We start from the raw sequence: 132,609 nt of genomic DNA, 5'->3' as shown, positions 1-132,609 counted from the left end.
TTTTGATGGTTCATCTTTCACTAAAAATCTTCTAATATTAGATCTGATATCAGTTCTGAAATGAGGTTATCTTGCAGATTACTGGAAGATAAATGCAGTGAAGATAAGTGCAATATTTCTGGATGAAAATCTGTGACCGTGTTCATACAAAGAGTAATGAGGTTCATCTAATACATAGTTACTCCGTCTTGTTAATTTTCAAAGTTCTCTTTTTCCCATTTATTATCCTAACAAAACCATTTAAGAATCTGCATTTTAAGACTGGAGCCAATAGAATTAGAAATATCAATTTCAGTCTTAACTAAACTCACCCAATTAGTCCATTAGATTAATAAGAACTTCAAAATCAGTTCCCATTCCAATATGGTGGGACCTGACTCTCCCAGGATCAATAACTATTTTTTGGCTTTCAGTAACCAGCACCCCAACATCAAATGTCATTTGCACTGTGCAAAACAGTTTGGTGCAGATGGAGAGCTTGCCTTAAGCTGTGAGGGCTTGGCCTGGGGTCAAGGCTACTTGTTTAATCATGTGGATGCCACCTCACCATTCAGTCTAGATGGCGGTGAGATATAGGTCTGAGGGCTTCAGCTTTATTCACAACCTGAGGACGCGTTTGATGTACGATTTTGTTAGCATTTGGGAAAAAAAAACCTTCAGGAGTAGAATCTACAAGTCACAAAGTGTGATAAAAGTGCCACGTTAAGCTTTGCATTCTCAGTTTTGGAAGTCTGCAGTGGTTTTATTTTCAAACTTACTCCTCGTTCAGATGTTCTGTAGAGCAGAGAGAAATATTTGGGTTATGTTTGGACTGGCTCTAAGCCCAGGAGTGCTCCATAATCTAAATAAAACATTTATAGTAGCATCCTCTATTTTCACTCATTTAATGTATCATTTATGAATAAAGCTAGGTAGCAATCACCTCTCATCTTGCTTCCAGTGAAGTTTCAAGGATCATATTCTGTGCCAAAGGAAGGCGCCATTCATCCTACTGAAGCAACTGGGTCTGCACTAATGGGCACCATCTGCTGCTTTCATCCATTTGTAGAAGTACAGCAATTTGCTAGATGTATCTGTGGCTGATGGTACAGGTCTTTTATGAACTAGCCCAGCTGGTACTATTTCTTCCTTGTGATCTCTTATTTTTAGATCAACACAGTGAGTACCATTAAGTAGTCTCTCATTTTAGGCTTTTATGCACCATTATACTACTTTTAAGTTGTCATCATGATGATATTACAGGTACCATGACGGACACATCAGGCACCAATTAAGATTTAAAAGCTAATCATTATCTAATGATGTAGATGATTAGAATTGCCTGAGAATAATACTCTCAGGGCATCTCTTGACATGTGTAGGCTTTTTAGTCTAGTGGTAGAGGGCCTTATCCTTGGGTTCTCCAGTTCTCCATGAGTGCAGCTGCAGGTCGGAAGGACATTCCAGTTTGGAAAGTGTCAGTGACCACTGGAAGTACCGGATCGCTGTTATCTCACCTAAAGCAGGATGGGGATTCCTTCTGAGCTGTGTTTATCATGCAGTGATTGGATACATCACTCCTGCCTGGAAGAAAAGTCTTGGAGAGATATCTGGAACAAAAATCACAGCAGGTTGGGAGAAGACCAAGAGGTACACGCCGAGACTTACGGCTTTTACACCAGCAGGTCAACAAAGCCTGGGGCCTAACAGCAGCTCAGGCAATAAGGATAGAACAGACACCCATGAATGATCCCAAGTCCAACTGCACTACGAAAAGTTTGTGACAGCGTAAATGACTTCAGCCCCTTCAGATCAATTGACAGAAGTGAAAGATAATGCTTACATCGGATATTTGGTTTCTGAACAAGTATTTGTTGAATTCATCTGCTTTATTCATTATTTTTTTTCTCCCTCTCACTCTCTTTTCCAATATTTTTAACCCATTGAAATCACAGAACCATAGAATTACCAGGGCTGGAAAAGACCTCCGAGATCATCCGGTCCAACTCTGGACTGGGCGAAAGGGAAAAACAAGATTTTCCTTTTTCTGACTAAAAGACCCAATGGAATAAAGCTGCACAGGATTTTTTTTTTCATGATCTTTTTCTGCTTTTTCTCTTTTTTTTTTTTTCCTCTATGTAATTTTACCCTCTCTATATTTGGAGGAGTTCTATTTGCCTCTCGCCAAGCTGTTTTTTCTCTTTTCTTTGAAGTTAAAAAGTGCAAAAAAGCAAACCAAAAACTTCCGTGGTTTCACTGCATTGCAGCTTATGCCAGAAGAGGCGTAGAGAAAGAAAATAGCATCCAAACTTTTAAAACTTCTAATGCTGCCTGTTTGTCAGAAGTTGAAAGAATGCCTCTGGCTTTCTGTGGGGTGTTTTTTTGTTCATTTAAAAGATGTAGAAGCGGTACTGAGGAGAGATAAAGCATCCTGAGTCAAGGGAATCCAGCTGAGAATTTCTGTATGAAATGGTCTGACAAAGGGATTTTTTTGCAGTATTTTTTTCTCTGGTTTGAATAATACCCGTAAATACTTTTGCTCCTAAATCACAGAATCACAGAAACGTAGGGGTTGGAAGGAACCTCCAGAGATCATCGAGTCCAACCCCCCTGACAAAGCAGGTAATAAATAAAGATATAAGTAAACAGGTAACCAGGTAGTAAAACCAGGTAATAAATAAAGATACATTGCTCTGCAAAAGTACTTGCATGAGTAGAAAATAGCCAATATTGTGTTTACTTGCAGCTTCAGTATTTAATCTATGAAGAAATTCTTAGATCCGAGGTTTGGGCATGAATCCCTATTGAAGTCAAATAAAATAAATTTCAATTCTAAAATTCCCGAGCTGTAACAGGGGTGTTTCTTATATTCACTCATTGTTAAGTCACCTCAAAACCTTTTCAGCCCTATGAGCTGGAACTGGCAGATGACTGACATGTCTAGAATAGCAGTAAGTCATACAGTAAGTATCTGGGCTGCTTCGGCTATTCCTGAAAATAGATGAGTAATTCTTTCCAGAAAATGATTCTATGGCATGAAATTTCTAAGTTTGTGTGTGTGAAGAATTGTAGAAGCATAGGGTTACCCAGGTTGGAAAAGACCTCAAAGATCATCAAGATCTGCTAAATCATATCCCTGAGTACCACATCTAAACAGCTCTTAAACACATCCAGGGACGGTGACTCAACCACCTCCCTGGGGAGCCTATTCCAGTACTTAACTACCCTTTCTGTAAAGAAGTTCTTCCTAATATCCAACCTAAGCTTACCTTGGTGCAACTTGAGGCCATTTCCCCTCATCCTGCCACCTGTCAGCAGTGAGAAGAGACTTGCCCCGCTCTCACTGTAAGCACATTTCAGATACTGGAAGAGAGCAATAAGGTCTCCTCTCGGCCTCCTTTTCCCCAGGACTGCTTCTTTCCAACAAAATCAGATTCTTCCAAGAGCACTTCGTAGAATCAGAGAATCACAGAATGGTCTGGGTTAGAGGAGACATTAAGGATCATTGAGCTCCAACCCCTGCCATGGGCTGGTTGCCCCCACCAGCTCAGTCTGCACAGGGCCCATCCGACCTGGCCTTGAGCACCTCCAGGGATGGGGCACCACAGCTCTATGGGCAGCCTGTGCCGATGTCCCAGCCAATTGAAAAAGCCTAACAAAATAATGCAGGTAGATAAGGATTTTTATGGTGTTTTATACAGATGTTAGGCAGTACACAGAGCAGAAAGCATCAGGGCACATCTTGTCTTGAGGAGAGGTCACCAGGAGTAGCAAAATTGCTTCAGTTATTCACCAAAGAACACCTCAAGAACCCATATTTCCAAATGGCTCATGAGGAGGCAGGAGAGGAGGAAGAGAAGTCACCAAAAATCTGCTGAATTTAAAAGATCTGTCTGATACTGATGCTACAATATAAATAGTATCATATATCAAATAGGTGAATGAACAAAGATACAGAAAGGTGTAATTAAATCAAGAACTGCAATAATATACAGGGAGAAATAATTACGTTTCAAGCAGACTGCAATAAATGACAAAGGAGGGCATTAATATGTCATCATTTTGACTTAAATAACAGTCAAATGATGCCTAGGAAAAACTCTAAGTGCATTAACACATAACTAAGCTTACACGAATTGAATTATATTCACCAATCATCAAGGAATATTCATGTAAGAGGAACACTTTGATACAGCGGGCGCAGTGGTGATGGGTTGATGACTGGAATAGATGACCTCAGAGGTCTTTTCCAACCTTGATTCTGTGATTCTGTCCTTCCGTAATCTGGAATTCCTTCAAAAACACACAAGCCTTAGGAAATAAAGCCAAAAGAATAAGAACTTAGGTACAAAAATCCAAGAGGTAAACAGATGGACACAGCATTCAGCTACACGGCTGTTTGTAACAGGTCTCCGGGCTGGAGATCTGGTGTGTCACCTGCTGTAGTGGCCATAGGAGAAAAGAACAAGATGGGATGCAGAGTGGGTGAGTTCCTGAGGGAGCTGCCAGGGGCACCAGTTTGCAGAGAAACTTTGTCCCTTCCCTGAAGCTTTTTTAAAGTAAATGCTTCCAAAAATGCATACATTTAATGTAATGGAGAACAGATTTATCTGTGGTTGGCCACTTTTGCACTATAAGGGACCTGTTGCACTACTCACTGTGAACTCTGAATGGCTTAATCACTGACTGCTTTGAGACAGCATTGTGGATAATGCTTGTACGTGTGAGAAAAACCATTTTGATCTTCATTGACACACAGTTTTTTTTGGCCTAAAACTGTTCTGTGACTGAGTGCATGACACATATTTGAAACTGCATGAGTCACAGTTTATTTTTAATCTTTGGGGAATGTGGGAAATAACTCACAAGCCTTTGGCACAACTATCGCAGCCAAGAATGTCAGAGTTTTAAACTTGCTTATGGCTTTAGATTGTCTTGATGGAGGATTTATTAAAGGGTTAATACACTGTTAACTTTTACAAATATATTACAGGTGTAAATCAAGCACAGGCACATCAAAAGCATTTATATCATGTAGTCATGGACAAGCTGTTTACCTATTAGATTTACAGGATTTTCTTTTGGCTGGGATAGCCATTTATGGACATTTAGGACAGATGCATTAAGTTTCACAGTCCCGCTTTTCAGGCAACTTTGATTCAAGTTTACTTCTTAAAGCCTGAACTTTCTTGGTGGCAACTGGTGGGAAAATGTGCGTGAGGAAGTATTAATACAAGAAGCATTAACAAAATTAGTGTAAAACCAGAGAATCAAGGCATTGTTAATGTTGGAAAAGACCTCTAAGATCACCTACTTCAACCAGCAACCCACTCCCACCATACACACACGCCACATCCCTCAGTGCCACATCTCCATGGTTCCCTGGGAACTGCTGATTGTACAAGCAGCAGCTCCATCCGAAAGCATGAAATAGGCATCCAGAGCAGCTGGTGCTCTTCCTGTTTACAGAATAATTGTCTTTTCAATGAAGAATAAGTCTGTCTTTTTCTAAAACTGTTCTTTATCCCGTCAAGAAAATGAGGGCCATCTGATTAGCAATGGCAAACATCTCCAAGAAGATGAGACTAATATCTGAGTCCCGTTTTCAGACAAGAGTCTGAGGAAGCTTGAAAATGCCTACACTGTACGTGTTAGCATAATGTTAGAACAAAGCCAACAAGGAGAAGAGCAGCTTCCATTGCAGCTCTTGCAGTGAGCCATAAGAATTCCATGGCCACCACGGCTACAGGTGCTGTGCAGAAGATGGAGATGGGGAAAGTCACAGCCACCGCTGGGCCTGCTCTAGTTTACAGCTAAGAATGAAAACAGCTCTAATGCCAGCAAATGAAAACTGGCTCCATCTCAGAAATGTTAACTTTATGGCTGTTTTGTATTTACCTCAGCACCCAGGATTCAAAACAAACCATTTGTACTGAAAACGGGCAAAACTAAACTGAAAACCAAAATGTTACTCAGAGCCATGAAATTCTTGAGAACATGGGTTTGAGTTAGACTCAGTCTGGTCTCATATTTAGTGTCAGTGGTGGAAATTTCACCGCTTGTGAAATACATTATATACCTTCCAATTTTGGAGTGTTTATAATGCAGGATCCTGGTGCTTGTCTGATCCAATCTCCAACCCATCGCATTCACAATTTATTGAGTATTTTTCTTAAGAGCCATCTATTTGCTGTGAAGACCATTTCACTTCCATTCCCTCATCAATAATAAACAGAAAACTGTAATATCACTAAAATTAGAAGTACCTGGTGTGTGTGATAGAGCAGACCTGTCTGGATTCTCAGTGAACATGCTTGCCTGGTGCTGCCTGCACACCCTTGTGGCAGGCTCTGCTGCCATCAAGTGGAAATCTACACAGATGGTAAGGACCAGACTCCATAAATCTTGCTCATCCCATGCTGGTGGTTCTGAGAACAGAAAATCTGCACTAGAATGCAGTCAGTAACCTTTGTTGCAGATGGCAAATACAGCTGAGAACAATATCCACAGAGGAAGACATTCAAGTCAGCAGGATCGTTCCTCTGTAAGTGTAAATGTAAGTGCAAGTGTATGTGAATGTGTAACATCCTATGGATTAAGATGTCCCAGTGTTGGCCCAGGAGCAGCTGTGGGGTGAATATGACAGTGAGGGCAGGACACTGCCCATTGCAGGGATATCCCACAGCAATCAGCCAGACCAGAGCAAGGATGGGGACAGCAACAGGGACACTTACAGCCCAGGGACAGCTGGACAAGTCCACGGTGACAGACAGGTCCCAGTCTGGCAATAATTAATGTCACATTTCTCACTAACCCAAGCAAACAACAGAAGTACAGGCTAGTTCCAGTGATGCCTTCTAACCATTGTTGGTGAAGTCAAACTGCTTTACAGCAGTGTGTGTTTCCATGGGCACTTGAACTGGCAGTGTGCTGTGTTCCCCTTTGCTTTCCATCCCTCTGGTCTTGGAGAAGTTGTGATGCCCCATCCCCGGAGGTGCCCATAGGACTTGCTATCCACTTTGTATGAGCTCTTGCTCAGAATGGCTATGCCTTTTTGGACAGCTTTTAAAAATGTCAGGCTTTCTAGGCATGAGACAGACAGTTTCAAAGTAGAGTATTTAACAATACGCAGCAGTTCATTCTGAAAATGTTCAAGTGACTCTTTATCATCATTTCCACGTTTTAGCCTCCTTTTTTTTCCAGTCTCAGCCATTAATCAGATCTGGTGCCACCTCGCCATTTTCTTAACTGAAATCTTCACTTTTGGTAAAGTTAGTGGTTCTCAGAGAAGGAAATGTAAACTACTGAAGGCCAGAAGGATGTTTTGGCAAATTATCACCGTGCGCTTCCTCCATTCCCTGTGGATGCACGGCTGTAAGTTTTACGAGGAAGGATCCTGAGCTCTGCCTACCTTTGCTCCGACCAATTCATCAGCCCTGCAAATAGTGCAAAGAGACAAAATTAATGAAAGAACCAAACCTGGCTGCTCTCTGTTGAGCTCTGCTGTGTTTCAATGGTACAAACGCTGTTACACATGTCCCACTTGATGTCTGCAATACTCCTTTGAGTTCCTTCTGAAAAGAAAGTAGCTGCCCTTCTGGGAGGCTCTAACAACCCAGGTACTGTCTGCTTTATTTCCCTCCAGATACCCTGATGACAGCTTGCCCTATCAAGTTGTTTACCATAGTAGTCTATTTTATTTCCTTTTGTCTTATGTAGAGATTCAGATTGATTGAAAATGTGACGTCAATAAATAAGCAAAAGGCAACCTGCTGAGATCTTCAAGCAAAAGAGCAGATGTGGAGGGAAGAAAAGCCAACATAACCCCTTTTTGACATTAACTCAATTGCTTTAAGTCCATCAAACACCAACAGTCTATCTTTCCCATTACTCTGTACAAACATTTAGCACAGCAAAGCAGTGAAGCTGCTCCTCAGCTACAGCTTTCCAAACTCAGCCCAGATTTCAGTGCATCCATTATATGCAGGATGGGCTGAAGGCATTATTCTGCTTTCACTTCTAAGATTAGAGGAACAATTAACTTGACTGAACTTTTCTGAAGCCTCAGTCTTTTAGATGGGCTCTCAAACATCACGGTGACAGCTGTTGGTATCATATGAATATGTAGCCTTTGAAAAGTTGTTGAAAATCTGCTTTGTGATACATAAATGTCATGTGGGTATCACCGTGTTGGTGGATTTGAGGAGCCAGCTCGTGGAACAGTGCAGTAAGAGTCAGGCTGAGCAGGGGAAACCCCTGTTTATGTTAAATGTATCACAGATACTTCATTATTACTCAAAAGAATATATGTATATTTTTTTTCCCACCTTCAGGAGCATATTTCCTTTCCGAATAAAAAGCTGATGATGGTATAATAAAGCGCTGGAGTGAGTCCAGAGAAGGATAGCAAAGCTGATGAGGAATCTGGAGAACAAGTCTTGTGGGAAATGGCTGAGAGGACTGGGATTGTTCAGCCTGGAGGAGGTGAGGTGGGGTGTTGGCCTGTTCTCACAGGTAACAGTGATAGGAAAAGAGTGAATGGCCTCAGGCTGTTTTATTCATACCAACATCAAAATTCTTGTGTAACAGAATCGTACATGGGAATTTGTGCTCTCCTAGGAGATAAAGTATATTGCATTCTAAAAAATGGCCATACCTTAACTGTAAGTAGTCTTACTAATGAGATGATTGTAAGAACACTGTGAGACGGAGAAAAGGAGTAAAAATTCAAGTTCACACACACAAAAAAAAGCTGAGCACAAGATGATGACAGTCATTAGCAGAGACACTGAATGGGGGGAAAAAAAAAAAAAGTCTTAGAAAAAAAAAGGCAGTAAATGCTAATTCTCTGCTGCCCGTCATTATTTCAGGGAAGCTGGACTCTTTCCAAAAGCAGGCAATGAAAAAGCTATTTGGGGTCAGCAGTAGCTGTACAATAAATGGACAGCCAAGGAGTCCCTCATTACTCATTTCGGCTGGAGACGGGAGAATGTTTGATGATCACTTTTACATTCTGTCCCTGAAGGTAAGCACAATTAAGCCCAGCCAAGATGGTGATGGCTATTGGGATGCTGCCGAGATTCAAACAGCGTAGAGTCCCATGGCACATAGAGTCAAAGCCAGTAACATTGTTCTGTGGTCTAATTAAAAACAATAACAAATTTAATGAACGCAGTGTTAGTGCAATGGGAGAAATCTGTATTTGAATTAATAATAAAAGAAAAGCCCTGACAAGAGAAGACCGAACATTTGTGAGACCTGACAAAAAGCCCAGCTGGCCAAAGGATCAGAAGGTCAAACATGTGCTACTATTGCTTTTAGTTTCCTGTAAGAATTACAAACAGAAGGGTCTCTGAGGAATCTGGTGTGAGAAAAACGGCCTTAGCAGCACCTGAACTAAAGGGAGCGAAGGTGTTTCAGCCGCATTCACTGCAGCCTGAAAGAAGAAATTGCTCATTTCTCTGGGTGAAACATATTAACCTCGAACAGGCAGTGAGTCAATAAAAGTGACTTAAGACTCCTTTCTGGTCCCAGAGTCTGTGAATCTATGAATACCAAAACAACACCTGTGCAAAGCCAACTGCTTGTCATTCATACCAGGAGCTTCTTTATGTCTCCTGCCGTATTAAAAGGACAATGCTTTTCTTCACTATTTTCCCACTTGTACATCTTAAAAGAGTTTGCAATTGTATGCCAGAGAGTTTGTGAGATGTTTCCATGCTCTGGGTGACCCACTTGGATGCTTTGAACTTGGGATATGTGTGCAGAGCCATAGCTACACTGCTACCAGCACCTGATAAATGTGAGGGTACAAACAGGCTTTGTTTTTTGCTGTTGTTCTGTGATGTTTTAACTAAGGATTTCAGATGAATCCTGAATGCAGGCCTGCAGCTCTGTCAGGAGGTGTTCAAGAAACACGTAGGTGTGGCGCTTGGGGATGTGATTTAGTGGGTGTGTTGGTGACGGGCTGACAGTTGGACCAGAGGATCTTAGAGGTCTTTTTCAACCTTAATGATTCTGTGATTCTATGACGCAAATAGTAGCAGTGGCTGCAGGTCACCTCACAAGACAACAGAGCAAAGGCATCTTCTAATGAAGCAGTTCCTTGAGCACAGTGTTTTGAGCATATACTACCCGAAAAAGTTCTTCTGGGAAGTAGGGAGCAACTTGTCAGTGACCCATAGGGATAATATAGGAGAAGGAATGGATGAAGGGTGCCCCCGGTGGTGCAGTGGTATAAAGTGCTGCTTGCGGCACCGAAGGGCCCGGGTTCGAATCCCCCTTGTGGCGCAGGGGGTAGAAGGTCCGCTCCGCTACATGGAGGGCTCGAAACCCGGGAGTTGGACTCAGTGATCTCTAAGGTCCCTTCCAACTCGCACGATACTATGATACTATGATGATACTATGAAGGGTAGAGAGGAGGCAGCTGGGGCAGAGCTCTGTACCCCTGCATCCAAAGTTCTGCCATTCTTCTGGTTTGGCCCTCCTTGTTCCAGTCACACCACTGTGTGAAACGCCTCTTCTGGCCAGATTCCTCCTTCACTCTTAGCCTTATGGCTTTCAGGGTATAATAGTATGTTAGGGAACATGCAGTGCCTTGCAGCTGCCCATAGGAGATAGCAGAGGTTTAGGCAGCCAGCAAGCACAACCCAGTAATATACGCATGAAGCTGAAGCCAGTTAGCATTGCGGCATGTATGTGGTGAAAATGTGCTCTGAGCAGTGTGATCAGCATAAGGATTAAGAGCTTGGAGAATTCTCTTTTCCTTTTTCCCCTTCTCTTTGGGGTCAGCCTCTTCTCCCAGGTGACAGCAACAGGATGAGAGGGAATGGCCCCAAGTTGCACCAGGAGAAGTTCTGCTTGGGTATTAGGAAGAATTTCATCTCTGAAAGAGTGATGAGGCATTGGCACAGGCTGCCCACAGAGGTGGTAGGGTCACCATTCCTGAAGGTGTTGAAGAGCAGATGTAGTAGGTAGGGACATGTTTTAGTGGGCCATATTGGTTGTAGGTGGGCAGTTGGATGAGATCTTTTCCAACCTTTCTCCTTTCCTTTCCCTGCTTCCTCTTCTCTTCTTCTGTCCTTCTTTGACTTTCTCTTTTCCACTTTCTTAAGTTTGTATTTTGTAATCTTTCCTGAAACGACCCTTCTCACTGAGCTGATGTCCCTCAGTTCTTTATATCATCAGTCATACCCAGAGGTACTCTCCATAAAACAGTGATGTGGATGGCTTGGATAAGACAGCTGGGTAATCATTCACTTCAGCTATTTATTACTGGTGCCTCGGGCTTCCATATTTTATGTTTGTAATGATTTCCTCTCAATTAACGGCTACCAGGCCTAAAAACCTCGACTCTTGTTGTCTGTTCTTCTTTTTGCACTTAAAAACTTTCAGGAAATGCTGTATTGTTATCTCTAAGACAAACATTTTTACTTTCGGAAAGCCTGGTTTCTCTGCCTCTCTCACTTTCATCGAGCAGCCCAGAAGGGTACCCGGGGGATCATTGCTGTCTCAGAAGTGCTGCCATTCTTCTCTGCAAACTGTTTTATTACCTATAATCCTTTAAGGATAAGGTCTCGGAATAATTCCTTCCAGCATCTTTAGATGATGAAAAATGCAGTGAGAGTCTTTTCTTAGCAAGTATGCCTGTAAGACTGCAATCTCAACATTTTTAACATTATCTGAAGACTCTACCAAGGCTTTACAGGCAGACAAGGCACCACACCATGACACAGAACTGCTGGGGTCTATTCCTGTCTGTGCAACTGTTCTGTGGGCTGGGCAAGAAATTCCATCTTTGTGCCTCAGTTTCTTTATCTGTGGCAAAGAGCCTCGATGCCAACTTCCCACTGTTGTGTCCAAAGTATCCTGACTCTGCAGACAAGAAGGGTTTATGTGAGTATAGGAATTCTTTTGTCAGATCCAGCCTTCTGACAACAAAGTTTATATGAATAAATTGCTCTTATATTTAGGTCATTGTGACACTGACTTATTTCATTTTACAAAATGTAGGAACTTGGTGAAAGCAGAGGAGAGAGTCTGCCAGAATGGTGCCTGGTCAGGTCTTTTACAAGTTCCACTCCTGATTTTCCTCCAGACAGTTTGTTCCCTTTCAAAAATACCTACTGCTGCCTCTCCTCTAATTAATTCCTTATTCACCTGAAATTTCTTCGAGTAATTTCCATCTTCTCCCATATTACCATATGGTACAGGGGACCAGACAGATGACATTCATGGCATTTCTTTTTATCTAGAAAATGAGCTAGCAAAGAATAGTCAGCCTATTCAAATGCAATTTATATCCAGTAAACCTGAGATTCAGTTTATCTTGTTCTCCATTTCATAATCACCTTGGGTTTCTTTCTCCATTAGAATATGTCAGGCCCCAAGGGCACTAATAGGCTTGCATAGTCCCAGTCAGCCCTGCCCAAGGTCTTCGCCCACCCCTTCCAGCTCCTTCAGAGTTGCTGCCCCTCTCTGTTCCCTGACAGAATAGGCTTAAATTCCTCGCACTTCTGAGATCAGAATAATGAGCCTGTATTTACATATATAGCCCTTTTAAACATCCTTAAATAAAATCACTGCTTTTTTTGCTTTCCTCAACTTGAAGTCTCATGGGTCTACTTGCGGTTAGACCAATAACTCCACCTGTTCTCAAGTCTTTGAATCTATAATGGAACTGGACACGCTCTTCCTGATCTGAGCTCATCAATCTTGTTGAAGTTTTTATGTGCACCTCAGTTTTAATATTTTTTATTTCTATATTCTTAATCACAGAGCTGCTCTGCCTTTGCCTATATGCTCAGTACTAACCCATATGCCCATATGCATCATTGCTAACATCTAAGAAGTACAACAACCATTAATGTTTCATCAGGAAGCATCTTTCTATAGATCATTATTCAGTTTGCTCTATATATGTCTTAGTAACTTGGAGGTCAGTGGGAAACTTTACATGTTTAAATGCTTCATTATATTGGACACTTGCACACAGTCGCCAAGCTCGTTGTCAAAAGATTAGTGATATTCTGCAATGTTACTCACATCACGTAGTCTTCAAGCATTTCAAGGAGCTGACACAGGTGTCAAGAGACATTTGCTGAGGCTAAATATTGGACCTTGCATTGTAATACAGTACATTATTACAGGCAAATATTCCCATCTAGCAGCCATGCACCATATGGTTATCTAGTTTCATGCGGATTGCTAACCCCAGGCTGCCTTAATGCAAATAAATCATGTCATTCTCACAATATATCAGCTACAGCATCTGCTATCCCACACCTGCCAGTACTGCAGCAACAGAATGATTTATGGGTCTTCACTTCAGCTCATTACAGCACATGGACTGACACACGTGGCACCAGCAGTTCTGAGGACAGGTGGAAGTGGCAGAGTCACAGACTTCACACGTTGTTTCCTGATCATATCAGCACTCTGATGGACACTTCATCCGTGAGTCTCACCTAGAAACTGGTTACTCACCAACATCTGTATGCTTCCTTGGTAACCAGAGCAAAGCTTAACGTCATCCAAAATATTTGTCCTCACTGGAGAAATGAAGAAGAGTACATAGATTTAGAAGTTATTTTCTTGTTTGTGCTCTCTTTTTTTGTTATTTACTTTTAAGGCAATTGTAAAACATTTGATCTGACATAAGGCAGTGCTGAGCTCTGCTCACGGGGGCCATCCCCGCATCCTCCCACTACCAAAACCCTGCTACATAAACTCAATACAACAGCTCAGTAAAAACAGACCTACACTTGTTTAAGAACCAGTAATGTAATATATTCAGAACTTGATGAATAAAAAAATGACTGCAATCTTGTTTTTACACTGCTCTTTCTTAAAGTTAGGCTGAATTTTTACCCAGTCCTATCAGTGTCATAAATACGAATGTCTCTTGTGGCCTCATGAACAGTGAAGGGCAATTCAAAGAGTCAGAGCATCACAGAACTGTCGGGGTTGGAAGGGACCTCTAGAGATCATCTTGTTCAACTCCAATTCTTTTCATTTTAAAATGAGGTTTCAAGTGCATAAGATCTCTTAATACCATTCGCCATCAGAAGACCTTTTAATACTAGATGCCCACGTTTAATTATGTAAAAGGAGATCAATCCCAAAACCTTTCTCAGTGATAAGGAATTATCATGATTTGCTCAGATGAAACAATTTGTCTGTTTTCCGTAATTCGCCCCAGCTGCCATCTACCAGTGAACTGTATTATCATTTATTAATTGGAAATTCTCATTGATGTCTGGTCATTTCACAGTGACTACACAGAACAGTAAACAGTTTCAATTACATACTATTTGAACACCACGCAAATAATTCAAGCAGCTTGAAATATTAACAAGCACCATCACAAAATTTTCTTGAGAGAGTATCCTGTCCTGTTGCTTCATTTCAGCTTTCAGAATTACCACAGATTATACTTGAAGGCCCATGGAATGTGGTTTTCTTCATTATCATATAACTAAAACACCTTGAACAGCAAAATGATTGGGACCAGGAGTGCATTTTTGCATGGTCTTTCTTCTCTTTCATGACTAAATTGGAGCAACTGAATTTCCAGTGCCTAATAATTTTGCACATCTGTACAAGCATCTGAAAGGCAGACTGTCTCTGAATATTCTACTCCTACATACCAAAAATGGTATAAAAGACAAGCTTTTGTACTGGAGTCTTTCGTTCACATCACTTTCATGGTGGATAATTGCCTGGTTTCATGCCAGCTTGCCTGCTTAACTGCGGCTCTCCAACAGAACTGAACTTCAGAGGCTTCAGAATTCTCAGTTAAATTCACTGTTTCTTCAGAAAATTGCTGTCTAATTAAAGATTATACACATACATACATATATACATATATACATCTATTGCTACAATCAGGTCCTTAGTAATATCAGCCTGTTCACAGTAAGATGGCTTGTTGGATCTCCATCTCCAAAGCGCTCAGACTCTTTCATAGGCCACCAAGCTCTACACTGAGAAAGAGGAATCTTTAAGATCCCTAGAATGTACCTGCAACTGAATATTGAAGAACATTGGCACCATCAACATTTTTAGGGTATTAGCTTTATGTCTCCACTAAAACCATTTTTCACACAAGTAGAATTAGCTTTTTCAGCAAGCTCTGGGAAATAGACACCCTGCTCCAACAGATGTTATTATACACCTCACCAGATGGCTTGCAGTTCACAGAATCACAGAACCATAGGTACTTAAAGGGACCATTGGAGATCATTGAGTCCTACACCTGCTAAGGCAGGCTCTCTACAGCAGGTCGCACAGGAAAGCATCCAGTTGGGTCTTGAATATTTCTGGAGAAGTCGACTCCACCACCTCTCTGAGCAACTTGTTCCAGTGCTCCATCACCCTCACAGTAAAAATGTTTTTCCTCATGTTTGTATGGAACATCCTGTGTTCCAGTTTGTGCACAGTGCTCCTCATTCTATCACAACACACCACTGAAAGGAGTCAGGACCCATCCACTTGATTCCCACACATTACACATGTACAAACAGCAATGAGATCCCCTCTCGGTCTCCTCTCCAGGATGAGCAGTCCCAGGCCTCTCAGCCCTTCCTCATACAGCAGATGCTCCAGGCCCACCACCATTTTGTGGCCCTCCACTGGACTGTCTCTAAGAGAACACTGTTTTCCTGCAGTGGGGATCTCAGAACTAGACACAAAACTCCAGATGTGGCCTCACCAGGGCAGAACAAAGGAGAAGAATCACCTGCCCTGGCCTGCTGACCAAGCTTCTTTTAATGCATCCCAGGATGCCATTGACCTTCTTGGCCACGAAGGCATGCTGCTGGCTTATGGCCATCCTGTGGTCCACCAGGACACCCTGATCCTTCTCTGCAGAACTGGAAGGTCATCCTCTAACCTGTACTGATGCATGAGGTTATTCCTCCCCAGCTGCAAGACTCTACACTTGCTCTTGCTAAATCACACCAGGTCTTGTTGAATAGAAGCACAGCCCAACTTTGTACCATCAGCAAACTTGCTGAGGGTGAACTCACTCCCTTCATCCAGGTCACAGATAAAGATGTTGAAGAAAATCAGACCGGTACCAGCCCCTGGAGAACACTGCTAGCTACAGGCTTCCAACCAATCTCTGCATTGCAAAACTGATGGAAATAAAATGAGAAGCTGGTGCATCAGGTGGGGTATTTTTATTTTTGTTGTCTTTTTCTGAATTATAGGAAAAATAGGGGAAAAAAAATTGATGTGTTATAATTGTCTAAATGGACTGAGCTTCCAGGGCATCCAGCTCACTGGAGCTGAAAGCGGAATGCCTCACTAGGGAGAGACAGACTCAAGGGAAACAGGAAAAGGTCACCCACCAGGTATTTTACTTCCTAATCTGCATGTGGAAATGGTTTTGTTTGTGCAGTATCATAATAGGATGGATCTCCACTTGAAGAGATAACAATACGGAAACTTCACCATGCTAATTTTGGCTTTCAATACTGTAATTACTTCATTAACTGACGTACCTGATTCTTTAGTTAAAATAAGGAATAGATGGGATCTCAAAATGAAGTAATTGCTGTGTACCTGCACATACCTGGAAAAAAAGCAGTGGATTATTTACAGGTTAGATTAATCAGGTAAAGCTCATTGTGGCAAAGTGTCCTTTCAGAGACAACGATTTGCAAGCTTAGCTTCTTCAGCTCTCATTTGAGTTCACACTGAAGATAAAACGCAGCACTGAATGCCTTTATTAATGTGCTCAGTTGCTGCCTGGGATGTTAAACCATCAGACTAGACATACAAAGCGTTATGAATGACAGAGTAGAAAATAGATTTCTTTAAACAGTTTTCAGGTTTGCTCTCAAATATGCTTGCAGAAATGAAACCATATCATTGAAAGTTTCATTTAGATGAATCCTAGTGAATCAATCTGTGCTAAGTTTGCATTTAACTTACTTCAGTATCTTTGTCTCTTGAACAGTTAGAAAACTATATTAGGTTCCTGAATTGCTGTTGTTAGACATTATTTGCGACCACTGCAGCGTAAAAATTAGGGCCTAATGTTTCTATTTGTCATTATGATGGTTTCATATTTCTTTGTCACTCAGGAGTGATACTCAGGGACTATTTCTGAATGCTTTGACAACTGCAGTTCCAAATTACCCTAATAATGAGAGTATATCAATTCTTGGACAACATTTCCCTATAGGAGACATCATTGTTACCATCTTTGCTGATTTATATAGATTGTAAGTTATGTCTGAGTTTCTTTAGATTCAGACAGTCGTGTCCTGTTGCCTTCCTTGTCTGAGCCTGGACCATTATGCTCCATCCCATATATTATTATCATATAATTGCAGATGGAGAAAGATCTACAGGGGTGGGAACGGTCCATTCTTCCTCAAAGGCAACTGAGTGCCATTTGCCCACCCAGCAAATGCAGTGAGCTTTGTCCACCTCTGCTTTGCCTTTGTTGACACTTATTAATGTTGCAATGTAGTTGAATAAAGTTACGTTATTAGATCAGAGGCTTTCAATGTGTACTCACCTGCACATCCCTGGACTGCTCCTGAGAGACCCATAGAAGATGGTTAAGATAAGACAGAATATATCTGAAGTGCTTTGCTGAAAACCTCCAACAATCAAACTAGGTCCATGTATTCCTTTGCTAAGGAAAATGTGACAAACCAAGAGCAGTGAGTTAATCCTGTGATATATATTTTTGGAAGCACATCTTTAAGTACATAATGATGTTTGTTACATTATTTCTGAGCTCTTTGCAACTTGTTTTACTTTTTTGGTATTGAGGTGCCCAGAACAGTTCATTGCTGTGACAGTCTCTAATATCGAATAGCCATTTAACATCTCTGTGCACTCTGGTCTCCGGCACCTTCTCACAGTTGTATCAATATATTCTACCCATCCAAAGGGTACCAACTACTCTGTTGCTCTTTTTCTTATGTTTCTCTCACTTTTTCTAGCAAAGCAATGTGATTAATGTCTCTTCAGAAAACGTCATGCAGCATTCACTCCCCTGTAAATGAGCCGTACCAGCTCTCTTCTGAATTTATGAAACAAACCAGTCCCTCTATTGCTGCCGTTGCCATTAGTCCTCATCAGCTGTACCGCAGGAGCACTGCTGCCTCAGCTTCGTCTTGGTAGGTGCCCCACAAATACATAACAAATAATAGGAAAAAGAGAAAAAAAAAAAGAAAGAAAAATAAAAAAGAAAAATAAAGGGAGAAAGAATCTGTGAGACAAGTAAATGAGAAGAAGTGAAAACTAATCACGTCCAGCATCTTACAGAGTGGAAAGCAAAAATTAACAACTGTAAATTTTGATGGCAGGTAGATGAGCTGCTCCGCAATTACAGACAAGATATGAACAGACAGCCCGTTCTGGAGCAAAAGGAGATTGTGAATGTTCATTCTCTTCTGCAGGCAGGAGGGCTTGTATCAAAGCAGACACAGCCTTCAGTGTAGTTGTACAGACTCCTTTTCCCCTGTACTGTGACTTTAATTACCAAATCCTTGTGGATTCCCAGTTCTTCATACAACTTGGGTGTTTTGATACTCTGTTCTTGTCAAGAACAGACACCGTGAATCCTTAAATGTCTCTGCCAAAGTGGAATTTTATTCTCCTTTTTTCATGAATTCATTTTCACTTCCTTACCCATTATCATCTTCTCTCTGGTGCATTCAAAATTCATCTCTGAATTGCAAGTAATGTCACAATGATTGCAGGGCAGCAGCATTCTGAAAATGTTCTGTAATGTTCTGTAAAGAAATCTCAAATGGCACCGTGTGGATTCATCTTTAATGGTCTCATTGGTCTCTCTAATACAAGCTGTTTATTAGAAAGACCGCAGAATATTGTTTATCCTAAAACTTGCTGTCGATTGATTTGATAATCACATCAAGTCCTCTCTGTTTCTGATGTCTTTGGCACTAACAATTCAACTCATTTGTCAGTGGCAACAAAAGTGCTGCACAACACTCATAGTAGTAAGGCTGAAAGAACTTTATCAGTGTTGCATTTCCAGAAAGTGCTATGAAACACTCCTGGATGTACCTCTCAGTTCACAAGTATTAGCAGTTCCGTTCTACCTACTTTTCTAACCTCCACTGTATTTACTTGTGTAGGGTTGTTAAGCACTGGAATAGGCTCCCCAGGGAAGTGGCTGATTCACCATCCCTGAATGTGTTTAAAAAGCATTTGGATGTGGTGCTCAGGGGCGTGATTTAGCAGAGGGTTGTTAGGGTAGTATGATCAGGTTGTGGTTGGACTCGATGCTCTTTAAGGTCTTTTCCAACCTGAGCGATTCTATGATTCCATGATTCAAAGTAGACCTTGAAAGAGATACATTCTGCCCACTGAGGACACAGTGCTCTAGTGCTCATGCTGAATAAGAGAATCACAGAGACATCTGTTGGAGGTTGGAGGGGACCTTTAAAGGCTATCAAGCCCAACTCCTCTGCAATGAACAGGGACACCTACAGCTCCATCAGGTGCTCAGAGCCCCATCCAGCCTGACCTTGGAGTGTCTCCAAGGATGGGGCATCCACCACCTCTCTGGGCAACCTGTGCCAGTGACTCACCACCTTTACAGTAAAAAACCTGTCCCTTTTGCTTGAAATGACTTCCTCTTTTCCTGTCACAACAAGCTCTGATAGAGTCTGTCCTTTTCATTCCTGTAGCTCCCCTTCAGATACTGAAAGGCTGCCCCCAAGTCTCCCTGCAGCATTCTCTTCTCCAGGCTGAACAGCCTCAGCTCTTTCAGCATATCCTCCCAGGGGAGGTGTTCCTTCCCTTGAAGCATTTTTGTGACCCTCCTCTGGACATGCTCCAATGGGCTGATATGTGGATGCAGTGCTCCGGACAAGATCTCACCAGTGCAGAGTAGAGGGATCCCCAGAATCGGGATGATTAGTTTCAATTTGAAGCATAGATTCTGTTTTTAAGAAGTTAAATTTGAGGAAGAGTGAAAATTGTGTAGAATAAAAATCTAACTGCACAAATCTTCCACGACATTTAAGTGATTTTTCAGGTGGAATTCAGTCAGTGCTTCTCTGGAGAAACTCAGAACGTGGTTACCATTTGCATCCATTTTCAAACTTCACAGCTCCTTGATGAATTGCTTGTTAAATTGCATTCGACACGTTCTGAAACAGTGTGACTCATTTTCATGTGCTGGAGATCCTGGCGTGGCAAACACAGGAGTTACTGATCTCAGAGTCAGTACATGGTTAAACTGAAGAAGAAAGTCAGTTTGCCATACAGCAAGTTTAACATGTGGATAAACTGTAAAGAGAGACTGAAAGAGCAAACAGAAAAAGCACTTGACTGAAAGGAGCAGCTGATCTGCAAGGAGCTGAACAGGACTGAGATGCAAACACTGTAGTTTGTGTTCTTGGAATTTGATGCTACGAGGACATCATTATTTTCCAAGTTAATTATAATAGAAAGTATTTTAATACATGACAAAACATCACAGCTAACAAGGTAGAGAATGCAATTCTTTAATGTGGCTACATTTCTTTATGTACTATATAATGTACTCTCTTGTTGAGAAACAATTTCCACTTTCCACTCTGCAGCTGTGATAAAACCTACAGCAAATTCTTATTTATTCTATTTTAAAAGCTCTAACAATTTAAAAATCAAGCAGCAGCAACAAACAAGATTAAGTAAAACATGGGTACATTTATTTATTTACTTCCTTCCTTACTTACTGAAGGGATACTTTAGGAATACCAGTTCCTTACTTTATCTTCCTATTGAAAATGAATAATGTTTTTTTTTTCTCACTGTCCACGAAACCTGTGTGTTCAAAAACCTGGAAACTGGATGCAAATTTTATAGTATTCTTATATGTTTAGCAATTAATATACACTTCTTCATAGGTAGGAAGGTAGGTAGGTAGGTAGGTAGGTGGATAGATAGATAGATAGATAGATAGATAGATAGATAGATAGATAGATAGATAGATAGATAGATAGATAGATAGATCTTTTCCACCCAGTCCCATTTCAGTGCTGGACAGAGTACTGATACAAAGTTTGGTCCACTATAAACTGCAGTGAAGAAAGCACTTGAATATAATGGTGTTGCTAGAACTTAGTGAAAGCAACATAAAAATGCATACTAAAGTTACGGACTCGAGCTTGTATGTTTCTAAGGCAGCAAAAGACAACTGTCATGTTAAAATGTCATGGAAGTGAAGGATTCTCTGAGCCTTTGAGGGAATTCTCTCTCTTTACAAGTTTGCACTGTAAGCAATAATGCTACCAATGCCTTTGTATTGTATTCTGCTCACACTCTCTCCTAATGCACACAAAGAACATCCTATAACGTTTCTTGAACAGAAACAAAAGCAAAATATTCAAGCCCTGTATTTTCTGAGTTTCTCTGATCACAGCTGGGTGGCAATATAGACTAGGCAGACTAATGACTTACAATAAAGAAATATTTCCCCCACATTCAAACACATTTACCTATAATTTTGCCACGTTCCCCAAGTAAAATGAAAATATCCAGAGAGGTTTTGTAGAAGTTTCTTCAAAGGTGGATGAAACGAGCTAAAATCAGTATCAGCCTACATCAGCAGGCTTCATGTAAACATCAGACTAATCAGTTTCTTTCAAGCCTTTTTCTGTCTCTCCTGTTTAGCTTGCAGTCATTGGATTGTCTCTTCTTTATATGTGTGTGTTTATATTCCAGGCTCTGTAATGCAGCCATTGAATGTGACTGACTAACCAAAGAGTAGTTTGATAATGAAGAACTTGGTGGACAGCAATGCTGACTGTGTCCCAGGAATGTGCCACCACAGCAAGAAAGATCAGCAGCCTCCTGGACTGTAATAGACAGATTGCTACCAGAATGGAAGGGGTCTACTCAGCACTGGGAATGCCACGCCTGGAGCACTGAGTCCACTGCTGGACTTTCCAGTGCAAGAAATATACAGGCTTACTGAAGCAAATCCAGAGCAGGGCCACAAAAGGACCTGGAGTATCTCTTATACCATGAGAGGCTGAGAGAGACGGGACTGTTCAGATTGAGGATGAGAAGGTTCAGGGGAATCTCATTGATGTGGAGAAATACCCAGCTGGACGGAATGAAGAGGCAGACAGAATTTTCACAGTATTGCCCACTGATAGGAAAAGAGGTAATGAGCACAGATAAAAAGCATGAAAAAAAAAAAAAAAACAGAACTATGGGGAAAAGAAAAAACACATTGCATTTCTTCTGAACACATGAAGGCACTTTTTTTTCTGTGAGGGCAGTTAAACACTGGAACAGGCTGCCCAGAGAAATGATAGAACTTGTCATTTGTGGAGACATTCCAAACCCAGATGGAAACAGTCACAGGTAAGATGCTCTCGCTGGCCCAGCTTGAGCAAGAGGCTTGAACTGCGATGGTCTTAAGAGGTCCTTCGCATCCTAAATCGTTCCGTGATTCTATGACAAAACAGCAAAGAAAAATCAACTAATTTCTCCAATAGTGAGCGCGTTTGTGAATTAAGACATAGTAAAACATATCTGATGCCTTGTTTTCATGAAATAAAATAACTACTTGATCTTAGAGAAAACTTAGAATCATAAAGGACTGAAACAAAAGAACACTGTTTCTTCAGAAGCACTCCATAGTGCTCAAAACCAAAATCTATAGGATTCTGAGCACTGGTCATCTTGAGTCGCATTCAGAGCACAGTGCAGTGAGAAAAGATGACAGACCATTAAATCAAAGTCCATGCAAATTTTGCTCTCTCTCAGAAGCCCTGCTTTCTCGGTTAAGAAAGCCTTAGGAACATTCAAAGCTTAAAAAAATGTTAATATTGAAGTGAAAGATATCCAAGGTGAAATGCCAAATGACGATTGTCAGGTTGAGAAATCTACTAAAAAGGCACACATTTTTGATAGATCAGCCTCCTATGATGTTTGTCTTAGATAAGAAAAGTGAAAAAAATCTGAATTTTGAAATCAGAAGAATTTCTGTGCCTTCTGGTTCTGTTTTCTCTGTTTCCTGACTTAGAGTACATGGTCTGAAGAATGAGAGCTTAGATCCTGTGTGAATCCTCTGCAAATAAATAATTACAGCATGGAGGAAACAAGAAGAGAGGGATAAAAACACCGAAATAATGGAAATAAAGCTTGTGGAAGTTAATGGCAGCCTGTCCAGGTGAAAAGAAAAAAAACCCTATAAAATATTACACATCTGAGACAATTCATAACTTACTGTACAGAGGATAAACAGCTTTCTTTTAGAAGGTGCCTAAAGGAAGGAGTGTAATAAAATGAATTCAGTCCCTCTGGATGGTAAAGGAAGTGGAAAAGTAATGGCAGGCTGTTGAATGAGGTTCAAGGGCGTCAGAGCACTCTCAGCCCCGAACTGGAACATCAGGGTAAACCATAGAGCTGTAGAGACCATAAATTAGAAGGCGGATGTGATCTTTCTGTCCAACTTCAAACACCAAAAATGAGTTGGTTCTGTTTGCTGAGGACAAACAGAAAGCAAAAAAGACCTTGGGTGTCTAAACACAGATTTCCAGTACTATAATAGACACAATAAGATATCTGCTGGCACACAGGAGACTTGCAAGAAAATAATCAGTGGAAGAGGATCACACTCAGATGACAGAAGAAATCAGTTAATGGCACATATCCTTACATTGCTGGTTGTTACAGAGCTTCAAAAGTAACACAGAGCTCTTTATATTTTAATAAGCAAGAGAATCAAAGAGGAATAATAAATATATACTTCCTCGCATTAACATTGTGCAGAAAGTAAAATCTAATCCATAATATAGGAGAGGATAATGATTGTTCAAGATGGTAGAAAAATAATCACATGCGAGTTCCTGAAAAAAAATAAACCCTAAGATAATTAGATAATTATCTAAGTCACCGATTAATGCCATGACTGCAACCTCGGCAGAAGATCTGTCAATAATACAACAGAGAGAGAGTGACATAGTAACCCCACCAGCACCATCATTATTGAAAATTCACAAGTGAAGGCATACACAGAGCAATGAACTGTACAACTCTAATGGATTTTCTTTTCCATTTTTTTCCTTTTAATTAAAAGTATTCCAAAACTTCACAGCAAGAATAAAACCTTCAGCTTCCAGAGTGAAGCACAAGGGATAAAAAAAAAGCTGAAGGTTCTTTTTACATAAAGAGAACGTGTGCCTTAATATGAATATGAAATTTCAGCAGATATAACTCATTGTCCCACTCCTAAGTCACTGTTCTCTGAGGAAAAATCTTACTCTGGAAACAATGACGTCTAATATCATCCATACAAAGCAACCAATATGGAGTTTGTGAAGCATTCTATGCAGAAGTACCAACGATTACAGTAAGTATCAGGAAAACATGAAAATATGATTTTTTTCTGAAAAAACAACCCAATAAAAATAATTAAAAAAACGTGTGAAAATGATCAAATGTAAAACTTCTCTTGAGAAAGTCAAGCAACCCTAATTGCAATGCTACTCTCTTAATCGGAGCTATAGTTACGTACGATGCCTGAAAAAATTCCAAGCAGGGGAACTTTCTCCTTCATTGTCTGCTCTTTTTTAAGCAGCCTGGTATAAAGTTTTAGATTTCAAAAGGGCTTGTGTAAAAATAAATTGTCAGTAGTTATCTGTCTTAAGTCTTAAGCTATAGCTCTCTGCTGTAGAACCGAGTGAATACTTGACTATGTTACTCTTAGAAGTATAGCAAGGTTTCTTTTTGAGCTGGGGTAAATAGTTATGGCTGCCTGTTTTCTTATGTCCAAAACTGCATCAAAAAGAAGTATAAAAAATATCCAGAAGCTCAAGAAAAGAGAAGTCTATAAAATCACATTTCTTACTTCCTGAGATATTGTTCTGACAAGCTCCCCTGTATCCTTTAATTTGCAGCAGCGTTTTAAAAGAGAAAAATGTCAAATGAAGTTACAAATGAAACCAGTTTCAAACTCCTTGTGTAGTATTCATTGCTATCGCATTGATGCAAATGGCGTTTCCCAAGTTTAGGATTCATTTCACTTAACTTTAGCCACATGCAATATACATAGCTTTACATGTGGACTAGGCATCCTGTACAGTTAATGACAGAAACAGGGACTTTAAGGACGAAATTAATCAACCTCATTTTGGTTATACACTTTAGGAAGATAAATAGTTCTAGAAACGATCATCTCATCTAATGGATTTTTAAAGGACAAAAACTATAAAATCTTACAATAAACAACTCTAATGTAGGCCTGTATTGTCTTGAAACTTTCACCAACTTCATTTGACCTAAAATAATAAAAGCAGTATAATTTTAATCGAAAGGAACAGGATTACTGTTGGGTACTGAAATGACATGTAGGTACTCATGTTGTCCTGCGGTTTTCAAAGTATAGGAAGGTACCTTAAGCACACACTCACATATTGCACACATTTATCTTCATGTGCTACATGCAATACATACTTCATGAAGTTGACATAAATCACGAATGGAACATGATTTGATTGTATTCTTCTTCTTTAACTCCAGATTCAAAAAGATAATAGAAAAAAAAATCAAGGAATTAACAACATTTATTATAATTTTTACCTCTTCTTTTTCCTCTGCCTTTTGTTCTAAATGTTTGATGACTTTTTATTTGAGATGAGAATTCTCTTATCAAATCTTCTTTTAATTGTGGGTTAAATCAGCTTACATGGCTTCATATTGTTACATATCAAGAATACAAAACTTTGAAGTTACTACAAACCAGCTGGTATACAATGAACCGGCTGATGGATGGTAACTTGTTGAAATGTCTAGAATTCAACTTGGCACACAGAATCTACTGCTATAGAAAAGATAATTAATTAAGTAAAAATGATGCCATTGACCCCGACTTGGCTGAAATTAGAAATGATTATGTTTGGCTCCAAAGAACCATAAAACAGTTGAAAAGCCTGTGCTCGGCCTTGTGCAAGCTAAACAGCTCCTTACGGGATTGGTTTTTCCTGTGTTCCTATGCAACGGATTATTGGAGTACATTAGGTGATAAGGCCTGGTAAGAATCCTTAGAGCAACAGGTGATCTTTATTGAAGGTCATAGTTCAGGGCTATATGGGGAAAATGAAAGATAACAAATATGTAGTTGTAGCAGCTGTTTACAAGGGTGGATAGTGATAGGACAAGGGGGAATGGTTTTAAACTGAGACAGGGAAGGTTTTGATTCCATATTAGGAGGAAGTTTTTCACACAGAGGGTGGTGACGCACTGGAACAGGTTGCCCATGGAGGCTGTGGATGCTCCATCCCTGCAGGCATTCAAGGCCAGGCTGGATGTGGCTCTGGGCAGCCTGGTCTGGTGGCTGGTGATCCTGAACATAGCAGGGGGGCTGAAACTGGGTGATCATTGTGCTCCTTTTCAATCCAGGCCATTCTATGATTCTATGATTTTATGAACAGGGACCTCCTTAATAATGAAAGAATTATAAGTTGATCAGTGACTCTTCCACACTTCTTTTTTCATTACAGTTGAATGAACTCCTGCATTACACTAACTACGCACGCTATACCTAGCAGAAACCATGCCCATACCAAATATGCCAGCTGTAACAGGCTTTTCACACAGTGAGACAGATGCAGAATTTAAAGCCTGAGTACATTCTAAAAGTGATAGAATCTCCATTTGCACAAGGAACACATGACAAGATGTGTGACAAATGTGAAAAGCAACCTAGGAGACCTTGAGAAGAGGCAGGAGGCAAAAACAGAGATGCTCTCGGATTTGGCTCCATGTGGCAGTAACAGATGAATAGCCATGTGGCTTGGGAGTGCTCTTAAAAAGCAGTAATAAAATAAAAATGAAAAGTAACATTCGCTTCGCAAAGCTTAAGGAAAGGAGAGCAAAGTTGTGAATCTTTTTGGATAATCTCCTGTACCTCTGCAAATATAGTTATTCTCTGTGGACTGACAAAGAATTCAGCACCTCAAAGGAACACAGACATTTTTTCCAAGGTTTGCAAAAACACAAAGGAAACACACAAAAAAATCTTTACCTGCATGTAAATAAACAGCAGAAATCTCCGTGGGAAAAACCCTTTACACTATAACAAGGAGCAACAAAGCAACTTAATCCTAAATAGTCAAAACTGGCTCCTAAACAGCACTTAAGACCTAGCTTAAAAGAGCTGCCACTTACATAAAGAAATGGAAAAGCACGTTCAAACCCTAAAGTCCAAATGTGATGATGCTCAAAGGTCATATAAAAATTTACAGTATCCCATTGATTCTGACAATGTGAATGCAATCTATCAGATTCCAACATACCTCTATCAGTCATTCTGTAAAATGATCAATGAAACATGTTGCAGTTCCTTGGAAAATAGGATAATAACGTGAAGTGCCTTTTTATTGCAGAATATTAGCAGAAATGTTAGTTTAGCTTAAAAGATTTATCTTTCTCTACCAGGCAAGATGAAATTTCATTAAATTACTTCTGCTGAAGTAAGTAAGAAGAACAACTTGTGAATGAAGAATGCATATAAATAATTAATGCCACAGCCACTGTGTTATTAACTTCTGGACAAAAGAATTCTTGGATATAATAGCAGGGCTTTCTAACTGAGCCAGGATTATGTTTCCTAAATAGTTCATGGACAATAAATAGGAAATGGTCATTGCTGCAGTAGGTGATGATAAAGGTCATATTAAGGAACAGGAATAAAATTAATATTATAACCAATTTTCCGTATCTGAAAATTAATCCAAAAGATCTGCTTAAAGGCTTATGAAGCCATGACAAAGTTCAGAATCAAATTCAGAACTCACGAGTTCACAGAACCACCTTTCTTTTCTATATATTAATGGTTACGGCTGGGTAGAGTTGGCCTTTGTAGCTTCTTTCTTCTTTTGCAGTAACCACATGTAAGGAGACCCAGCGTCTGAAAGAATGACTGCTTTCAAGCTCTCTCTGATACTTCTGATGTTGTTACTGCTGAATTGTTCTGTTCATATAAGGGAATGGTCCCTGTAAAAATGCTTCAGAAAAAATAACTGCTGCAGTGTAGGTGTGGCTGTCCTTACCAGCTTATACACTGTCTAGGAAGAGGAATTTATGCTAGGGAACCTGATTCAGCAGGTTGATGATCTCCAGAGTTCTCTTCCAACCCCTACAATTCTATGATTTTGTGGTACTTTGAATTTGTTGAGTGGGAAAAATGACACCAAGACAATCCTGGAAAAAGAAGCGAAAAATAAGTGCAGCAGTGAGTTCTGCCTGTTGAAGAAAATCTCCAGTGCCATTGTTTCAGTCAATAAAATCTAGTCTGGATATAAAAATCTTTAGTAATTGCCTCTAAGGATCATCATGGTCTTGAGAGATGTTAAAGGACACAATAGGTTCTTTATAATACCAGGAACTGTGGTAGGAGAGCTATTTTTAGACAGCAATTTTATATTTGGTTTTCAATTTAAACTACTGGGAATGTGGAAAGCTGAAAATATTGGTTTAATATCTCCCCAGCTGTGGACTTTCTCTGATAAGATGGAAAATACTAATATCACCTTAATATATATGCAGCTGCTTCTGTCTCAGAGGATCCCTAGGACATCTACAAGCTATTTATAAAGAAAAGTATATTCACTCAATCATGGATTACAATAATCAAATGTTAGTTAGGAATATAAAAACAGTACAGGAGAGTAAACAAGGACATTTTGGGCACTGCAATCCCTATGCAAACCCCTGTGCTTATGAGGTATGATTATACAACATTTAAAGGAAATACCTTGATTTTTCTGTGGTTGGATTTTTAAAATGGCATCCATGGAACTTTTCTGAGATAGAAGAGAAATGATTGAGGTGGGAAGACACTTCTGGGTCCGTGTGGCCCAACCCCTGCTCCAGCAGGGACACTCAGAGCAGGGTGCCCAGGGCCGTATCCAGGTGGCTTTAGAAGATCTCCAAGGAGCCTCTGGGCAACCAGCACTGGTGCCCCATCATCAGCACAGCACAGGGGTTCTGCCTGGTGTTCAGAAAGAACCTCCTGTGTTCCAGCCTGTGTCCACTGCTTCTTGTCCTGATCCTGAGCACCACTGTCAAGAGCCTGGCTCCATTCTCTCTTCCCTTCAGGCATTTATGGACATTAATGAAATCCCCTTGAGCTTGTTCTTCTGCAGACTGAGCAGTCCCAACTCTATTGGCCTTTCTCATGGAACAGGTGCTCCAGTCCCTTAATCATCTTGTTGGACAGCCTCCAATATGTCCATGATTAATGTTCCTAAACAACATGTAAAATATCTGTGAAGTATTGATTATCTAGCTACTTAGAAAACAAATGAGCTCTAAATGAAGCAAAATCTTCCCTCCAGACCTATGTCCACAGCGCTGTCTAGTCTTAGTGGAATGCTGTGAGAGTAGCTAAGGAAATTCAGAAAACAAAAAGAGCATTCAACATTTAGATCTCCTCCCTACCTGTTGCAAGGGTTTGAAAGGAAGATTGACTCACCTTTTTTGTTTGTTTAGTTCTATTTGAGCTGATTTGTAATCCTCCCTTGCCCAGCAGCCAGGGGCAATGAATGGCAGTGTACCAGTATGCACTGAGCACTCAACTGTTAGCTAACAATCACATCACAAAATTGGACCAAAATCATAAATATCATGGAAATATTTTGTATTTTGAATGTTCCTTTTCTTTGTTTGTATAGGTAGCAATTAGCAACCCAAAGAGCCCCAAATATATGAAGATAATTTTGGTCAATATTGGCAGCCTCAACCCTATTTACTGCAGAGCAAGCTGCTGCTCTCCCAGCTTGCCAGCTCCTTTCCCATAGACACTGGTATCTACCCTGTCTACACCAGGTCTTCTTCATGCTATTGAAAAACTAGTTCAAATTCTGGCCAGTTCCTCATGAGGAAAACATAAAATATGCCAATGTCAAGGTAAAGTCAGCCTTTGATATCAGTGACATCAGAAATCTTTTCCCTGCATTCATTACCTGTGCTGCTTGTGTCTTTGTTTCTTTGTCCTGAGACCTAGCCAAGGTTGAGATGGAATGCACAAAGGGTAGATTAAATTAGGTTTGAATGTACCCATCAGGAAAAACACAGCCTCCGGCCCAAGAAGGCTCATCCAAGTTCTGGCAGGGAGGTCAGTGAGGGCAATTGCCTTGAGGAGAGCTCCTACTGACGTCCCAGCAGTAAAGTGGCTGAGCAGTCCTAAGGCTCTCCAAGTGCAGAGGCCAGCATGAGTGACAGGATTTGTTTTGCTGCACTTGCTTAGTTGGGAGATTGGATCCTTCAGGTCTCATGCCTCTCCAATGATCTCATGTCACCCAGGTGTAAGATTCAGAGAATGTGTCTATATGTATCTCTGCACACACGCGTATGTTTATCTCCATGGATCATATATGTGATTCCCCTCTACTTTGATCATCTACTCTAAGTATAAGCATAAACTGAGTACGGCAAAGACAAAGAAGACAAAGAAGGGAAGGAAAAGTTTTTTCTTTGTGCTCTAAATATAATAATGACTCTCAAGATCAGAAGGCTGAGTTTATAGTTTTAGTCTTATGCTAAAAAGCTGCTTTCTGTTTCTAGAGACAAGCAAGAGTGCAACACAGATATCATCATATCTGTCTTCCTCTGACTTCCTCATCTGGCTGATCAAAAGGCAGTTGGCAGGCAAGACAGCTGAGGCCCTAACTTTGACGGACAATTTAAATCACTCAGACCTCATAATGAAATTCTATAGAAGGCAACATAATGGCCTTTTTAATTGCTATAAGGCTGTACCTCAGTACTGATTCTAAAAATAGATAAATTGATGTCATTAGAAAACTATATGCTGAAGCCAAAGGTAAAAGAAATAAAACATTAGAGTACATGATCATCCAAGCATAACATGAAAATACCTTTTCAATGTAACTGATACAGTATTGCGCTTTCTGAGTTTATTGCACTTTATGAGCACATTCTTACGCAAGTGAGTAGTGTGAGCTCCTGTGTCATCTCCTCAGTTCCTAACTCTTAAACCCTGGGATAACATCTTAAATGTCAGCATCGTTAATTATTTCTCTGCAAGTTATTTCAACTGAATGTTTGCTTCATGTGCAGGAGACAAAACTCTACACTTGCTCCAAGATCAGTGCAAGATTATAAAAGTTCCAATTATCCACCCTTCAGCTGTCAAATGCAAACGCTACCAGAAGTTACTTCTACAATCTTTATCACATTCTGTGCCATTGAAAACTAAAATCGTAGGGATTTAAAATAATTTGAATTTAAGATGAAAAAAAAAAAAAAAAGTGCAATTTGTTTCCTGTAATCCTTTACAAAGCAAAATTTGTGCCTAAGAGAAGTGATACTTTTCTGTAACTTGCCCGTTTTAACTAAAACGTTCACAATAAATTCTCACTTCAGCATAGCACTGAAGCAAGAGTGGCACAATGTTCAGCAACATAAGAAATGTTCCATATGAAGTTGAGGAGACTTTGCTCTCTTTTTAATTGTCGGTGATCACAGACAAGGCTTCACTTCATTTGTACAAGTGAAAAAAAAGTTAACCGATAAACATTCCTGCCTATGGAGTACCGGAAACATTCTCATGCTGCTAACACATCAAGATTACTTCGATGCTTCAGTAGCAGCAACTATAAGATGATGGCATGTTTAAACTCATGACAGTAATTTTAAGCATTAACCTGAGTTTCTAAGAAAGCACACAAGCAGAAAGCCTTAAAAAGATTCTTCTTTTATGCATACATTTATCTAGCATTATTTTTTGTCATTAAAGAATGAGACACAAAAAATTAAACTATACCTGTCACAAGAGGCCAAATACCACCATTAAACCCCTTTTCCATTTTCTCAGAGCACTGCCCTTAACTTCCACATTTCTTGCTGTTACCTGCTATTGGATAAATGCTGGCAGTTCGCCACTTTTAGAAGTCCCAGCTTGCAGCCTGAGTTACCAACCAGTTTACCTGGCAAATCCAACTAAATCCAAATCCTTTCCCTTCTTCCTTTCTATGATCTTATAAGCTGCTTAAGAACAGCACTTTTCAGCTTAAACTTGAAGCAAATCATTTAGAAACAGGACTCTGCTCCTATCAATGCGGTTTGCCTGGATTTATTGCCTCCTGCCAGTAAATTAGGTAGGTGTCTTCAGAATCCTCAGGTTGATTTTATGCTTGTCTGATTCTTACAAAAAAATAAAAAATAAAAATAAAAACCCAACACACACAAAAGAAAATCCTCTCTCTTCCAAAAGTCGTTTCTAAAATATTGTTCTTCTCTCAGTGCTCACATCACAGAATCACAGAATTGCAGGGGTTGGAAGGGATCAAGAGATCATCAAGTCCAACCCCCTGCCAAAGCAGGTTCCCTACAATCGGTCACATAGGTAGGCATTCAGACAGGTAGTGAATATCTCCATAGAAAGAGACTCCATGACCTCTCTGGGCAGCCTGTTTCAGTGCTCCATCACCCTCACTGCAAAGCAGTTCTTCCACATGTTAGTATGGAACTACCTATGTTCAAGTTTTAGGCCAACCCTCCTTGTCCTGTCACTACACATCACCAAGAAGAACCTGGCCTCATACATTTGCCTCCCGTCTCCTTTCAGATATTTACAAACATTCATCAGATCCCTCCTCAGTCTACTTTTTTCTAGGCTGAACAGTCCCAAATTACTCAACCTTTCCTCATATGGAAGATGCTTTAGGCCGTCCATCCCTGGATGTGTTCAAGAGCCATTTGGATGTGGTGCTCAGGGATATGATTTAGCAGAGGGTTGTTAGAGTTAGGGTACTATGGTTAGGCTGCGGTAGGACTTGATGATCTTCAAGGTCTTTTCCAACCTGGGTAATTCTATGATTCTATGATTTTCCATGTTTATATCTTAGGAATTTTGCCATAGGTTTTGTTGTCTGCTATATTTTTTTGTTGACAAATGGCTTATGCTAAGCTACTCCTTTTCCTTTCCATCAATACTTTCTAAAAGAGCTCCTCTAATTTAGTTGATATGTTAATAAACATCCAAACTAACATATAGAATATAAATATTAAACTATTTTAGAGCAGCTGTGAATTCATCACGTGTTAATAAAACAATGTGATTTCTACACCAAAGAAAGCAATATAACATGTATGTTTCTTACAAGAGCTAGACTCTGTCTCTTACAACAAAAGGGTTTTTCTCTAACACGTTTGTCATCTAAGATTGCAAGAAACAGAATCAATATATAAAATACATACAAATAAATAAAATAAAATAAAAACTGTATCTGGAGTTAAATACACAAAGCATTTGCCTTTTACCTATTGGGAGATTGGTCTCACTGCTGACAGGTGAAAGGACGAGGGGAAATGGCCTCAAGTTGTGCCAGGATAAGTTTAGGTTGGATATCAGGAAAAATATCTGTACAGAAAAGGTTGTTAAGCACTGAAATAGGCTGCCCAGGGAGGTGGCTGAGTCACCATCCCTGGATGTGTTTTAAAAGTGTTTAGATGCAGTGCTAAGGGACATGACTTAGCAGAGGGTTGTTAGTTAGGGTAGTATGGTTTGGTTGTGGTTGGACTTGATGATCTTGAAGGTCTTTTCGAACCTGAGTGATTCTATGATTCTATGATTGTTATATATTATACTACAAAAATGTCACGTCTTAAAGAATTTAAGGGACAGATATCTAGGAAAGGTTACCATCTGTAATTTTACCACTTAAATTCCATCTCAGTTACACTGCTTCTTCCTTTATTCTGCCCTGGAAATATGCTACACTGAATTGTTATTGATTTAATTTATTATTAAAAATGTCCCACTCAGCTCTTGTTGGGCCACACCCAGAGTACTACATCCAATTCTGGTCCCCATATTTCAGAAACATCAGGGACAAACTAGAAAAGGTCCATGAAGATGATCAGAAATCTGGAGAACCTGCCCAGTGAGGAAAGACTAAAGGAGTCAAGTCTTTCTGCCCTGCTGGAGGGTCGGGGAGGACCACATTCCAGTACATACAAGGTGGCTACAAAAGGATGGAGGCTCTTTTCACAAGGAGCGGCATGGATAGAACAAGGGGCAACAAGTCTTAATTAAAGAAAGAAAATTCTTATAGTGAGAACAATCAACTGCTGAAAAAAAAAACTCCCCAGGGATGTGACAGAAGCCCTCAAGACGTGACTAGGCTAATGCTGTATAATCTTATCCAGGTGCCCTTTTCCAGCAATGGTTGGACCAGATGATCTCTTGAGGCCCCTTCCAGCCTCCATTGTTCTGTGATTCTATGATTCTGAGTTCTAAATTCTCTGCATAATTATTGGACTAGAAGCATTTCACTTTACTTAGGACTTCTTCAAAAGCTCTTAATACAATTAGTTGGTGGAGTGGAATTGCAATTGAATTTAGGTTGCCTGCCTTTCAGCATCGTATCTTAATAACTACACGCTTCCCAAACATCATTGAAAAAAGCTCTACAGTTCCATGTAAAGTCCACACCAGTGGCAAAATACATCCTGTATGAAGGAGTCACTTCCAATGCTTCCCTTCAAAACAGGAACAGCTGTGGCATATGCTCTGTTAGCTGGACAGACAGGATACCTACCCATCAATAATGTGGTGCAATGCTACAAAAGAAAGAGAAGAATCTGGCAATTCAGAGTTGCAGATATTGGAAAATGAACAACTCTCTTCATACAGCTTCTTCCAGTTCTTCTCCTAGAGCTGTTAATCTCATTTTGCTTCACGAAACCCAGGACCAGGCTGAGCAAGGGGCATCCTATTGAAGCTATACATCATTGTGCCCCCTGGATCACTATTTGGATTTTTCTGTATTCTGTTGTTGCCAGGTAATTCTCAGTGTCTATCTTGATAATTTTCCATGTTTATTTGTTTTAATATCAGTGCTGTGCCTCGTCTTGTTTGACATTTGGTCATATACTGTTTTATCCCAGACCTGAAATAACTCCTCTTTATTTTCCTACAAAATTGTGCTTATATCTTTCCATTAATTTGCAGGTTTTAAAGTAGTTTCTTTTTCTTTATTACTTTACTAGCTACCATAATTTAATGTATGTATAAATATCCTTTACAAAATCATTAATTCTTTTGCATTTATTATGCTTCCTCTCCATCTGCTTTGAATGCTACTAATTACCTTTTTGAAGTCAACAAGTGGAAATTTTCCTTCTCATTAACAAGCTCTAGTCAAAAGATAACGCCGGTGAGCAAAAGCAAATTGAAAATGTCATGAATTTTGTAGGAGATTTTATTTTAATATAGCAAATGAGATACTCAGAGGAGCATCCAGGAGTTAGAAACACAGCTCTGATTAAATGCAGTGGGAACCTGTCCTTCAGAAAAGCTTTTAAGGCATTGATATGTCATTTTGAAATTATTTTTCCATGTGCGTGTTGAGATTTTTTCACATTTTATTTGGGCATGATAGATGGAAGTTCAATTTCTGAATAACTGATTACCAACCGAGAAGGTATGAGACGGGTAGGAAATTAAAACGAGCCCAGTGGGAATAGGGCTGAAAAGTTAACTTCGGTTGCTCAAATGAACAACAGGGAATTTGCTGGCAGTTACACTGCAAATTATTTCCACAACGTATTTAAAGTCCTACGGTTATGTATTTTAGATAAATAATTATAAAACTGGGGGGGGAGGGGGGGCTCCCGCTCGGCCTTCCCGCTCGGCCTTCCCGCCGCTCCCCTCACAGGTACCGCTCCCTCTTCCCGCCTCACCCCGCGTTGCCGCGGCGACGGCCGAAGCGTCCCGGCTCCCCGGCTCGGTCAGCAACGGCCACGGGGCAAAGCGGGCTGGGATGGCGGCGGGCGGGAGCCGGGGAAGGATGGGGGCACGGGAGTGAGCGGGCCGAAGGGCTGTGCTGCGGCCATGGACTCGGAGGGCGCCGAGGGAGCGGCAGGAGGAGCGCTGCAGGTAATGGGAAGGGATTGGGCCGCTGAGGATCCGGGGAGCTCCGCCGGTGATATCCATCCTCTCAAGAGTCTGTGGCAGGTTCATGGCCTTGCATGCACCCAGGCTTTCTCCAGGTCCCTGTTCCTTCAGACCCAGCTTGTTCCCAGGGTCAGACTCTGACCTGGCCTTCCCACCCTCCTATCTCACTGCTGCTGACAAGCTGAACTTACTACTGAAGCTTTCATGTTGCTGCAATCATTTCCCTTCCCCTGTTGTCTGAGGTGGAAGAATCACAGAAATTGAAAGGAAAGCACTAAACTATCCACCATGCGCTGCTTTGCTATGTACTTGTGCTTGGCAGAATCTGAATTATGTGATTTCTGCTGTTCCAACAGGTTAACAAGACTTTTGGCAATATGGAGCAGGGCTTAGAAATATTTCAGGAACAGACTCTCTCTAAGTAAGTAAAGACTATCTGGGGGTTTGAATGCATAATGGAATTGAATTATGTCAGTTTATTAAGGATGTAAAACAAAATACTAACAATTTCAGAAGCAAATATTCTTCTACAATTGATTGGAATCCTCTTTGTGCAAGGTGTGAAGAGGTTACTGACAACTAAGATAACACAGTTTAGAGCTTTGATTTTCTACTTTTATATATTTAAGTCCTTAAAATCTGCATACCTAAACAAAAGAAAACAATGAAAACTGGGTTTTATTATAATACTTAGAAATTTCACTTTATATGGTCTTTAAAATTTATTGAAGTTGCTAGGCTACAGCTATATAAACTTACATAGCACAGCACTTAAAACATGCAAAGGTATTAGAAACAAGGTTATTGTTCAAGCTGTAGTTTTATTTTTCACAGACAGTAACCAAAAATGTTCAGCCAGCTATTAAGCACACTTCTCTTCCCAACACACTCATCTTTTCTCCACATCATCCAAATGGAGTTGAAAAAATGCAGTGCAGCACAAACCATGGCTGAGATTCGATGTAGGATCTCACGTCATCCAGCCTGAAACAGAGTAAGATAAAGAGCACCTCTCCATATGTCATATCAAATGGTTCCTTATATCGCTATTATCAAGAAGCAATCTAGCTAATACAGCATAAATTAAGTGTAAAAGTACTTCTTAAAGTAACAGAAACACAAATATTCACCCACACCTTATTCTGGCTGAAGAAAGCTTTAATATGATTTGAAAGCATGCTCGGTTGTACTGAAGAATGATTCATGCAGTTTTCATAATGCAACAAAATAGCATGCTGCATCCAAATGTATTCTGAACAACATAGCTCCATTTTGGCCTTGAGGGCCATTCATTTTGTTAGTTGCTGATTGGTAAATTTGGTCTCATAAAAACTTGAATTTTAAATAGATAGATAGATAGATAGATAGATAGATAGATAGATAGATAGATAGATAGATAGATAGATAGATAGATATTCTTCGGCTACTTCTTTAATAATTTTCTGAGTTCAGATCATAGAATGGAATCATGGAATCATAGAATGACCTGGGTTGAAAAGGACCATAATGATCATCGTGTTTCAACCCCCCTGCTATGTGCAGATCCATAGTTGTAATTGGCGTACATGGAATTCCAAGCTACTGTAGATGGATCTAGAAAGTGATTTATCCCATCATACAACAGATGTACTAGATAGCTATTTATTTCCATTAACAGTACCAAGAATCTGGAAGTTTAGTCTAGGGTACACATCCAGTGAGCCAACGTTTCAGTCATAGAATCATAGAATCACAAGGTTGGAAAGGACCTACAAGATCATCTAGTCCGACCGTCCTCCCTTTCTGTGCTGATGGCATTGCAGAAATAATGCAGGTAGCTTTGAAATTTGGAAAAAAGGATTAAATTATGGGATAGAAATCATGACAATTATATTGCATCTGCAAAAACTCGTAAATCACAAATTATCCATCCACACATATATGACAATATAGGGCTAAAAATTGTTAAATATATCAGTTGTATTTCATGCACAGGGTAAAAGGTACTTATGGAGAGATATCACAGACAGCTTATATCATTTGTATTTCTAAAGCAGCTCTTTAGAAGAGAAAAGGAGTTAATGCTGCCTCTAGAAGCTGGGTTAAGGATCATGATCTAATGAATGTACTGCTCAAGATGGAAATCTTTGTTTATACATGGACAGAATGAACTAAACATTCCTTGAAATTTCAGTTTCTAGGTTACAGCCCTGTTCTCAAGTGGATGGACAATAATAATCTTTCTTTGCCTGTTAAGAAACCATCAGAAAAACACAAGTCTGTGCAGAACTCCAAAGCAAAATCTTGAAAGAGTTTAGAAAGTTCTAACAAGTGCAAAAATCCTTTGTTATAAAGGCCTGAAGTTGGTAAAATTTACTGTACAGGATTTGTTTTCTCTAAATTTGGAAATATACATGTTTGCCATGCAAATAAATAATCATTAATGACAGCAGAATATGAATCATCTCATTTTCACTATTAAGGAAATAGAGTAGCTTGCCTACACCTCTTTAAAAATGAATTACTTTACAGTGTTTTGAGACATTTCATAGTAAATGCAACAGAGTAGCTCCCACTTGCTTAAATACAAGTCATTGGTTCCATGTGGGAGGAATGCATTTGGTGATATGCAGTCAGCAGTGTAGGAGTGCTGAATGCTTATGAGTAAAATTCCCATTCTTCTTCCCTTTATAGGTAAACTTTTCCCTGTTTTTTTATCTGATACTGTATTAAACAAAATATGCCAGAGTTCTCCACGTTCCACCTCCAATGATGGAATTAAATTTGAATAATTCTCATACCATATGATTGGTCATATTTTGAGGGAGTATAGTAACCATTGTTTTCAAAACACCAAAGGGATTAAAATAACAGGCACAGCAGCTCTTAGTCCTCCTGTGCTAGTAGGTGGGGATAGTCGCCAAGTGCGTCTTTATGTAGCGATGTGCATAATGCTACAGCAATGTTAGGGAGCAGTTCTAGTAGTAGAACAGAAGCAGTAATCTACGGCTTCACCTTTTCTTTTCTAACTGTGGATGTACCTAAAGGATCTAGGTAAGGAAGCAGACAAAGATGAGAAGGAGAAAATTGTGAGACTGAGAAGCTGCTTCAGATAGGATTTTTCCCTTCAACATGTCCATTTTCAATACTGGCAGTTCTAGGTTCATGAAAAGTGCAGTCATTTCTGCAAGGAAATTATAATATGCACCTTTAAGCACCAAAAACCCACAGAAAACATATTTCCATGTTGAGGAACTCCACAGTGCACTGCACTCAGAAGTTGAGCATGAAAGATACGGAGCACAGAATGTGTGAGGCCAGTGCTTGACTCTGAGCAGAACCAACAGAAGGAGGATTCAGTGTGTCTGCATGGGCATCAGGAGGGCTGGCAGTCAGGGAGCCGGCTGAACAGTGAAGATGTAAAAGATTACCAGAAACTTGTACAGCAGGGACATTTTTATCCACTGCATTTATTTTGAACCGGGTTATTAACTTGAAAGAAATGCTAATGTTTCCTCGAGATATTGGCATCAACTACAAGGAGTAAAATGTGTGCTTATATTAAGGCTTGCTTTCCATAGTCATTAAGAGCAGAGGAACATGTGAGTACCCATAGTGCTCTTCAGTGGTGCACTGGGTGCACACACAGCAGCTGAAGGCTCACAGGCATTAGGGATATGTTGGTTTAATCTGGCAGTAGCCTAAACACCACACAGTCATTCACTTACTTCCCCACTTCCAAGAAGGGTGGGAGAGAGAACTGGGGGGAAAAAAACACAAATTAACTTGTTGAGATAAAGCTATTTACTAATACAGAGAAAAGGAAAAGGATAATAGTTAGGACAAATATACAGATATATTTATGTGTGTATATAGCAGGCGATGTACAATCAATTGCTCACCAGCCACCAACCAGTCCCAGCTAGCCCCCTAAGCAATGGAAGAGAACGTGATGAACTCCCGCTCCTTTCAAAACTTCCACATGACGTCATATGGTATGGAATGTCCCTTTGGCCAGTTTAAGTCAACTATCATGGTTCTGTCCCTTCCCAGTTTCTTGTACACACCCCAAGCCATTCATAGGAGAGGAGAAACTGGAAAGGTCTCTACAACACTGCTTAGCAACAATGAGAAATGTTATGTTATCAACATTATTTTTCTCCTACAACCAAAACATAGCAGCATACCAGACACTGTGAAATCAACTAACTCTGTCCCAGCTGAAACTAAGACAATATTACCTCTGAGTACATGGTTCAGTTTGTGTTTGATTAGTCGGGTTCTGCTAAAATAGAGTTCCTAATTACTTGGCACATTCTTAGTTGTTCTTACTTGGCACTCAATAAAATCTGCCAGGTTGCAAAGTACATGACACGAAATGGTATCCCGTGCTAATTTTGGATACTGAAATCCTCACCAACACCCCTTAGGACAGAGTGGTTACATGTCTGCTGCTGTGTGCTTTGTCATTAACCTGCATTTTGTTGCTACATTATGCAGATGCTGCACTGGCTTTTGTCTCCATATAACCATGTCTATGGCAGTTATTTAAGAAATTACTGACTGATGGGAACACTTGAAAGGAAGGAAGGAGAGCTAGAAAATGGTAAAGAGTTCATAAAGGAAGTAGCTATGTTCACTTTTTCAGACTATCATGCCACAGACATACTAGAATGACTACAAAACTGACAGGCAATCACAAAAGCATTTGCCACACAGCTACGTGTACCATGTGCACTCAAGAGTGTTGGTAACTTTTAAACTTGTATGAATTAAATATTCACCAGTTATTGTTCTTTTACTTATTTTGAGAAAGATTAGTTGAGATGATGTTTATAAGAGGAAAACAGAAGGCAGGAAAATTCAAAACAATGACACCACTCTTAGATTTTTTTAAGAGAAGAGATGCTTACCAGAGTGTTAATATAGTGAAAAGTAATAGATTACAACACATTTTTCATCATTTTAGATTATCACATTTATGAAATACATTAATACAATTGCTTGTTTTATGAACCAAAATAATAAAAATAATAAGAGGCTTGAAAATTATGCAGCAGTACAAGGAAATCGAACTTAAGTTTAGATTAAACTACAATTGCACAATAAATGGGCACTGTGACAGAAAAAAAGTGAAGAACAAACAGGTGTTTATTAACAGTACAATCTACTGAGTTAAGAGGGAGACAGATGACACTGCAGAAAAAAACACGATGTGATTTATTTGTCCATTCTTGTAGATATGGCAGTAAGAGAATAAATCATTGCAGAGGGAAAATGTAGAAATTTTCATGATGATTTTCATAATGCAGAGATAATAGCTCTAAAAGGAGTAATTTGAGGACTTTAAATGAGGGTTTTTTTCATGGCCAACGTAAAATAACAGTGGCTACTGATGGCACATTTCAACACTTCCCAATATGTGCCAAAGATAAGATAAAGATAGATCTAAAGAAAGTCATAAGCTGCATAAGGGGTTATTTATTAATGTTATCTCTTTTCAAAGCAAACAAGCATACAAAAAAACTTTAATTAAAACCATGAAAGAAAAAAATATATATATACAAAACGAAGAAGAAAAAAAAAGGTTCACTAATATGAGAAAGGGATGTGTAGATAACAGATGCCACTAATAGAATGTGTGGAAAGCAGAGATTTACCAAAAAGGAAATGAATGAGATGCTGTGCCTTGAGAGGTTAACAACGCAGTACATTGCTCACTGCTTAAAAACAATCAGTGAAAGATTTTCCTTTACTTCAGTGAGGTAAATGCCACTTTAGCTCAGTCTTTGTAGCAGTCCAAAAATAGCTTTAAGTGTTAATGGAATAAAATTCCCCTTCTTTATTTTATGGAGAGGAATTAGGCAGGAGTGTATATTGTCTCCTCTATCTTTTCACAAAGCACACAAATCTAACCTTAAATGGATATGAAGCAGTAAGTCAGAAAAATAAAATTGTTAGAAGTGTTTCAATGAAGAGTTTTAATTAATTATATTGTCATTTTCTTTTTCCTAACTGGACTATTTCGTTGAAATTTGAATAGATCCAAAAGCTTTAGAAATATCCCAACTTTTAAAGAAGTTGCTGTTCTGAAATGTCAGCTGTGAATTCACAGATGGAGAGAAACCCACAGTTCATAAAACGATTGAGTTTATTGGGCAATAAAGTCTCCAAAACACTTATGGGAAAAATCTCAGATACCCAGAAGAACCATATAATGTAGATATAAAATAGGCATTTCTACAAATGGGAATTTTTAGAGTGCTGAAAAAATTGTGCAGTTTCTTGCTAACAAAGTATCCATAACCAAATTTGTTTCTTCTTTCATTTTTTACTAATACTCATTATCAAATTCAACGTTTGAACTTACATGGAATAAAGAATCTTCATATTAAAGTTCAGATGCTTTTTATGTGTCCCTAAATGATATATACCATCTGATTTATTGCTCCCATATAAGTACAAGAGGGTAACTAAGAGCAGCTTTGACTGCTTTAAGTTGCTGATATATCATATATTAACAACACACCATCATTTTGTTCCTTATGGTACATCATATTCCTAAAGCAGCAATGGATAAAATATTCCTTCACTGACAATGAAGTTGTACTGTACAGGATGTAATTGAAATTTAACCTCTTAAATTTGGAAAAATTCTAATGTTTATGGCCTCCCCAAGACAAGGTCATTTTCAAACTGACGTCATTTCTGTTCTTCCTGGTAGCATTAAAAATGAGTAGTATTATTGAAGTCTTTTTATTTAAGTTCATTTTCCACAACGAGATTGGGAAAACAATGTAAGAGTTGAACCAGCAGTCAAGGATAGTGACTAGTTTTCAGGCTAGATGTTTAATAACTACCTCCAGTAAACTCTGCTTCCATCAATGCTCAACACTTCATAGGAAGTCCTGTGCAAATTCACTTTCTCCTACTCTTGTCCTTTGAGGTTTCAGCCTGGATACCTTCTTCTTACACTCATACAACAGCTTGTCCCTGAAAGAGTGAGAGGATATTAGACAGTGTTTATGCTAGGTAAAAAGCTGAATATTCTGGTTTGGACTTCAGGCAAATTTATGATTTAATTTTTGAAGGTATCACTTAACTGTTCCATTTCTTTCCTTTCTGATGTTGAAAAATGACTATTTCCATCAGAAGTAAAATGTAGTCTTACAATATAACTACAAATTTGTTTTCTCCCTTATTCTATATTTTTTTAAAAAGTGTTTGTTTGTTTGTTTGTTTTTTCTCATTATTATTGTTACTAGAGCCTCTTCATGTGAAGCTGAACTTCAGGATTTAGTGCATCAAGTTGACATCTTAGTAAACAGCAAGAAAATAGAATGGGAAAGGAAGATGAAAGCTTTTGAAGAACAGATGGATATCCAGCATCAAGAATTAGCAAGTGCCCAAAGCAAATTGGAGCAAAAAGGTCAAGAGGTATTTGAAACTATCAGATCTGTAAAAAAGTTTATATCCTTTATATTATGAGGAAGTTAATAGTGTGATCTCAATGCTCTGTTTGTAGGCTTGTTTGTTCTATCGTGTAAAAATACCAAACTCTTTAGAGGTCACAAATTATCTTTAATGTTTTGATTTGAAGTGGGCTTCTGTTCTGAAAGGTGGTTGTAAAAATGCCAAAGTCCCATATTTCTTTGATTTCCTGAAAGTCTAAAACAAATATTCTCAGTTTAGCTTTGAAAAGATAATTTGATTTTTTTTCCTAGATGACAATATTTCTACCTTAATCAGAAATTTTAAATGGAAAAATGCAGTTCCAAAAGTTGGACAAATTTATGTCATTGTAATTCATGTTTATACTCCATTTTTATCATTTCACATGCTGTACTGGCTCTGAATGTTAGTTTTATTACTAATAGTTAAGGTTTGAATTGTATTACCACTTAGAATTGCTTATCAAACTGAAGGCAGCAGTGGATCTGACATCACCTGCACTTCAATGTGTGTGCTGAATATTGTTTCAGAAGTATCAGTGAATTCTGGCACGACATTCATCTCTATTGCAAGACATCTGAAGTTAGGTGTTAAGTGTTTGCATGCGGGTGTCCTCGTGTGAGCCAGGGGCCAGTGGGAGACTTGAAATGGATCTCTTTCCCTAACAAACAACTGTAGGAAGCTGCCCTTTGTCACTGCAGTCAGAGGAGCCAAGAGAATAATTCAGCTAGCCAGTCCTTAAAGCATCAATCCAATCACCTCTCCAGAAAAGCGTAGGTGTTATGTATCCTCTTGGTCGTATTTCTCATGTCTCTGTAAAAATCTCAGATAATTCAAGACATAAACAATTCAAGCAAAATTCTTTTGTTGGGACACAGCAGTTCATTTATATAGTTGGGTCAGAAATGCTCCATTAAAGAGTCTTTCATGACAGACTCATATGGTTTTATCATTAATTCATAATATAGTATGCAGTTCAATTGGTGCAATCTGGCTTTATGGTGTGTTTCTAACTGTAGGTGGAACTACTTTGTCAGCAAATGGAAAACTTAAAGAAAACTAACTGTGACATGGCTCAGAATTACAAAACTCAGCTTTGTGCACTTAAATCTCAAGTAAGAAAAATATCAGTTTCATTATTTTCTGATTGCATTATAAAAAACTGATTCATGCCTTATTATACAGATACACCTTTATGGATTTGGGAATAGACTGAATTGTGTAATCCAAATGATGCTGACTGTAGCTTCTAGCCTGGCTCCGTTGTCTTTTTGTACTGACATGTACAAACTCTTTGGATGGATGACTATAGACTCATAACCTGTAACCTTGGAGAACAAATAAAACACATAATTAGATTCATGCTAATATGATTTGGATGCTCATTGAGAACTTTGAGATTCAAACTGCTCTTGCCACTACTTTGCTGTAGATTTTTTTCTGTTTTTTGTTTGACTGGTTTACAGGGGTTATTAAAGAAGTGTGATAAGTTTCCATAAGGGAACACAGCATTAAAATCAGAGTAGCCCAGCTTTGTGGAGTTGTATTAGCTTTATTTATGTGTTGCTCTGTGTCTGTGCTTTCGCTCTCCATTATTTTTTCATTTCAGTTATGAATTCAGATTCTTGATAAATTTCAAGCTATTCTGATTCTGTTTTTAACAAGTTCAAGTCCTCATCTCCACACTGTTTTTCCTGCTGTTCTACTGTTTCCTTCTTTGAATTCTCCTACCAGGGAGTAAGCATTATAATTAACATTTTCCAGTCATCACACTTAACCACAGAATTCTTAAATTGTCTAAACTGGGAATGATTATTTTCACTTAGAGGTGATACTTATCACCCACAGCCCATCAAGCCAATAAATATAGAATTTATTTTTAAGATTATGTCTCCTTTGTCTCCTTTCTTTAGCTTCTTATCTTCACATGAACATTATACCTCCTTCAACAATGTACTTTCTTAAGAGCTGCAATTTAATTTTGCACAAATAGCGTGTTAATATTTACATCATTATATCTTTCTTTGCAGATGTTTTCTTAAAATCCCTTGCAGTTTTTATTCCTTCCTAATCTTGATATAGAAAAAGAAAGGGCTGTTTTTTCTAGCTCTCCCTAACAGTGTTCAGGCTATTCAGAGCAAATTTCTCTGTGATAACACTTCTGCTGTGGTCCTTGGTGCTTTTTACCCTTGATACTAATGTAAACAACTGTTTTAAAGAGCAACCTTCCCACAGAACTGATTATATTCCAGTTGACTACAGTATTTTTTTGTATTAGAGAAATAGCTCCTGATAGGTAACCTGAAACTCTTAAACCACGCTTTTTGCACTCATTCAAATGTACAGCATTTTGTTATAATTAAAGAGCAAAAACTTGAGGGATTCATCTTAATTACTTTCTTTTTGGTTGGTTCTTTTTTGTGTTTTTTTGGGTTTTTTTGTTTGTTTGTTTGTTTTCCTATACGATACTTAGTTACTCTCATTCTGAAAGTGACGGAAAACCTAAGGTGCAAGAACGAGAATCCATTTTGTTCTCAGCACTTTTCCAACTAAGTGCATTTAGAGTTTAATGTCCAAACCTGAGCTACATCATGCTCCCTTTAGAATCAATGGAAGGAACTGAACTCTCCTGGGATATGAGTCCTCTCAGTGTATGATGAGAATCTGAGAGAGGTGAAATGTATAAGCATTTGAGGGCATCTCTTTCTAACTCTCAGTAGCGGAGTCCTCCTCAGGCTCATGTAGAGTAGCAAACTGTTTAGCGACCACACTTCTGAAGAATCTGGTATTTCTGCTGATACCTTCCTGACTTTGTGTCTGACACCTAAGCTATGCTTTCATAGTAAGATCAATAGGCAGAACAGTATTTGGGATCTAATTCTCAAAGATGCTCTTTGGGACTCCACGGTTCCACAAGAAAGCAATCACCCCATCCATAACATTTCAGCAGTTTCCATTATAGAAAAGAAACGTGCAAGCCCAAAATATTCTAATGATAATCCTTCATTCTGGTTGATGAAAAACCTTAAAATTGTTAACACAAGATGGCAGTAAACAAGTGTAAAAATTTCACGTGAACACCAGAGGAAATGACAATATGGGTAACGGTGCCATAAAAACCTTCAGCATAATTAAGTAGTTGTCAAATGAACCTATTTGAAATGTTGGTTTACGTTTAAGTGAGAGCTTAGTTCATCTCCAAGAAATTCATTTTATTAAATGCTTCTTTATTGTATTGATCAAAATGTAGAACTTGCAGTAGGCAATTGTAGTTGAATGAGAACTTTGGTCACACAGTCACCCTTGACAGATTCTGTATGCTCCCCTCTGCTTTCACTTTTAGTTTTCGAAGTTGACGAATAGTTATGAGAAGCTTTTAAAACAAAAAAATCGTCAAAGTAGAGAAAAAAGTGAAGGAAGCCCGGAGACATCATTTGAACTGCGCAATTTAAACAAGAAACTGGAGGTAAGAATATTTTGTTACCACGTTCAGTTTTTAGTATGCCTCTAGAATTAATTTCTTGTTTACAGCTGTAAACTCTAAGTATCTGAATCTTCTACAAAAGACAGATAAGAAAAGGTGTATAGTTTGATATTCTGGTTTTGTTCTTTCACTGAAGTTTTATTAGTGTTGTTGATAGTTTTATGAGTTAAAAGACATCATTTGCTTCACAAACATAATGATAAATAAATTTTACTTCCTGTGTGTGTACTGGATAGTATCATCAGGCATGAGAATTTTGTCACATGATATCTACCATTAATATAAGTCTTATAGACTTTGGAACAACTTTTATTGTGTAGGGCTAGATAGAATAAGGATTTAGGACTGAAAAACTGTTGTACACCTATGCTGTCAGCACTTACAGTTCTGAGGCTATCCACAACTTTGACTTCGGTACTTAGTTTCCCTAGGTCACATTAGCAAGGATAACTCACTTAAAAATACAGTCCTCAGAATCCAACATATTGAATGGGGAACTAGATCATCTGTGATGCTGAGAACAGGATTCAGTCATATTCTCTATTCAGCCAGACACAGAAGGTATTTTAGCTGACTTATTCTTGAATTAGGTAAGATGCTGATCTCTAAACAGAATTCCCAGCCTTGACTTCTCGAGACTTTGAAGTTGCATTATTACCTGTGGAACGGTTGAGTATTTACTGAGCCAATGGGAGAGTTACTGAGTACAGAAAATTGGCATCTATAGTGTGGGATTCTACATGGCAGCTTCTTCTCAGATACTCTTCTGGGTTCATTCACTGCCACAGAAACATAGGACTGAGCAGTGTAATCTCTTATTCTATTATTTGTTTCCTTCTGCTTTCTTACTTAGCCAGTACGTTTTCTTTGCAAAATGAAACAACTTCATGAAGAGAAATTCCAGAAACTGTTGAAAAACAGCCTGTAGTTTATTATGTAGAAAATTAACACGAGGAGATTCTGTTTCAGATTCTGTTTGTAGAGAAGATTATTAAACTGAGTGCTCCCTGTGCTGGGAGAACAGTCTGTCCTATAGTCTGATGTAGTAGATCAGTAAAACAATCAAGATTTTCTTTGGCCATCCTTTGCAGAGATCATAAAAAAAATTAATGTGTGCTTCAAGCATTTACTGACCTGGCTTCTGCAGGGAAAGTAAGCAAAGGAAGACCAGTGGAAACTAAGTGTGAGCTGGTTACATGGCTTTTAAGCATTGTGAGGACATAGATGCTCATGATTTAGATTTATACAGATTTCTGATGGTAGACAATGTAAACACTTGCAGATCCCCACAGATGAAAACTTAAGAGCTGACAGATTTTAAGTGCTTTCCTACTTAAATTACAATTAAAAAGCATTTTAGGATCTGTATTTTGATTCTGCAGAAGAAGGAACCTTCAGGTGACTTTATATAACATATAAATGATTTCTCTTCCATGTGGAAGAGAATCTATCATCTATCATCAGAAAATTTGCTAAGCTTTGGATTTCAGCATAGCTACCAGCACTGCCACTACAAGAAAAATATGTGGGTTATACATTGATAATTGACTAAATATATCACTACTTTGAAACTGTCTTATCCAGCTAATTTGAGAATGACCTCATTCAAGATTATAACAAGAAAATAATGTAACACAATTCTGTCGTTTAATTAATTAAGCAGTGTGAAAAATGATTGCTTGGAATATATACAGGACAATTCTAGTATTTAGGAAATAATCAGTGTTGAAAATCTACTAATCTCAGCAGTCCTTTAGTAATGCCTTAAACCTGCAGTCTTCATTTAGCAGACTGAAACACCACTTGTATGACATTTTGTGAAACTGGAAGATTTTTGTTCATTTAAAATACCAAAGCACATACTATGTAAGCTAAGTGTGTGTGTGTGTGCGTGTGTGTGTGTGTGTGTGTGTGTGTAGTAGAGGAATATGTCAGTTTAAGGTAATTAATTAAAAACTCATCTTCCTTTTTAGGACCAATGTGAAAAAGGCAATTCTTATTAAGGCTTATAAGAGTGTTTTGCTTTTCACGATATAAAACTTGATTCTGTAATTTTGCTAATTGTTCATCCAAGCAAGACGAGCTAGAACTTTATTAGCTGCGGAGCAATCCCATTTATTTGTATAATACTGCCTTTAAGGTCATTTGTGACAAGAATACAAGATCTGATACGATATAAATTCAAACAGTGTAAATAGGAGAATAAATACAAATATATGTCAGTACAAATGTGTGTACATACAAGATATATTTATACATAAATATAAATATAAACCCAAATGCAAAAGTATTATTAGCAAAACCTGATTGTAATAACATTTGTTAAAAAAAGATTTTGTTCAAACTACAAGAACTTACTTAGGAAAAGATTCCAGAAGCAGCAATAGAACAGTTTTAGAAGAAACAATATTTATTCACTGTAGCTGCTGTTCATTTGTTCAAGAAAAGGAACAATCAAAAAAGCACTCAAAATATTTGTCTGATTATTAAGGGTTTGATCATATGCTGATTACTCTTACTTTTCTTTAAAGTGACAGGAGCTGCCTACTTTCTAATATAATTGGTGTTTTATAGTCATAACTCTAAGATTTACAGCAAGTGAAGTGACCTTAAATACTGTCATTTCTATTCAGTGATTGAAACCTTGGTGTACTGATGGACAGTTGGCTGAATGTGAGCCAGCAGTGTGCCCAGGTGGCCAAGAAGGCCAGTGGCATCCTGGCTTGTATCAGGAATGGTGTGGTGAGCAGGACTAGGGAAGTCATCCTGCCCCTGTGCTCCGCATTGGTGAGGCCTCACCTTGAGTACTGCTTTCAGTTTTGGGCACCTCAGTACAGAAGGGACATTGAGATGCTGCAGTAGGTCCAAAGAAGGGCAACAAGGTTTGTGAAGGGCTTGGAAAATATGCCCTGTGAGGAGAGACTGAGGGAACTGGGGCTGTTTCGTCTGGGGAAAAGGAGGCTGAGGGGAGACCTTATTGCTCTCTTCCAATATCTGAAATGTGTTTGCAGCGAGAATGAGGCAAGTCTCTTCTCACTGGTAACAGGTGACAGGATGAGGGGAAATGGCCTCAAGTTGTGCCAAGGTAAGTTTTAAGTTGGATGATAGGAAACACATCTTTACAGAAAGGGTTGTTAAGCACTGGAATAGGCTCCCCAGGGAGGTGGTTGAGTCACCATCCCTGGATGTGTTTAAAAACCATTTGGATGTGGTACTCAGGGACATGACTTAGCAGAGTGTTGTTAGTTACAGTAGTATTGTTAGGTTGCAGTTGGACTCGATGATCTTGAAGGTCTTCTCCAACCTGAGTAATTCCATGATACTATGATTATGTTCACTTCCCAAGTTTTTCACATTAACAGCCTTTAAGATGATTTTTTTTTTCCAGAGAGGGTGGCTTGTGGCTGGATGGCTGTTTTATATCCTTGGGGTTTTTTCTTCTTTCCAAAATTATGGGAAGATTACATATGAGCTACAGAACTATGCTTTTCTTAGAACGATAAAAGTTATTTCGATTAAGGAAAAACAGTACTTTTCCCCCTGCTCAGTAATTTTCTTTTGCTGTCTTTCAGGAATTTAAAGCAAAATCAAGAGAATGGGATAAGAAAGCCACAGTCTGCCAAAATCATCTCATTTATTTAGACACGCAGCAAAAATTATTGTCTGAGAAATGTAATTTGTTTCAGGTAAAATTTCTACCTTCCTTCTCTAGAAGGAAGTTTAGAATTCAATGAGCTGTTTGCTCAGTTGGAGTTATTTTAACTTATGTATTCAAATCTAAACACTCCTAAGCTTATAGCAAATGTAAAAATGGATACATTATTTTAAGTAAGAAAGATCCATACTGAAAGATACTGATACATGGAGTTACTTAATTTCATTTTAATATAAATAAATCTCACAATGAAAAGTACAATTTTGCTGCTAAAGATAACTCCAAAAAGCAATGCAAGTTCCTTTTTAATTTCTCAGGTATACTGTGGACTTAGATTTATTTTCTATGCTACTTACTAACACACATAGATTGCTCTGAAAGTAATGTTGTCTTATTCATTTCCATGGAAGTTACAACAGATATGAAGAGAACAATAACACTGTTATGATAGAGCAAATTCTCAGCTGCAGAACACTATTTTTCAACATATTCACCACCATTAGCTATGCATTTTTGCCAGCTACAAACATGAGCCTGCATGCCACACTTGTGAATGTCTGCAGCAGCAGAGGTGAGCTGCTGTCACTATCACCACTGCTGAGACGTACCACCCGCTGCTTCACTGTGCTCACATCCACTGTTTGGTCTCCATGAACATTCAGTAAGCATTAATGAATGTCAGTGTGGAATTTTTTCCACACTGAGAAATTAAATTTCACACCTTTCCTTCCTCCACACTGCCATGTCAGAGTCCAGTTTGTCAGACTGTCCCTCTGCTGCCCACCTGTCACATGGCAGCAAAATGTAACAGCATATTGGCAGGAAATTTCAACCTCTATTGCCATCCCACCAACATTCAACTCTGATGCTGTGGGCCAAATGAATAAAATGTGAGGTGTTGATTGCAGAGCAGTCCTTGTACAATACTTGTGATGATGAGTGATTGAAATTTAACTTCCACTGTGGACAGTACATCTCACTCCTACTTGGTCAAAATATAAAGCTCCATCAAATCTAAAGTGTCCCCTCCCTACTTGATGATCAGAAATGAACATTAATTTATACAGAAAACTGAATCCCTCTACTGCTCCAAAAACCCACTTAAAGGTGTTTGTTGGATTACTTATACATTTTCAATCATGGTTTTCATCTTTCAGTTACCATTCAGTTCATTGTTGGTTTTGTGATCCTTTTTTTTACCTGCCAGTTCACTTAGTTCTTTATTATATAGCCTACTTGTATAGCATATTCTTTATATTTATTTTTTTTTAATATTTCCATTCTAGATCAAAGCATACATTTAATGATTTCTTGATGGCCTATTATGCTCAAAAAAAATTAAAGAAATAATTATTATTTGGGCTACAAAACAGCTCAAAATGAAGCATGAGGAAGCCAGTTATGTTCCTAACTGGTAATCCTCTTTTCCAGTGGGACTAAGCTCATTGAATCTTAATCTAGTGAAACATGTTCTGAATGGTTCCTATGAGACTCTTTACCCATACCCAATGTTTCCAAGGATGACAGTTACATTACATTTACAGACGTGAAAAGCGTTCTTTTGCTGTAATTGAACTTTCATACAAATGGCTGAAAAAAACAGGGCTTTGACTTGACAGATCTACTGTCTGGTGCATGTTGAGTTGATTGTATAATTAGACAAGTCAAAGTTGAATACTTAAGATGATCATCTACATTTTTTCTGTCAAAGTTCATGTGATTGTCATCAGCGAACTCTCTTTGAAGACAGCTTTCATCACAATTGTAACATCACACTAGTTACATCAGGCTAGTTCATTAACAATAAGTTTGAAGGATTGTTTCTAAAGCATTAATATATTCTACATCTTTGGCCCAAATTCTCTTCTGTAAGGTCTTTGATTTCCAAATGGAGACTAGCATTTTTATTTCACAGGATGCTTTGACATCCTTGCATGTCAAACTCCGTAACTTAGATCTTGGGGACCTTAATTTGTTATCCACATACATTAAATTTACCTGCCAACTTTTTATTTACTGTGCAGCCTGTGGTCCATTTCAGCCAGCACAAGTTAAGAGAACATTGCCAATGAAATCAAAAGGAGTCCAAAGGAAAAATCCCTTTTTGTAGTCCTTATCAAGGAAATGTAATACACACAGCACTACTTATTTTTTATTTAAATGTTCTTGCTCAGCTTTATATCTTCACATGATACACGGTTTGCAGGTAATGTTTTGGTGCCATTTTTCAGCTAATTCTGAATTTCAGTCTTCTGCAAGATTAGTGCTGCGGTGTCCAAGTGGAAGGATCTGTATGGATAATTTTTTGAACAGTTGCCATAGTGATTGTGGTTCTTCACACTGCCTGTGAATTCACAAATACCACCAGTACCTATTTTCTGAAGTTTTCTTTTTAGAGTTATTTAATGAGTACGAGAAACTGAAGAAACTGAATGGAGTGCAAGACTGTTTCCAGAGATGCTGAATGTGCAAATGATTTTCCCACAAGATTAACAATAATGCTACAAAAAATAAAAAATAAAGAATACAGTTACTGCAGTAACTGAGCTACAAACTGTGTACTACTCACCTTCTAGTCAAAGGTTAATGCCAGTCCCGAGGTGAACACACACATCTCCTACTGAGTTCATTATTTCAAAGAGAAACATTTCTCTCAAATCATTTTTTATAGGTAACTGCTTTGAGTAGGTCATCATAATCACCTTTTCACTTGTGAGGCTAATTAATCTCAAAGTGCCAAAGAAATACATAACAGAGAAAAATTCTGTACCCTTGTAAGTTTTAGAAATGTTATTCTCACTGTACATGATGAACTTGAAGCTAAGGAAAGGAAATATCCTTTAGAATAGTGATACAAACCTTTCCAAAGATGACATCTTTTCTAAGCAAGTTCTGATGGATAAAATGGGAATTAGCTTAGTCATTTCAGTAGTAACTGTTTGGCCCTAAAAATTTAGATGTAATTATTGAATTTCATTAAAAATATTTTATTGTTTTATAGAAGCAAACCTGGAGTAATCAATTCCAGATAAGCAATAAGCAACAAAACCAGGAAGAGATTGTTAAATATGGCCAGAATGAAAGAGAAAAGGATGGGTTAATTGTTGAAAAGCTAAGGGCAGCAGTGAATGAAATGACAATAAGCAGGAATAGACTAGAAGAGGAAAATCTGAAACTCCGTGAGGATGTAAAAATGTTCCAAAACCAGTTCCAGGTAATAATATATTTCGTTTTCCATGAATGTTGTGGAATAAAGTTTGGAGCATTAATTTAATACAACTATACTTTAAAAAGTAGTTCTAAGATGCCTATATACAATATCTGTACAGTTGCTGTGTGGATATTCTTTGCAGAAGCGTGGAATGAGCTGTGAACAGTCAAATTTTTGAGTAAGACTTGAAAAACATTTTATATTCAGTAGTATATCTTATTCTTTCTATTTACCTAGATTTTTATAACTTTCCTCTCCCTGTAGCACCACAGAGTGAGTTATCTTAATTCACTTGGCTTCTTGTATAAAAACTATTTGTACTGAATGTCTTTATCTGGTTTACATCTTGTTGCATGAAGTGCCCTTTACATACTAAATAAGTAGATATAAAAGTGTATGGTGTAATTTATTGTTCTAGGAATATTCTTCAGTGAATGTCTAGGCTGTCAGCATTGACGCTTAAGATTTTATCCTATCTCTAGCTTACCATTTTTCAACTGCTTTATGAAAACAGCTGTTTGGGCCTCTTCCTTTGCTCATAATCTATGGATTCTCACAAGACTGAGATATCATAGAATCATAGAATGTCTTGAGTTGGAAGGGACTCCAGAGATCATCAAGTTCCAACCCCCTGCCACAGGCAGGGTTGCCAACCACTAGATCAAGTACTGGATCAGATTGCCCAGGGACATCCTGTCCTTAAACACCTCCAAGGATGGAGCATTCATAACCTTCCTGGGAAACCTGTTCCAACTCCTCGCCATTCTCTCAGTAAAAATCTTCCTCCTGATATCTAAGCTAAATCTCCCCTCCTTTAGTTTAAAACCATTCCACCTCATCCTGTCACAATATGTTCTTGTAAAAAGCTGATTTCCCTGATGTTTATAAACTCCCTTCAAATCAGCAAGGCCACAATGAGTCACCCCACAGTGTTCTCTTTTCCTGGCTGAACAAGGCCAGTTTGGTCAGCCTATCTTTGTAGTGGAGGTGCTCCAGTCCTTGGAAGATCTTTGTGGCCCTCCTCTGGACCCTCTCCAAAAGCTCCATATCTTTCCTGTTTGGGGGGCCCCAGACTCTGACTCAGTACTCCAACTGGGGCCTCACAAGGGCAAGACCAGAGGGGGGCAGTCATTTCCCTTGCCCTGCTAGCCATTCATCTTCCAATGGAACCCATGATATCATTGATTTTCCAGGATACAGGAGCACACTGCTGTTTCAAGTTGTTTTTCCTCAGCCAGGACCCCTAAGTCCTTCTCAGCAGGCCTATTCTCAAGGAGCTTTTCTCACAGTTTGTGTACATATCTGGGATTACCTCAACCCAAGTGCAAAACCTTTGCTTTGTTGAACCTCACTAGGTTCACAAAGGCCCAACTTCTCAAGTTTATCAAAGTCCCTCTCAATGGCATCCCTTCTTTCTGCTATATGAACTGCACCACTCAGCTTGGTGTGACCAGCAAACTTGCTGAGGGTGCACTGAATCCCATCATCTGCATCATCAATAGATATGTCAAAGAGTACCAGACCCAAGACAGTCCCTTGGGGAACACTTCTCATTACTACCCTCCATCTGGACGGAGAGCCATTGAACACCACCCTTTGGCTGCGACCTTCCAAACAGTTCCCTACCCACCAAATAGTCTGCCCTTCAAACCTGTATCTCTCCAATTTAGAGAGAAGGCTGTGGTGGGAGACCATGTCAAAGGCCTTGCAGAAGTCTGGGTAGATGACATTGGTCACCTTCCCTTTGTCCATCATTGCCGTCACTCCACCATAGAAGGCCTGCAGATTGATCTGGAATGACCTTCCCTTGGTGCAGCCATGTTGGCTATCTCAGGTCACCTGCTTGTCTCTCATGTGCCTTAACGTGTCTTCCAGGAGAATTTGTTCATGATCTTCCCAGGCTTCCCAGAGGTGAGGTTCACCAGCCTGTAGTTCCCCGGGTCCTCCTTCCTGCCTTTCTTTAAGTGGGAGTGATATTTCTCTTTTTCCAGTTCCCAGGGACTTTATCTGACAGCTATGGTTTTTCAGATATAATGGAGAGCATCACAGCAACCATATCAGCCAGCTCTCTCAGGACCCTGGGATGCTTGCTGTCTGGCCCTATGAACTTATACACGTTCAGTCTCATGAGTTTGTCTTGGACTTGCTCCACCAGTGCAGTGCGGGGGAGTTTGCTCCCTCAGTGGGGAGTTTTCTACCTCATATCTTCAGCCTTTTTATTAGCAAAGACTGAAACAGATCAAGAATAACATTTTCATTTCCATTTTTCTCCAATAAGATGATTTTCTTATTAATTTAAGCACTTCAATATTCAGGAATATATTGACTGGCCTGTAGTGACTTAATCTGGAGAAAGATGATCTATTTTTCTTAACTTAATTTAACTTTAGTTACAATGTACTTCACAGTAATTAAGGTGGAGATTTATTTCAGGTATTGCCAGGACAACCAAATCTTGTGTATGTGATGTTTATACATTTGATTTGAACATTAGTTCCCCAGGTCACTAGACTGCATGCAAGTTATCAGTCTGCAAGCAAAAAGACCTGCTTTGGGAGATGTGAAAAGGTTGCCACAAACAGTAGTTGGATTAGAATATATTTGGAGCAGGAGAGTAAGTGTTGTAGAAGACAGGGAGAGTAGATGGCAGCATGCTGTAGCCTTGTCTAAGAAAATCTTCAAGCTAGAGGAAGTATTTTTTAGGGATATCCATATGAGAAAGCAGGAAGTGCAGGGTCTGTCATCAGCCAGAAGGAGTAGGCAGGTGAGCATATGAGTGCTGGATGGAGCACGAGGATAGTTGGACGTGGGTTGGGTGAAGGAAGGAGGAGATGAGAGTCTTGGTGGGGACAAGACTGATTTCTATGGCAGCTAGCTTGGTATTATGTCTCACATGCCTTCTATGCCTGTGACTACTTTATGTATGCTTCCACCTTTCTCTGTCATACTACTGGTTAGAAAGCATAGCGAACTGTATGGAAGGTAGATTTGTTGGCTGAGAAGCAAATACGAATTTAAGAAGATCCAAACTGAGACCTAAGAGTATTTCTCAATCTCATGAACTGTTTGACAAACTTAGTTGCAAACATACATGAGAGGCAGTTGAGAACATCACACAAGAGATTTAGTTTTCAGAAAGCCTGCATTAAATCAGCTAGTAAACACTGATTTATATGGAAATACAGCATATGACTGTGTTTAAAAGGTTGACCAGTTAAGAGCAGAGTTAGAAAACAAAAGCTGATCACAGAAGTTTTGGATCTTCCTTTTGATATCAAACATGGCAGTCTATTTCAAGCATTTTTTTCCCAAAATAAAAGAGAACATTTAGTGAATTTTTCAACTTGAAACAGTCTCTGAAAAAAAAAAAAAAGAAAAAAAAAAAAAAGTGATGTTTAATTGGATATTTTCAAAACAAAACTTTATGCTTTCATTTTCGTTTTGGTATTTTTACTAAGTTTAGTAAGTGGTACATATCTAAGTTTATTTTTTTAAATGATGCATGAAACTCTCGACCTGAAGTTCTGTTTCAAGTATAATTGCTGCTACTGCTGTGGCTGCTGTTACTCCTGGCATTACTACATTCCACAGAAGGAAATACAACTTCTGTAAACATGCATGGTGACTGCAGTGTACCAAAGGTGATCTGACTTCCACTGCAGAACTGTGAAGCGTTCCTTATCCACTGCATAATCAAATCAGAGGTGTACACACACACACATCAAATTAACGTATTATGTACTAGTTGTGGCTATCTCTTGAATGTTGAGGTCATTAAGATGATCATAAGTAAGTTCCTGCTGACAATTTTAAAAATTCATTAAGCTTTAGTTCACTAGAATATGCCCAGACTTGCATTTCCAAGTTCAAAAAGCTCTCTCAGGCTAAATTTAACACAGGATTTGATGAATGAATCTTTACATACAGCCTCCATAAAAAAAAAAACAAAAGTGCTTCATGTCTATCTTTGGCAGTTCTTTCAGCCAGAGGAAAACCCCAGGCTGCTTGGAAGGAAGGTCATTCTAATGTGAGGCTCTAAGGGAAGTAAACCTTTGAAGTTCCTTCCTTGCAGTGTCATTTTTTTATTCCATTTTTAAAGTAATCTTTTGAAAGTTTAGAAGTCTCATTTTTGCTTTTAAATATGGAACCTATGTTATATTAAAAGGAAGAAATTATGAAAAATCTTCGTTTTTGATGTAACAGTTTTAAAGGCAAAGGACCAGCATCCACGGAAAATCCTTTTATCTAGATCTTGAATGAGAGGAAATTAGAAAGCTATTGTAAGAATCTGATTATTGTTGCTCCTTTTGTTATTTGATATCTTTGGTGTGATTTTAGCATATCTTATAGTAATTGCTATAGGAATTCAGATTTTATTATGTCAAATATTACACATAGCATGAAGCCACGCTATCAGTCAAAAATGACAGGTAAAATAGAGACAAGATTTGTGGACTCCATAAGAAATGTATTTTCATGATTACATGAAACTTTGGCAGTGCTGATCTAGAGGCAATTACTTCTACAGAGATAGAACTAGTTCTGGTGTTGACTGAACACGTGCCTTATCTAAGCACCTAAGTCTACAGGCACCTGCTCCAAGCCTTCAAGCAACATTTAGTGAAGATATGCACTTAATCCAGCTGTTCTATAGCCTTGTAGTTTTCATGCTTATAAACTGGAAATGCTGTCAGGAAAAAAAAAAATGCAAGCTACTCTCAGTACAACTTCTTACACATGAAGCATTTTTCACATGTGAAGAAGCTATTGAATCAAGCAAACTACATATTTTAGCTACATTTAGTGTGACAAAGAACTTTGCACTGATATTTCCTAAGGTAGTTTCAGAGATACGCACTGAAAGACTGCAAAAGCTGAAGAACGTTCAGCATCTGATCTTTAGACATTTCTGGAGAAGGGAGATGACATGGAAGCAATGCCTTCTTCAGAGATGTAACTCAGCATAAAAGCATTTATATATTTGCAAACACATTATTACAGGTGTCAGTAGTGATCATAAAATCATAGAATCATGGAATTATTTGGCCTTTTTCTTTCATCCCCCCTGCTATGGGCAAAGACACCCGACTAGACTGGCTTGCTCAAAGCCTGGCCTTTAACACCTCCTGGGAAGGGACATCCACAACCTTGCTGGACAGCCTTGCTGGACAACCTGTTCCAGTGTCTCACCACCCTCACAGCAAAGGTTTTCTTCCTATTATCTAGTCTACATATATTGTCTTCCTGTTTCAAGCTGTTTCCTCTTGTCCTGTTGCTACATACCATTATAAAAAGGCCTCTCCAGCTTTTCTGTACGCCCCCTTCAGGTCCTGGAAGGATTCCATAAGGTCCCTCTGTACCCTTCTCTTCTCCAGTCTTAAGAGCCCCAGCTCTCTCAGCCTGTCTCTATAGGAAAGGTGCTCCAGCCCTCTAATCACCTTTATGGCCCACCTATGGACCTGCTCCAGCAGCTCTATGTTCTTCTTTGTTGGAGGCCCCAGAACTGGACACAGTACTCCAGGTGGGGTCTCACAAGAGCAGAGAAGAGGGGCAGAATCACCTCCCTTGACCTGCTGATCTCACTTCTCTTGATGCAAGCCAGGATACAATTGACCTTCTGGTCTGCGTGCACACACTGCCAGCTCATGTTGAGTCTTTCATCAACTGATACACCCAAATCCTTCTTCTCAGAGCTGTTCTCGAGCCATTTTCTGTCCAACCTGTATTTGTCCTTGAGATTTCCCAGACTCAAGTGCAGGACCTTGTGCATGGCTTTGTTGATCTTCATGATGTTGGCATGGGCCCACCTCTCAAGCCTGCCCAGATTCCTCTGGATAGCATCTCTTCCCTTTAGCATCTTAACTGCCCCTCTCAGCTTGGTGTTACCTGCATATTTGCTGAGAGTGCACTTGATCCCACTGTCCATGTCACCTACAAAGATGTTAAATAACACCAGTCCCAGCATCAGTCTCTGATGAACACTGCCTATCACTGGTCTCCACTTGGACAGTGAGCCATTGACCACCACTCCCTGAGTGTGACCATCCAGTCAATTCCTTATGCAGTGAGTGATCCATCCATCAGATTCATTTTTCTCCTATTTGGTGACCTGGATGTAAAGTGGGACAGTGTCAAACACTTTGCACAAGTCCACATAGGTGATGTCAGTTGCTCTTCCTTTATCTGCTGACACTGTAACTCCATCGTAGAAAGCCACCAAGCTTGTCAGGCATGATTTGCCCTTGGTGAAGCCATGTTGGTTACCACTAATCACCTCATCTTTATTTTCCATTGCCTTTGTAGAGCCTTTAAGAGTATCTGCTCCATCATCTTGCCAGGCTCAGAAGTGAGACTCAATGGCCTATATTCCTTGGATCTTATTTTTTTCCCTCCTTGAAAAAGGGGGGTTATTTGTCCCCATTTTTCCAGTCAGTGCAAACTTTACCAGACTGCCGTGACCTTTCAAGTATGATAGATAGCAGGCTTGGCATCTTCATCTGCCAGTTCCCTCAGAATCCCTGGATAGATCTCACTGAGAGTTGTGCACCTTCCAGTTCTTAAGATGTGACCTCATCTTCACTTACAGTGGGAAGATCTTCCTTCTCCCAGTTCTTACCTTTGCTTTCTGTTGCTTGGGTGGTGCACCTAGAGCCCTTGACAGTGAAGACTGGATCAAAGATGTAGCCGAGTACCTCAGGTTTCACTATATTCCTTGTGATCAAATGATGTACTAAAATAAAGCATTTTGAGCTGTTACTTTCTCATTTTATTTACCTTTTTGTGTATTTGTGTTTTTTTTAGAACATAGAGACAAGCTTTTCAGAGATGAGAAATGAGCTGCAATCACGGGATGCTCTCTGGAGGAAGATACAGCTGGAATGCCAACAGATGCGTGCAGAATTACTGAAAATCAGAGAGCATAAGGATAAGCAGGAAATGTATGTATGCTAAGGACCATACTTGAATTCATGACTACTGAGTTAATAACTTTTTTCTTACATTTAATTTAAATGTAAGAAAATTTGGGGACAGACTCTTTAACAGGGTCTGTGGCAATAGAACAAAGAGAAATGGCTTCAAACTCAGGGAGGATAGATTTAGGTTAGATATAAGGAAAAAATCTTCTACAGTGAGGGTGGTGAGGCACTGGAACAGGTTACCTACTGTTGTGGTTGATGCCCCATCCCTGGAGACTTTAAAGATTAGGCTGGATAAGACTCTGGGCAACCTGATCTAGCTGTGGTGCCCCTGTTCATTGCAGGGCAGTTGGACTAGATGGCCTCCAGTGCTCCCTTCCAACTCGAAGGACTCTGTGATTCAGTGATGATTCCAAATTAAGTCTGTTTAAAAAGATACTTGTAATTCAGAGGTCAGACTAAACGATTTTTGGATAAATATTTTCATAAAGGATGAGATTGCATGCAATAGGTGTCAGCTGTGTTAAAAGGCTTTTATGTTGCCTAGATCTTTACCAATCGATCTATTTTATTTCTTTGCTTAAAGTGCCTTTATATTCCTTGGCATTAGAACACACTGGGAGTAGTGCAACTGCAATTCTTCCTAGCATTCATTGAGTAAAAGGTTCATGTTTTTCTGGTTTGTTTAATCTACCATAACTATCTTGAGAATATATGAAATACTAATCAACAAGAGATTTCAGAATCCTTTCTGCACAGTCTTCCATTGAACTTAATCTCTAGAAGTTTTCCAAGATCCAATTTGTTTTAGGTTAATTCTTCTGGTGCTGAGTTGTTTTTTTTTCCTTGGTTGATGTTTACTATTTCATCAGCAAGCAGGTTCCCAGTTTTACTTGGAGGAGAAGATGCTGTAGGGTAAATACTCTTGCACATTCTGCTTATTTCATATTTTGTTTGTTTTTTATTTTAAGGCATCCATCATCCTTTGTACAACTGAATGAGCAATTAGAAAATAAAAATGCTGGTTTCTTACTACCGTCACAGAGTCAAGAAAGCCAACAAGAAGTGCTAAGCAAGGTACATCATACTGTTAAGTGTTTCTAGATCTTATGCTGCAATCTTGGATTTTGAAAAGAGAATGTGAAGTATTGGCTTGGTCATGTGCAGAGAGGAGATGGAAGATAAGCTATAGTTTTTGGAGAATATGGACTTTTCATATATGGAAAAAGTTTTCATATATGGTAATTGTATAGTTGTGCAATTGGTATTTTGATGTTCTGTGCTCATAGCAAATGCAGCTACTTCATTAAATTAATAGAAGACATCAGTGTGAAACATCACTGTGATTCAGATAATACCTTACGAGTAGTAAGCCCTCAAAGGTAATATGGGTAATTAATAAGTTGTAGAGGGAAAGTAGCTGTTTGTAGATGGTCTCAGATGTTAGATATACTAACAAATCAACTTTTAGTCCCTGTGGCTGGTAGCTACACAAGGCTGAGCTGAATCAGTCATCTGCTGCACAACCCAGGGCAGTGCTCTTTTCTTTTGAGTTTGCTTCATGTTGCATTCCACATTTCAGTGCTGTGTGCAAGCAATGTTGGCATGGCACTGTGGAATCACATATGGCTTGGCAAGTGAAAACACTCTGAGAAAGAGGATGCCCCAAACTCCCTTTGTGGGCTTGGTCTGTTTTTTGCTGAGTAGCAGTGTAAGCAGGAACATCTGGAACTGGATGCAGCTGACTTGGATGCTGCAGCAGTTTTGTCATGGTGGTCATGATCTAGCTCTTGGATTTTTTGCATCTACACCTATTTGTTTATAATTCTAGTGTTTCTCTGTTGCTTGCATAAGTAAATAGGAAATGCCATCTGCTACTGATTGTGTGCAGTTTGAAGAGTTATTAAAATGCATTCAAAGCTATTTATTCTGGTCTTGTAGTTGTATTTCTTAGATAATATAATGCTTATTGGTAGAAAGATTATGAAAACAATCTTTGTGTTGATTCTTTGGAGAGCTCTGAATAAGAAAGAAGTGCAGAAAACCTGACCTTACGTTTTATACATAATGGCAGAAAAATTCTTATGAATTCATTTATCATACAAAATATTATATGATAGTTTCTCACTAAAGAGTCTCTAGATTTATTTATAATCCTCCAAAGTTGTTTTAGGTTAGAGATATGTTTAATGCAGCCTAAGTTGACTTTGGAGCAGTATGAGTAAATCATGCTTAAGTTTACTGAAAGAATATTTCCTTGAATTTTTTTTTTATTATTATTATTTTTTTTGCATAAATTCCAATTCATACAATTGACATCATTGCATTCTTTTAAATACTGAATTTAAACAGTTTGTGTTTGTTCATTTCTAATACTAAGAAGGTGAAAGAAAACAGGAGAAGGGCTGAAAAGAGGTGTAAGAATTAATACAACTATGGGCACTGTCTCATGAAGAAATACACTTTGTTGTAAAGTCTCAAGATGTCTGACTTGGTTGGAAGAGTTGGGGTCTTGGAAACAGGCAGCAAAAAAGTCACTAGTGAGTGGGTGGTTAGTGATGCAGTTGTAGTTACTGCACAACATTTTTATTTTTATTTTATTTAACACATTTGCAACAGATAAGAAACCATCTTTATCGAGAGGAGCCGTCCCACTGCTCTGAGCAGGAAAGAATAAGGACAGAAATCTCTGACCTGACAGAAGAGCTTCATCAGAAAGAGATCACTATAGCAACTATCATGGAGAAAGCAGGTCTTCTGGAAAGACAGCTAAAAAAAGAGTTACAGATAAAAGACAAATTGTTAGCAAAACAACAGGTATGCAAGCAGGCAAAAACATCCTAGGTCATTTTACTCCACAACATAGATAACGACATACATTATCTGTTAAAAAAAGGCATAGCATTCCTTTTTATGTAGTTTTCGTCAGCAGTGATAATTGCTAAATGTTACAAAAGCAGCCAAATTGATGCCATAACTGTAAAACACCACTAAATGTCATCTGTACATCTAAATTGCTAATCATTTTGACCATCAATCGTAGTCACCATTTTAATATGCAAATGATATGGAAGTTTTCAAGTTTGTTGTTATTGTAAGTGCCTAATCATTAGAATTATTAGATAATCTAGAACATTTCCTATCTTTTCAGATTTTTAAAAGCTTTTAAAGAATGTTACAAATATACTCACAAAAGTCTATCAATTTGAAAGCTGAAAACTGTAAAGCACTAATGTTTTAAATGGTAAATTTCAGTTTTAAAAGCAAATATACTATTCCCATCACCTAGTTATGTAAACCAAAATAACCAGGATGCCTATGAAGGGTATATGGGTATCTGGGTTTTCTGGGAGGCTTGTTGCATATTAGAAAAATAGTGATTAATGTAATAGTTACTTCTGACAATGGGAAAGTTAATATTTGGGAAAATGTGAGGCTGCTGATGCTGTGTGACACTCTTTACCAGGCCACACGTGCTGCATGTATAATCTCTTGTTTTCCTAAGTGATTCCTTCTTTCAAAAACAAAACTCGCGATACTTCATTTCTATGTCTCTTACTGAGTACTTTAGTATTTCTTTGTGATTCAGAATCATAGAATCACTAAGATTAGAAAAGACCTCCAGTATCATCCAGTCCAACCATCAACCCGCCTCCAGTATTTCCCCACTAAAACAAGTCCCTCAGTACAACAACTAAACATTCATTGGACACCTCCAGGGATGATTGCTCAACCACCTCCCCGAGCAGCCTGTTCCAGCACTTGATCACTCTTTCTGAGAAGTTTTTCCTAATGTCCAACCTGAACCTTCCCTGGTGCAACTTGAGGCAATGCCCTCTAATTCTATCACATTTAATACTGCAGTATTTTAAAAAAAAAAAAAAAGTTTATTATAGTTCATAATTACTTATGTATATTTTGTAAAACAAATTGAATAGATGCATACCTATGTTCTAATGAGGTTTGACACGGCCAAGTGCATGGTGTTGCACTTAGGTCGAGGCAATCCCAGTTATGAATACAGACTGGGAGAAGAACTCATTGAGAACAGCTCAGAAGAGAAGGACTTGGGCAACCTGATGGGTGAGAATTTGTACATGAGCCAGTAGGTGCGCTTGTATCCCAGAAGGCCAACAGTACCCAGGGCTGCATCAACACAGCAGTGGCAGCAGTGAGAGGGAGGGGATTGTCCCCCTCTGCTCTGCCTTCATGAGGCCCACTTTGTGTGTCCAGTACTGTGCCCAGACCTGGGGCTCCCAAGACAGGAAAGATGCAGAGTTGTTGGAGTGGGTCCAGAGGAGAGCCTCAAAGACAGTCAAAAGGCTGGAGCACTTCTCCTATGATGAAAGGTTGAGGGAGTTGGGCTTGTTTAGTTTGAATCATAGAATCATAGAATTACTCAGGTTGGAAAAGACCTTGAAGATCATCAAGACCCCCATTTCCCCTTGTCCTGTCACATCACTAGTGAGAAGAGACCTGCCCCACTATGAAGAATAGAAGGCTCCAGAGAGGCATCATTGTGGCCTTCCAGTACTTAAGAAGAGCGTATAAGCAGGAGAGGTCCAACTTTTTACAACAGTCAGTTAGTGGTAGGACAAGGGGGAATGGTTTTAAACTAAAAGAGGGCAGATTTAGGTTAGGTGTTAGGAAGAAATTTTTTATTCAGAGGGTGGTGAGGTGCTGGCACAGGCTGCCCAACCTCTGAAGGCATTCAAGGCCAGGTTGGCTGAGATCCTGAGCAGCCTAATCTGATGGGTGGCAACTCTGCCCATGCCAAGGGGCTGGAACTGGATGATCTGTAAGATCCCCTCCAACCTAAGCCATTCTATGATTTCTATGGTATACTCTGTATTTTTCCAAGTTAACAGCAATGTCCTTATATACAACTAATAATTTAATTTTTTCCTAGGTGCTGAATTTCAGGTACAAAGTTATCAAATCTGAAAACACACGTCTAAAAGAGATGGCGGAAAATCAGAAGTATAAAAGTTGCATGGTAATTTATTTTATTTTATTTTAATCTGTGCAATATGAAGAGCAGTTCCTAATAGTACCCGTAAATGTTGGTTGAAATGGCAGACTTAAAAGACTCTGGCTTGTGTGAAATAAATGAATAAAAATAAACAAGTCAAAGACAAATTGTATTCACATGAAGCCTGGAGATGAATATAGCTAGCAATAATTTTTACATTAAATATAATAAGATAGAATTACGAAAGACTTCGGTTACTTTGACACTGAAAAATTTATTGAGGTCTATTTGTTGTTTCTGACTTATTCAGAAAATATGTTCTTAAACAGTTATCATTCTCACAGAGACATAAATGTGCACCTTTTAAACTAGTTTACTGCTTTGTTGATATGACATTTAAACGGCAGTGTAAAAAAAAAGTGAAGCAATGTTTTGACCCTACCCAGCTTATTTTCAGTTTAGTATCCATTTCCCTTCAAAAAGGGGATATTTAAGGTTTAATTTATAAAAGCATACAATGTAACATAGTGTGGAATTGTAAATTATACAGATGTGATAAAAATTACGTTCTTTACCTTCCACAAACCATTTCAAAGCCACCCCTCCTTACAGAACATCTGCAGTTACTGTGTCTGTCACTACAAAACACTGTAAATAACGCTGTAGGTATGTCTTCGGGGGATTCATAGCCTGGTAGTTGTTTCACTGTAAATTGGCAAATGTCACCCAAGAATGTCACCTTTTTTCCACTTATTAGACATGCAAAGGTCACTACACATACCAGAGCATTTATGGACTTGTTAATTCCTTCCTACTTTTCTATTTTATTGTGAGGATGTAAACACTGAGTACTATCTGGTATTTGGATGTTAAGGTTGCACGAACTGGAATCATGTTTATGGATGTGCTTTTGTAATAGAGCACAACACAAAATCCTCAGAGTAATGCTAGTCTGAATCAGTAGAGTGTCACGCATCACCAGGAAGAGGTACTTGTTTAGATTTCGAAAGCAGTGTAGCTGTGTCAACTCAGCCATGGGGCTCTTGCCATTATAACTGTACTGCTGATTCTAGAGCTATTATGTTAAGGTGACTTAGCAGCCTAATTGTGTGTTCTGCCTGACTTCTCCACACAGGAGACATAGCTAGGCCTCTACCCTCCATCTATCCTTGGACAATATATTGAATTTTCTTGTACTTTCTGGCATTTCCATGCCATCCTAGCTCGTAATTTTGCAATAGAACTAAGGCATGGTTTGTAGGAAGAGATAACATTAAATCAAATGCAAAAAACAAACAGGTGGAGGAACCCTACTTGTGCCAGTAAAGTACACAAACCAAATCCTTAGTGGTTATAAACTACTAAGTTCCAAAAGAATAGAGTAAGACCACAAGGAAATAACAGCACTTTTTACTAAAACGTATGTGTTTTCAGTCTTTTGTCCATAACTTGACAAGTCCTTGAGGATTATTTTCTGCTGGCAACTGCATAGTGTTACACTGTACTCTGAAAGTGTAATTCCAGTGCTAATCTTACATTTCTGCTTTCCTAGTGGATGGGCCTCCTCAGTCCCTAGCTGCAGTGCATGCATTGTTTGCCCTTTCATTATTTTGACTTTTATTTCATGTGGGTTAATCTGACTAAGAGGCAGGATTTATAACACAGGTGGAAAGCACTGTGCGAATGTGGCTATACCGCTTCTGAAACTCAAGGTGATGTATCCTGACACAGATATTAAACTATGCCTGAAGACATGCACTTTAGCTAGTAATTAACTTGCATAACTTTTCTTGTTATTTTTGGTAGAGTTGTTACTGAAGGGAGTAATCAAGTCTATAGCTATAGTCGTGGTTATTTTTATGTCATACATTCTACCATGCCATTGATGATGGATTTACAACAATAAGATTTGGAATGACCTGTTCCTTGAGAAATTTTATTTTATTGTGTTGTAGTGGCTGAAATCCCTTTTTTCACATTTATCTACAGTATTTTTTTTTTCTGGAGGCAGCTCTTTTGGCTTGCTATAAGTGTTGCATGATTATATGCGGTACTAGGTCTTTCTTTAGCATAGAACATTGTTTTGTGTTTGCTTGTTTAAAATACAAACACCCATTTATTGTGGAAAAAAATGCTCATTGAGTGAGGGCTTTATCTCCTTTCACAGAGTATCGATTTATCTCACAAAAAACATGGAGATTTCACAGCTTCTATTCACAAACTGGAACATGAGAATGCAAGATTACAAAACGGTCTTGTTAAACTGCAGAATCGCACAGAAACATCGATGCTGGGTGCCATGGATAAACATGGAGAAGCAGAGCACAGCCACCAAACCCATTCAAAGATGCAAGAAAAGGAAGAGAGGTAACATTTAGTTTGTACCCTTATATGAAGTTTTCTGTAGGCTTTTTGCAAGCCAAACTCTTATGCCTTTTTCCTTTTCTGTTCACTCAGAGCTCCCAAAAACCTAAATATCAGACCTAAATATAAGACCTACTTAGTATATTTGTGAGGATTTCCTCCTTTTTATGTGTGTGTGGCCAACTGAACTTGTCGATAACTGAAGTCCCAGAAACATTTCATTGTTATTTTGCTGTTTTTCACATGAAACTATTCAAGACCCTTTTAGTGCGCTGCTTCAGATATTCTCAGCTCCAGGTATTGCAAAACAGGACAAAATGAAGTTTTATTGCTAAAAAAAAAATACGAAACGAGGAAAGGAAAGGATATACAAATCAACATGAGAAGTAAACTGCTCCACAGGAGGTTATCTTAATAAGCAGTCTGAACTACAACTCCTGCTGAAAAGCTTTGTGTCCCACTAGTCTCATTTGTTGGAAGTTTCACTGTGTGTATTTTAATGCCTCACAAAGTTTTGGTGCTCTTGAGTGACCTGATTTTGAGAAGAAACATTATTTCAGTTGCCCTGAATAAATTGTTATTACAGTAAGCCCCTTATTAGGGAAAAAATAATGGGTTTTAAGAATATTCAGGCTCATAGAGAACATACTGTAGCAATCTGTTTCCTTCTTAGTTCTCTATGTTCAGTGGTGCACTGAGGGACCTTTGAATGTGTTATAATGATGGCACTGCAATAATTTAAATAAAAATAAAAAAAAGTTATCCTCTGCTGTTTCATAGTGGCATTTCATAATTCAGGAGATTAAAAATTAGTAGAAAGCTAAATATTTTGATCATTTGTAACACAGAACTTACACTGTAGCACTAATGTAAAACAGTTCTGTGAAGTAAAGTTTAAATAACGAGGAGCTGGAGTTGTATGGACTACGTCTTCCAAGTTGTATGTTCAGTCACTGACAAAACGTGGTACAGTTTTCTTCTGTAAAACAGAAAAGCATTGCATTCTCTGTTGATACACATTCATCTAAATTTCCTTTTAAATATGATGTTTCACTAACAGTAAGTAGTATTCATTATAATTATATATACATATAAGTATCTATATGCATGTGTACATACATATATATGCACATACAGAGATATATATGGCAGATATATATCTGTTTTATATCTATCTATCTATCTTTCTCTCTCTCTCTCTCTATATATATATATATATATCTGTACCTATTTTCCTAGTAAACTTGAAATGATGTTGAAGGCTTTGCTAAATGAAAGATTCACAAACCACAATACAAATTACTCTGCACCTGTAGGTCTCAGTTTCACCAAAACTGGACAGCACAATTTTTGTCTGTGCCTCCACACTTCTGAAGTGAGTAAAAGTCAGTTTTTCCTATTCCTATTCTAACTACACTTAATGTACAAGAGGAACTATGAGACATGCAATTTTGTGAAATCATGAAAATCATAGATTTTAGTGTAACAAACAATGGAGCTGTGCAGGTAATTTGCAGGGTCTGGATTTCACAGCCATTGAAGACTGATGTTAAACCTGAACAATGAAGGAGAAACCTTCCAAGAGCAGAGATCTCAACCACCCCTGCTGAACCCAGTTTAAATTACAGCTCAGTTAATCTGGTGAAACAGGCAGATTGAGCCTGCTTTTTGGGTTCTAAAACATGCACAAATCCTTATGTCTATTTAGTTAAGTACATGCATATAAACATTTTTAAAAATATATACATTCCACATGTAGTACCTATAAGCATCAGTCAGTCCACCTTTTTAAGACTTGGCCCTCCATGTAGTGTTAGTTCTCCATTCCCCAGATGGGGAAATACCTCAAGATTTTCTCAGTAAACAAAAAATGAATGCTCAGCCATCTATTGTATTCACATAAAGCAAGCAATTGTTGTTTCAGTTTAACTCTGGGGTATGTTTTATTGCATTGTGAGCATAAACCATGTTAATTCTGTTTTAATTTGCAGTTCTGTTTCCATGGTAATTATGGCACTGGGAAGGGCAAAATAGTTGTTTTTTTTTACATAGTAAAAAAAGTAGAAAACAGAGTTTTTGTGCAGGGTGGGGAGGCTGTGTTTTAAATGCTGGTTTTCAGAAGCTGTACTTTTAGTTTGCCCTGAATGCAGTCTGAAACCTCAGAATATTTGCACTGTGGGCAAAAATGTTTTTCTCTCATAATCAGTACAAGAATCTCAGTAGCTGGATAGGAGGGCTCTAGAGAAAATACAGGAAATTTCAAGAAGTTAACAGTGACTGTTTAGCAAGAGGCATTTATTTCCTTGAGTGTGCATTGAAATTCTAAGTATCAAGATGTAATACATGGAGAAGTGTCATCTTTTTGTTACAAAAGACTGGGGCCACATCCTACCTATAACCACCTTAATTTATTATTATTCTCATAGTGACTGTTGGCTTTAATTGCAATAAGCTTTCCCTATTCCCAGGGTTTAAATCTCTTTTTTATACCTTCTCCACATACAGTTAATTTAAATGTTTGCATGATTGAAGATGATTTTCACTGAGGAAGCCAATGTGCTTAGCCTGCTTCTTCAGAAATTAAAGCATGCATGTGAGTTCCCATAAGAAGTTACCATAAATACATACACAAATTATGTGGTTGCTCAAGCCAAAGTGCGCTTTCATCATGTGGCAAAAGTGAAGGGACTAATCTCTATTAGGACTGAAAACCTACTGACACAGCTGGATCTTAAAGGATCTTAGAAGAACTTCACTATCTATTGTAAGGAAGTTTTCACTACCCTGTGGAGATCTCACATCTTTCATCATACTCACCAGTATTACCAGTTATTGCAATGGATAAACCAGACACAGAAAAGAACAGTATTTTCAGAAAGAAAATATTTTCTATCAATTTTAAAAAATCAAGTTAATTAAGTTTTAGTTGCAAAGCCAAAGTAATATGACTGATTCTGCAAACATTTGGTCATGGAAGGTCCATTGGGGAGAGATATGTCAGCCTGCACAAGCTACGTAAGGAATTTGTTTAGCGTCACGGAAGCCATTGATCTCATAGGGACCAGGCTGATTTTATACATCTGTGTGTCTGAAAGAACCTATTCTGTCTAAAATTCTCTTTGTGAGGACTTTCTTCTGTCACTTCTCGTCCCATATGTCTCCATGCCAACAGTAATATTGTTTTTGTCGAGTACGTGTATGTGTTAACTACTCTACAAACCCACTAAAAGCACTTATTCAGCTGCAGTTGGAGTGATTTTGCATTGCCAGCTTTAACAAATGGCCTGTTGTGTTTTTTCCCACAAACATGCAAAGATTTTCCTACCTTTACATTTGTATTCAAACTAGAACTCTGGTTTCAGAGTTATTTTGCACTGAACTGACAGAAATTTAAACCTCAACTGTGAAATTTGTCTCAAGTGAAGGCATGGGATCCATATCAAAGCACCTAAATGTAGGTGGCATGTGTCTCCAAGATAGCAAGCAGCCCCAGCAATCATATGGATTACAGCAGAATGTGGAGTTCCATTAGATAATCAGTGGGTTTGGGGGGTGAGTGGGGAGGAGATGTCTTTTCACTGTGAAAGATACCATAACTGTAGGCACCCAAGTCTGACAGTTCTGCTCTTACTGAAATAAGCTGTAACATAACTGTAATAACTGTAATTGAACACGTAGAAAACCAGTTCTGATAGAAAGGAAAAAAAGAACACAGATCACATAGACTTTACTGTGGGTTTGCAGAGGAAATTAGTTCCAAAAAGGTCAGAATGCAAAATGGAAAACAAAAATAAAACAAACCCTGTGGTTTTATTACTCATAGTGTCTGTCTTCAGCTGTGGTGGTGTTTCTTCACTGTGCCCTTCATAAGGATAATAAACAGAATGGATTTTAAAATAGGCAAAATAATAGATATAAATTCTTCTCCCATGCTCTGAAAAAGCATGAAAGAAAGGAGAACATTCTGCCACCAGAATGATTTTAGGTGATCTGGAAAACTGGAGGACTTGGTAAATATTCTCAGGGAGTTTTATCTTCAAATCTATATTAAAACTATATGGTAGCATACTTAAGATTAGAACTTACATATTTAAAACTTACAACACTTAAAACATACTTAGAATAAAAACTCCTATAGCATTCAGAGTATCTTAGTCACTACTACTTTATAATCAAATGAAAGTACTTTCTTCCTTAGCTCTCTTTACTGTTTGTCTATGGGGTACTCAGTCTCACGTTTAAGGCCCAGTATGCTTAAGGATAAGCAGGGTTCATTAAGTCTGCACAGCCAGCCTCATCCAGAACTGAATGTTTAAACTGATGTTAGAAAATGATGGCGTGAACTTTCTACAGACAGCACTGCCCTTTCACTGTGCTTGGCAAATTCTTCCTTTTCTATTAGAAATAAAAGCAGGATCTAGCAGCAGTACATATCCTTAGGTATTCATAACAATTGTATTTTAGTGGTAGAGAACTTGATCTTTAAAAACTTCTGTAGATGCATTTCAAGTTTGTGAAGTGTTTTAGGATCTTTTCAAGGATAGGATCATTTCAAACAGCCGTCGTGTTTAATATAGTGGTTGCCTCCCAGGAGTGAAATTTCTCTTATTTTCACGAGGACAGAGTTCAGTGCAGTGGCATTTTCTACTATTGCCAGGAATACTGTCACAGAAATGTAACAAAATCTGAAATAATTGATTGTTGTTTTTTTTTCATGTTCTGGTATATCGTAGAAGTAAAGATGCAATTGAAAATTAGTCTAATTCAGCAGACATCTGGGCAAGACAGTCTCAAAATGTTCTGCTCTTTCATCACTGTGGTTTCAGAATTATTCAGTTATCTGCCAGGCAAAGATATTTCAAATGGAAAGCAAAGAGCTTGCTTTTTTGTGAGTTGCAATTAACCATAAAAGTGTTTGCTTGACAGTACTGCAAATGAATACAAATACATGCTTTTACGTCCTTTTTACATCCTCTGTAAGCAGGATAAAAGAGTTACAGAATAATAAAGGGCTCAAAATTCTTCTGTAAGATTGAAAGTTTCCCTTGTTCTTACAAAACCATGTTCTTGTGCACCTAAAAGAAAGGTGTACACTTGGATATAAATTAACATTGCAGTAAAGAGGCAGCTAGTTTCCTATACTAGCTTTTATATTCAATTGATTTAAAAATTTCTTCTAACTACTTAAACATAGTTGTTTACGTTTATATTAGATCACAACTGACTAATTATCCAGGTAACAAAGTTTTGTTTCCCATCTCACACTTTAGTATTTATGTGGCTAATTTCAGTCTCCTTCCCATCATACTGAAGCAAGTTTGTGGTTTAGATCTTACCCTGCAAATTTATATGGCAAAGTTACTCAGCTTAAGTTGCAATTAAAAGGTTCAAATCAGAGTGACTTAAGTGGGAGCTAAAGCAAAGTATGCACCCTCAGACATTCACATTGACTTCACTGGAAAGCTGCTAAACTTTTGCAGGTAGGCCCATAACTTGATATGTGAAACAGTTTGACCAGCTGAGTAATGAGAACTTCATAAACAAACAAAATCCCATGGTTTTGCTGTGGTAGCTTTGTTTAAACGGCTGCTCATATTTTGATTTTGAATTTTTATTGCTATTTCAGAACTTTCCAAAATGAAGATGAAAGGCATATGAAACTTCAACGGACTGCTATATTCACAGCCAGTGGATACCATAGAAACTGTAGTCCTACTTCACATGGCCAAGGTGATATCATTGGTTCCAAGTGCGATGGTGCTTTATCTTATCACAAACTTGACAGAGGTCGTGAAATGGAACTAGATGAGAAATCTCCATCACCACCAACAGAATATCCTTTGTGTTTTGGTGGGCTGTTTCCTGAAAAAGGCAGAACAGACACTTTATTAAGCCATGCTTACGATACAGAAGAAATCAAATTAACGGTAAGTAACTGTTTTTCTATATTCTCAAAGATCACTCTGTGGACCAGGTGCAATCTTGGAGGAGCCAAAAATTAGATTACCCCAGTTGTCATAACTATTTATTCAATGCCAGCCCAGCAAAAATGAAAATACCTTATTTGAACCTAACTGCAGTTTTTCTGGATATTAGACACCACCTACTGGGCCATATTCTGTCCATTAACAGTGATGATAATTACCTGCCGTTGTGTGACTGCGGGACAGACTTCTACGTTTTAGTTCATTGCCTTCTGTATGGGAGTACTCTGCTTCATATTCCCTTCTGCAAGGGTACTGTGCTTTAAGTCCATTTATTTCCACAAGACCTGCAAACTTACACCTTACATGCTGTTAGACTAATCGGGTTTCTACAGCATTTGATCGATGGATGAAATTAGAAGAGCTGCAACAACTATTTTCCATGTGTGAGCTCTTGCATTCAGAAAGGAACAGAAATGATAACTGCTGTAATCCTTCTTTTTCTTGAAATGAAAGGCTAATAATGCAAAATTCTTTCAGTCTTCATGGGGTGCAGATCTTCACTGAGTGCAGATTAGCAAAATCCATGAAAAGTGGGATAAATCCCAGCTTGTCTATGGCAAATTCTTAAGAAAAGCTTTCCAAAATTCTTTGAATTTTCTACTCTTCCTTAGTGTCTTTTATTCTTCCTTAGGCATCCACTACAGGCCACTATTTTTTTCCACTTGAAAATTCAGCACTCATTTCCTTGACCTCAAACTGTGTGATCACACCAAGTTTTAATAGAACTAACAGGTTAACAAGGAATGGACAATAGCCATCTTTCTGTCCAACTGTGAAGTATGCTTCCTGGTGCCCAGGAGATCCTGAACTGTGTGTGGCTGAGCCCTCAGAGAGAAGAAAATGAAAGACTAATTCAGCATTTACTGGGAAGAACCAGTAGGCAATGTTCTTGCCATTTCAAACAGTAATTAGGCTGGAAGAGGCATCATGACACTCAGTCACCTTAAAGCCTGTTGCAGTGACCATACTCCAGTTCTGCTGTTCACTTCAGAAAAGTGCACACACCCTTTCCTATCAACCTCCTGGCTGCTGGAACCTCACTGCAGGTAGGCAGCAGCTCAGTGATGGCCTGCCTGAGAAACAGGTACTTCAGTGCAACCCATCCCTGTCTGTGGTCCCAGCAGCTGTGTCCCAGTAGTCAGAGAACAGGGAGGGAACCACGCAGTCCTGAGTGTTTGACCTCATTTCCATTTTTATTTTCTTATGTTTCATATAAATGTTAAGTATATAGTTTTTAGTTTCTCATGGCTTGGAAGATTTCCTCTTTAAACTGCTAGTAGCAAAAAGAATTGTTGGGACTTTTTCAGGAAAGTCTGATAAACACCAATCCTCATCCTCTGCTCTGTCAGGAGTGTCAGACAGAGACAGCAGGGCACAAAGCTTCTGTTTCCAGAAAGACCACGGATAAAGCCCATTCTGACACAGTTTTACCAGATTTAGCCACAAAGAGGCTAAAATTAGCCAGACCAGTTCCTGGGCTTGTTGTTATAAGAACTTCCCTGGGAAGCTGAAGGGACTAAACATGAGAAGATTCTAGAAGCATTGTTTGTCTACTACATGTTAGGCTATCCAAAATGTTAATGTTTTTATCCACCCTGCTTAATGAGCAGCCAAGAAAGTAGGCACAACTTGTAGGGCAAGAAAGAAATTAACTCTAGGCAAATTAATTAGGCACTGTGAGTGAGAATAGACCTGGTTTCCTGGAGTGCTTCTGCCCAGCAACCTAGTTAACTCATAAGCACTTTTGAGTTTTTCTTGTCTAAGGAAAAGATGTATCTAACATGTCACATGTGGAGATTCACATCTTTATCAAATTTTGCATCATTGCCAGCAAAAAGGTGATTCTCATTACTGGTCTACACCAAGAAAATATGAGGTCAGCTGACACATGAGTAACAGAAAAGCAGAGTCCTTGTTGCCTGACTACCCAAAAAGTTAGGCTGAAATCTTACAGTGATCCCATTTCTGTGTAGCTTACAGTTAGAAAACTGAAAGACAAAAAAAGAAATGTTATCTGAGGAAAACAAATTCAAAACTGAAGACCATGAGTCTCTTCTGACACATGGGTTAAAGCAGTTTCTTTATGGTTTTCTTTCCCGGGGCACAGAAAGTAAAGGTAATGTAGAACAGAGTGAAAGAACAGATCAGAGCCTTGGAAAGCAAAGCTTACTTGGTAACAAGAAATTTTGCCTTTTAGACCTGTTTATATACAACCTTCTCTCAAAGTGCATAAAAACAGTGCATTAGGGGCCTATCTAAAATGATAGTCAGCAATGTCTTACCCTCAAGATATGAAGGTGCAAAGGACCATTATCTGCTTGTTCTGAATGATAAACATTCTTCCCTCAACACTGAGTACATTCAGAAATGGCTCATTTGGGGTTTACATTCTGTTTCAAGAAAGCACATCAAAGTAAGTGCCAGTTGAAGCCAAGGACACTGGTATTTTATCAGATGGCTTGATCATAAGATCCATGTGTTTCTAATGACAAGTCAGCAACTGTAAACATTGTTATAAGGAATTTCTCATAATTTGAGATAACACTGGTGAAGGCTGGTGCTCATATCGATCTGCTGTTGGAAGGGTTTTATTTGCTCACCTTTGACTCAGTGATTTCAGAGGTGTTTCTCTAAGAAAAACCTCCAAATAGAGTGTCTTCTTTGTAATGAAAAAGCATTCTTGAAATACTTCAAAATAGTACCGCTACTTCTATCACTGACCCCAAACTTCACAAGGACCCAGCCCACGAGTGTAGCGGAAAGAATGTACGTGTGTCCATGGAATGCAAATTCTCAGGGAAGACTCCTTGTACAAAAATCTTATTGATTTGTGAGTTGGAAATCACGTACATGCTTATAAGGGAAAAGGTGATATAAGGTGATTTTCCTCCAGAGTTTCTCAAGCACTGGAAGATCAATGCTTGTCTAGGGATTAGAAGAAGAATATTGTGGAACAAGGAGATTCAATACCTCTAAGTTCTTCCTTCCTATGTAGCCTGTCTGTCACTTTCTTCCCCACCCTGTTAAAACACAACTTTGAAGGCATGAAGAATAGGAAAATCCTGCTTTATCTGTGAATTTCATTTGAGGAACTCTGTCCAGAAAGCCTGACTCAGTCTAAAAAGGTGGTTTTACATCCAGAATTTATTCTGAGCATCATTTACTTGCTGTAGATTGAAAAGTGAAAGGGTTTCCTTTAGGGAATCCCTAAACGTCATATCAAGGTCTGCTGCAAACAGTCAGAATGAATAGAATAGTGCTTTAAAGTGTCTCTGTATTATATAGTTAATATCTTTTGGCCTGGAAAGCTGCTAAAGAGCAGATTTAAACCAAGCTGAAAGCAAAGACTGAATCTGCCTATAATTGCTGCAGAAATGGGAAATACGTTGCTCTGATACAATGGATCTTAGAATAGAAATGTGCAGGTATGATAGAATTGACATTTTCCACAAAATACTTGGATATTGAAATCATTTTGATCCATTCCTATCCGATGTATTGACAGATAAACTCCCCATTTTGTGCTCTAGGAAAAACAAAACCAGACATTCTAGACTAATCATTCTATCAGTTACCAAAATATTTTTTACATACAGTTTAATTAAGATAATAAATTTGAATAATCTTTCTCAATACGTAGCCATAGAAACACAGAAAATTACCTTCCTCTTGGTCAGTGTAACAGTAAAACTACAAAGCTTTTTTGAGTTAACTGTTAAAAATGCATGTCATAAAGTTGTAATTATCTACACAAATAAACACTGAAGTTATTTAAAGCAACATGATTTCATTTGACAAAGAGGGTTTTTTTAATAAGGACATTCCAATGAACAGATCTTAAATATTAGCAAAAAGAATTAACAAAAATTGCTTCTTATATATTTAGAACCGATTCCAGCTTCCAGCAAAGACTTATTCATGTCTTTTCCTAAGTTCAATGACAACCATTTTAAAACTGATTTTTCTGTGTTTTATGCTTCAGTCTGCTAAAGGCCCATTAAATGGAAAGATTTTTCAGTGACCTACTTGCAGTTTGGTACGTTCTCCAAAATATCAGGCCTTGATGTTGATAGCACTGAAATGAGAACAGATTTTCTTCCTTTTCTCAGAAAGTATCTCATGAGATGGAAGAGAGTCAAGAGAGAAAATTACAGGAGGCAATCAGCAGTACCCAACACAGGTTACATTCTCTAGTTCCAAAGAACAAGTTATTGTCCTCCGTCCTGGTCTAAATTACACAAGAGACTGACGTTACCTTTAGCTGTTCCAAACTTTGGAGGTTCTGAAGCAGCTTAATTCTGTCTAACAGGACATTTACATTTTCAGTGGAAAATCTACATCCTAGTGTTGTGAATGGATGTCAGAGGTGTTTAAACGTATTCAGATTACATTACTTAGGCACCTGAATGCATCTTCAAACATGTTCAAAGTTGTGGTTTTTTTGGAGAGATACAAAGAATCAGAAGGTTTATCAGCTGCTCTACGTTTAGATGTTTTAAGTTTAAAAATTGATAATGCAAAGCATGTTGTTGTACTTGCTGTTTTTTACTTACCGTGTCTTTCTATGCATGTCTTAGCCTTCTCCTGAGACATCCTTCCTTGCAACAACAGAGAAGTTCCTTCAAGAGGAAGAGAAACATACCAAAGAGTTTGAAGAACGTTTAAATTCACACCTTGAAGAACTGCAAAGACTTTCTGAAAACACTCTTAAAAAATACACCAGGCTACAGCAAAGTAAGCATACTTAAGCCAGTCACACAACTAAGCAAATAAAACCACATTTAATCAGTGAAGAGCTTCTTAAAACTAAAATCTGCAACTGGGATCATAATGTCTTTAGGCAGGTTGCAAGAAGTATGCATTCTTAACATCAAGGCTTCGATAAGATCATCTTTATCCTTCAGATTTAGACATATCGTAAGCTGACTATATTACAAAACACTGTACCCTAGACATATTGCAAAATATGCGCTTCTCTTTTGCATAGTTAAATCAAGAGCCTGCTGCAGCACTGTATGTTAAGTAAGATATTTTCAATTCTGTGGTGTACGAGGGCTAGTAAGTGGAATTATTTCCTTGCAAATATAATCAGCCAAGAGAACTTCTCCAAATTGCACAGAACAAGAATTATAAAGGTTTTTAGCTATGTCATAGCTCCTAGCATTAAGAGCTTATCTATGCTCTGGTTATTCTTGGCTACAGAAGTAGCCCTTGGGACTCTTGAAATGAGAAGTTTGAGCTTTTGATTTCTTACACTGTAAAGCCATGCAGTGCTGCAGGAGGAGCACAAGCAGACAAAGCACAAAGCTACTTTGAAGCCACCTCTGTTACCTCTTTTTCCAGACCTATAGATTTTACCTGGACAGAGTCTGATCTCGGGTGCTTTCCACAATTTACATTAATACTTAAGATTTTTTAAATCCCATCTTCAAAAGCACCTTCAAAAGATTCTGATACTGTATTGGCTTGTTGTTTAACTACACTGGAATAGGGAAGAGCCTTCTACTTCAGATGACTTGTGATGAGTCTTAAGTAATGGCCTAAATTCCTTAAATTTTTTCTGCAATGTAGGAAAACACTATAGAACTGAGTAGAGCTAATCCAACTCCATGTGCTGAAAAACTGCATAATGTTGAGATTCCTTTTATTTGCAATTCAAACTGGATTCTATTGCTGTGTAAGCGAAACAAATTACAGACAGTGTTGATGAACCACCAATTTCAGTGAAAGAGATACTGAAGAGCTGCTTTCCAGCATGTACTGCTGCCAGCTTCCTGGAAAAATCAGGATAAAAATAATACCAGACTGTCAAACAGCTCCAGCGTGAGTAAAACAAGGGTTATTGATATTCAAGACCACAGCAAAAATGTAAATGGACTTTGCAAGAGATATTTCCATGATGACAAAATACACCACATCACACACAAAATACCGAGATTTTAAATGCCAGTTTGCAATAAAGTGAGTAATGAAAATGAGGGAATCAAAGATTCTTTACAGGAAAACTCAGAAAAAAAATGCTAGACTCAGCTGGAGGAATGAAGAGTGAATAAAAAGATGATGAAAGGGCATTCGAACAGACTAAATATATATCTGCCCTCAATTTAAGCAGAGATGCATCTGGATTTCTTAAAAGAACTAATGAGAAAAATTTAGGAACCTCTGTAAATGAAGCTAAATTTTAATATGGGAAAGATTTGCAGAAGCAAAAAGTCTTTCAGAAGGGCGGAAGAAGAAAAAGGGCTGTTAGCCGGTTGGCCACATTGTTTTGCTGCTGCAAGGTTTAAACATGCACAATGTCAGCATGCTCCAGATCTTCAGAGGAATATGCCTGAGTCCAGTTAACTATCCAAGGATCCTGCTCATGATGTAACTTTGATTATGTAGAATGAATGAAAGAAAGAAATTATCAAAAAATGAGTAAGCTTTTCTTTCTAAAGCCTTTTAAGATCTGGCCAAGCTCTTAAATTTGGCTAATGAAACATCAGAGCCAACTTCAGCTTGACTTTTTGTACTACCATACAATTAACATCCACATGAAAAGCACTGGAAACAGAAAAGCACTCTTGCCTGAACAGCCTGCTTGTTTTCACCAGTGCTTCCTGCACAGAGCATATTGCACTGAAAACGTGCTGAGTCAGTACGGATTAAAGTCCTGGCTCTTAACACCTCCTTCACTGAAGGATCACCTTTCTCTTCCGTGGCCAAAATCAGCAGAAGCTGCTAATCTCGCAGCGCGCATTTGAACAAGGGCCCAATGCTGCTGCAATCAACTCAGAGCCATAACGCAGGGTCTGAGCGGTGCCATCTGCGTATGGCTGCAGAGAGACCTTTGTATCATTAACTGATGAGTACTATTTCTGAAAGAGAGAAGGTGTTACTGGTATTCATACAGTCTTAGGAGTAAAATTCAATGCAGATGCATATTTTAAAATTCTAAATCGATGAAATACTTTGATTGTATTAAAATGGAGAAACTTGCTTGGGCTGGTGAGAGGTTCGTTAAGGAAAATCCATATCCCTGATGCTATCGTGACTGAAACAGTTTGTACAATATATGGCATTTCACATTACTTGGAAGAAAATTTAAAGAATGATGGACAGCAGAAATAATGAAGTCTGAGAATTATATCCCTGCAAACAGGGATGGGAGATGCACACATATTGCAAAAAGAATAACCAGGTGGATCCAAGGCTATAAATGTCTGAAAGTACCAATACAAATGAAAAAGAAATGAATTATTAATTGTAAGTTCTTTTGAGAGACCAAGGTGAAACGCTCTGGAGTGAAGGATTAGTCAAAACATACAGAAAACTGCTCTTCTACTTTATGAAGTGCTGGCAATGGAAAATCCTTACAAGCTGCTGGACTTCTTTTATGATTTTTCAAAGCTCCGCCGAAAAACATTTTTGGCTCTCAGTTGAAAGCCTTGTTTTAAATAAAAGAACAATAGTTCAGAATGCCACCAGCCCTTTTTGCTGAAGGAAGAGCAGAGGTCACACGCGCACAGTTGCCAACATGCTTCATCAAGGTGCAATTCTGAAATAGTTGGTGTTGGATGAGCTGCCAAGCCATTGCTGTCCAATTCACTTCCCAAAATGTTCTCTATTGAAACAGTGGACTAGAAACATTTAGAAGTAGCTCACGTGAGAAGTGGTTATTTGACACGTTTTCTTCTTACTGCATTTCTTACTCTTTTATGTGTGGGAGATTTAGGAATGGAAGAATGAAATAGCGGCACTGGGGCTGTGGGTACTATGGGATGTGTACTCATGGGATGTGTACTCATGGGAACACTGCAGCCCAGGATGCAAACAGCAGCAAAGCACCACCACATCAACACGAAAATGGACAAAACATGAGAAACCACAAGCACAGTTGTCTTGCTTTTCTAATGGGAAGACTTAAATGACAGCTTTAGCTTCTCCAGTCCAGCCTATAGAGTGCCTACTTCTCCATTCTCATCATAGCATGACTGCTTGTCATTCCTGGTTTACCAGTGGTGTAACAGCAGAGAATCAAGCACTCAGTCATTCACAACCAGACTAAACAAAACCAGGGGCAAGAAGAAAGTAGTTATAATCATTGGCTGCCTAGCACGGTGAGCCGTGGCTGATATTACTTCCATGGTCTGTCATGGCAGTTGTCAGTTTTATTGCTGCAGTCCACCCAGCTACGTGCCACCAGGGAGCCAGTCCTGCTGCTGTCTGCCTCTGGATCTAGCAAAGGTCAGAGAGCAAGCTGAGTGCTGTGTGAAGGACCTCAACTCTGCCTTATATAAAGAACAAGGGATTTACATTCCCACACAGCTTTACAACAATCAATTATATCGTTAACACCGTTTCTTTTTCACTTAAGTCTATGCAAAATAGCTACTCACTACATTTCCCATTGGCTGTCTTCTTCAAGCAAAATTCCTTCTTCTCAGACAGAGCAGTCTGCTCGGAAACAGCTAGGTTAAAGATGGCTCATAGCAGAGCTCCTGTGAATTGTTCAGTGCGGGAGTGCAGTGTTCTTTTTTCCTTGCCTGCGGGGTTCAGATCTCAGAGTTATTTATTCATCGTGTCTGAGAGACTTTCTAATCATACAGGCACCCTCAAATCTATAAATAGGCTGCAACTTAATGTACCACACTGAAATTCCATCAGTTGATTGAGCAACAACCCTGGACACTGACAGACTGCACTCGACTCACACCCCAAACCAACAATCCCGTTGCTCTGCTCCTGTGCTCTACTCTTAGCCACAGTGCCAGGGGCCTTCAAGCAGATTTATCAAGAACGTGTTTGCCCATTTGTCCGGTGAGAACCAGACTCTGTGCAAAGAAAGTCCAAGACCTTCCTGCCACTATATTGCCCGCAACAGATGCAGAACTTAAAGGTTTGGCTTGAATCCACCTACGATCCCAGACAGAACAACAAATCCAACATGTCCTGGGTTCTCAGTTTCCCCCCCAAGTACCATAACAAGAATTTTGTAGCTGAAACTTTTCCATCATATAGAAATAAAAGCGGCCCACAGAAGACAGGATCAGCTAAAGACCTGAACCTAGGGGTATGATGAGGACACTCAGGAGACAGCGGGGTTTCCCTCTGCTGGTGCAGGTGTGTTGGACTGAGACCACATGCCCAGTATTCTCCCAGTAAGAAGTGTTTCTGTGATGCAAGTCCGAACTCAGAATGGAAGTGCAGGCTCCAACTGATCCAAGGTGCATTCAAACCCTGTGCACATACTGTCAGGATACCCAAGGAAAACATTCTGAAAGAACAACTTCCTGAAGGCCGGATGTGATGAGGAGGGGCTCGGTGTCTTCTCCCAGGCAACAAACAGGACCCGAGGAAATGGCTGTAAGTTGTACCAGAAGAGATTTAGATTAGACATAAGAAAGAACTTTTTCTCTCAGAGACTGGTCGGGCACTGGAATGGCTGCCCAGGGAGGTGGTGGAGTCACTGTCCCTGGCAGTGCTCAAGGGGCATCTGCATGAGGAGCTACAAGATCTGCTTTAGTGGCTTGTGGTAGGAATGGTGATGGGAGGACGGTTGGACTGGATGATCTTGTAGGTCCTTTCCAACCTTGTGATTCTATGATTCAATGATTCTATGAACCAGTCCACTGTATTCCGCATATGTATTTAAAAGTGCTATTTCCTGAACAATGGGATTTGAATAAACATTCTCTCGAAGTTTGATGGAAACAGAAGACTGATAAGATTGATCTCTTTTTCTTCCCTCAGAGCATGGGCCTCTGGCACTTGGTTTGGGGAACTCGGGGCCATTTATAACACTGGTGGCCGTCTGCCTACTGTGAGGATACTTGACACAAGTCTTTTTCGCTTAGCACTTTGAAGACATAAATCTCCATTCAAACCCTGACCTCAAAGTGGTTGACTCAGACTTGATTTATGCTTTCAAAAATTGGTCTTCATAGATTGCTTCTATAACTTGATTTATCAGAAGGCAATGGCAAGTTTATAATGACTTCACCTGATAATGAGCTCTCTTGGAAACCATATCATAAGACACTGCTGAAGAAGTGTCTCAGTGTGTTTCTGGTAAAATGCTAGTAATAAATCATTCAGTTTTGCCCATAAGCTCCTGTATGCTGGGAAACAGTTTGAAATCCTCTTTCTAAAACACTTTTGAAGGCAACTGACACTTGGAGTAATACATACAGTTAAAAAACAAAGGCATGGTTACACCTTCAGCAGACTTCAGAAGAGCTGACATTTGGGCAACCGCCATTAATTTCTTTCCTGATTACTTCCCAGTGATTCTTGACAGTTTCAGTCTACAGAGGCTTCAGACTACTTTCCCAAATCTGCATTCTCCCGTACCAGCAAAAGGAAACCTGGTAGAAAATGTCAGACTCCATTCATTGTTTACTAGAGAAAAACATTTTTTTAAGAGTCAAACTGTGAAATCAATTCTAACTTCTGCATAATGAACAGTTCGGAACGTGTAACACTGTTTTCCTCTCAATTAGTCCTCAGTAAAATTGCACATTTCAGCGAACTGAAATACAAAGTCTCTTATTAGCAGTAAGCTATAGGCTCATGCTAATAAACATTTGGCTCCAAAAAGATGATTACTGTGACCTGAAAAATTTGCAGATGACAAGAGACAAAGGAAGGGCATAAGAAAAAGCAGAAATGAAAGATCTAATTAGAGAAGTAATCTTAAATATTATCTAACCCTGCTGACCTTTGATGTATTTGGTTGTTATCAGCCAGTTAATTGCTCTTATCTGTCACAAACTGAACTCTTCCAGAAAATGAAGGGAGAAAAAAGCCACCTAATAACAATTTCAGTAAGTGCTCTGCTGATCTATGAAATCGTTGCTGGTGCTGCTAAAAACCCCTACAGATGGAACTGTCTGAACTAAACCAACTCTGAGCTCAGGACTTTGGTAAATCCTACAGAGTGAGTATCACAAAACAAGGAGGAGAGGAAGACCTCGGGTAGGAAACAATGGAAGAGAAAGATGAGGAAGCGCACTCTGTAGAAGAGGTCAGAGGAAAGTGAGCTATTCAAGGTGCCCAAGAAATCAAGCACCCTGCAGAACATGCACGTTTGCAGCACACACCCTTTTGTTCGCTTCCTCAGGAACAGATGTTGTTCCAGCTGAACACTTCCTTTCAACAACAGGCAAACTCTCACATCTCCGCTGCAGCAAAATAAAAGCAGGACAAAACGCACTTGGTGTGTGGGAGAATAGAAGCAACTGGGAGACAACGCAGACCAAGCAATTCTTACAAAGTTCTTATACAAACATCATTTTGGAGCTCTCCAATTGAAGGAAGCAGCTCACAGAACAGAAGCACAGACAGTTTGAGTGCCAACACGTGGCTTGGTGAGCAGAGGGATTCCCCTGCAGATTTTCAGCTGGTCCCTCAGTGGTAACAGCTCTTCTGACTATATGACGACAAGCATTTTGTCCACATCCTTTGCTGTGCATATATATCCCAGCTGAGCTACAAACTGGAGGGAAACAAAACAAACCTTAACAGTCTTTCCAAACTCTTTCCTTTAAGCAAATTTTGTACTTTGAAAGCATGCTGGTCTGCAGGGCATGCTTAACCCTGGGTACTGTAAGTAGCAGCAACCATCCCAGCATAACTGGGTGGATATATCCCTTTGAACTGGGATATTCTGTAGCTACTCACAGTCTCTTCCCACCTGGGCAACGTTTGCCTTAAGACAAACCCTAACACAGGGAATTTGCTAAGTTTGGTGGTTGTTTTTTTTTTTTTGCAAAACAAGTTTGGTCATCCATAGCATTCACTACAAGAAGAAAACACTGAGTTAATGCAAGAAGCAAGAGCCCAGCCTTCTGCAGGCGTACATACATACAGTCACAATGGCCACATTGGGACTGCTGGAAGATGGCACCCAACATAAAGATTGGAGTGTTCTTCAACTTGCTGCCTGTACTTCCTGCTACGCTTCCCTACATGGCAGCATCACATTATTTCTTGCTTGGTCTGGATTTTAGCTGCAGTCGAGTATTCTCAAATTTCCTCCCCCAGGTTTTTTGAAGTTTTAGGCCTATTCAGTGCCTTAAAATACTCGGATGAGAAAGTGCTTTAGAACAACACGGAACTGCTGAATCGCTTAAGCCGGAATGCAACCAGTTAAAGCAATGCCGACAGCTCCCTTGAAGTGAAGCAGGTGGGGGATCCCAGAGCAGTGCATCTCACTTCACTAATGAGATCAGACACCTACGACACAGCGCCGTTTTTCCTTCCTACGTGAAAATTAAATAAAACAATTAAAAAAAAAACCCAAACCACCAAGGGCTGTATCCAAAACCACTTTTTACTGCCACATCATGGATTGAAATACTTAACGCTCATACTGTGCTTATGCAGTTTGTAGTCAGCTGCTTCACCAAAAACAGCAGAAATGGTTGAATCTGCTTTCCCAACTTCGGTGGCTCCTGAGTATTCACTTGGCACGCGCGCATCTCGCTGCAAGGAGAAGTTCTTTTTGAGTGAACTATATAGTGTTTAATGAAAAAATCATTACACAATGTAGTCTTTCACAAGAAGTCACATTTCTTTTTCTTTTTTTTTTGCAAAATAAGATTCCAAGTAAGACTTCTCTCTTTTATTCAAAAAAATAAATATATCCTTTCTGAATCAAAGTGTTTCATATGACATTAAGTACAAAGAAAAAATGTACTTCTTTGGAAGTTCTGGAATAGACACACAAGAGCTCATGGGAGCAACGTTATCCGTAACAGTGATAAAAGCTGAAAGCTGATTTTTTTTTTTACAAATTTATAGCGGAACAGAATTTCCTTTTACAATATAGAACTTCAAACAGATTTAAGAAAAACACTATTGTAAAAGTCTGAAAGGCACATGAACTGGACCATAAAACGTACTGGCACATTCACTAATACGTTTTATGTTACATTCCTAAAGAGAAACTGTGGAATCCTAACCAAGAGAAAGACTGAAGGTACCAGCGAGTTCCTTTGTGAAGCATTAAGAGTGGCAGAGAGTTTCTTTTGGCTCTTGATAAAAAGTATGAATACCCCAAAGTTAGAAGGTCTGAAAAGCTGCATCATTCAGTTGTATTTGGACGAGTTGCTACATAAACAAACACAACAATCAGCAGTACTACAACGGCCAGCGTGGGAAGCACGACCGTGGTGATCTGTTGGCGGGCCTCTTGCATTGCCTGTTTCCTCTCCTTTTTATCTTTGGAGGTCTCTTTTTTGGGCTTTCCTCTTAGCTGCCTCATCCTCCAATTAGGGTCTTTTGTTCAGCAGAGTGGGGGAGCAGAGGGAGCTGAGCTGCAGAGAACAGGCTGAGGTCACTTGAAACACGGGGCTGAAAAATTCCGTCTCCTTCCAATGGTTGGTTGCACAAGAAACTGCAAGAGAAGAGAGAGAAAGTATTTTAAACAAAATCTACATATATTACAGCTATTAAAACTACTTGCAGCTTCACTGGGTAGAACTTCCACCAAACTGGCACCAACATTTATCTATGCACCTGAATCACAGCACGTTCATTTACCTCATCAGTAACGCATTCCCCACAATAAACTGCAACAGCTCACAGTGTGTTATTTGTCCAAGAGCACTGAATTTATCCCGTATCAAGCCAGGAACAAAGTCCAGCACCATACATTTTATCCTCCAAGTCAAACAAGATAACACAGCTAAAGACTTAATGACCACAATGTTGAGGAGCCTTGCATCAACACAGGGCACAGCTGCCCACCTGGTAGTCGGCTTTCAGCTATGGGCCTGCAGGTACCCACAGATCTGCAGCACCAGGAAGCGCAGACACACACAGATCCTGTCATCAGGAAAAAGCATTCAGCATTTATCACCCACACCTGGTATTAATGGGAATCAGCAGCACTCCAACAGGAAGAAACATAGAGAAAGCGCTGCTTAACTTCTGGTTCTGCTGCCATAGAACAAAGTCTAAACCATAGCATGACTCAGTGCTGTCTCTTGTTACAGCTGTCATTTTTATATGAAAGAAAATATCTCAAGTGATAATCAGCCTGCTGACAAATCACTGGCTTAGACAAGCAGTCATTAACAAGCTAGCTGCTCTGAAGCATCAGCTACACTAGTTATAAGAGCAGAAAGTATCAATCAAGCAATGTTAACAAAAACAGCGCTCAATGCGAAAGCCCCTCTGAGCTAAGGATACTGACTGGATGCCAGCACTCCCACACCCAAGTGTGCAGAGAAGTTTTTTCCCCTCTCGCTGCATACAACTGTGCACACCACTGACTGCTGGGAAGAAGGAAGAAGCTTCCTGAGTGGTTGTGATCCTCCACCACATCCCCTGCTGCTGTGACTGCCCACAGCTCCATGCGTGCCATGTGAACGCACATTAAAGCTGCTGGGGTTATCTCTGTAGCTGAGCTCAAAGTTAACTACGAACTGATGGATCTCCATCACACTAACATACCAAGGATATAACATATAAAGAAATTAGCCTGTTGCTGCAGCTGCCTTTCTTCCTGATGCATCATCGTGATGAGTTGCATCAAGAGAAGCGTGACAAGCAGGTCCAGGGAGGTGACTGCCCCTCTGATCTGCTTTTGTGAGACCAACCTGGAGCACTGCGTCCAGTTCTGGAACCCTCAGCACAAGGTTATGGACTTGTTGAAACGGGTCCAAAGGAGAGCCATGAAGATGATGAGAGAGCTGGAGCAAGAATCCCCACCTACCAGATGAGTGCAACTACAGAAACATTTGCATCCTTTCTTATACCCCTTCTGTTTCCATTTTCCTCCTGCTCTGATAACAAACTTTGTTACCAGACTCTAAACCACTAAGCAGAATAAAGCTTTACATTTGTTCCTGGGACAACTAGATCTGCAGAGCGTAAGTATTTTCTTGTTGTTTTCTGTCTCTACTGTTAGCACACATCAGTGGGTTTTATATCTGGATTACTCACGTGACCTAAGAAGTGATGGACAGTAAAATCCTTCAGGCCTCACTGTGTACCATAGTAACAAACAGGAGTTGCCATGAAACCAGCCTTTCAAACAAGAAATGTATGCCTTGCTCTACACAGCATCACTTGCTACCCAGACATTACAAACATTAAGTCTCTTTTGACTGAATATTTCATTCTGAAGCAAAATCGTACCAAGTTAATGACATACACTGGCTAACATCTGACGGCTTAGAACATAAAGCCTTCCCGCAAACGTCAACACCAATTGAGTTGCAAGATGATGCTCTCCAGTTTGGGAACCTGGCATCAATCCCAAACACGCTTCCAGTATGTTGGGTTACTTGGCTTTGGTACAGGGTTGCACATGGACTTGTACAGAAACAGGCCCGGTTTTGTAGGTAGATGAGCCTTAGGGTTCATCTTAATTGAATCATAAAATGGAAGCAGGGAATCTTTACAAGCTGCATCCGTTTGCTCACTGGAAAGGCCAAATTCAGACAAGGAGAGGAAGGAAATAATATAGTGCTAGCTGTAATTAACAAACTAGTTACTGCTGCCTCTTTAAAATATCTCGGGTCAAGTCACTATCAGAAGGGCAATTAGAAGGGTACTGCAAGAAGGCTTAAGGGTACTGTAATCTTGTACAAGCACATTTCCAAGCTGAGAGATCAACTAATTCTACAGAAGAGTTGAAAACTCACTTTTTCTCCTCAAAAAGAAGCTGAAAGAAAGTATTCTTGCCATTCCCGGTCATCCCTGAGCAGGAGCGGGCTTGCTGCCACACCTTGTATGCATCCCTAAAGCTGTTTCCCACTGCCAGCAGCTGCTCAGCGCAGCCCAAGCACCTGCCAAAGCTGGCAATGAACATCAGACTCGTTCAGCTACTGCTTTTACTGGTCAGTGATTCCCTCATCTGGGAGATTTGTCTGAACACCAACAGAAGGGATTAACGCAGCGCAGCAGAAATGGAATATCCACAGCCCACAGCAGCCCGGACAGCAGTCTGTAACTTCATCTTCCTATTATAGAATTGCATGGCGTGATGCAGCTTTTAAAGTCCACTGCAGTAAACTTATCCCCCAAAAGCAGGAACCTGCTGGCTCGATTGCCATGTCAAGAAAGGGAGCACAGGCTGGATACAGTTGTTTGGAGCATCCATTTCACAGAGAATGCCCATCCAACCCTGCAGTGCTCCAGCTCAGCACTAAGAAACTGAAGTTCTGAGCAGAACAAAAGCTTAAAAGTTCAAGCTGCCGAAGACAAAGCTAAAAATGTCATTATTCGACATAATAGCAACTCACAAAGTTAGCACCCCGCTCCAAGTCTAGCTAGTGCAATTACACTCCGCCCTGCCCATCATCCAAATTGCTTTTTATATAATAGAAATGCTCTTCGTTATCTGGATTAAGTTATTCTGAACTACTTTGCAGAGCTGACCTCAAAACCTAAGAGCACAAACGATCAGATTTACCAACGTTACTCCTATCAGCGCTGATGCATTTGGCATCAGCATCTTCAAGCAGCCAAATGTGGGCAAGCAGAGGTAGCAGTGAAACAAGGGAACTTACAGCCTTCAAAATGCACCGACAACCCTCCAACCAGACTTCACAGCAACCCATTATCTCCTTTTGTTGTAAAATTAAGGCTCACCACAGTGATCTGCCCTTCACAGCTCCTCACGTTGCCCGGGGCTACTCCTGGGAGCCAGGGAAGGCACAGCTGATCTCCCTCCACCACAGTGATGCTGCTGGGCATCAGATCTCCTACAAGTAACACGTGCACAGAAGATTTCATTTAGCTGCACTCAGTGTAATCACACGTCTAGACGTCTGAGGAACTTATTATCATCCACGTTACAGCATGAACTTATTAGCCACCTTAAGCTGAATAATTTCTCACCAAAACCCAAATGACAAGCATTTGCAAATCACTTGGGATTAACCTGACCCTTGGATCCTATGGCTGACACCATCATGCTTCTGGAACTGCAAAGTATCTTGAAATTCAAGCAAACAACCCAACAAGAATTAATTTTTATCATTTTAATTCTCCCCTGGGCAATGCGTGTTACTGAGACATTCAAAACAAACAAACAACGGAACAGCAGATGAGAGCGTGCAGCATTCGTATTGCTTGTCAGCAGTAGGGAAAAAGGACACAAGATCAATATGCAGACAACACTCTACAGATTACTGGAGCGTTGAAAAGCCTCTAAAACCTGTAGTTCAAAGAGTCATAGAATCATTTAGGTTGGAAACAACCTTCGTGATCACCAAGTCCAACCATCACCTAACACAAGTTCACCATTAAAGCACGTCACCTGGTGCCACATCCGTATGCTTTACCTGCCACCTGGGATGGGGACTCCACTTTCCTGAGCAGCACTTTCCAACCCCTAACCACCTTTTTCATCAAGAAATCCTTCCTCATATCCAACCTAAGCCTCTCCCTTGGCACAGTTTGAGGCAGCTTACTCAAACCCTATGGCTTGTCACATCAGAAAGCAGACCAACATTAGGACACATCAGCATGGCAAGTCAGTTGAGGTAGAGCTCAAGCCACCAAACCTACCAGCTTGTTCCTTATTTGAGTTACGAGGCTCGTTACTTGAGGGCCCAGCAGCAGTTAGAGCCACCGTGAGCAGACTGGAGCAAGAGCTGAGTGCCAGAGATGGAGAGAGGCCACCAGCACCAGGAGGCAGCAGCTCCTGGCAGAGCTGAAGGAAGTGTGACATGGTCCCCGCCAGCAAGCTGGCTGAAATAACAGCGCTCAGTTCTACCTTAATTAATGCCTAGCTGCTGCCTAGACCCTGCTTTATTTCCTGCCTTTGAAACCACACCAGTGATTTTTTTATTATTATTTTAATGATTGAGCCATGTGTAACACTGTGATACAAGCTCTGGGTAAAATTTAATAAAAGCCTTGTTTGGGACTTCCTATGGAGCACAAATTTACTCCGTAGCTGATTTTACCTCAAGGTGAAATACCACATTTTGGGTAGGAATTCACTTTCCTGCAGCTCTAAGGTCTGGCCGTCACTAAAGCAGCATCAGCAAGGTCACCAATTTCTGATGGGATTTGGCCAGCTTGCAGCTAAATGGGAATTCTCCAAAGCCAGACGTCTTCCAGAAGGAGCTCGGGGCAGATTTACAAAGGGAATACTGTGCTCAGAGCTGTAGATGGGGTCTCCAAAGACCTCAGATCCACATGGAAGCTTTCCTGCCATCCAGGCAAAGGTCCAGTTCTGCCATTGGCTTCTCTCATGCTTTACTTTTTGCAGGTTTATCTTCCCTGCAGAACACCATCAGTCCCTCAAATGGCCACCACCTGGGTGCAGGGCTTGGGCAAGCACAGGACCAGCACTAAGCTCCCACAGGGTCTGCTATCCAACGCACCTGGCACTTCACGCCCTGAGGGTCTGGCTGCAAGGAGAGCGCTTCAAAAAAGGCCTGATTGTAACAGCTTCTATCCAACAGCAGCAGTTCCTGTCCAGCACCATTTCAAACTGCTTCCAAGGACGATTATTGCACCACTTTTTAAAAGCTAAATGTAAAGAGATAGTTTAAAAAAAAATCTTCATTATGTGACAGGCTCCAAAGGAGCAAAATGTTCCGTGCAATCATTTGTGTGGGTGACAAAGATGGATAGAGCAGAGATTTGCCAACATGACTGAAAGAGCTGAACCCTAAAGAGCAAGTCTGCCCAGAAGATTACCGTAACACTTCAATCCCAACCACATCCTCCCTCCCTCCTTCCCCCACAGCCACTTCCAGCAGCGCAAAAGCAGCCTCAGGGTAGAGGGAATATTCCAGCTGCAGGACGGTTCCTTCAGGCACTGAAGCTCCGTGGGACCGTTAACACAAAGAAGCAAGGGTTACCTCCTTAAAAAAAAATAAACTTAATTTGTGCGAGGTGTTCCCTTAACGCAACAACAGCAACTGAAGCCAGAGAGGAGTCTTTGGGCAGAGCTCACCGTGACACGAGTAACTTCTGCTGCTGCGCTATTGGATGCGTTGGGTCACCCAGCCCAGTGCTTTTCAACAGACGTTACAGAGCAGAGTGGAAGCGCAGCTGAAGATAATGCTGGGAATGTTACATTTGAAGCCTTCGTGTTATGGTGACACTGCCGTCATTTCAGACAGCACCAAGAGTGGAGAGAAGCATTAAGAGAGAAATTGTTGCTCTGTGAAAAATGGATTTTCACATCACAGCATGAAGCCATTCTTAACACCGTAAGAATTTACCTCAGTCTATTTCACCGTAGCAAAGAATGATGATTAACAAAACCAGGCAACTCCGTTTTCAAGGGTAAAGGCTTTTAATTACACACATAATGACACAGAACTATTAAGTTGCAGTCTGAAGTCACTTAATGTTATTCTTTATTGAAGGTATTTGGCTTTTTTTTTCCCCCCCATATTACAGACCGAATCTGAATTGACCCATCATTACTGCAGCATCGCATTTACCGTAAATGCAGCTTTGAGAGTCTCCAAACTACTCACAGCATTTGGAAAATGAAAGCCATCACTGAACACTGCCAGAAAGTCAGAGACTGCAAGGCTGTCAAAGCAAAAAGCCACTTCAGTCCGGTTCACACTATTCTGAAGACTCGGATACAACAAGTAATCTGTACTAGAAGCAAAAAGCCATGGATTTCTGCATCTGCAAAGGTAAAGTTAAACAGAGACAAGGTGATGGTATTTCAGCACATCTGGTGTTGCAGAGCAGTACAATCTGCCCTGCACGCAGCACAGAAGCATGAAGAGAATGGAGTAAAAAAGCAGGCAAGTCCTCCTGCACTGTGAACAGGTGGGCAACAAGTAATATTTCCCTTGTAGATAAAGAATCAGTCTCAAGACAACTTTTGCAACAGGCAACCTGATGAAGAAACAGGACTGAAAACAAACAGGTCATTTCAGACTCTGCGTGAATTCAGATCCCAGGGGAGCTCTAAAGAAGACCTCGCCATGCTCTGTCTATACAGCCACAGAGGATCTTGCACATACATGCAGTAAAGCACAACAGCCAGCATACGGCTCCATATTGTGTGTTTGCTCAGCTGTTTTCCTAAAAATGAATGTTCTCAGCTGTTCCTGACAGTAATCCTTTGGACACAAAACACGCATCTTCCCATGGTGCTAACAGAAATTCAGACAGCTTCTAAACAGCCACAGCAAATAAATAAAGCACTGACCAGTGTCAAACCCCCTACAACTCAACAATTCACTCCCGGCACTTGGCCTCTGACAGAGCGTGCAGCACAAGGAGCAGAGCGTGAACGTTCCATCTCTCTTTTCCAATGGTGCTGTACTGGGGTCGCGAGCCCACCGAGACCTGGGCTGTCAATGATAACTCAATGTCACAAACAGAACCGCCGCCACAGGGCCACGGCTCTCCTGCCCTGGGGCTGCTGATGACCTAGATGGGAAATACTCATTTCTAAAGTGCCGGCACGTGTTCAGCTTGTTACTCTTCCAATTCAAACTACCGTGAGACAGCATCACTACGAACATGTTTGAAACAGAGCCCTAAGACACTGCAGGCAAAGCGCCCATGAGTCCGAAGGCTGATGTTACAGTTTGGTAACGCAAACATGGGAGTTAAGCAACTGTCACTGCTTTTCATTTTAATTCTACTGTCATTAAAACTTTGGCACTGAAAATTCAGTCCAAGCTGAAATTTGGCAGGCAAAAAAAAATCCACAGCCACAGCAAGAACAGGTTGTTAAGTTAATATAAAAAGCCACAGGTTAGGGGAGCACGGAGTGGCAGTGGGGCTGTGTGTGTGTAGGGGAGCAATGGATTCGGACTGACAGGTGAGGAAAACCGGACAACAGCTCCCAAGATACTGGGACAATATCCTGAACCTGCACCTGCACTTCCTGACCAGAAGGCCCAAGCATGCTGGGCTCCAACTTACTCATGCAGCAGTCTCTTTTGGAGGCACAAAGAGAGCTCTTCCCCTTCCAGTTCAAGTTACAGAACTATCAGCAATAGCAGAGGTTTGTAAACAGATGTTTGTGGGGCTCCTGAGACCCTCCCAAAGCAGTCCTGCAGGAGAGAGCAGGCAGCACTACACTGACAGTGGACTCACGGCATTATAAAGTCTTCTGGAGGTATCTGCAGATTTAAAGCAAGGTGGATGTAACAGCAGAGCCTGCTGAACAAGGGGTTGTGATCCCAAACTCACTCCCTTCTCCACTTGTTTGAAGTTCTGTTTTTTCAAGCTTTTCTTGGCACAGATGGTTCTTGGTAGCAGGCTGAGGAAAGCCTGCAGGCACTGCGCCTGCCTTTCCCTGCTTGTCCATGTGCCAGGGGAGGACTGCGTGACAGTGGAGATAACTAAACCACAAGGGAGTCCACCCAAACACAACTGCTGAAGTGGGGGTCTGTGTTAAGGGAGCCACTTTCAAAGCGCATCCATCTCCCCAGGAAAGGGGACTCCCTCAGCTACTTGTTCTCCAAGCAGGGCGTGTGTTTGCAACCTCATGCAGAGGTGGAACGGCCAATTTCGTTTCCACTTCTGTGGCCTTCTGCACGCCCTTGTGTTTGATCTGGGTAATCAAGTCATCAGCGAATGGAATAAAAGCCACCTTACATTAGAACAGCACCACTGGGAGGGCCGGGACTTTCCCTGGCAGCCAGAAATTGACACTTTGCCCAAATTCCTTTCAAATTGCAGAAATGTTCTCAAACATCAGCGTGACAACAGTGCAATCAGGACACCTTTTTTTTGGGGGGGAAGGGAAGATAAGAAGTGAGGCTTGCAACAGAGGATGGGTGTGGAGTTTTCTCTTCCTATCACTGGTCTCATTAAAATCTCATTCTGTTTACTTCCCATCTGAAACCTGAAGTCTTATTAGACTTCACTAAACAACCCCACAGCATTACAAAGCAGCAGGCTCCCCTACCATGATTGATAGCCCCTGTTTGCAGTTGTTTAAGGAGAAGGCGAGTAATTACATACAGCTGGATTAGGCTGATCAAATCCCTTTTAGCATCTGTCAATTTACACATAACAGGACAGTGTGACATTAATGCAAACTAATTCAAATTAGAAAAAGAAAGTTTAATTTAGGCCTAAAAATAAAAATATAAATAAAAAGAAGAAAAATAAATACAAGGGCAGAAAGAAGTTTTGCACAGTCCAACCAAAGGGAGTTTCCCAGCAAAGCCATCCCCTAAGCACCAGCTGCCTTCTGCCTCTGCAGCACTGCTTCTGGCACTGCCTATGCACGTAATCCTATTTGCAGTCCTACTTGCAGGAGTTTCCATCAGCCTAAAACTCAGAAGCAAAAGCAAACAGCGTGGAGCAGCGTGCGTAATGGAAACAAGCAGAGGCAGTCAAAGGATATCTCTCAAGTTCCTCTACAGCGTTCAGCTCTGTGCTCCATGCTGTAACCCAGCCAGCAGTAAATGCGAGCCACCTTCTCTAACGCTCAGCAACACCAGAACTTTATATACCCTCTGTAACACTGTATAAACACAGGGATGCAACAGAATCGCTAACCACAGCTAAAATATATCAATATATCATATATCACGGCATACAAACCACTTCAGAGGGGGTAAGACCATATGTGCGGTCCCAAAGAGATCTTGGGTGGAAGCCAGGAATCTTGTTATCATCAGCAGAACTTTTCCCCCTTCACACAGCAATGACTTCACCTGTTCTGCCCGTGTAATACATCACCTCCATTTCTAACGCAGGCCCTTCGCTGTCTGTACACCAGCCGTGCCTTTCCCAAAGGAGGAGATGAGGAGGGTGCAGAAGCAACACCGTGGCCCAGCAGAACTCATCTCTACCACCAGCCCCGCCAGTGCTGCAGCACGGTAAGATCCAGCATCTCACAGAGGCCCAGTTCACTGATCCCAGTTTCCCCACACTGCAGTTTCCTGGTTCGCTCCCTGCCAAATTCAATCAATTTGAGCATCTCATTAAAGACAAAAAGACAAACACCCAAACCACTGATTTTCCTTCATTTTTAATGCCGTTTCTGCTTGTTGAGCCTGCTGCTCCAATCTGGTCTACAAGACCATTTGTCAGCTGCCCTGCTCAGCCACCAAAACGCTGAAGGACACACAGGATCCTCACTCTTTTTGGATCCTTATCCAAAAAGACAGCAAGAATTCTAAACAAACCCATTCCCCAACCATGGAGGTTTCCTGCAGAATCAGTTTCTGTCAACATGGGGAAGAACCAAAAGGAGACAAGGAGAAACTTTTTAAACACAGTCAATCCCAGAAAGGATTAGAGTGCAACCTGTTGGGAAACATATTAAAACGCAACACTTGATTAAAACTGGGCGAAAAAAAAACAAGCCCTCCACTGTTCAATCACCTCCGTGCTCAGCTCTCCATCAGCCTCCCCATGTGAGGGACAAATGGCTGTGAGACCACCTTTCCGAGCAGCTCTATCAGTTATTCCAGTTTACATTCTGGTTTCTTTGGCAGCACGGCTATTTTAAGTCACCCTCCTAAGCCAGCGCCGCTGGTAATTCTTCTTTTCTGTTCCTCTGCAATTCTTCAAAGCATCATAAAGGCAAATTTAATAAGCACCTCAATTTGTATTGCTTTCTATTTATAATGCTGCAAGCACCTGCTGCTGCTGCTGAGATCTAAGTAGGTATCTTTCTTACTTTGTATAGATTAATTCACATTAATCTCAATAGCTCCATCTTTTAGAGCAATTGCAAGAAACACTCCTCCAAGCTGTTGGGTTTATGGGCTGTTTTGTTGTGGGCTTTCTTTTTGGTGGTGGTGGTTTGCTTTTTAAACATTTCTATCGAGATCCAACTGACTTGAGAACACAGTTCATTTCCTTTCATTGCTCACATCTGCCACATTCGGAAGGGCATCGTATGGAGCACTCAAGTCCAGTAGACCCTTTCTTCACCACAACAGCAGCAGGCACACAACAGTGACAGCACTGGGATGTACCCTGAGCCTGTAGCAGTGTAAATCACAGCGTGAGGACACACGGATGGTGTGGGAGCTGTGCATTTGCAGGGGTGTCCACAGGCCGGGAGATGACACGTTTGGAACACATATGATTTGAGCTTCTCTCTAATGGGGGGTATTTTAGCTTTTGATCCTACCAAGGTGCCTGTGGAGACCAATGGGCAGCTAAGGCTTTAAGCACAGAAACCCCCTTTCATTGCCTAGAAACTCCCTTTCAGAGGGGCTGAGAAACCACTGACCCATTCTCCACAGCTTACGGTGTTAGTGGCTGCAGCCAGAGCCCTGGGCTGTGGGCATCCTCTCATCTACAGCATCAATGCTGATCCTTCTTGCTGTTATTTCATTCAGCAAAAGCACCGAGAGGAAGTTTAACACCACTGGGCGGGAGGGGAAACAACCACGTAAAACATGGAAGTGAGTAGGATTAATGAGGCCTGGACAGAAAGAGCAAGAAAGCCCCCATAGTGCAGGAGAATAGCAGAGAAAGGAAAGGAAAGAAACACACATGGAAGGAAAAGCTGTATAGGAGTGAAAGAAAGGCTACAAGGAGTGGGTGGGAGAGCCAGTTTGTTAGAGAAGTCAGACATCGGGTGCCATCCTCATCGCAGCTCCGTGGTGCTGCACACTCAGCAGCTGGCACGTGAGGTTTGTAATTCTCACCCATCTCCTGCCTATGTGTTTAGGTGCGATATTGCACGCTTCTCTGCAGCCTGCCAAGGGATCTCTCAGAAGACTTCACAGGGTGTTCCGAGCTGAATTTCATCTTACGAGCGACTCGTAACGCTTCGAACTCTGCTCCATAGGGATGCTGTGCTATTTGCCTCCCTGCAGCCTTTAATATGGGCCAGGCCTTAGAGCTGAACAATTTTAAGCGCTCCTATTAAAAAACATGCATCTTTCTCCTTGGAAGAATGTTTTGATGATGTTTTTAACCATCCTGGTTTTATAAAGGTTGCATAGTAGAGATACTCCCCAGTTCCAAGCTGATAGCTAACCATGATTTTTAGCCTTCCAAGCAAATAGGACAACTTAAAACGGCAAACACTGCTCTATCTACCCATCCATAAATTAAGAGTGACAATAACAGATTAGTACCCATTCACTCACAGTGTTTGTTTGGCCTTGGGAGAACTGGCCTTACTCCAACAGCTGACAAGCACTAGTTAATGTACACGTAAATGTGTTACTTCTCTCAGTGTAGGCAATTTCACAGAGCAAAACACCGAGTTACAGCTGACCTCAGTTTTCTTGCCGATGCCTGTTTGGGATGTGGGGCCACCGAAAGCCTTTGGGAGCTTTTTCACACCGAGTCACCAGGGAAAAGCCACCATTTCTTTGCAGAGTGAGACAGTTTCTCTTGGAAACATGAAAGCTGTAACTTCCCCATGAGGTAGGCCGATAGAGACTGGCTCACGTAAGGTTCCCGTACTGACTTGATAGTATTGACACATTCCAAAATGTTTCTTGCTAACTGCTCCCAGCAGGCTGCTCTTCAGCGCCAGAGCTGCGGTACAAGAGCCGTAGCACCAGATTCAGACCCCAATGTTAGATACGAGGGCATTTAGCAATAGCACTTCTCCACTGCTGAGAGTGAAGAAGGGACTTCCTGCCCTTTGATTTCCAGTGCAAGTGTAATGGAAAAGAGAATGTGGTTTTCCTCAAACTAATCTGGACTGGAGGACAAAGAGAGACTAAAAAAAGTGATGGACACAGATATAAACAAACCACATACACTGAGAGAGAACCAGGCAGTAGCTGAGCAGAGCTTCTGGCTACCCACCAACCCAGCACCTGCATACACTAAATAAAGCCAAGGGCGAAAACCCCTTCAACATGGGCTGTCCAAAACCCAACGCTGAAAGATTCAAAAGCTCACGTGGTGCCTTTGGAGGCAAACAACATGGACAACACACATCACCTCCTGCACAATTCAGAACTTCTTTTCCTACAAAGGGCCAGAGAGGTCAGTAGATGTCTAGACATACTCCTCCCATGACCCGGATCCATCAGCCACTGCTTATCCCTCCGTGCAACAGAGACGTGAGATTTTCTGCAGCAATTAACCAAGCCTTGAAGCAGCGGCAGTGCCCGCCTCTGAGAAGGGAAAAGGAACAGCATTGCCCTTTCCTACTGTCCCCATAGACGTACCATCTCACCTCCCTTGAGGGCATGCTAATGATTCAAACAACTGGAGAGGGCAGCAACAGGTCAAAACTGTCCAAAAACATCTGAACAGAAGTAACACAGGATTCATATATCTCAGAATAGCCACCTTAGAATGGAATACAAAATCATTTTGCATTGGCAAAGACTGCAATAATGTGGTGGAGCTCAAGAGCAAAAAACGTACAGCACTTAAAAACAGTGAGGGTAGCTGCAGTCCAAATTCCTCTCCTTCAAGTAAAAGGGAAGACAGAAGGTGGTCAAACACTGATGGGAAGCAACAACTACCAACAGAAAACACTTTGAAAAGATACAGAACTACTTAGGTGTGAGAAGAACCAAAGAGGAAGCAAAAGAAGTCCACTTCCAGTGTGGCCGTCTGCCTCAGCTGCTACTGCAGTGCTTGGCAGGCTTCAGGCCACTCCACGGACACGAGTATCTCTGTACAGAGCAGGCTGCAGATGTGTATTTCATGAGAGACGTGCAGCTGCTGTTAGAATTACTCTTCCTGATACTCCCTTTTTCAAGAGAAAATCAATGCAGACTTCACAGGCTATCGCATTAACCAAAGCTACTTTTGAAATAGAATTTTGGGCAGTGAATACAAGAACTATGGATTTGTTTTAAGCCACAGAAAATCACGGAGATAAATACTGGTACAGCAAACACACTGTACTGTCTGACAGCACTCCTGGACCAAGCACTGCACCTTTAGAGCTGCTTTCACACAACGCACACGCTCTCCCTCTTGTCGTGCATTACCGCCTGCGTGACACTTTGGGACCTCACAAGGAGTTCTGCTGAATGGGAGGCCGACAGAACAGAACAAGACGGTGTCAGGTTCAACACTGAAGAGGATTTTAACATTTATTACAGGGTATCACTTTGACTCTCGATGTTATACGTGGCTGAGATGAACGTACTCCTGGCAGAGCTGCATGAAAAGGCACCTCTCCAGAAGGGGCGACAGCACCATTACCAGACAAGCCACCAGTCAGACGCTGGGCAGAGGTTTTAGCTCATCTGGAGAGCAGACAGCTAATAGGATTTCTTAATGGGCTTCTCTCAGTTTCACTGGGGCTGATGCATACTGCATGCAGGATTCCAAGGGATTTTCTCCCCAGTTAGTGCCCAGCATTGCATACAGTGTGCCATGATCATCTTGCCTCGCGCTTACATAATGTACCAGACGGAAAGCATCAAGTCACATGAACAGTCACAAAGAGGTTAATCATTAAATGCAAGCTATTCCAGGGCAGCAACAGAGCTGACCTCTTGAATAAATTGAGCTCGGATAAGGTAGCATCGATTTTCCTAAAGAGGTTTCATTACTTAACTCGAGATTGTGATTTCTTTTGACAGTCTAAAGTTAAGAGTAAATCCAAATGCTTTTCCTCCCCAAACAGCAACCAACTCATTTGGAATGCAGAGAATATGACAGACCTCCCTCCCCTTCCCTGCTCTCTCCTCTCCGAGAGAAATTGAACTTCACAGACCTTCAGACCTCATGGAAAAAAAAAACAACAAAAAAAGCCCTTTTAAGAACCCTCATCTTTATTCCACAAGCCTGCCTCCCAGCACTGAAAGCCCAATGCAGATTGCCTCCCATCTACTTTTATCTCTGCATTGTTCTTAACGCTTCCTTAGAAAAGAGTTTCTTCAGCACACAGGTGAATCATTTCCATTTGGCGCAAGGAGCCCCAGCCAGCTAAAAGAAACCAAGAAGGCATTTGGATACGCCACACAACCTCGTAATCCTTCTCACTTATTTTCTGCTTTATGTCGCTGCGCTTCCTATTTTCATGTCTAAGAAGAAACCTCAGAACCCAGGAGCTGCCCATCACAAGCTTCTCCATTAAACTGAAGGGCTGCTTCTCTACTTCGTTCAAGTAGGATACGAAGCATCCATAAAAGCAAAGTGATTTGTTTCCGCTTTCCCTCAGGTACCTGAAATGTTGACTGAGCCTCAACCAGCGCATCCATGACCAGCAGGGCATCCAGCAGGCTCAGGGCTGGGCTCACTTTCTGAACTCACCGTTCTGATTCACAGCCCTGGGAATGTGAGACTTACCAGGTAAGGTGTAAGAAAAACACAAACACTTGCAAATCTTTTGGAGAAAAGGGATGTCGTTTCTAACTCTCCTACCTTGAAAGCTTTGCCTCTTTCACAGTTAAATCTCCCCCGAAGCAGCCATCGCTGACTGCATTCGCTTGGAATTTTTATGTAAACAAGTGCTGGGATATGAAATGCGGTCAAAAGGAGGATATCAAATCACAGGATACATACATTCCACAGCCTGTATGCATCTCCGCAGAGAGCAAGAACACAAAAATAACCGAACGTGAAAAAGAAAGGAAAGCAGGCAAGAACGTGGAACCTTTTTCCTTAAGGTCCCTCGTGCCTTAAGAACGTATTAGATGATGTTCGAGCACCTGAATTGCTGAGAATTACTTCAGAGATGGCTCCTGTTGCAGCTTTTTCTGCTGGAATATTTCACTCTGGCTGTCAGCCAAATCTTCACTGCGCTGATGCCAAATAAATGATACCCAATTTCAACGACAGATGCTGTTGTGTTGACACATAATTGATACATTTATATTCAGGGCTCCCTGGAATTCTATAACAGCAACACTTTATACGCAGGAAATATTACCCGCAGCAGAACTCCAAGGGACTGGCACGTAGCTTTTATGAGAGCGGACAGTGATAGGACAAGGGGGAATGGTCTTAAAGTGAGACAGGGGAGGTTTGGGTTAGATATGAGGAGGAAGTTTATCACACAGAGGGTGGTGACGCACTGGAACAGGTTGCCCAAGGAGGCTGTGGATGCCCCATCCCTGGAGGCATTCAAGGCCAGGCTGGATGTGGCTCTGGGCAGCCTGGTCTGCTGGTTGGTGACCCTGCACATAGCAGGGGGTTGAATCTGGGTGATAACTGTGGTCCTCTTCAACACAGGCCATTCTATGATTCTATGATAGCTGATGCTGCTCACTGCCGTACCACGAAGACATCAGTAACTATTCAGCACTGGCACAGACCAGCAAGTTTCTAGGGCAATTGAAATAAGGAGAGATGGCCCAGCAGTGAAAGTTAAGAGGCCCCACCAAAAACCAGCTTGTTCATAGAAACAGGAAGCCCGAGAGTTTCCAACACAAGGTGCACATCCCCTTCCTGCAGAGCTTCTAACTGTGCAGGAGATGAAGGTTACAGAAACGCCACGGCACTGCACTAACAGGTTATGTCTGTAATCTCCTTCTCTCTTTGACTTCTTCGGCTTCCTAGGCAGGAAACACATTAGCAGCCCTTACAAAGGTCTTTGGAAAAGGGATGCTCCAAAGAAAACACCACAGATCCCCCAGCTCGCGTGCGCACCGCCCTGCAGATAACTTGAAATGAACTTCCATAAATCATATTTATATTGGAAGGCAAATACATCTCCCCAGGATTAAGGAGAAATTACAATGGGAAATAAAGCAGATGACAATACAGCCTGTGCCTACAGCCTAACTCCCCTTTACTTCCAGTAATACGGCATCATCTCATTTTCACACAACAAATGAAAACATTCACATTCAGTGAGAAACACACCCCCATCCAGCTCAAAAGGAAACAATCCCACATCTACTGAAGTTGGGCACGAAAGGCTGCAGCAAATCAACACTGCAGAGCAGAGTTTCCTGCCGTTTATCCAGCCTGTAGATGCGGCTCAGCAAACGTGCAACGTCAAAAACCCCGCCGTGACTGTGCTTCTGAATGAAAATGTTGTTGCATTACGTTACGTGGGGATCAAAGGAGTCTGAAGCTGACAGATGAACAGGAATCGCTGCCTGGAAAGCTTTTCAACCTCTGGAAAACACATTTTGTTGGCTGTTTCTTAGACTGGATTTCAGAAGACTGAACACAGCCCAGCTTTGGCAGCTCACGGCGCCCTACCTGACACCCAGGTGCTCTCCTTGCTCTTCTGCAGGTAGCATGGGGAAGACCGAATCCTCCCATCACCTCCTTCCTTGTACTGCATGAGAAAAGGACTGGACATACTGACAGGGATTATTCAGACTGCTCACTGCAGCCGATCCACCTTCATTCTTCCTCTCCTGCCCTTGTTAGAGTTGCTAAGGCCAAAATCTGTCAGACTTCTCTTCACACAGAACCTCCCCTCCAGGACTGCCCAGCACACAGCGCAGAGATAAACTTGCATAGGGAAAAACATGCATTTATCATCAAAGTCTGCATCCCTCAGGAACCCTCAGCTGTCACTTAGTTCAGCAGCACGGGATACGTAACATACCCAGCACTGCACACTTGTGAAACAGGAAGTGACTGATAAGGTCAAAACTGCACATTAAGTAGAAAAGCTGTAGGGGCCAATGGGTTCTTTTCACTGCTGCAAAAGAGGCACTGGAAAACCAATCTCTGCCAAGAAAACACATCCAGATAATGAAAGATTAAGCAACAAGCACAGAGGTATCTTAAAAATAAATGAATGAAGTAAGGAAATCAGCAAACAATCAGAACACCTCGCCCTCAAAACAACCTCAAAAGGGCTCTGAAATGTTCCAGTGCCAATGTGGACAGAAGCTCCCCTTGGAGCTGGGCACCTCAGGATGAGGACAGCATGTGAGCAAACCTCCCTGCAGTTTATCAGACTGGGACAGGGCACATCTAAGTGCCAACCTTTCACGCTCCTGCTCAGAGAAGGCGAGAAGCAAGCCAGCTCCAGCTCTACAGCTGCAGCCATTTGTTGGAGAAGCATTGAGTCTAAGCTTAGAGGCCTGTCTCTCAGCACTGCATTTTTACTGAGAGTGGGGCTGAAATAACAAAGCTGGATGGCTGACAGGCAACATCCAGCCCCTACCTGCTGATCTGAGCGCAAACAGAGAAGTGCAGGCCAGTTGGTACAATGCAGTACAGCTACACGCCAGCTCTATTAGGAGCGGCATCCTTAGGCAGGGAGAAACCCCGTGTTAATACATACAGACCAACTTGAATATTTCCGCTTGTAAACGAATTTCCTGTGAAGATTTACTCCTGCAGGCTTCCCTGAGGGCTTGAAACACCCCCTGCTTCACCTTCAGTATATACTATGTTTAATATTTCTTTTTTATTGGAAAACAAACTACGGCATTGAATAGTAACAGCCCATCCTGCTATTAACAAAGGTACGGATTCAAGAGGCCAAATGGATTCACACTCCTACTTCTAACACTGGTTCGTGTCATACTCTGGACATGCAATAGAAAGGTCCCCCGTTCTGATTGTCCCGCGCAGGAGGCAGTGCTACAGCTGGAAGACATGGGGAAAAAACCACAATAACATGCCTGTATACAAATCTTTGTCCCTTCTCCCAGTTCATATCATAAAAAACAAGCCGTTGTGCCCAGAGATCACTGTACAGTGAGCTAACGTGGCAAATGAATCGGCAGCAGAAAGGAGCTCGTTCCAGCTTTTAAAAACACAAGACTTAGAAGCAGTTCCTGCAATCACAGAATTACCCAGGTTGGAAAAAACCTTGAAGATCATCAAGTCCAACCGCAGCCTAACCAGTAGCCTATCTCTAAAAACCCTCCGCTAACTCATATCCCTGAGCACCACATCCAAACGGCTCTTAAACACACCCAGGGATGGCGATTCAATCAGACGGCAGAGCGAATCTTACTTTCACAGACGCTGCTTTCTGTCCTGCTGAACGTTTGTCCAACTGCAGTGAGGAACAATGGAGGGAAGGAGGCTGAAATCAGCCCAGCTTTAAGGCCAGACTCCCAAACCTAAACATCCAGGCAAGAAGTTGACACGCAGCCCTTCCTCCAGGCTGAGGCCCTTCAACACACGTAACTCAAGCAGCCAAACACGTGTCCCTCACCCTAATCCCACAGCTAAAAGCTCCACCTTTAACATGTCAATTCCAGAAAGCATTTGTTTTTTGTAATGCTATGAAGCATTGCCACTGAACCCCCCTCAAACCATTTGGATGGATGCTTATATCACAGTTTCTGTCCTAAACCATCCCGGAATACAGTAGTAAGCTTTCCCACTCCAATGTGGGCTGCAGCACCATGGTGGGTGTGCTGCCTTTACAGCGGGACCCAATGCAGTAACGTGCACAGCTCTCTAGACAGTGGACTTTTGAGTTTCAATAACAGGTTTGCGCAGCATGCCTTGTGGCCAGAGAACGGCTCTCGGTGTTCACAAAGCCAAGGTGCCAAACAAAATCAAACTGACAGAGGGTGTAAAAACAGAGAGACCAATTTATAAATAGAAAGCAGTCTGAGAGCATGACAAATATACACCCCGAGGTCTGCTGCATCCAAGGCATGATTATCCATATTGCTAGCACAGAACAAAGCCTGGAATCAAGAAGGGCTGTATGCAAGGCTTTTCTGTTTGGCAATATAAGCCTCATAGAGCCCTATTAAAGACCCTAAGACCTTTATCAGAGAGACTAACTGAAGGCAGACGCTACCTGAGCACTGAAGCCACCTCAGCCTGCTTAATCTTCTCCCCCAGTTTAGCCATCGTACAGCTACAGCTCAACTCTACCTGTGCTATATTTGCACTCCTCATAATGTTTTTAGAGCTACTCACGGCACAGAGGGAAAAAAAAAGCCCCATACAGCTCAACAAGTGCTTGTGCACAAAAGTACCACCACAACAAATAGCCCCAACCCAAACAAACTGGGTTTGCTGCTGCCAGAATCCAAGCGGTGCCAGTGTCAGTAAATACAAGGCGAACATTCTGCACCCCCTCCAACCCCAGCAGCTCATTTCAGCCTGGAGGAGTCATCTGCGCCTGCAGCAGGGCAGGCCACATTTCTGCTCTTCATGTGACAAAGACACAAACACGTTTGCTTAGGCAGAAGCAGCTTTTGCACTGACGCTGCTCTGATTTTCCACTCCTTTTGTGAAATACAGAGACAATTTCTGAGCAAAGCCTTTGGGGAAAGAGCGCTACTCCAAATCACTGGTCCTCTGTCTGGCACAATAAGAGCAGAGAATGCAAATCAGCTGCAAAAAGAAAAGCAGCTGGCAATCAATAAAAAAGGGCCGGTCTCCAAAAGTAAAGCTGGGTTCCTCTAAGGATAAGAGTTAAAAGGCAAAAAAATAATAATACAAGAAGATGAAAGTAAAGGAAGAACAAATGTAAACAGCGTTGTGGATGGGAGGCACGGGAGGAGGAAAACATCATCTAATGATCCAACTGGAAAAAATCAGACAAAATGTGACAAAGAACAGCTGGGGGTAAGAAGGGGAGAACTGCGCACACAACTGGACTGCACAGAGAAAAAGCCTAATGCAAAGCACGTGCAAGCCAAACAAGGTAAACTAAAAACAGCGAAAGGGAGCAGATAAGAGGCTGGCCGGCACTAAGGCTGAAGGCAGCAGACACTAGTTCACGTTCCAGCCCCATTCCCAGTGCCCACCTGGGTGTGCCAGAACCCACCCGCTCCACCTGCAGGCAAAGCCTTCTAAAGGCCTCTCATGCCCACCGGCAGCTGTAGCAGACTGAGAAAAGCCCAGCAGTATCGTTACCACCTGCATAAAGGAAAGAAGAGCTCCTCAAGGCTGACACGTTGAGCCCTCCTATTATTTCATCCCATTTCTAAATGCCAGTTACAGAGAGTCATAGAATCACAAGGTTGGAAAGGACCTACAAGATCATCCAGTCCAACCGTCCTCCCTTTACCATACCTACAGCAAACCACTAGACCAGATCTCCTAGCTCCCTATCCAGATGCCTGTTGAACACTGCCAGGGATGGCGACTCCACCACCTCCCTGGGCAGCCACTCCAGTGCCTGACCACTCTCTGTGAAAATACATCATGGTCACAGCAGCCTTCCCTCGCATCTATCCTAGCCAATGCTTGACGTAAAGGGGAAAACAAAAGCGTCCTGTTGGCCGGCTCTACTCAAGAGACACCAAAACAACAAAAAAAGAATCTCACATTGCAATTCAGTGCCACAAATCACTGGCCGTGTCTTCCATCCACACACCCAGCCCTGGTTCCATCATCAACAAACTGCACGCAATAAACCCTTCATCAGAAATATTTTCAGCAACTGCTGAAACAGCACACAATAATGACATAGGGTGGACAGCGGTATCTTCTGCACTCACATGAAACTGCAAGGAAAGTCTTATCATAGTTACTTAGATCAGGTTTTGACCAGCATGCTGAGGGGCCAGAGAGGGGTGTCTCCGTCAAGTCACTGATATGTTTCAAGTTATGCTTATGCTTTCATGACTCCTATAAAGAAATGTTGAGGGCTTGTTTAGCTTGGAGAAGAGAAGGCTTTGGGGAGACCACATTGCTGCCTTCCAGTATTTGAAGAAGGGAGCGTATAAACAGGAGGAAATATGTCTGTTTATGAGGGTGGACAGTGATAGGTCAAGGGAATGGTTTTAAAGTGAGACAGGGGAGGTTTAGGTTAGAGATTAGGAGGAAGTTTTTCACGCAGAGGGTGGCGACGCACTGGAACAGGCTGCCCAAGGAGGATGTGGATGCCCCATCCCTGGAGGCATTCAAGGCCAGGCTGGATGTGGCTCTGGGCAGCCTGGGCTGCTGGTTGGTGACCCTGCACACAGCAGGGGGTTGAGACTGGGTGATCACTGTGGTCCTTTTCAACCCAGGCCATTCTATGATTCTATGATAACCCCCATACAGAACAATTTCAATGCCCTGTGTCCTGTGCTTCAAGAAATTCCACAAGACTTCTAATGACCAGAGTGATCACAAACTTCTAGTCATGCTGACATCTAAAAGCACAGAACTACCTTATCCGCAACTAAAAGCAGAACATGAAAGAGTGAAAGAGGAGCCCTTCCACATTAGCATGGCCTATTAGCCACAAACAGGATTAAGAGCTCAGCAAATCCTCACAGAGCCCACATCTGTCAACGTAACTATTTCCCATATGGACAGAAAGGAAGGAAACTTCTCCGTCTTTAACGAGCACTTACGGGAAAGCTGATACTACATCAATTAAAGAAAAAAAAACCTAAAGCAAGGGGGAAAACAACACAGAACATCACAATTGTGGAGGCTCCTCGGGATAAAGCACCGCGTGATAAAAACGCCACCTGGTTAAAGAGCAGCCCTGCTGCTGGCCTGATACCACCTGATCAGCACATATATACAGCCATGCAGCCACTGCTAAGTATGGCTCCAGTGCATTGGTCCCACTGGTGCGAGAGCACCGGTCACAGCACAGACAGCTGCTTCACCTGCTAAGGACTGTACAAACAGGGCTTCCCAAACCCACCCTGGCAGCACCTGAAGATGCCCAGCTCTGTCAATGGCTCACTTTTACCTCCATCTATCAGTGCTGCCCGTACCCATCTGTACCATTTGCGCTGGGTCAACACCTTCGCCACAACCAGACTGAGGAGCACAAACCTCTGCAAGCCGGTGCTGGAAAGAGCTCTGCAGAAACAGGTGGTTCCCAGAACGTCGTGTCATAAAAGGGGAGAATCACAGAATGGTCTGGGCTGGACCCCCGAGACCAGCCAGGATCAACCCCCTGCCCTGGGCAGAAAGGGTGAGTGACAGCTACAGCCCACAGCACTGCCGCTCAGCTTTGCGGCGGCTGAGGTTTCCGCGTGCAAATGCTTGAGGACAGCCCAGAACTGCTTTCTTCCTAACTTCAGCCTCGCGGCTCTGCAAGGCAGAAGCAGGTACAGGAGAGAGAGCAAGGAGTTATTAGAAAAGCACTCACGAGAAACTCATCCCACCGAGGATGGGGTTTGCAGACAGAGCCGGGAGGGGCTGGCACGGATAGCGGGACCACGCGAGGGAGACCTCCATAGCACGGAACATTTCCTTCCCCTGTTTTAACAGCAGATCCGAAGCTCGGGCGCTTTAGAAGCACGGAACGAATCGCTCTCCAGGTGCCCGCCAGTAAAAAAAAGAGAAGCAAAGCAAAGCTCCGGATCGCGCTCCCGTCAGCGCACGGCGGGGAACAAACGGGAACGGCGCGTTAGGAAACGGAGAACCGCATTTCCACGTTCAGAACGGATCATCGCGGTTCCCCCCCAACAACCCGGGTCACCTTTAAACGCTTTTCGGAGCTTCCCCAACCCCCCCACCAGGCTGTAGGAACGCGGCTCCCGCTCGAATCCCGCACGCAACAGCGCTGGCGGCCGGAGAACTGCGATTCGCACTAAAGTGAAGGCAATCGAGGAGCCGCGGGGCTTCTAACAGTTCTTCTCCTCGTGGATCCCGGAGGGGCTGCGGCTCATTCCCGGCCGCACACCGCACACCGCCCCGTCCCGTCCCGTCCCGCCGCGTCCAAACTTTGCTCTCCCTCCCCGCGGCGCTCCCACAGCGGCGCCGGGAGCCGCAGCCGGCAGGAAGTCGGCCCGCACGGAGCCCGTCCGGCGCCGCGGCTCTGCCCGGAGCTGCTCCACGCACCGCGGGACGGCGGCCCCGCGTCCCCTTACCCGGAGTTGCGTTCGCCTGAGAGAGAGGGGCACACAGCGAGGCGGCCGCCGGCAACTTCCCCGCTCCGCCGCACGTGGGGCTGAGGCTCGGGCTGCGCTCCGCTCGCCGCAGAGGACGTGGCAGCTCCCTCCTTCTCTCCCTCCCTCCTTCCCCGGCCGAGCCGCGCCGCGCCGGAGGCTCCTCCCGGCCCCGCTCTGGCGGAACGCGGGGCGCCCTCTGCCGCACGCCCGGGGACGCCGCCCGCCGCCGGGGGGACGCGGCGCTGCGGCGTGAAGGGGAGGGAGCGGGCGGCACGGCGCAGGGCCGAGGTCGGGTGGTAGCGCTGAGGGGAGCGCGGCGTGCTGCTCCGTGTCAGAATGGGCCGGCTGGGGAGACGAGCGGGGTTACTCTGCATGCGGTGTTGGGAGGAAAACTCTCGTGCAACTCGTACATTTATTGGTTAATTAGATGTGAGAATGCGAAAATGTAGGTGGAATCAGAGTGTATCAGCAGGAGCGGAGTTTGTTACGCACGGTCTGAAGCGACTGGCCCGAAACAAACACAGGGAGCTCCCAGAATGTCCTCCCAGAACGGGATGGGGACAAAGCGACCGAGGAGCCCCACCACAGATCCTCAAGCTGCTGTCTGAGCCAACGGGACCCCGACAGCTGTGCCTGCCTTGCAGTGCCATAGGATCGTAGAATGGCTCGGGTTAGAGTGGACAAGAAAGATCAAGTCACAAGCACAGTGCCACCAGCAGGGCCACCAGCCTTCAGATCCAGTACTAAACCAGGTTACCAAATGGATTGGGTTGTGTTGGAAGGGCCCTTAGAGCCCACCCCATCCAGCCCCAACCTCATGCCTGGGCTGGCTGCCACCCACCAGATCAGGCTGCCCTACCCAACCACAGCCCCTCTGGGCCCATCTGTGGCTCAGGGTAACAGTGCTGCAGGCGTTCTCTGCTTTCATAGTGAGGAGAAGCCTCTTGCTGTGCTTCTGAGCAGACAGGAGCTGCAGCGGGAAGGAAAGAAAAGATCTCAACCATTTATTAGCATTTTCTTCTTTGCAGGATTACACGTTTGGAAGATAAGTGACGCTGCCGGGGCTGCGTGGATTCAGAATGAACGCCTGACAGAGGTTTGCACTGAAAAGGTCACTCCGGAGGGATCTGCCCATCCTTCGGGTTACCAGCAGGCAGGAAGCCGCTCCCACGCTAACTGTATTGCAATGTGTGGTGCCTTGCTTAGAGCTTAGAATGTCTCCTGGAAGAGCATTCAGGTCAGGCACGTTGGCTCGCCCTCAGCTCAGCCTCTCACTGAGCGCCATCACAGTGCCAGGCTGGTTCCTCCCCTGCTCTGCTCTGCTGAAAACACCCGCTGCTTCCAGATGGGGGCAGATGTTTCATCTGAAGGTGCGCTGCCAGTTTGAGATTAGAATTGGACTTGGCCGTTGTAAAGAAGCAGTGCTCCCGATGCTCCAGTAACACTGAATTGCTCAGGGCTAAAGCAGAGAAGAAATCAAAACTTTCGTGTCATAAGAACTAAAGCATCCCTGGCACTGCGGTTATCTCAAGGGGCCTTATGGAGCAGTGCCAGGTAAAGGGCCACCTTAAGCTCAGCGGTGTTCTGTGCACCAACGCACCTTTGGACAGAGAGGTTTTTTGGCCGAGATGCCAGAGTTATCCATAATCATTCAGCGGGGCTATTATGTCCGTTTAATGATCACCTGCAATGGCACGGGAAATGTGCTCTAACAGTCATCACTTAAAGCCATTAAGGAGAGAGAAAATGCGTCACACATTGAATTCACCCTCGGCCCGACTCTGGGTAACACTTCAGTCAATTTCAGGTTGTAATGAATGTGTGAATCTTCCCTCTGTACCCCAGTACATTATTGAAGGTGCAGGGAAAGACCTGCCCAGCCCCAGCACCCTGTCAATGGCTCCCTGCCATCACTCTGGCTTCACTAATGCTGTGTACCAGAGGGCTGCGCCATAGGAATCCCAGCTCCATCCCTAACCTTTAAGCAGAAGGCAATAGGTGAGCTGCGTCTGTCCACAATAGATACGATTAACTGCTTTTTTCTTTAGCCATCGATTTATTCACCTGGCTTCCTCAAATGTCAGATATACGTTATGGTGGGTTTTTTTTGGTCCAAGAGAAATAGGTCTGTTTGGAGTATTGATTGCAACGGTGCAGCCTGCAGTACGGCTCAGCGAAAGCTTTGCTTTGCACTTCAAGACGTTGCACCCTAATTTAATAAGTAAACCTGCACCTCCTTTGGATGTGGATGTAAAATCTGCTGCCAGGATTATATTGTGATCTGTATTCTTCTGTGTTTAATCTAGGAGGGGGGGGAAAGGCCTTTCCTGGTTTATTTTTAATTCAGAGCATGCAGTAATCTCCCCTTCAACCTGCTTAGAATTATAGATTTTGTATTCATTCTGCATCTGTGAACAGAACGACGGGAAATGCTGTTATTACATTCAGATGGTTGTTTTTCTCTTTGCACCCTCCATCTATGGGGCAGTGGTGGATTTTTCTTCTAACAAATGATGATGTTTGTAAATATCTGAGCGTATGGAGAGAAAGAGGGCAAAATCACCCATAGATGCTAATTGCAGTGCAACAGCTTCTTCTGTAGTTACAAGTTCCAGAATGTAACGTTACGGGTGTGTACACAGAAACACTGCTGCACCTTTCCCTGGAGAGTGTTTCTGTTCTGGAGGAGCTGTAAAACCTTACAGGGAGAATCATAGAATGGCCTGGGTTGAAAAGGACCACAATGATCATCCAGTTTCAACCCCCTGCTATGAGCAGGGTCACCAGCCACCGGACCAGGCTGCCCAGAGCCACATCCAGCCTGGCCTTGAAAATGAGCGACTGTTAGTTGTTGCTGTCTGAAAGTAGCTGAGTAGTCTCTGCAAAATGAGAGAATCCGTCCAGCTCTTCATCTGTATTCCCCGTGATGGTTTCATTATAGCTCTGTGATGGTTTCATTATAGATGTCACTCACCAAACCACGCCGGAGACTCTATTACTCTTTTGCTCTCTTCTGGACAGAGGGGACTCATGGAGCTCAAAGTGTTGCAGAACAAGTTTCTCAAAGAGGTGCTTTTGGGAGCGAATTGGCTGTGAGCTGGAAGCACCCAGGTGGGGAACAAGGCTTCAGAAACAAACTCTTCACGCTCTCAGATGAAATGAAATGATACGCTTTCAGCATATGCAAAGAAAGAATGAGATTAAAAGCAGGTAAACAGATAAATGGGGAGGGCAGAACACAAACCAGTACGACCTGAGGAGTTCTGGGAAGGTCTAAATTCTGACTGGAGGGTCTGATAAAGAAAAATAGCTACAGTTCACCTAAAAACTGAGCCCAGAACTTGTGATGATCTCCACGTACAGAAAGACAGAGTAAATCATCACAGTGCTTTCTTCTGGCTGTACAAACTGTGTTGTAAGCTCTTCAAACAGAACGCACGTCTCTATTGCCAAGGCAGAACAAGTGGTGCTCAATGCCACCATTCTGCAGGGCTCCTCTGGAGGCTGGAAAACAGTTTCACAGTCCCATTGGTTTGCTCAGCGCGGAGACTGACGGGACCAGTAGAAGAATATGTCAGTTGTGATGGAAAACAAAAGACTGGATTCATCCGCTGCTCCAACATCATGGCTTTGCTTAAGCCAATGAAAACATATTAATTTCTACGAGGAGAAATTCTGATCCATGAATATCTGAAGCTGAGGCTGCAGTGCACCAACATGCCGTCTGTCTTTCCCAGCAATTCTGGTTGCAGCAGGAGAATGGAGGTTCTTTTTCATCAGGAAGGAATTCATCATGTACTGAAAGATCCCACCAAGATGTGACTGATCAGCAGAACTTTGGCTGGCCTGATCCGAAATGCACAAGGATATCATTCAGAAACTTCTAACAGCCAGTTTACATTGGGCATGCTGGATACGCTACAATAGCTATTATATTTTGCAGGCTAATTCTGTAGCGAGCGTTTACTCTTTTTACGTTGCTTTTGCTGTCACGAGCGATCAAATGACAGATACAAAATTGACTTGATAATAATTATGTCATCTGCCTTCAAAGGCTCACGGCTCCAAAACGAAGATAGAGAGCAGAAATTCACGGTGTTTCGCTGTGCTTTATCCTCCAGGTAGCTAAATATTGTGACTAAAAGTCAGATTAGACGGTGACATCCGTACCATGTTTTACAGGAGTGAAGAGATAAGTCATGACAAAGCTTTCTTCAGCAGAGACTATTGATATAAAGGCTTTAGCAGCTCTGCCTATAATTTGTCTCTATATCTTCTTTTTTGGCACTGAACAATGTGAAATTTACAAAAGCTACACCTCCAGCTCTAAATCACATCCACTCTCAGAGTTGATGTCTATGTGCAACATGTCCACATTCAGTCATCACAAATACATTAGCAGCTATGTGACCCATAGGTGTATGTTTGAGGAAAGATTTCCTCTGCTTTGAGATTTCTTTCTTAACAAAGAACATAACGTATCAGTCAGACCTTCCAAACCTGCATTGTAAGTGCAATTGCGTCGTGCTGAGCAGCTTCCTGCTAAATGCTTTCAACTCCTATTGATCGTTAGGAACCGAACGCATGTGACTATTTACAGGAAGGGCTGGGACTGTTAAAGAATCAAGCACAAACTAATCCTATGAGCTCACATATTTCTAATTACCTTCAGGTATGGTTTGACGTTTTCTTGACATAAAAATAGACTGAGCTGGCAAACACTTGCTGTCATTTCCTTCTGGGATTCTCACAGCAGCCATCAGCTGCCCGTTGCTGATGACGTTATCTCCAGTGTGCTGCTTTCAGTGGTAGAGCACAAAATGTTTTGGAGAAACTCGAGTGTACAAAGATTTTATGCTTAGAAGTCAATGTGCAGATCCACAACGATCAGCAGGTAACCTGTAACATCCCTTCTGTGGACAATGATGTGAGCTCTTATGTTTTACCTTAATTATTGTAGCTGGATATCCAAAAGACTGATCCAATTGAGGACTTCCTCTCTAAACAACCAGGCCAATTCCAGACCGTAGCTGCTGGCGGCTCAATGGTCTGTGAAAGGCCCAGTGGCATTCAGCATGTAGGTACTGTTTGCAGCACACCCTTTATTCTTTCTGGCACGTAACGAAGCCTTCTGCTTCCTCCTGCTGCACTGATGATCACCTCACAGTGCTGGGGGGAAGTAAAATAATGTCATTAGAGGGACTGCAGTTATCTCCATATATAAAATCACACAGCAGTATTATCAAGCTTTGTCCATAGCATATTTAGCAGAGAGGTGGACCCCGTGCTTTTTTGATGTAGACGTCACTATAATTCTTTGTGATGGCCCTTCACATTCAATGGCATAGCAAAATCCAAAAGCTGTGAGTTAAAGTAGGACAGTTTCCACCTTGAAGTAAACTGCAATCTGTGAGAATAATGAAATGGTAGGATGCCTTGCAAGGAAGCGGGAGATTCATTACAACTTAAGTTTCTTTTAAATAAAGTGTTAATATCCTTTTTCTAAAATATGTCGTCTAGAAGAAACTTACAGCCCATATGCTGGCATCAGGAGCTGGAGACACTGCAGTTCCTTTTGGTCTCAGAAACTATGAATGTGTGGAGTGTTTCTTCACAGGTCCTTAGCGGGCAGGTAGAACTGTGTGCACAGTCCTTGCTTTGCTCACAGAGCTCACCTCTCAGCACTGGGACAATGTCTGTAATGAATCTCACGTGTTGGGGCTTCAGGTCAACTTTGGGCCACAGAAGAGAGATCCTTCAGGTGTGGACCTCAAGATGGACGTATATGGTGGCAGATCCTGGCTGTAGATAGGCTGATTACAGTCATGTCAATATAAGGCACTTTCATGTACCTAATGATGAAGATGGAACATTTGTTTAGATCTGGCTGAAGAGAATTTGGTAACTTGATCAACTCCTTGGTCTTTACCTTCCTCACTTCCATGTTTCTTGAAAGCTTTGTGCAGCCTGAGGGTTGTATTGCCATGCAGAACTATGCGGGCTTAATTCCAGACTGAAAACTCTTTAATTTATTGATGTCAGACTTTCAGATCTCAGAATAAATGAAGGGCACTCCATCTAGTTTCTGCAGTTCTGTCTGGGCTCATTTCCAAGGTCCTCCTTCACATTAAATCATGGATATAACATCTGATATTATCCCAGAGACAAAGTTCATCAACTTTTTTTCCCCCAAGGATTTATACTTATAGCGCAAACATACATTGCAGCACTGAGAAGTGAAGGAGGAGATGTTCTTTAAACCTCTCCTCTTTCAGCCTCATAACTTGCATGAGTAGGCGCTCCTCAGCCACAGGAGCAGCTTCACAAAGGCAGGATGGGCGTGAAAGGCTGTTTTGAACCCAGAGTCAGGACTGAGGGCATTTCAAATCATACATTCCTGATGTCTTCTGGCTTGGAGTTCTAATCTGGGACATTTTCCAATGGTGATGAGCACGAGTTTGCACACCAGCAGTTGAAATAATCTCTGCTTACATTTGGATTCATTGCTATGCATATTTCCGCTTGTAAAAATATTAGAGATTAGCTCCTATCGCCTCCATCTTGGCAGTTGTGGGCTTTGCTTTGTTTTGTTTTGTTTTAATGGAATTCAATCAGAAGAAAAAATCCAATGCATTTATACTCACAGGAAACCAGTCATGCAAAGCATTCATTTAGGAATGAGATACAGTTACACTGAGTCAATACTAACGCAATTACCCACTTAAACAAGCTCAGCTACTCTATGCATTACCCAGTTCTGCACTGTTATATACTTGCTGCTGCTATTTTTCTGTAATGTTCTTGTCTGTATTCTGTTATTCCTGTGCTTTTAAGAACCACCACTATTCGAAACATAGAAGTACACTCCGTTGTCATGGAAAAGCTGCCTTACCTACACAGATACGTTTCTTCCACTATAAACAAAACACAGGTGTGAGATCTGCAAACGGCACTTACAGCTCTGAGACACCATAGGAGATTCGGGAGAGTCGGCCTGGACTGTGAAAATCTTGCAGGAAGCTCTTTTTATTCCTGATGGGACGGAAGGTTTCTGCATTCCCAGTGGGACAAAAGCTTCTGTTTATTTATTTATTAGTACTTTTTGGAGCATCAGGGAGATGACAGGGATGAGAATCATCTCTGTTAAACTGTCAGACAAAATGAAATTAGTCTTAGGTGAGTTACGATGTCTTATCTTCATCTATTCCAAACGTTTGTCAAGGCCAAGTTGGATGGGGCCCTTGGCAGACTGACCCAGTGGGTGGCAACCCACACAGCAACGGGGTAATGGGTGGGCTTCAAAGTCCCTTCTGACCCATTCTATGATTATATGATGACTCCATGATTTTGTTGCAATTTAAACTATTCTTATATGATCTTCGTTGCGAAATGACAGAGTACTGAAGGTAAAGATCAACATTTCTCATTTGAAGAATGTTCTAAGACGGAGATTGTAATTATTTCCTGATAGAAATGGTTTTGAAAATGGGTCGCTCCATATAAAAACCCCACTTCTGTACAAATGGAACAATCAAAGGAAATTGTTTCAATAAGAGGTGTAACTAATCTGGCTTGTCGCCAGTTCTCAAAGATGAACGCTGAAGATTTGCCGTGAGCTTTTTTCGGTGAGCCCCCGAAATCAATGGGGACCTTTTACTAACTTCTGAAGATGTCTGCAAAGTGTTATCATTCAAAATACTTGTGTCAAACTTGTAATGGAGGTTGGAAGTAGGTTTCACTTTTTAGAGAAACCTATTGAGGTTTCCATATCCCGCTTTTATTGCCCAGCAATTTAACAGGCACTAATGTTAATGATTAAACATCCCCCTGTGCATCCATGCAGCACATAGCTGCCTGCTTCCTCATCAGCTGCAGTTAGAGGAAGGTACTCCTCCGCCACATTGAACGCGTGCAGTCTTAGTTGATCCTACAACACACGGAATTAACCTGGAGTGCTGCACTGATAACAGTTACAAGTCCCTTAGTAAGGAACCAGAGCAAAAAGCAAGTAGAAAAGTCACTCCAAAGCAAAGAGGTTTGATGCCACGTAGCATCATGGCCAAATGAAAGCCTGCATCATTATGCATCTCCTGCCTAGCACTCACCATACATTTTTAGTATAGTACTTAATAAATTAAAACTCATACATTTCCTGGAGAATCGATGAGAATCCCCCTCCCCTCTCCAGACACCTGCATTAGTCACTGGGTTTCAGAGCCATAATCTCTCAGGTCCCTGTGAATATTAATTATTCTACACAAAGTGGAAAAGCTTCAGCAGAGGTGGCCAGCAGCGCTCTGTAACCTGGTCATTATGGCTCTCTGTGGGAAAAACAAGCTCAAAGCTTGAAACCAGAAGAAGCAACCACGTATCAGGGACTGCATTCAAATCTAGGCTCCTTATCAGAGGGCTGTTAGCTAGAATGGGCTTATCAGGACCACCCAGCAAAGCTTAGCCCAAGTCTAATCCGAGCAACCTCCTAGCAGTCCATTAGTCACAAGACCACTGCTGACATTAATATTCCTTCCTCTGGTGTTAATCGTTAGTTAGAAATATCACTGCAGTACTATTTTTGAGGCAGAAGGAAAGAGGGTAGAGCATCCATAATGCTTGATGTGTCGTGAGAGGGGTACGAAGCAGTAGTTCCTTGGGAAAGCATACTGCTGGAAACCGACATTGACTCCATCCCTCTGCAGCTCACAACTGTGAAATGGCTGTTTTGTCAAGCTTGTCAGCAATCTGCATCACTCAGTTGTCAACACAGAGAGCCCGGGTTGGCTCACAGCGCAGCAATTTCCAGTTGATGAGCTGGTTGAATTGATACATTCACTTTGGGAAATAAACTAAGAATATTCTCATTTTGAGCGAAGCTAGCACTGCATGGATACCCCCCTCAACTAAAAGAGAGACATGACCAGAGTGTGCATAAGGCAAGGTGTGATTAGCAGGAGGGGAAGAAAGAGAAGCAACATGTCTTTTGGAGGGAACTGTTTCATTCATTTTTTCCTGGATATTCCCAAAGGAGATTCTATTTCCTGTATAGGTTGTATATGCCATCTGAAGCCAATGAGAACTCATTTGTTCACTTTTTCCCCTCACAATGCATTCACTGCCTGACTGTGGGTACAGCTTAGCAGTCGTGTGCAGGCTGCATTTCTTCTCCAAAGAAGAGAGATGGTTTCTTTGTAAATATGGAATTAAAGACTCAGGAATTAATGACTCTTTGATTGCCAAGCTGGACGCAGGAGGGACCAATCCTTGTGTAGCATCAAGGACAAATATAGACTCTAAAAACAATGCACAGGAGCAGGAGTTAGGAGCCAGCTAGCTAGCAGGAAGCCTCACTCCATCGCTTGGGTGCTGGAGCAAGGCAGGCTGGTTTTGAAGTTGAATGACATAGCAGTAATAAGAACAATTCATTGTTTAGCACTGCTCTCCAGGCAGTACTTCATCATTTTCTGGTGCAGGGAAAGAAGGAGTTCAGTTTTCTCTTTTATTTTTTACAAATGTAGCATGCACAGAAGGAATCCCTCAAGTTTTATGTAATCTGTGGCTGTTAGCATTTTCTGCCACTGGCATTCATTCTCCTTACTGCTTCTCTTACTGCTACGTTTGCCATAGGTCTGAGCACGTAATAGTGATGCAGAGCATGTTAGCATAAAGATCAGAGCGGTCTCTCACTACCTTGCTGCAACGGCTGCCACAAAAACACACTTTCTATTCCTGTTTCTGTTTGACAGAAAAATCTTCCCCACAAAATAAGATAAATTAAACATTCCTAATGTACAGCATTTAGTGTCAAACTTTCCTATTTTATGATTATTTTTCTCCATCAACTTGATACAGAGTATGTATAACTGGGAGCCTTACAATCCCGCAGTGCTAATTGAACCTTCAAAACTCCGGGCTTATTTTGTTTCTGGTATTGATAGCAATCCTTAATTACGCTGGTATTGTTGTAACTGTCTGTCTCAGCACACCCTTATCTGTCGGGTTGGACTTCATTTCACATCGCATATTTACAGTTGGAGGCTTGACAAGAGGCAGAAGCAATCAAATGGCATTGTCTGGCAGAGCAGTGGGGAAACAGCCACATCTCTCGTGCAAAATATTAATAATAGACTGTGTGCTGCCTTTGTAAAACAAAAACATGCCTCGCTTAAACTGCTTTAAAGTTGCATCTCGTGTGATGCTGTCAGTATGGGGCCCAAATGTCAGACATCTAAAGGCGGTTTAATCTTTGTAGAGCTTTTTTCCTTGCAAATCACGCTGTAAGCTCCCGCTGCTGATCTCAGGGTAAGATGCTTACATTAAACTGTTGCTGCAGATAGGAAGGAGCAAACTGTTGCTGGGCAGAAGATGAGCCTGTAAGCCATGAATGTGCTGAGGCTGGGAAGGAACAGCCTGCTCTTGCCAAGTGAGGGATCTGTTCAGGTGCAAGCTTGAATTTAGAGCCTGGCTTGTGTGGAATGCAAGGTACTACTGCTGCTCTAAATACCTTGAGAGCCAGGCACTTGATTGCTGCATCTGGCAACAGCTGGGAAGAACCCACACAGGTGTATCCCCCTCCCTTGCTGAGACTGATCAGAGGAGGCAGGGATAAAACTAGTTCTATTAAATGGAAAAAGCAGACAGATTTAGGAAGAGGTGGCAAAAGGATATTTAAAAGACATTCCCAGAGTTGTTAAGAAAGACTTCAGAAACATGTGAAGCTACTTCAGGGACTTATTTGCATTCCAGATATATAACCACTTCATAGCACATTTTCCATGATCCATCAAGGCCTAAATATTTGGATTGAAGGCAATGCAGTGCAGCAAGCCTGGATTTTATTAATGTCACCTGAAGAATGAGAAAAGGCTAAATAAGAACCACCAGAAATGCAGGTGTTGGTGAGGAGAAGAGCAAGTCCCAGCAATGTGCTTGCAAAGCATATCTTGTCTTCATTAGGAAATGCAGAGCCCATCTGCTTGGCATGGATCCTAGCTGGATAGCAGTTTGTTTAGCAGTGATGGAACGCTCCCTCTACATTAATTCCTAATGGATAATTGCAAAATATTCTGTAATGATGACGTGCTTGAGCTGTTAATTGATTATGAAATGCCTTAAGAGCTTTATGAAAAGCATAAGAGGAAATTATTATCGGATCATGCTGCTCATTAGCTTTAAAGAAAACGAATACGCTGCATTTCCAACTGGCTCGTAAACCTCTTTTGTTTGGAAATAGATCCATGTCACACTCTTTTTGTCTGGTAATGTCAATGACTGCTGCCTGCACAAATGGATATGTGTTCTGAGAGCATAAGGGCCCGCACCGAGCTGTCAACTGGAGCTGCTCCCATTGACTGCAGAAGGACTCAGGGCAGTGCTTGTTTGCCTAAGTGCAAAACAAACGTTTGTGGAAGAGCTGGAGGTCAGATCTACACTCTCAGACTGCTGTGCTGCCACAGCAGCCATGGGACTCTTTGAGAAGAGAGGTAAAAATTCTTATTTCTGAACTGGAAGCATTATTATAACCTAAAAATCCCTAAATCCGGGGCCCTTCATTTGGCTGCTGCTGCAGTAGTTGTGAGAACACTTCTCTTTAAAAACTTGATAGTAAGTTTGCTAAGGAATTTGTAAGATAGATCCTGTAAGGAAACTCACCTTGGCATCATGTGTTTTCCCCAGTTCCTGCTCTGTGCTTTTGGAAGTCACACTGACAATGAGGAGAGCACAATTCTGAAGGCATCAGGAGCCTACATGCTAGGTAAGCACTGGCTGATCCTACCACGGCCCAGACTGACCTGCCATTTTACACTATGACAAACCTCTGCTAGGAAGCAAGCTTAATAGGAGCCTGAGTGCTTTAAACATTGAGTGAATGTGACCCCAGGTAAGTTATCACAGCACATATTCGGTGCTATCTGAGCCTGAGACAGAATATCCTGTGGTGTGTGGTGTGGGGTGCTCAGCTGATGTCTTCGGTGCAGGGGAGAAGGCAGAGAAGGGGCAGAGCAGCATGGGGTCACATCCCCACCAGGTAAGACCAAAGATTTACAGGTAAAACTGATTTTCCATAGGGAGAACATGTCTCATTCTCTGTATACCTCAGTTTTTATCATCTAAGACTCACTGTTTTCTGCTACTCCATTTAATTCAAACATCAAGGTGAATAAGCAAGCATCAGTCAGTGAGACAGAATTCACCTTCTTGGCTATTTGGCTAAAACAGTTCAAGGTCCAGGAAACCCAAAGACATTCTAATTCATCACATAGCAAGGTTGTTATAACTGTTTACAAAGGAAGTTTCCCACACGGAATGTCAGGCCCACCAGCATCGACCATGCATTCAAGTGCTGCCACGTGAGACAGATATAGATCCCACCTGATGGTGAGCTGAGTTAGGGAAGAGTCATCTCTGACAGAGAAAGGAAAGCAGCACTTGTGGATGATGGAAATAATGAAACAGCGATAAGCATTTTCCAAATTGCTTTTACAAGTTGAGGTTCTGAATATTAGTTATTAGTGAATTGTTCCTTGGCAACGTTACAGTAAATTCTTACTTGCATAAGCCACAACGCTCAATACAAACATCCCTAAATGATACATTTGATTAAAATTAGCAGAGCTTTCTCAATCTCAGATGGTCCGATGTGAAGTTCAATGTCCTTTGCCTGTGAATGGACAACAGTGTCCGGAATTCTGCAGAAATGGGCACAGATTTCATTTTCTGACTCAGAGTTGGCCTTGGCAACATCAGCTTAATTGGTTTTCTTGTTGACTTTTACCCTTGGAAGGAGTTTCACGTGAGAAACAATTCCTGACTAAGTGGGTGTTCTATTTCTGATTCAGATTTTCAGAAGTTGAATATCAAGAGTATCAAACCCCGTTGGAATATTCATCTCAGCAGAGGAGAGTCCACGTGAATTTACATCTGCGTAGTGTCACTGGTGTCAGTGAATCATTACATACAAACTGGCCCTAATGTTGGCTCTGATGCATAAAAGCAGTCTTTCTGCCTGCAGGTTCAGTATTCTTTCATCTCAGATACTCAAAATTTGGTTACAGTCACCTTCTTTAAGCCTCATACCTAATTTCAAGAAGGAATCTGAACACTTACCCCAACAAGGTGGCTGCCCTGCTCACTCATTGCCTGTTCAGCCAGTGAGTGCCACTCAAACATGGAAATTAACGTGGAGGACTTAGACCTGTTTTGAATCTCAGTCCTGACCCTCAGTGTAAAGCTGGATTTCAGCTTTAGATCCCAAACCTGCCCTGAGTAAACAACAGCTGACAGCTAACCATTTTTTAGAATGCAGACCTTAGAAAGAAATTAAGTCGAAAACGTGAGAGTTGTAGTTGTGTTTTCAGGCTGTACCGCCTCACAACTAATGCTGTTGTCACCACTTACTCGGAAATGAACAGATATTTTGCAAAAAGCTTTTCAATTTCTACAGAAAAGCGTGGACCCCTCATTTCTGCACTCAGCCTCGAGGAGTTGGTACGCTCCCACTTCACTGCAGACCTCAAATGCTGTCAGGTAGTACCAGGGCTCAGGAATAGCTGCAAATTGAAAGTGAATTCTGGGTATTCATATGGAAATGAAAGTAACTGACGTCCCATTGTGCTTTTGCTTTCAAAAACTGGGTGGAAAAAAACATAATAAAGTATTTGCATATAAAAAGGCTTTTAACTCACATTCTTTGCTCATTGGCAATCTTCAGAAGCCCATTATTCCTCCCTGCTGTTAAATTTACCTAGAAAAAAACATTCACATTACTGGTCATATAGAATTTCATAAAAAAATAATTTCTTCTTCATTTATTTCCATCGGATGCAAAGCTGGACACGAGGCAATTATTTCTAGGCACCAAGCGGTAGAACAGTGTGAGATTCTGGTTCTGTCGCTGTTGGTTTTCAGATGACCCTGGCTAAAGGTATAAATGTGCCATTTATCAGCACCACAATCACGCTCCCTGGATGTGTTTATATCCGTTTGGATGTGGTGCTGAGGGACATGATTTAGTGGAGGGTTGTTAGTTAGGGTAGTATGGTCAGGTCGTGGTTGGACTTGATGATCTTTAAGGTCCTTCCCAACCTGAGCAATTCTATGATTCTATGATTCAGCAGAAAGTCTTATTGCGAGGGAGAAGGAAGCATCAATGTCTTGAGTTTTTAACCTTGAGCATGCAGCTGTGTGACCGGATAACTGCGAGCAAATGGCTCTATCTTTTGAGGACTCGTTTCAGCATTACTTCTACAGGTGTACGTTTGGAACAACTCCATGGAAATCAATGGAGTTACAATGCTAATCCAATGTTGTTTCTGTAAGTGGGGTTAATGACATTCCCCTCTCTCCCAGGGTATGACAAGGATGTTTAGGGAATGTTGACTCTTCGCTGTGTAAAATGCTACTACTAATACTACTGTTGGTGCAGGATTTTGTATTGTACAGCTGAAAGAAACAGTTAACACACAAGGTATTCATGCTCAGCGCACTCTGCCAAAGAGCCATCATAATATTTTGGCTTTCATTATAGCACCTTGAGCAATTTTTCCATGACTGCTCTCATTATGAAAAGAAGTATGGCCTGTTATATTGGGAAATCACCCAGGTGCATATAAATAAATGAACAACAAAACATTACTAAGTGTAAACTGTGCTTACGTCCTCCAGTGTGCTGTTCATTTGTGACAAGTCAAAGAGAACATCCTAAGTTTATAATCATCAGCTCTCATTCTGCAAAGCAATTTGTTGTTATATATATGCGGTGAGGAGGAATGAAATACACATGGGCAAAACAGTGGACTGAGAACTAATGACTGCCAGAAGTGACCTGCAGCTTTCAGGCAATCCTTTGAGCATTCTTCTGTCTTGTTATTTCTGTATATAGAAGAGAACCATCTTTGCAAGAAGTAGTGAGGTTACCATACATGAAAGCCCTGGCATATACCTATCCAATGCAAACTAGAACGTAACTTTAATTCTTAATACCTCAGATCTAGCAATTCACAAAGTGATCATAGAATCACAGAATCACAGAATGGCTTGGGTTGGAAGGGACCTCAAGGATCATGAAGCTCCAAACCTGCTGCCATAGGCAGGGCCACCAACCTCCACATTCAATACTGGACCAGGCTGCCCAGGGCCCCATCCAACTTGGCCTTGAACACCTCCAGGGATGGGGCATCCATGACCTCCCTGGGCAGCTGTTCCAGCACCTCACCACTCTCATAGTAAAGAACTTCCCCCTGACATCCAACCTAAATCTTTCCTCCTTCAACTTAAAATCATTTCCCCTTGTCCCGTTATTATCTATAATTGTAAAGAGTTGATGTTGTGAAACTGTCACAAAGTAACTGGGGGCAAGGAAAACTGCAGGAACAACAGTCTGCGCTTCAGTTCTCAATGCATTTTACAAAAAAAGCTGCTCCCATTGCTGCTATTGCCATGGAAAAAAGCTGGCCTGCCAAACAAACATAAAGGCGCTACACAAAATTCCATCCCCTCATTAGAGAAACCCTCCTTGTGAATCACTGTCTTAAGTGTTTGGACCTCCTTTTCCCTTCCAAATGACAATGACAAACAGGATCTCAAGCTGGCCTGTAGCATTATGCTGTGACAGCAGCATTTCTACAGCTTCCACATCATCAGACTGCTTTGAGTGGTTTCATCATCAGCATGATATAATAAAGATAAGCGAAAACATGCTTTGTTGCAAAAATATCTGCAGTAAGAAATAAAGGTATTGCATCAAAAACTGGAAATTACACACTGGGAAGAGATTTAATTTCCAAAAGCAGGTGCTTGCATGACAAGAGAAAAAGAAACCACAATGTTTCCTATAATGAATTAATCTTGGAAATAAATTAATCAAGTGTTTTTTTCTGTAGCCTTTATGAACTATCAGTAGCACGGGCTTGGCCAACTTGTCCTGAAAAAGAGCTCGTTATATCTAATTGGACACACTGCATAGTAAAGAATTGTATGATAAAATCATGAATGTTATGTCCAATCAGAAAAATACTCGGTGGTGTTCATTACTTGATTCCAGTGGTGGATGTCTGCCAGGATGCATTTAACTAAAGCGTGCATTTGGGTTAGGTTAATGCATTTTGAGAACAGAATCAGCCCTGATAACAGGGAAGTCATCTATTAGAAGCAGTAACTCAAAGATCATAGCAAAACTGCTTGTTATAAAAGTCATAAACTTGGGAAGCCATCAACGTTTATGAACATTTATTATGTCTGATTTAAACAAATGGCTTAGCAGAAGAGGTGAGGATTTCTTAAGAGCCTGTGACTTGACCACAGTGAATCCAAATGTCTGAACACATGTCTCAAAGTACAAAACATAGTTTATATCTTTCCCTACAGTCAAAAACAAAGACAAAACAGACACTTAAATGATGCACAGGTGAGAGCAAGATCACCTACATCTGCACTGCTTACAGTTATAGAATCACAGAATCATGAAATCACCAAGGTTGGAAAAGATCTCCAAAATCACCCAGTCCAGTTGTCCACCTAACACAGTATTTCCCCCCTAAACAATGTCCCTTCGTACACCTTGTACGCCTCCAGGGACAGTGACTGCCACCTCCCTGGGCAGCTCATTCCAGCTCATAACCACTCTTTCAGAGAAGAAATTTTTCCTAATATCCAACCTCAGTCTCCCCAGGGCAACTTGAGGCCATTCCCTCTAGTTCTATCACTAGTCAAGCAAGAGAAGAGGCTGACCCCCATCTTGCCATAATCTCATTTAAGGCAGTTGTAGAGAGCAATAAGGTCTCCCCTGAGCCTCCTCTTCTTGACACTGAACAATCCCAGTTCCCTCAGCTGTTCCCCATAAGGCTCATGCTCCAGAGCCCTCACAGCTTAGTTGTCCTTCTCTGAACACACTCCAGGGCCTCGATGTCTTTCTTGTAGTGAGGAGCCCAAAACTGAACACAGCACTCAAGGTGCAGCCTCACTAGTGCTGAGTACAGAGGGATGATCACCTCCCTGCTCCTGCAGGCCGCACTATTTCTGATACAAGTCAGGATGCCATTGGCCTTCTTGGCCACCTGGGCACACTGCTGGCTCGTGTTCAAATTCTCATATGTCTTCTTTCTCTGGTTCATAATCATTCAGAACAAGATTGAAAAACTGAGGATTGAAAACTGACTGAATGTCTGCCCCCAGACAGTGGCACAAAAAAGAACACACAGACTGTGGCAGTACTGAGCGAAGTACCCCAAAGATCAATACTGGATCCAGTCCTCTTTAACATCTTTGTTAATGATCTGGATGAAGGGGTAGAGTGCACCTTCAGTAAACCCAGACATGACACAGAACTGGGAGGAGTGGCTGGTTCACCAGAGGGCTGTGCAGACATCAAGTGAAGCCTTGACATGTTGAAGAGGTAGGCAGGCAGGAACCTCTTCAAGTTCAACAAGAACTGCAGAGTCCAGCATCTGGGGGGGGACAACCCCAGGCACCAGAACATGTGGAGTACACCCAGCTGGAAAGCTGCTCCGCAGGAAAGGGCCTGGAGGTCGTGCTGGGCACCAACTTGAACATCAACTAGCAGTGTGGCCTTGATGCTAAGAAGGCTGATATTGTATAATTCCGTCTCATTTATCACAAAACCACATTTATTTCATGTGGTATAAAATTTAGCTTTGAGCAGAGGAGCGAGCAATAGCCCTACACACAATGACAAGGGCTGATTGGCCTTGTGTGCGTAAAACTTAACCTTGTCACTCTCCTTCATCCAAAATACAAGCCTGGCACTGATTCATGCCTAGCTGCTCTTTGTTACCTGCAGTGGAATGTCTGACCAGCCAACCCAGTCTGCATGAGAGGAAGATGATAGATGGCATGGAATAGGGCTTTATTTGCTCCTCAGTATGTGTTTACCCTGCATCACAGAATATCTATTTGTCAAATATTAATTGAATTCTCCAACATTTGGCATATTTGCATAACTATTATGAAACGGAGCATTATCTCCCTTGGCATTATATGCACTTCCCTTCGATGGTGTCTCTTTGATCCATTAATCATGTTTCCTGTATCCTCCCACTGCAGCTTAATTGCACACATCCTACAGAACACACTCACAGAGAAAGAAATTAGCTCTATGTAAATCTGAGGTTATTACTTTGCATCTATAAACATAAAACAATTAAATTATCCTCTAAAAAGGACAGCGATGAAATTTTGGATGAGCAACAATCACTTAAGGAAGCAGATTGAAGTAATTTTATTGGCCAGTGGGAAAGAATGGTTTTCCTTTGCCAAGGACATTACTGGGGCAAATAATACAGCTGCGCTTGTCTTTCTCTGCTACTACTTCTGTCCCTTTTAATGATTTCATCATTACTTTATTATCAGGAACAAAGCTCCTGTTACAGTAGAAGCCTCCAGTTTTAAGGCTAATGTAGGATCACACGGGTTGGTACATAAGTGTCCTGCACAGCTCCTAGACGTTACTGGGCACTCAGGGTATGAGCCAAGGATGTCAGAACACTTACAGACAGCCACTTAAAGTCCAAGCTGCAGCTACCTAATGCTACTTGATAGCAACTACTGTCACAATGAATATGCAAATGGTTTTAAGTTGAAAGAGGGAAGATTTAGGTTGGATATCAAGGGGAAGTTCTTTACTATGAGAGTGGGGAGGTGCTGGCACGTGCTGCCCAGAGAGGCTGTGGATGCCCAGTCCCTGGAGGTGTTCAAGGCCAAGTTGGATGGGGCCCTGGGTAGCCTGGTCTAGTATTAAACATGGATGTTGGCAGCCCTGCCTGTGGCAGAGGGGTTGGAGCTTCTTGATCTTTGAGGTCCCTTCCAATCTGGTCCTTTCTGTGATTCTGTGACCATGTAACAGCAAATCCAGAAGTTTTATTAAGAAGGCTTATCAAGATCAGAATTCTGGAGCTCAGTTGCATTTATCAAATTAAGCACTAAGAGACCAAGCTGAGGATACCTGCACTAAAATCCATGATCTCCCAGAAAACTGAACAGTTTTTTTCCAAGTCCCTCATCCTGGTGCAAATCCGTTCTCACGCCTCGTAAATTTTTCTTTACCAAACTTGACTTTTCAAGGCTCTCTTTGAGACGTATTCCTTCCATAAAGCCTTTTAATGGCTCCATCTACAGAATCAGTTTCTTTCTACTAAAGAAAACATCAAAGATAATTCGTGATAGGATGGTAACCTGGTATATCGCAGGTCTGTCTGATCATATAGTCTGTTTGATTCAGGCTGTGAGGGCTTGGATCCACTCTTCTCTCCATTAACATTCTGCTGGTATTTCATAAAGAATATCATGGTAATTTAATGGATATCTCAGGATAATGACAGGTACATTTTTGAGAGGAACCCATATTCTTTATCTCCCTCTGCATTTCAGCCAGTGATGGTGGAAGGTGCCAGTGATGGCAAAAACCAGCAGCTGAGAAAGCATAGAATCATAAAATCACAAGGTTGGAAAGGACCTACAAGATCATCTAGTCCAACCATCCTCCCATGACCATTGCTACCACAAGGCACTAAACCAGATCTTGCAGCTCCTCATCTTAGTACCTAGCACACAGCTTTCACTGACTTATGTGTAAATGACTATTGAGACATTCTAAGGTATTCTGATTGAATCCTTTCATCACTCAACAAATTGGTCAAAGCTGAACATTTACTTTTCTTTTTCCTTTTAATATCATCCATAACCATTAACCTGTTCTTCAGCAGTTCGTAGACCTAAAGCCTTCCGAATGTTCTTACATTAATTTCATTGCTTACAATACAGCATTTGGATGGCATTTTGAGAGAATATGAGGCTTGTGAAAACTTCAGCAGACACTTTTCAATATACACTTAATGTGCTGGACAATGCCAAGGGAGAATTCACACCAAAAAGCATTATCCAGTGCTAGTTTCTGATTCCCTTTGCTAGTCTTCCTACTTATAAAAAACACAAGCAATCAAATGGAGAAGGTAAGTAGTATAAAGCAAGCCAAGTTTAGGCTGGAGAAATAGTAGCGGTTTTTGTTTTATTTAGTTTTCCTTTAGCCTGTAGCATCTTTCTAATGACTAGAAACTGCAAGTGGGGAATCTATACAGGCAATGTTCTTAGTATGGCACTAGAACGTGTAACTCTGCAGCCTCTCCTACATGACAAGGAGCATAATAATGAAAGTTATTCTTCCTCAACTGTCAAGAAAATTTATTTCAAGATCAGTCTTGGGCAGAGACTATTGTAGGCTGTGCCTGCATGGGCTGCACACACTGTATCAGTCAGCCTTTAAAATGAAAATCAGCTTTTTCTTCTTGTTAGGAACCATCTGTCTTTGCAAGGTTTACATATAAAAACTGCACTTAAATTGAACAGTTTAACAAAAACACATGGTGATTTTGAGATCGTATTAACCGGAGGATTGCAAACCTTTGTAAAACCACATTCCTGTGAGTTCCTGGTGGTCACGGTAATTAGATATTCATTGGTAAGTGCTAAAAAAGATGAAACAGTGTGACAGAAGTAATCACAGATCAAAACAAAATGAACCATAGGGAAACATTTAAGAGCATATGATGATATGCTAGGTGACACTGAGGAAGGCTGAATGCAGAGAATAGCCAATTCAAACTGAGTGAAGCTCTTATTTTATTCAGATACTTCAGTAATCAGCAAGAAGACAAGAAACAAAAAAGTGCATTACCGTCTAATGAGGTGCTGGAGCTCTTGGGATGGGGTGTGAGGGGGGAGTAGTGTCTGAATATGGCACTTTCTTTAAAGCTCTTCCTTCAGAGTTTATCAAGGAGAACACTGAATTCTTGCAGAGTGCCAAGTCCTGCCAAGGGTGAGCTGTCAGGTGGTTGTACTGTTCCAACAGCAGATCTCAGAAAACCTTTCCAGCCAAAAAGGCAGAAAAGCCTGCAAAGACCAGCCTTCCCCCATAAGAGCGAGGGACATAGCAGCCAGCAAAGAATTCATAACACAGAAAGAAGCAAGCACCCCTGTGTGGCAATAAGAGATAAATCTGTGCTGCTCTATGCACTGTGCCCATGAGCAGGGAATCTGTTCTCTCAGACTGATCTTAGATCCAGAAAAACAGCATACCAGGACAACATGTCTGTGCAGCATCTCTCTTGGTGGTTCATAGGTTGGTCAGTAAGTGTTCTCTGCTCTTCAAAGCCATATTCCAAGATAGCTGATGGCCTGTCCTGAAAATAAGTTCATATTTACCCCTTAATGAATTTGTAGATAACTCTTCTAAGTACATTCCTTTACCCATAGGAGAAATATGACTGGCAGTTGAACTGCATGGGAACTATTATCTCCAGTTCATATGTGCCCAGCTGCCCGTATCACTGCATCACTACACAGCTTTTATAAAAGGAACACACCTACTTCCTAAGAGGAAAGAATCAACATAGGCCTGCAATACTGCAATTCAAACAGGTGTATTAAAACATGGCAAACATTATCATATTAAAATACCTGCTAAATCTCTGGTTTTAAGTATATATATGAAAATTAAGGGACAGCAGAAATAATTCTTTAATAAGCTGACTAGAAAAGACCTTTGAAATAAAGTTCTTATCCAGTGCACGTAGGTTTCATAACTTTTTTTTCTTCTAGAGCACATATTTGACCTCTTTCACATCTTCTAAGAGGGCTATAAAATCCATAATCTCATTTACTCTCTTAATAGACTGTCTTCAATTTTTTATTTTTTTTTACCTGCTGACCTGCAGGATAAACCTATTTAGAAGAGCTGTTATTGTGGAGAGCACTGCAAATGAAAATGCTGAAGGACAAAAAAATCCAATAAGGAGACTGGAAAATACATTTGGAAGGACGCTGCTTAAGTTTAATGTATTCAGTATGCATACTATGAAACATCTGGCTGTCTTTAAGGTACAATCAGGTATTAACTTTGTAGCCAGCTATTACAGGCAGCAGTTTGTAGCAAGTTGCTTCACAGAAAGGAAATTATCTCCTTAAATGATCCCACAGCACAGAAGTCTTTGAATAAGAAGGCAATTCAGCACTAAAATGCAGAAGACAGGGGGAAGGTGGGGGGTGAGGGGGGAGGAGAAGGCGCATATAGCTGCTGTGTAACCTCTTCTTCCTAAGAGACTTGGAATTCCTACTTGGAACAGGCTGCCCAGAGGTGATGGAATCACCATCCCTGGAGGTGTTCAAG

At 41.2% G+C, this 132,609-nt stretch overlaps 1 protein-coding gene across 1 annotated transcript; it reads left to right on the top strand.

The window, feature by feature from the left end:
- The first annotated feature begins 35,763 nt into the window (after window positions 1-35,763).
- DEUP1 (deuterosome assembly protein 1) lies at window positions 35,764-99,206 on the top strand. Its single transcript, XM_072326818.1, has 15 exons — window positions 35,764-35,878; window positions 36,253-36,317; window positions 43,141-43,312; window positions 44,347-44,442; window positions 46,671-46,793; window positions 50,384-50,497; window positions 53,495-53,680; window positions 60,479-60,615; window positions 61,566-61,671; window positions 63,214-63,411; window positions 65,504-65,590; window positions 67,734-67,933; window positions 73,557-73,857; window positions 78,495-78,651; window positions 99,019-99,206. Exons 1-15 carry the CDS (start codon window positions 35,834-35,836, stop codon window positions 99,204-99,206), a joined length of 2,175 nt encoding a protein of 724 aa, XP_072182919.1. The 5' UTR covers window positions 35,764-35,833.
- Window positions 99,207-132,609: the final 33,403 nt, after the last annotated feature.

Source organism: Excalfactoria chinensis, chromosome 1 (assembly GCF_039878825.1).
Source record: "Excalfactoria chinensis isolate bCotChi1 chromosome 1, bCotChi1.hap2, whole genome shotgun sequence".
Taxonomy (NCBI): domain Eukaryota; kingdom Metazoa; phylum Chordata; class Aves; order Galliformes; family Phasianidae; genus Excalfactoria; species Excalfactoria chinensis.
This window is presented reverse-complemented; position numbering and strand designations above follow the sequence as displayed.

Coding starts and splice junctions, on each gene's coding strand:
- DEUP1 (XM_072326818.1), top strand. CDS start 35,834: ATGGACTCGGAGGGCGCCGAGGGAGCGGCAGGAGGAGCGCTGCAG. Junction 36,318..43,140: donor CAGGAACAGACTCTCTCTAA/GTAAGTAAAGAC, acceptor TATTGTTACTAG/AGCCTCTTCATGTGAAGCTG. Junction 44,443..46,670: donor TTTGTGCACTTAAATCTCAA/GTAAGAAAAATA, acceptor TTTCACTTTTAG/TTTTCGAAGTTGACGAATAG.